Source organism: Oncorhynchus mykiss, chromosome 16, assembly GCF_057628025.1.
Source record: "Oncorhynchus mykiss isolate SJ-2025 chromosome 16, ASM5762802v1, whole genome shotgun sequence".
NCBI lineage: Eukaryota > Metazoa > Chordata > Actinopteri > Salmoniformes > Salmonidae > Oncorhynchus > Oncorhynchus mykiss.
Window position 1 is genome coordinate 28083468 of NC_143037.1, and position 101720 is coordinate 28185187.

General features: G+C 42.3%; 2 protein-coding genes across 29 annotated transcripts in view; one reads left to right on the forward strand and one right to left on the reverse strand.

Moving 5' to 3' along the window:
- The window catches only part of nif3l1 (NIF3 NGG1 interacting factor 3-like 1 (S. cerevisiae)), a 12328-nt gene extending 2644 nt beyond the window's left edge, over positions 1-9684 (forward strand). Inside the window, exons 1-7 of one of the 2 annotated variants that reach the window (XM_021565535.3) lie at positions 1-635; positions 1756-2378; positions 3331-3487; positions 3592-3715; positions 4698-4836; positions 5986-6069; positions 8959-9684. The exon at positions 1-635 is cut by the window's left edge and continues 2644 nt beyond it. In XM_021565535.3, coding sequence (XP_021421210.2) covers positions 445-635; positions 1756-2378; positions 3331-3487; positions 3592-3715; positions 4698-4836; positions 5986-6069; positions 8959-9143 — 1503 coding nt within the window. In that variant the 5' untranslated portion in view covers positions 1-444 and the 3' untranslated portion in view covers positions 9144-9684. Of the gene's footprint in view, positions 895-1755; positions 2379-3330; positions 3488-3591; positions 3716-4697; positions 4837-5985; positions 6070-8958 lie in introns of both variants that reach the window. The other variant, XM_021565536.3, reaches the window with a different exon arrangement.
- A 10448-nt stretch (positions 9685-20132) lies between these two features.
- LOC110491786 (eukaryotic translation initiation factor 3 subunit C) lies at positions 20133-92379 on the reverse strand. 27 transcript variants are annotated; one of them, XM_090202521.1, is made up of 29 exons: positions 92231-92352; positions 83439-83559; positions 83288-83353; positions 80913-80986; positions 80443-80632; positions 80228-80353; positions 78339-78390; positions 77803-77915; positions 69709-69851; positions 68829-68953; positions 68245-68407; positions 66345-66436; positions 65862-66003; positions 65380-65508; positions 64976-65069; positions 64478-64665; positions 62444-62668; positions 37105-37296; positions 33955-34126; positions 31310-31469; positions 30939-31004; positions 30098-30185; positions 29740-29905; positions 25607-25648; positions 25048-25092; positions 24813-24860; positions 24143-24184; positions 23651-23692; positions 20133-20780 (listed from the first exon to the last, which is right to left on the reverse strand). In XM_090202521.1, exons 12-29 carry the CDS (start codon positions 66434-66436, stop codon positions 20533-20535), a joined length of 2181 nt encoding a protein of 726 aa, XP_090058647.1. In that variant the 5' UTR covers positions 68245-68407; positions 68829-68953; positions 69709-69851; positions 77803-77915; positions 78339-78390; positions 80228-80353; positions 80443-80632; positions 80913-80986; positions 83288-83353; positions 83439-83559; positions 92231-92352; the 3' UTR covers positions 20133-20532. The 27 variants fall into 27 exon arrangements, 26 of the variants coding, with proteins under 26 accessions (XP_090058647.1, XP_090058636.1, XP_090058646.1 ...); XM_090202510.1 differs by lacking the exon at positions 69709-69851 and having other exon boundaries at positions 92231-92379; XM_090202520.1 differs by lacking the exon at positions 80913-80986 and having other exon boundaries at positions 92231-92364.
- Between the last annotated feature and the right edge of the window lie 9341 nt (positions 92380-101720).

A 101720-nucleotide genomic window follows, 5' to 3' on the forward strand; every position in this document is an offset into this window, starting at 1 on the left:
GCTGCTCTGACAGCTGATGCTTAAAGATATTAGACTGCAGCTTCAGTGATTTTTGCAATTCATTCCAGTCATTGGCAGCAGAGAACTGGAAGAAAAGGCGGACAATGGAAGTTTTACTAGCATTTAAAAGCAGTTGGAGGCCACGGAAGGAGTGTTGTATGGCATTGATGCTCGTCTGGAGGTTTGTTAACACAGTGTCCAAAGAAGGGCCAGAAGTATACGGAATGGTGTTGTCTGAGTAGAGGTGGATCAGAGAATCACCAGCAGCAAGAGTGACATCATTGATATTTACTGAGAAAAGAGTCAGCCCGAGAATTGAACCCTGTGGCACCCCCATAGAGACTACCAGAGGTCCGAACAACAGGCCCTCTGATTTGACACACTAAACTTGGAGAGGTTGTTGGTGATCCAGGCGAGGCAGTCATTTGAGAAAATGTTATCATTATGATTATTTTTGGTGTAATGTTAGATGGTTGGGGATTTGTATTTTTTTATTTAAAATGTTTCAAGCAAAGTATATGGGAGTTATACTCCAGTCTAGTAGGTGGCAGTAATGCAACATTTATTGGATGCCAACTGCGGTTAAACCTCATCGAAGAAGAAGGTAACCCCAATAGCTGGCTCTCTCTCCACCAGTAAGTGCTGTTACCATGCTTGCATTTCCAATTCATAGTTTTTGCCTATTAATTGGAAACTTACATTTAAAATGTAACGTATGAATCACACCAGTCTGAACATGCAAACAGAAACACCTTTGTTTGTTGGTAGCTAGCGTATTGCTGTGGGCCCTGTTCCAGGTTGGGAGCCAGCTATGTAATGTTAGCGAAGCTATTATAAATGCCTCTAAGTTACTTTACCTAGCTAGTTTGTGGAGTTGCTCTGGCTCATATTCGTGTGAGTTAAATTACTTCGATTCTAACGTTACCTTGGCCATTAAACCCGTGCAGTTGATTTAATTTGTAAACAATGCACCTTAACCATGCACAAAATGGTAACAGCAGCCATTGCAATCCAAACCTATTAGCTAGCCTACTAAATGTAGCTAGAACAGTGCACCTTAGCAGTGGTGTAATGTACTAAAGTAGTTTTTGAGGGTATCTGTACTTCACTTTACTATTTATATTTTTGACTACTTTTACCACATTCCTAAAGAAAATAATGTAGTTTTTACTCCATACATTTTCCTTGACACCCAAAAGTAATCGTTACAGTTTGAATGCTAAGTAGGACAGGGAGTTGGTCCAATTCACGCACTTAACATAACATCCCTTGTGATCCATACTGGCTCAGATCTGGCGAACTTACTGAACACACACAATTCGTTTGTAAATTATGTTGGAGTGTGCCTATCCGTGAAAAAGAAAAGAAAATGGTGCCATCTGGTTAGTCTAATATGAGGAATTTTAAATAATTTAAACTTCTACTATTGATACTTAAATATATTTTAAACCAAATACTTTTAGACTTTTACTCAAGTAGGATTTTACTGGGTGACTTTTACTTGTCGTTTCTATTAAGGTATCTTTACTTTTACTCAAGTATGACAATTGGGTACTTTTTCCACCACTACATTTGAATGGGAGTTTTGACAGGTATTGACAATTGGCCTTTTAAATAATAGATGACAAGACTGATAGGTGACAAGATAAACCGTTCATGATGTTTTAAGAAAATGCAGCCTATTTGTTGCAGATGAACCTTGCTCTTGGATGCAAGCAATATTTATTAATATCAAATTAACTCTTTTGCACACAGGTCTACACTAATGTTGACTGGATACAAGAATGTTTTCCAGAGAATTCTGTCATTGACCTGCAGAAGGAGCTACCACGAAAGCATCTCTCAAACACTCGCTTGTTCCACTTTCTCTTCTCACTCCAAATTGTCTGCCCTTCGCTCATCCTTTTTTTCTGACCCCTCTCATTGTAATATTAGGTCTTATCAGCTTTCTACCCATCTCCATCTCTGTCATTGCTACTCTTTTTCGTGCTCCCTTTCCCATTCTTCTCGTACAACAGGTCCAATGGATTTAAAGGAGGTTCTCAAGGTTCTGGAGGACCTCGCCCCTCTATCACTGGCAGAGTCCTGGGATAACGTTGGCCTATTAGTTGAGCCCATTAAATGTCGGCCTATCAAAACCATCCTGTTAACCAATGACCTGACCGATTCTGTCATGTCGGAAGCAGAAGCCATGAACTGCGATCTCATCATCTCTTACCACCCCCCGCTGTTTCATCCAATCAAGTGCTTGGTTTCAAAGAACTGGAAGCAGCGATTGGCTATCCGGGCGATTACGGCTGGAATAGCAGTGTTTTCTCCTCACACCTCTTGGGACAGCGTCAAAGGAGGCGTGAATGACTGGCTGGTTGGAGGAGTTGGTAAGAGACTGCTGTCAATGTTTCCCCTAGCTTTATAATAAGCAAAGTGGACTGCTGTAGCTCTGTTTTGGGCTTCAACAACTGCTCAATATTGTAAACGTTGGTGTGAGAGGTCCTGGATGTTATGCTGCTTTGTTGGTCCATTATGGTAAAGGAGAAACTGGTTTTTGGGTATGGTGAGTATGAAAAAAAAGTGGTATATAAGCCTATAGTACTCCCAAATTGGGTTGTTGTTCACTAACTATCAAATCAAATAGTGCTTATGTAGCCGATGTGAAATTGCTAGCTAGTTAGCGGTGGTGCGCGCTAGTGGCGTTTCAATCGGTGACGTCACTTGCTCTGAGACCTTGAAGTAGTGGTTCCCCTTGCTCTGCAAGGGCCGCGGCTTTTGTGGAGCAATGGGTAGCGATGCTTCGAGGGTGACTCTTGACGTGTGCAGAGTGTCCCTGGTTCGCGCCCAGGTCGGGGCGAGGGAACGGACGTAAAGTCTATACTGTTACACTTAGGCTATAAGATTGAGTGCTTTATTATATCTGGGACCTTTTACACTCAGGATATGCGCTATGAAAGTGACACAGAATTTTCCAAGAACTCGTTTTTGAACTTTTGCATGCTTTTTGAATGGTCTTCAATGGGCAAAAACGTAGCGCAATGGTCTTGAGCTCAAAAACCCCCAAAAGGCATCTGGCAGATGTAAACTCATCCACAAATATAGTTTTATATACCTTAAATTACTGTGTTTTCACAAATTGTATTATAATTTTCAAGCCCAATCCAAAGATTAGGGTAGGATGATGTCACTTTCACAGTTTATTGAAGATGTGTATAGAGTGTCATATTTGTTCTACTCAAATTATCTGAATGTTCTGGAGTGTTCTCCCCACCTGAATAAGTTCATGATGTTTGAAAAGCACTGCGGAGTAACGAGTGCTGTTTCTGTTGTCTTGCTCAGGGAGTGGCAAAGTTTCGGTGTTGAGTCAAGCCTTCAGTAGCGCCCCCCAGAGCCACAAACTGGAGTTTACAACCAGGAGTCAGGAGGAGCTCAACACCATCATGGCAGAACTGAAGGGGACGAATAGCGGTATCAATTTACAGCACACAACTGTCAGGTACTGGATACTCTGTCAGTTTGTGTGTGCGTGCTTAAATCTGTATACACCTCTTCACTTTTGTTTACACTGTTACTGTACATATCTCCTCCATCTGTCTCTAGCTCTGAAACTGATGGCTTCTTCATAAGTCTGATCTGTCCAGACTCAGGGCTGACCCCCAGTGTTCAAACTCTGTTACAACACGCCACTCCCAGCCAGTCTCTCAGTATCCTTCAAGTAAAAAAGGTATAGTACTGCTGCTAGCCTGGTCCCAGATCTGTTTGTGCTGTGTAGCCATCTCCTATGGTCATTGTCATGGGAAATATGACCATAGCAGTTGGCAAAACAACAAACAGACCTGGGGCCATATGTATCCAGCGTATTACACCCTAACACACAAAGTGGACAGTTTGGTCAAAGTGCTGATGTAAGATCATTTTTGCCTTTTAGATCATAATGGCTGATATTTTTTTCACTAATTGGTATTTTGACCAATCAGATCAATTCTGAAAAATATCTGATGAATCAGATCAGGCTACCTGTGTCAACGCAAGATAAGATTACATGGAAAGGGGGAAGCAGACTGTATATCAGCATGCTTGACAGGGATTAACATTTAAATGAGTATTTTTTTTGGTTGCCCGAAGATTGACCACTTGCGCAAAAAATGTAAATGAGATATTTACACGCAGTAGTGCCATATATTGACAGCCATTCATCTACACACGGGAGAAATCAGAAAGATCAGTGCTGGAATTCTTTATATTTTGGTTGTTATCAGTAAAACATTTCTCAGAGCTGGCTCAACTTGCCCGACAGCCATAAATTGTCTGTCTTTTACTTAAACAATGGGAAACAGAAATATCAGTTTTAGGCTACTAGAGGTCTTTGCAGTTTGGTTGTTTGAACTTATTTTATCACCTGCCCAATGGGGCAACCTCAGAGCAGGCCCCAGGCAATAGGACAACATTTAATGTGCTTGATAAATATCCCCTGGGATCATATTCCTGCTATCCCGAATCAATAGGCTTAGCTTGCCACAGTGTGAATAGGACTGGAATTGAACTTCAATGAATTTTACTAAATGTTTTCACTCTTTTTACCTGTGACATCTTATTCATTAGTGCACACTAGCAAAACAAAAAGTTCAGGCAGTCCCTCCCTGTTTGTCTGTTTTATTCCTCTTGGTGCCTAGTGAATACGACCCTGGCTGTTTCTCACCCTGTAGCGTCCTCTCCCAGGCTACGGCCAAGGGCGACTAAGTGTTTTGGACGAGCCCGTAACTGTGGCGGCAGCCGTCCAGCGAATGAAATCACACCTGGGTTTGAATCACCTTCGACTGGCCCTCGGAGCCCAGCAAACTTTAGGTGAGTGAGAAGGCTAAACAAACATCTATGTCTTCCTTTTTGTTACCGGATTATTAACTTGTATGCGTCCCAAATGGCACACTATTCCCTATATAGTGCCCTGATCAAAAGTAGCTATAAAGTAGTGACAGGAGGATACCAATTTCGCGATACGTGTTTTTCTTTAGGAAAACAGCCCTAATGTCATTATGTTGTCATCCAGAGTCACATTTATTTATTTTTCGATATAGCACACAATATTTTACATACAGCAGGTTTTTAAAGGACCAAAGTGTTTGCTCTTCTTTTTGTTTATTTTTGCCATGGAAAAAATATTGCGATACTGGTATTGTCCCAGCCTTACTCTAAAGAGAATAGGGTGCCGTTTGGGGGACACACCATGTCTTTTAATTATACTGAACAAAGATTTTACTGAATTACAGTTCATAGAAGGAAATCAGCCAATTGAAATAAGTCCATAATCTATGGATTTCTTCATGATTGGGCAGGACGGCATAGGCCCATCCACTTGGCAACCAGGCCAACCCACTGGGGAGCCAGGCCTAGCCAATCAGAATGAGTTTTTCCCCCACAAAAGGGCTTTATTACAGGTTGAGCGGTTGTGAAGCCAGTTGGATGTACTGACAAATTCTCTAAAACAACGTTGAAGGCAGCTTATGGTAGAGAAATTAACATTCAATTATCTGGCATCAGCTCTCTTGGACATTACTGCAGTCAGCATGCCAATTCCACGCTCCTTCAAAACTTGAGACATTTGTGGCATTGTTGTACGACAAAAGTGCATATTTTCTGGCCTTTTATTGTCCCCAGCACAAGGTATACCTGTGTAATGATCATGCTGTTTAATCAGCTTCTTGATATGCCACACCTATCAGGTGGGAGAAATGCTCACCTATCTTGGCAAAGGAGAAATGCTCACTAACAACGATGTAAACAAAATTGTGCTCAAAATTTGAGGGAAATAGGCTTTTTGTGCCCATGGACATTTTCTGGGATCTTTTATTCCGGCTCATGAAACATGGGACCAACACTTCACATGTTGGGTTTATATATTTTTTTAGTGTATATATTTGCTGCAATAAGTATATTATGTTGACAGCTAGTGAGGGGCTGAGAGGATAACGTAACGTATGTGATTGTTCATTTTAGAGTCCATTGTAAGCACTGTGGCAGTGTGTGCTGGGTCCGGAGGCTCAGTATTGAATGGAGTGAAAGCAGACCTCTACATCACAGGTACAGTCGCTATAAACGCCAGCTGCTAGAATCAAAACAAATACGGTCAAGAATACTGAACAATTTATTTTGCATATACAGTGCCTTCGGGAATTATTCAGACCCCTTGACTTTTTCCACTTTTTGTTACGTTAGCCTTATTTTAAAATATATATTTTTAAAGATCCTCAGCAATCTACACACACCACCACATAATGGCAAAGCAAAAACAGGATTTTAGAATTTTTTGGAAATATATTAAAAATAAAAAACGGATACCTTATTTACATAAGTATTCAGACACTTTGCTATGAGCTCAGGTGCATCCTGTTTCCATTGATCATTCGTGAGATGTTTCTACAACTTGATTGGAGTCCACCTGTGGTAAATTCAATTGATTGGACAGGATTTGGAAAGGCACACACACCTGTCTAGAGTACCAGTCAAAAATTTGGACACACCTATTCATTCAAGGGTTTACTTTATTTTTACTATTTTCTACATGGTTGAATAATAGTGAATACATTAAAACTATGAAATAACACATGTAATTATGTAGTAACCAAAAAAGTAAGTGTTAAACAAATCAAAATATATTTTAGATTCTTCAAAATAGCCACCCTTTGCCTTGATGACAGCTTTGCACACTCTTGGCATTCTCTCAACCAGCTTCACCTGGAATGTTTTTCCAACAGTCTTGAAGGAGTTCCCTTGTTGGCTGCTTTTCCTTCACCCTGCTGTCCAAACCATCTCAAATGGGTTGAGGTCAGGTGATTGTGGAGTCCAGGTCATCTGATGCAGCACTCCATCACTTTCCTTCTTGGTCAAATAGCCCTTACACAGCCTGGAGGTGTGTTGGGTCATTATCCTGTTGAAAAACAAATAATAGTCCCACTAAGCGCAAACCAGATGGGATGGCATATTGCTGCAGAATGCTTTGGTAGCCATGCTGGTTAAGTGTGCCTTGAATTCTAAATAAATCATTGTCACCAGCAAAGCACCCCCACACCACCTCCTCTATGCTTTTTGACCGAGACTTGCGCTCCAGTACCGCTTGCCGTGTGGTAGCAGAGAGAACAGTATGACTAGGGTGGCTGGAGTCTGACCATTTTTATGGTCTTCGTCTGACACAGCCTGGTATAGAGGTCCTGGATGGCAGGAAGCTTGGACCCAGTGATGTACACATGCAGAGATCATCCGTGGTTGGAACCAAAAATCTCAAATTTGGACTCGGACCAAAGGACAGATTTTCACCGGTCTAATGTCCATTGCTTGTGTTTCTTGGCTCAAGCAAGTCACTTATTATTGGTGTCCTTTAGTAGTAGTTTCTTTGCTGCAATTTCGACCATGAAGGCCTGATTCACACAGTCTCCTCTGAACAGTTGATGTTGAGATGTCTGTTACTTGAACTCTGAAGCATTTATTTGGGTTGCAATATGAGGCTGGCAACTTTTGAACTTATCCTCTCTGGGTCTTCCTTTCCTGTGGCGGTCCTCATGAAAGCCAGTTTCATCATAGCACTTGATGGTTTTTGTGACTGCACTTGAAGAAACGTTCAAAGTTCTTGAAATTTTCCGCATTGACTGACCTTTGTGTCTTGAAGTAATGGACTGTCGTTTCTCTTTGCTTATTTTCTTATTTTACCAAATAGGGCTGTATTCCACCCCTACCTTGTCACAACACAACTGATTGGCTCAAACGCATTAAGGAGGTAAGAAATTCCACAAATTAATTAACAAGGCACGCCTGTTAATTGAAATGCATTACATGTGACTACCTCATGAAGCTGGTTGAGATAATGTCAAGAGTGTGCAAAGCTGTCAAGGCAAAGGGTGGCTACTTTGAAGAATCTCAAATATAAAATATTTTGATTTGTTTAACACTTTTTTTGGTTACTACATGATGCCATATGTTATTTCATAGTTTGTCTTCACTATTATTCTACAATGTAGAAAATACTAAAAATAAAGAAAAACCCTTGATTGAGTAGGTGTGTCCAAACTTGATTGGTACTTTTATATAAGGTCCCACAGTTGACAGTGCATGTCAGCAAAAACCAAGCCATGAGGTGGAAGGAATTTTCCGTAGAGCTCCAAGACAAGATTGTGTCGAGGCACAGATCTGGGGTTCCTCTGTGGAGAGGGCAGAACCTTCCAGAAGGACAACCATCTCTGCAGCACCACCAATCAGGCCTTTATGGTGGAGTGACCATACGGAAGTGACGCCTCAGTAAAAGGCACATAACAGCCCACTTAGAGTTTTTTCAAAAGGCACAAAATGGACTCTCAGACCATGAGTAACAAGATGTTCTGGTCTGATGAAACCAAGATTGAACAATTTGGCCTGAATGCCAAGCGTCACTTCTGGAGAGAACCCGGCACCATCCCTACAGTGAAGCGTGGTGGCAGAATCATGCATGATTTTAACCGGTCTCCTCCCCTTCATCTACACTGATTTGAAGTGGATTTAACAGGTGACATCAAAAAAGGATCATAGCTTTCACCTGGATTTACCTGGTCAGTCTATGTCATGGAAAGTGCAGTTTTGTATACTCGGTGTACATGCAATGCATTCCAGTGTTTAATTGCTATATTGTAATTACTTCACCACTATGGCCTATTTAATGCCTTAACTCACCTCATTTGCACTCACTGTATATATACTTGTTTTCTTTTGTTCTACTGTATTATTGACTATGTTTTTATTCCATGTGTAACTCTGTGTTGTTGTGTGTCGAATTGCCATGCTTTATCTTGGCCTGGTCGTAGTTGCAAATGAGAACTTGTTCTCAACTAGCCTACCTGGTTAAATAAAGGTGAAATTGAAAAACAATTACGACACACACACACTTTTACTATGACTTGTGTTTCAATGTCCAGACATTTACCTCTGACCTCATTTCTCCCCCAGGTGAGATGTCCCATCACGAGGTCCTGGACTCCGTCGCTGCGGGTGCCAGTGTGATCCTCAGTGACCATAGCAACAGCGAGCGTGGTTTCCTGGCCGTGTTCAAGAAGAGGCTGGCAGGGCATCTGTCCAACTCTGTTACCGTGGCGCTGTCACGGGCTGACAGGGACCCCCTGGAGGTGGTCTGAGATGCTTACAGTTTTCCCCAGCTGGCAGCCCACAGACCGAATCTATTCCGCAGGTGGTTTTCTTAGCAAATAATTAATACATTCATATTTAGACATAAGGCTGTAAAAACACAAGGAAATCAACTTAAGTGATTTTTTTTTTTTGTGTTTTTTTGGGGGGGTAATCTGTTCAAGTATTCCCACACATAATAGAGATGTGATCGTATACTAATGTAAGCAAGGTTTGAAATGATTGTTTAAGTGAAATATGTTTGGGCTTCTTCCTGTCTATTTGCAGTCTACAAATGATTTGTAATTATGTTCCAACCTTCCCGATCATCCCCTCAAGGAAAAAAATAGGACTGTGTTTGAATCTAGTTGATGATCTCTGCGTTAAAGGATTTAATAAATAATGCGATAAGGAAATGCAGGACTAATGTATACAACTGAATAAGGTAATCCTTTGGGTGATATTCAAAGTATGCATCTACATCAGTGGTCACCAGAGCATTCCTAGTCAATCACCAAACAATGTAAAAAAATAAATATTTAAATCCTTGCATTCCTATTTTTTTAAATTCCTTTTGCACTGTTGGTGGTAGGTGCACTTGATTCAGAAGTCCTAGCGCCCGGAAAGGTAAAGTGTTCCCATTTTGAACTACTTCATGTGTCTGAAGGTAGATCTCCACATACCCAGCAGGCCCAGAGAGCAAATCAAGTGCACCTATAGGCCTATCACTGTCCAATCAGATAGTTCAGATCACTGTCTCCAGTTTCCTTGCCATAGACTGGAAAAATCAGCCTCGAACGCACAGAAAAGATACTGAGACTTCAAAACTTTTAAAACCATGACTAGAGACACAAACAGCAGCTCTACTGTATTCATTGAATGTTTAAGTTGTTATTCAGCACTATCAACACTTTATAAGCCATAAAATGCGCATTCTCCTAACTTCCACATGCTGCAATTAATAAGTATAAAAGTGTTCCGATAAGCTTGCATTATTAGCGTCTTGTCTTTTAATAGAGGAATATTTCACGTTCTCTGGTCATAGGAGTAAAAACATGAATTATTGTATGAGGCAGGAATAATGCAGTGCGACTTGAGTTTCACCATCAGCTGGAAGACTGTGCCCTTTTTTCTCAGTGGAGGCCTGAGGGACGGTGAGCCGGGTGAGAAGCAACCTCACCGCTGCTCCCTTGCTCCCCGCAGACTGACCACTTCAAATCACTGACAGTGTCACCAGCAAAGCACCATCACACCTTCTCCATGCTTCATAGTGGGAAACACGCATTCAGAGATCATCCGTTCACCTATTCTGCAAAGACACGGCGGTTGGAACCAAAAATCTAAAATTGACTAATCAGACCAAATGGCAAGTTTCCACCAGTCTAATGTCCATTGCTCGTTTTTCTTGGCCCATGTCCTTTAGTAGTGGTTTCTGTGCAGCAATTTGACCATGAAGGCCTGATTCCCTCAGTCTCCTCTGACCAGTAAGTTGATGTTGAGGTGTGTCTGTTACTTGAACTCTGAAACTCAGTTAAGTCTAATGAACTTATTCTCTGCAGCAGAGGTAACTCTGGGTCTTCCTTTCCTGTGGTAGTCCTCATGAGAGCCAGTTTCATAGCACTTGATGGTTTTTGCGACTGCACTTGAAGAAACTTTAAAAGTTCTTAATGTTCCGCATTGACTGACCATGTCATGATGGACTGTCGTTTCTCTTCTCTTCGCTTATTTGACCTGTTCTTGCCATAATATGGACTTGGTCTTTTACCAGATAGGGGTGGTATACAGAAGATAGGGCTATCTTATCACAACACAACTGAAACGCATTGAGGAAAGAAATTCCACAACTTAACTTTTAACAAGGCACACCTGTTAATTGAATTGCAGTCCAGGTGACTCCCTCATCAAATCAAGTTGTATTTGTCACGTGTTACAGTGAAATGTGTACTTGCAAGCCCTTAACCAACAATATGCATAGATAATAACAGAGTAGCAGCAGTGTTCCAGAGGGAGGGGGGCAATGCAAATTATGGCTTGGGGGTAGACGCTATTTAGGAGCCTCTCCGGCACCACTTGCCGTGCGGTAGCAAAGATAAGTCTATGACCAGGGTGGATGGATTCTGAATTTTTAAGGCCTTCCGAAGCCTGGCCCCATGTACTGGGCCGTACACACTACCCTCTGTAGTGCCTTGCGGTCGGAGGCTGAGCAGTTGCCATACCAGACAGTGATGCAACCCGTCAGGATGCTCTCGATTGTCTGTAAAAGCTTTTGAGGATCTGAGGACCCATGCAAAATATTGTCTCCTGAGTGGGAATAGGTTTTGTCGTGCCCTCTTCACAACTGTCTTGGTGTGCTTGGACCAGGTGGGAAAGGGCAGTGTGGAAATTGCAGAAGGAGTTGGTAATTGAAGACAACTGCGTTCTGACGAGGGGGCAGGGTCAGCTCTCCAATCATCAATGGGGGCCGACCAATCAGCTGCTTGGGGAGAAGTTCAGGAAGCCAAACACACACTCACAAATACACAAACCACAACACAGAAACTGGGGAACGTAACACCCTGATGTGGGCATGTTTTCAATAGACTCCTTTAGTCGTACTGTATTCCATATAAGGCATCCAGACCTTATGAAAGTTGCCCAGTATACCCTTAATCTGGTAATAAATAAAATATAGTGATACATCATTTGACATTATGGGAGGATAACTAACCTTCCAATTAATGACAGTGCATTTCTTAGCCGCTATAAATGCTTGGTTACTAGTGGCGATTTTAACATGTAAATCTCCCACTTTTTTTTTACATGCATGCCAGCAAAGCCACAACACTAAACCAATAAATGTAATTGCACTATAATGGTGACAAACAGTGCCTACATAAAGCTGTCCTAACAGCAGAGTGTGAATCCTTACCACTGCTACACCTGGCTATCAGCAGAGCCTTGTCTGGCAGCGAAACAGTTCATTCAGCCTCATTTACTGTCTTTAAAAAAACATGGCTGACTTGCTTAAACAAATGTGGTTTCTACTGAAAATTTAGATGTACATAAGGGGACAGTGAGTGGATGAGAGGTAATCCGTAATTTCGATTAAGACATTGAGGGTGCTAGGATGGACGTATTCAATAACTATTTGTTTTGCACTTGAAATATACATTGACAGAATTCAGAACATGGTCTGTTCTTAAAGTATTCTCCCTGTATATCAAGTCAGAACCGTAGGATGAGTAAAGCGAGCATGTAACGTATTTTCCCAGTCGGAGTTTCCAGTTGTCTTGAACTCACTGAAGTCTGAGATTTCCGGGTTTCCAGGTGTTTTGAACACGGCAGAAATCATGCTGGATTAACAGCATGACAATGATGAATGTTTATCCTTTTAAGCTTAGAAAAGAGACCCTTAAACCCAGACCTGGACCACACACCCACGCCACTGAATAGCAGGTTAGCGATTGCTTTGCAGCGCTTGCAGTTAGCCACTGATTGTGGCTTTTTGCGATTTACTTTTGTCCAATGGCTGATGGCACTGATACGTTTTATCTTTCATTTCTCTTCATTTGACAAGGATTGTCGACTTGATTCATGATGATGACTGCTAGCTAAAATTTTGAAAGTATGATGTTGACATGATCAGTCCAATCAAATATTGATCAGTCCAATCAATATTTATTTCACCTTTATTTAACCAGGTAGGCAAGTTGAGAACAAGTTCTCATTTACAATTGCGACCTGGCCAAGATAAAGCAAAGCAGTTCGACACATACAACGACACAGAGTTACACATGGAGTAAAACAAACATACAGTCAATAATACAGTATAAACAAGTCTATATACAATGTGAGAAAATGAGGTGAGATAAGGAAGGTAAAGGCAAAAAAAAGGCCATGGTGGCAAAGTAAATACAATATAGCAAGTAAAACACTGGAATGGTAGATTTGCAGTGGAAGAATGTGCAAAGTAGAAATAAAAATAATGGGGTGCAAAGGAGCAAAATAAATCAATTAAATAAATACAGTAGGGAAAGAGGTAGTTGTTTGGGCTAAATTATAGGTGGGCTATGTACAGGTGCAGTAATCTGTGAGCTGCTCTGACAGTTGGTGCTTAAAGCTAGTGAGGGAGATAAGTGTTTCCAGTTTCAGAGATTTGTGTAGTTCGTTCCAGTCATTGGCAGCAGAGAACTGGAAGGAGAGGCGGCCAAAGAAAGAATTGGTTTTGGGGGTGACCAGAGAGAAATACCTGCTGGAGCGCGTGCTACAGGTGGGTGATGCTATGGTGACCAGCGAGCTGAGATAAGGGGGGACTTTACCTAGCAGGGTCTTGTAGATGACATGGAGCCAGTGGGTTTGGCGACGAGTATGAAGCGAGGGCCAGCCAACGAGAGCGTACAGGTCGCAATGGTGGGTAGTATATGGGGCTTTGGTGACAAAATGGATTGCACTGTGATAGACTGCATCTAATTTGTTGAGTAGGGTATTGGAGGCTATTTTGTAAATGACATCGCCAAAGTCGAGGATTGGTAGGATGGTCAGTTTTACAAGGGTATGTTTGGCAGCATGAGTGAAGGATGCTTTGTTGCGAAATAGGAAGCCAATTCTAGATTTAACTTTGGATTGGAGATGTTTGATGTGGGTCTGGAAGGAGAGTTTACAGTCTAACCAGACACCTAGGTAATTGTCGTGGTCCACATATTCTACGCTAGAACCGTCCAGAGTATCTAGTGATGCTAGACGGGCGGTACTGTATGGCAGCAAAGGCAGCAATCGGATGAAGAGCATGCATTTAGTTTTACTTGCATTTAAGAGCAGTTGGAGGCCACGGAAGGAGTGTTTGAATGGCATTGAAGATCGTCTGGAGGTTTGTTAACACAATGTTCAAAGAAGGGCCAGAAGTATACAGAATGGTGTCGTCTGCGTAAAGGTGGATCAGAGAATCACCAGCAGCAAGAGTGACATCATTGATGTATACAGAGAAAAGAGTCTGCCCGAGAATTGTGGCACCCCCATAGAGACTGCCAGAGGTCCGGACAACAGGCCCTCTGATTTGACACACTGAACTCTATCTGAGAAGTAGTTGGTGAACCAGGCGGTCATTTGAGAAACCAAGGCTGTTGAGTCTGCTGATAAGAATGCTATCCAAGGCATTTTGAGTGGGACTGAAGGCTCAACAGTGAAATAAAACAATAAGAACTAGCCAAGACAGTAGTAGACAAGGCATATTGACATTAGAGAGAGGCATAAAGCAGTCACAGGTGTTGATCAGGAGAGCCAAGACAACAACGGGTAGATGGAGATGAATGGGCAGAGCGGGTCAGTTAGGTACATACAGGACCGGAGTTCGAGGCTGGGGCCGACAGGTAAACAAAATGAGGTACCGTGTTATTTAAACAGTCCAGGGGGCATCAGCTGTGCAGCCGAGTGATCATAGGGTCAAAAGAGCAGCAATAGGTGAGTCAGGGTGCCGTTCGGTAGTTGCTACTTCGCAAGGTGAGCAGGGGACACAGCGTTCAGAAAAGCTAGCGGGCCATGGCTAGTAGATGGTTCTTCGTAACAGATTAGCCTGTTGAGGACACAGTGGGCGATCACGTCGGCAGTCCAGTCGTGATGGATTGGCGGGGCTACGTGTCGACAAAGGGTCCAGGCCAATTGGCACAGGAGGTATTGTAGCCCTAGAATTAGCTGGTATATGGGCCTAGCTCGAGGCTAGCTGGTGCTTGCTTTGGGACAGCGGCGTTAGCTAACAGTAGCCACTCGTTTGCAGCTAGCTACAGTACAGTGCCTTGCGAAAGTATTCGGCCCCCTTGAACTTTGCCACATTTCAGGCTTCAAACATAAAGATATAAAACTGTATTTTTTTGTGAAGAATCAACAACAAGTGGGACACAATCATGAAGTGGAACGAGATTTATTGGATATTTCAAACTTTTTTAACAAATCAAAAACTGAAAAATTGGGCGTGCAAAATTATTCAGCCCCTTTACTCTCAGTGCAGCAAACTCTCTCCAGAAGTTCAGTGAGGATCTCTGAATGATCCAATGTTGACCTAAATGACTAATGATGATAAATACAATCCACCTGTGTGTAATCAAGTCTCCGTATAAATGCACCTGCACTTTGATAGTCTCAGAGGTCCGTTAAAAGCGCAGAGAGCATCATGAAGAACAAGGAACACACCAGGCAGGTCCGAGATACTGTTGTGAAGAAGTTTAAAGCCAGATTTGGATACAAAAAGATTTCCCAAGCTTTAAACATCCCAAGGAGCACCCTGCAAGCTATAATATTGAAATGGAAGGAGTATCAGACCACTGCAAATCTACCAAGACCTGGCCGTCCCTCTAAACTTTCAGCTCATACAAGGAGAAGACTGATCAGAGATGCAGCCAAGAGGCCCATGATCACTCTGGATGAACTGCAGAGATCTACAGCTGAGGTGGGAGACTCTGTCCATAGGACAACAATCAGTCGTATATTGCACAAATCTGGCCTTTATGGAAGAGTGGCAAGAAGAAAGCCATTTCTTAAAGATATCCATAAAAAGTGTTGTTTAAAGTTTGCCACAAGCCACCTGGAAGACACACCAAACATGTGGAAGAAGGTGCTCTGGTCAGATGAAACCAAAATTGAACTTTTTGGCAACAATGCAAAACGTTATGTTTAGCGTAAAAGCAACACAGCTCATCACCTTGAACACATCATCCCCACTGTCAAACATGGTGGTGGCAGCATCATGGTTTGGGCCTGCTTTTCTTCAGCAGGGACAGGGAAGATGGTTAAAATTGATGGGAAGATGGATGGAGCCAAATACAGGACCATTCTGGAAGAAAACCTGATGGAGTATGCAAAAGACCTGAGACTGGGACGGAGATTTGTCTTCCAACAAGACAATGATCCAAAACATAAAGCAAAATCTACAATGGAATGGTTCAAAAATAAACATATCCAGGTGTTAGAATGGCCAAGTCAAAGTCCAGACCTGAATCCAATCGAGAATCTGTGGAAAGAACTGAAAACTGCTGTTCACAAATGCTCTCCATCCAACCTCACTGAGCTCGAGCTGTTTTGCAAGTAGGAATGGGAAAAAATGTCAGTCTCTCGATGTGCAAAACTGATAGAGACATACCCCAAGCGACTTACAGCTGTAATCGCAGCAAAAGGTGGCGCTACAAAGTATTAACTTAAGGGGGCTGAATAATTTTGCACGCCCAATTTTTCAGTTTTTGATTTGTTAAAAAAGTTTGAAATATCCAATAAATGTCGTTCCACTTCATGATTGTGTCCCACTTGTTGTTGATTCTTCATAAAAAAAATACAGTTTTATATCTTTATGTTTGAAGCCTGAAATGTGGCAAAAGGTCGCAAAGTTCAAGGGGGCCGAATACTTTCGCAAGGCACTGTATATATATATATATATATATATATATGGTTTCACCAATGGTTTCATCGTTTGAGTCAGGTGTAGTTTGATTGAGACAAAAATAATAGCTAATGTAAGCCAACTTTTGGCCAGCTCTCTCTGTTTCTGTATGATATGTTAGATTAAAAAATAAAGACAGGCACAAATGTCAAATTCAATAGCCATGTTCAAGCATTGTACAAGTCCCAACATATGGGGTCCGGGGAGCAGCCCAGCTAGGTGATTACCTATCAACTAGACTCTAACATAATCCTTTTCAATAGAAAGTGCAAACATAACAGCACAACATTACGAACTTAAGTCATAAAATGAAAATGCATTACATTTTCTTTTTACTTCAGTTGTCATCGGCCTCTTTCTTTGTTATATATATTTTTTTTTTATATAAGAGGAAACGTTAACACACTCCCTTTGCTGAGTAAGCCTGTCTGGTGGCTTACACAGCCAACCCACCCGGTAGTAAGTGTGGGCTCTGGCAGAAGCTGGAGAGCTTGGTGGGGTAGAAACCTCACCCTCAGTTGGTAAGCCTGTCTGGTGGCTTACACAGCCAACCCACCCGGTAGTAAGTGTGGGCTCTGACAGAAGCTGGAGAGCTTGGTGGGTTAGAAACCTCACCCTCAGTTGGCTCATGTCTCAATTCTGCGCCCCTTAGGCCTGGACTGTGATCCAGCTCCTCTAGGTGAGTCGCAGATCCACCCAATTGCGACGATAGAGGGAGCCACTGACATCCACCAGGTAAGAACGTGGTACAACTCTGTCATCAAGTGCCCATCCTCCAAAGTCCTGCATGGTCTCCCGGTAGCGGTTTCATCCTTATCTTTTCACCCACCTCCAGCTCTGGTAGGTCTCAAGCAGTCCGGTCGTAGAAGCACTTAGCAAGCTGCTTTCTGTGGCGCAGTTCGTCCGTGATGCCAACCATGACGTAGGGCTCAAGTAGCTTCTTAGCTACGGGGATGGCACTATTCAGACGTCTGGACAGAAGGCATTGCGCTGGGCTGCTGTCCATGTTTTCGGTGGGTGTGTTCTTCCTCTGTAAGATGGATTTCCAGGGGTCGTTGCTGTCACGCAAGGCCTTGTGCAATACGGTTTATCATTTTGTCAAACTTTGGTAGTATTCAGACGTCTGGACAGAAGGCATTGCGCTGGGCTGCTGTCCATATTTTCAGTGGGTGTGTTCCTCCGCTGTAAGATGGCTTTCCAGGGGTCGTTGCTGTCACGCAAGGCCTTGTGGAATACGGTTTATCATTTTGTCAAACTTTGACAGCTGACTCTGCCTTGCCATTTGCCTTTGAGAGGTCGTCACATGGTCAAACTCCCATTCTGAGGCGAAAACGCTTGAACTGTGCAGTGAGTTGTGGGCCATTGTCTGTGACCTTGTCAGGCTGACCTTGCCTTTCAAACTGCGTCTTGCAGCGCTTAATGACCGTCTGCAGACAAGTCAAGGAGCAGTTAAATTTCCCAAAAGTCAGAGTAGTGATCAACGATGAGAACATAGTCCTTTTGCCTGTGGCTGAATAAATCCATGCTGACGTTTTGCCCTTGAGGGCAGTTCGTGCGACATAATGGTTTCCTTTTGCTGATCATGGGCGTACTCGTTGCATGTGGTACAACTGCTGACAGTCTAGTTTCTGCTTGCATGTTTGGCCGGTATATTTTGCGTGCCTGGTGGTAGCATGTGTCACCTCCAATGTGACTGGAGTGTACGCAGGTAAGCATCTCTGGACGTAGTGATTTGGGGAGAATGACCTTCTGACCTCTGAACAAGATGTTATTGTGCATACTGATCTCATCTCGAAAGGTCCAGTATATTCTCACACTAAGGGGTATCCTCTTTCAGGTATGGCCAACCTGTGAGAACCATGGATTTCAGTGACTGTAGGTGTTTGTCCTTGTCTTGCCTGATCGGGGCTAAGCAGTGATCTGTGACGTTTAAGTAGTCTGACTGATTGATCTGTTGAACATCTTGTTGTTCCTGCTATAGCAAACAGATAGCATGCCGCTGATAGGCAGTGCCTCTGCCTGTATATTGTGCTGTTGCCCTTCTCAATGTGTCGCTGATGTACATCTCTGGTCCTGGCTTATAGACGACCTTCAGGCTGTAGTTTTGCAGAGTCAGGAGCATGCTTTGAAGCCTCTTGGGTGTGTTGAGGAGAGGTTTATTGAATATGGCAATGAGTGGTTTGTGGTCAGTTTCAGCGGTGACCAGCTCTCGACCATGGGGTTGAGAGCTGCGGTGGGGTTGAGTGCTCTTGAGGCAAACGCAATGGGATAGCCTTTCTGCATAAGGCAACATCCACTTTGGCTGGAGTCGCTCTGGATTGTGACAGGCTTCGTAACGTCGTAGTAGCACAACACTGGCATGGATGAAGCCAGAGATTCAATCTCCTTCACCAAGGCCTCGTGTTTGGGTAGCCAGTGCCATGGTGTGTCATTGTCCAGCAGCCGGCGCAGAGGCTCATAGACTGCTGATATGTGTGGCATGAACTTTGCAAGATAGTTGCAAAGCCAATGAGACGGTGCACCCCTTTTACATCAGACAGGTTTGGCATGTCGAGGATCACGCTGACTTTGTCTGTGTCTGGCCTCTGGCCGAGAGAATGTGACCATGGTAGTGAACGTCTCACTTTGAACTGCATCTTTTTCAGGCCAAGGCGCAGCTTAACTGATTGGCAGTGCTCCATCAGTGCCAGGAGCTTCACCATGAGGTCGTGATGAGGACATCATCAGCGATGGGTTCAATGCCCTTGAGCCCAGCCAGTAACTCGTGCTGCTTCCGTTGGTATACATCAGGCTCCACGGAAACACCAAACGGGAACTAGCCAGCAGGTAGTCATGAAACTGCTTTCTTCGGCCATTTTGCATTGCAGGAATGCATCTCGGGTGTCCACCAAGGTGAAAATCCTGGTCTTGGGACGCTTGTAGAGGACATCCTCCAGTGCCGGCATGATGTAGAGAGAGCGTTATAGTGCTTGGTTCAGATGCTTTGGGTCGATGCAGACTCCGCTTCTCTGACTTTTTCACTATGACCATATTGCTGATCCAGTCAGTTGGTTCAGTCACGTGGACACCGGCCTCATACTTGTCCAGCTGGGCCTTCACAGCCACTTTCATTGCAATGGGCACACTGCGTGGAGCACACTGGACAGGAGTGACACTCTCATCCAATTCAATGTGTAGTACCTCCCCAGGTACTAATTCAACGGACCTGTTGAATACATTGTCATATCTGATGAGTAGTTGTTCTTTGGACAGGGGTCCATGCTGGACATGATCCACAATGTGCAGGTCATTTGGTACGGTAAACTGCATCAGTCCCAGGCGTTTGCATGTAGAGCCTGAAAGAAGATGTTGACTGGTTTTCATGATCTCAAATTGCAACTTGTTTTTGTGTCCCCGAATAACACATTCGGTCTCAAAGATGCCCATAGAGCTCATTAGCTTTCCTGAGTACAGCTTTAGTCTAGTGTCGCTGGATAAGAGATGTGTGTCAGGTGCCAGATTGATTTTGCTGTAGTTATCATTAGAGAGCAACAATGTTTTGATTCGTCTCCAAAAAACAATGTTTTAATGGACTTAAAGAATCAGACAAAACCATATATTGATTCAATAATGTTTATTTCAGAGGTTACAACTGAAAATACTTTACTTGACATGTCTCTTTCCCTGATACACTGCCAAACTGTCAAACACACTGCAACTGCATTAATCTCGTCACACACAATTATTCAACACCATTAGTCTAAACACATTCACACTCGACAAAAAGCATAGTCAATTCAGATATTATACTACAAAGTTTAAATATATAGGGAAACTGACTTGAATAAGTACAACGGTTTTCAAGCCTGTCATGTAGAGGGAAAGCTGATCAATGTTGTACAAAGGGAGAAAAGCGTAGTAGAGCTGCAATGTCAAGTGATACAACCCAAGATAATATTGTTTTGGAATGAAGACGGGCTGGCTCTGTTGGACCAGGTTCCGAGGGCAGCTCCACTGGCTCAGTAGTCTCTCCTGTCCTGGTTCTGGTAGCCCCCCTTGTAGCCTCCCCTGTAGCTGCCACCACCACCCTGGTAGCCGCCACCACCACCCTGGTAGCCGCCACCACCACCCTGGTAGCCGCCACCACCACCCTGGTAGCCGCCACCACCACCCTGATAGCCGCCACCACCACCCTGATAGCCACCACCACCACCCTGATAGCCCCCCCTGTTCTGCCCCTGGTAGCCACCACCGCCTCGGTTTCCATCTGTGAATAGAAACAAAGATGGAGAAAGAAAGAAAAGAACGATTAAATGAGGAGTATGTGAACAGAAAAGTAAAACGTCCAGACAAAAAGAGCTGAAAAGACCGAGACATTTTGTTACATTACAGCCTTATTCTAAAATGGATTAAATTGTTTTCTCCCCCCCTCAATCTACACACAATACACCATAATGACAAAGCAAAAACATGGTTTTTAGAAAATTTTGCAATTATATATAAAAAAGTATTCACACTGTTTCCTCGGTACATTTGGCAGAGATCATAGTCTCGAGCCTTCTTGGGTAGGAATATAGAAATGTTTGCAAATTTATTACAAATAAAAACAAATTACATTTACACCATTATTCAGACCCTTTACTCAGTAATCTGTTGAAGCAGCTTTGGCAGCGATTACAGCATGACGCTACAAGCTTGGCACAACTGCATTTGGGTAGTTTCTCCCATTCTTCTCTACAAATCTTCTCAAGCACTGTCAGGTTGGATGGGGAGCGTCGCTACACAGCTTTTTTCAGGTCTCTCTAGAGATGTTTGATCGGGTTTAAGTCCGGGCTCTGGCTGGGCCACTTAAGGACATTCAGAGATTTCTCCCGAATCCACTCCTGCGTTGGCTGGCTGTGTGCTTAGGATAGTTGTGATGTTGGAAGGTAAACCTTTGCCCCAGTCGGAGGTCCTGAGCAGGTTTCCATCAAGGATCTCGCTCTGTACTTTGCTCCGTTCATCTTTCCCTCAATCCTGATTAGTTTCCCAGTCCCTGCCGCTGAAAAACATCCCCACAGCATGATGCTGCCACAGCCATGCTTTACCGTAGGGGTGCCTTTCCCCAGATCTGTGCCTCGACACAATCCTGTCTCGGAGCTCTACAGACAATTAATTCGACCTCATGGCTTGGTTTTTGGTCTGAAATGCACTGTCAATTGCGGGACCTTATAAACAGTGTATTTGTTAAGTATTCAGATCCCTTGACTTTTTCTATATTTTGTTACGTTACAAATATTCAGACCCTTTGCTATCAGACTTAAAGTTGAGCACATGTGCATCCTGTTTCCATTGATTATCCTTCTACAACTTGCTTCTACAACTTGATTGGAGTCCACCTGTGGTAAATTAAATTGATTGGACATGATTTGGAAAGGCACACACACTTGCCTGTATAAGGTCCAACAACTGACAGTGCATGTCAGAGCAAAAACCAAGCCATGAGGTTGAAGGAATTGTCCGTAGAGCTCCGAGACAGGATTGTGTCAAGGCACATATCTGGGGAACGGTACCAAAAAATGTCTGCAGAATTGAAGGTCCCCAAGAACACAGTGGCCTCAATCATTCTTAAATGCAAGAAGTTTGGAACCGCCAAGACTTTTCCTAGAGCCGGCCACTGCCAAACTGAGCAATCGGGAGATGAAGAATAACCCGTTGGTCACTTTGACAGAGCTCCAGAGTTCCTCTGTGGAGGTGGGATAATCTTCCAGAAGGACAACCATCTCTGCAGCACTCCACCAATCAGGCCTTTATGGTAGAGTGGCGAGACGGAAGCCACTTCTCAGTTAAAGGGAAGACAGCCCGCTTGGAGTTTGACAAAAGTCACCCAAAGACCATGAGAAACAAGATTATCTGGTCTGATGACGCCAAGATGTAACTCTTTGGCCTGAATACCTAGCGTCACGTCTGGCGGAAACCTGGTACCATCCCTACGGTGAAGCATGGTGGTGGCAATGTTTGTCAGTGGCAGAGAGACTAGTCCAGGATCGAGGGAAAGATGAGCTGAGCAAGTTACAGAGAGATACTTGATGAAAACCTGCTCCAGAGCACTAAGGACCTCAGACTGGGGCGAAGGTTCATACAGCCAAGACAATGCAGGAGTGGCTTCGGGACAAGTCTCTGAATGTCCTTGAGTGGCCCAACTAGAGCTCGGACCTGAACCCAATCTAACATCTCTGGAGAGACCTGAAAATAGCTGTGCAGCGATGCTCCCCATCCAACCTGACAGAGCTTGAGAGGATCTGCAGAGAAGAATGGGAGAAACTCCTTGTAGCGTCATACCCAAGTAGAGTCAAGGCTGTAATCGCTGCCAAAGGCGCTTCAACAAAGTACTGAGTAAAGGGTCTGAATACCTATGTAAATGTCATCCATTTGTAATAAATTAGCTCAAATTTCTATAAACCTGTTTTTGCTTTGTCATTAAGTGGTATTGTGTGTAGATTGAAGGGAAAAAACAATTTAATAATTTGTAGAATAAGGCTGTACCGTAACAAAATGTGGAAAAAGTCAAGAGGTCTGAACACTTTTCGAATGCACTGTAGACCGGTGTGTGCCTTTCCAAATCATGTCCAATCAATTGAATTTACCACAGGTGGACTCCAATCAAGTTGTAGAAAAATCAAGGATGATCAATGGAAACAGGATGCACCTGAGGTCAATTGAGTCTCATAGCAAAGGGTCTGAATACTTACGTAAAAAAAAATATGAGATCTATTTTTTTATATATTTTATAAATTTCTAAAAACCTGTTTTTGCTTTGTCATTATGGGGTATTGTGTGTAGTATGATGAGAGAAAAAAAACAATGCAATCAATTTTAGAATGAGGCTGTAACATAACAAATGTGGAAAAAAGTCAAGGGGTCTGAATACTTTCCAAATGCATTGTACTATGTGTGGGTTAATGCTAACAAGTTGTGCGAAGAACAGAAGTGAAAGACAGAGAGAATGAAATGTTGGGGGGACGTTTTTAGAGGGGCCAGAGGTCCAGGCATGAAGGGATGATAAGGGGGGACTGCAGGTCACAGACTGGATTTAAGAAAAAAGATAAGTAAAATTCAGACATTTAGAGGATTAAGGTGGTATAAATTAATATGCACCTCGGTTGTAACTGCCTTGCCTCTGTTGGTAACCGCCTCCGTCTGAAACCAACCATAAATGGTAAGCATGTGCCAGGCCACAACTAATGTGTCCAATATATTCTAAAAATGACTTTTGTGCTTGTTTGCATTGGGTGCTTATGCGGTGGTTAGTTACGCTTTCATCATTTGCATGTGGCTTTAGGGTACTTTTCTTGATCAAATAAAATGTGTTTTTTTTCCTCTAACTAAATATGAAGTTGATAGTATGTTTGAAATACCGGTTTCTTTAGACCTACCTAAACACAACCAATGCATTGTTTTTACGATGGTATATATTAACTGAAATTAGTACACTTAAAAGGATAATTCTGTTTATAGGTGTCAAATCCCATTCTAGACTACTATTAATAGTGTCCGAGGCTTGGGCATTGCGAAATGGGAAAAGAGGGGACTGCAAGCTCACTGACATTCATAAGAAAATAAAGGTGGTATAAAATGGTTCATAAGCACCTCGGTTGTAACCGCCTTGCCTCTGTTGGTAACCGCCTCCGTCTGAAACCAACCGTAACCATAAACTGTAAGCACGAGCGAGGCCACAACTGATGTGTCCAATTATAATCCACAAATGACTTGTGCACTTGAATAATGTCTATACATTTGTGCTTGTTCACACTTTTTATTTTATTTTTATCGAGTAGTTGTTCAGCTACGCTTTCTTCAATTGACCTTACATCTTGCATGCGGGTTTCGGTCAAATATTTCTCATAGCAAGAAGCTGTTACTGGGTTCAATTACATGTTCTTTCTGTTTCATAGTTTAAGCTAGAGCAATCCTTAAATAAAATGGATTAAACATTTAATTGCTGTTTTTTTTTCTTCCAAAGACACATTTTTCTTTTAAACAGTTATAGTATTTACAGAACAGTAAACCCATGAATACATTGTGTTCTTAGAAATTCTAACTTACAGTATCCTAATGTTTCTCGAAAACCGCCTAAACACAACCACATCCTGAGGGTTCTAGACTACTGACAACCATGTCCAGCGGCTCTGGCACGACAGAATGATAAGAGGGGTCTGCAGCTCACTCATAGTGGCTTTAAAAATATTCTAAGCATTTAATTTTTTAAATAAAGACATTCTTTAGAAAATAAAGGCAGTAGAAATGTGTTCATAAGCACCTCTGTTGTAACCTCCTTGCTTCTGTTGGTAGCCGCCTCTCTGACCGTCTGAAAACGTACAATGAAAACCGTTTACACACACAGCTGTGACACGTCATGTGAGGGGAAAAAAAACACGTTTGACTACATATAATAAAAACGTCTCTCTCCCATACAAACTGAAATAAGACACATACACAGTCGCTATCCAATAAGATTCAGACAAGCATGCATTTCAATCAATGATTTTAAACACCTCGGTTGTAACCGCCTTGCTTCTGTTGGTAACTGCCTCTCTGGTCTGAAACCGTACAGTGAAAACAGTTTAGAAACACACAGCTGCGGCACGTAATGAGCGTGGGCATACACACACAAAGATAAAAAAATAAATACAAAAAAAATCTTCCTGTTTTTTCCCCACACAATATATGCCTATTGCCTACAGGCACCAATACCTTTTTCACACTATCGTGCCAGCCACAATCTCATTGTGCTACTGTAATATTTTATCTTCACATTGTCCTCTTTGGCACAGTTCCAGTATTTATGGTGGATGTATAACCAGGCCAGTGCAGGACAGCTCTGCATAGTGATAAATGGGCAATACACACCACCACAATCACACATATTAAATATAACATGCATATTAATTAGCGCTCAATGTATTAGGAGAAAAAAAATACATCATTACAACATTCAAAATACAGGACAGCGACCTCCTGCGTTGGTGCAGGTTTGCTAAGGATAATATTGTGGTCAGTGGTACGGAAACACACACCTTAAGGCGGACCTGTGTGTACAAGATTGGCACTTACCTCTGTTGTAGCCACCCTGCTTCTGCTGGTAGCCTTTTTGATCTGTAAAAAAAACAAACAAACACACAAACACACACACACACACACACGTTAAAAACACTTAGTCAGTGTTACTTGTATGTGGTGCTTTGTGTGTCCCAGGGCACCAAGAGGATTCAATTAAGTGGTATTTGTGGCAAATTTCATCATGTCACACAACAGGGCATACAAAAAATACTGATACATAATCAGTATGCTAGTATTAGTGTTCTTGTTGGACTATTTAGGAGTAAGGCATTTAATTCTACCCCATATTGCAACATTTGGATAAAAGCCCTAGAAGCTGCCACATTTTAAAAACTACATTTCAGCAAAAACTTTCTCCATCTAAAACCAGATTAGTTCTAAGATAATTCTGGTCTTCATTTTGACAGTTTGTCAAGAGAAGGTGCCTCTACGTCATCAAGGGAGGAGTTTGGCATGAAACACGCTCCCCTCTAGATGTGCTGGCTGGTACCACCTCGAAGCTTACTATAAAAGCAGGAGACAGCGCGCCTTATTTGGCAATGGGGTGTACCAATGTATTTAGCCTGATGCTTCTCTGACGACACTACTGACGTTAAACACAATTCAAAAGGCAGTAAGGCACATTTCCACATGACCATATTCAAAGTTCACACACGCGTTTTTCAAAAGACAAATAAACATGTAGTCTATGAGGATTATATGACTATATTTGTACCTACACTATATACAGTAATAGTTAAAAGTTGGGACGCACCTGCTCAACCAAGGGATTTTCTTTATTTTTACTATTGTGTACATTGTAGAATAATAGTGAAGACATCAACACTATGAAATAACATATGGAATCATGTAAAAGGGTTTAAACAAATCAAAATAGATTTTATATTTGAGATTCTTCAAAGCAGCCACCGTTTGCCTTGACAGCTTTGCACACTCTTGGCATTCTCTCAAACAGCTTCATGAGATAGTCACGTGGAATGCATTTCAGTTAACAGGTGTGCCTTGTTAAAAGTTAATTTGTAGAATTTCTTTCCTTAACGCGTTTGAGCCAATCAGTTGCATTGTGACAAGGTAGGGCTGGAATACAGAAGATAGCCCTATTTGGTAAAGGACCAAGTCCATATTATGTCCATATTATGACAAGAACAGCCCAAATAAGCAAAGGAACGACATTCCAGCATTACTTTATGACATGAAGGTCAGTCAATCTGGAAAATTTCAATTGCAGTTGTGTCCAAATTTTGGTTCTAAACACTGTCTTTCTGAGACGCAGGGTAGGTGAACGGATGATCTCCGCATGGGTGGTACCCACCGTGAAGCATGGAGGTGCTGTGATGGTACTTTGCTGGTGACACCGTCTAATTTATTTAGAATTCAAGGCACACTTTACCAGCATGGCCACCACAGCATTCTGCAGCAATACGCCATCCCATCTGGTTTGGGCTTAGTGGGACTATCATTTGTTTTTAAACAGGACAATGACCAAACACCTCCAGGCTGTGTAAGGGCTATTTGACCAATAAGGAGAGTGATGGAGTGCTGCATCAGATGACCTGGCCTCCACAATCACAGGACCTCAACCCAAGTGAGATGGTTTGGGATGAGTTAGAGCGCAGAGTGAAGGAAAAGCAGCCAACATGAGAGCCCCTCTGACACCTTTAGGATGAGTTGGAACGCCGACTGTGAGCCAGGCCAAATCTCCCAACATCAATCAGTGCCCGACCTCACTAATGCTTGTGAAAGCAAGACCCGGCTGCAATGTTCCAACATCTAGTGATAAGCCTTCCCAGAAAAGTGGAGGCTATTATAGTCAACTAGCTTTTTCCCCCAAAACCTATGACTAATTGGTGGCACAGTCTGCTAAAACAGTTGGCTCTTGGTTCAATGGTTGTGAGTTATAGTCCCACATGGGGCATATAAATAAACTCAGCAAAAAAAGAAACGCCCCCTTTTCAGGACCCGGTCTTTCAAAGATAATTCGTAAAAATCCAAATAAATGTACAGATCTTCATTGTAAAGGGTTTAAATGCTGTTTCCCATGCTTATTCAATGAACCATGAACATGCACCTGTGGAACGGTCGTTAAGACACTAACAGATTACAGACGGTAGGCAATTAAGGTCACAGTTTTGAAAACTTAGGACACTAAAGAGGCCTTTCTATGGACTCTGAAAAACACCAAAAGAAAGATGCTCATCTGCATGAACGTGCCTTAGACATGCTGCAAGGAGGCATGAGGACTGCAGATGTGGCCAGGGCAATAAATTGCAATGTCCGTACTGTGAGACGCCTAAGACAGCGCTACAGGGATACAGGACGGACAGCTGATCGTCCTTGCAGTGGCAGACCACGTGTAACAACACCGGCACAGGATCGGTACATCCGAACATCACACCTGCAGGACAGGTACAGGATGGCAACAACAACTGCCCGAGTTACACCAGGAACGAACAATCCCTCCATCAGTGCTCAGACTGTCCGCAATAGGCTGAGAGAGGCTGGACTGAGGGCTTGTAGGCCTGTTGTAAGGCAGGTCCTCACCAGACATCACAGGCAACAACAACCGTCGCTGGACCAGACAGGACTGGCAAAAAGTGCTCATCACTGATGAGTCGCGGTTTTGTCTCACCAGGTGTGTTATTTTCTCCGCTCATCTCTTTCTGCTGCACCGCTTCTAGCAAAAGCAGTAACACCACAGAAATAGAAAGAATAGATCGGCCGTTCCCATTCAAGTCAATGATGGCATCATGGGTGGACTGGCAAGAAGTACCCATGCCAGGAATTAAAATAACCCTTCAATCTGTTCTGTGATTTATTGAGTAAACCCAACAAAAAATACCTTCCATTGCATGAGCCATATCAGTAAGCATAATTTTAAATGAACATTCCAAGTTACCATGGCAATCGAGCATCAGTTGATAGAACATCCAAAATGACCATGAACATTATTGCATCACAATACCAGGCAGACATTGCGAGTGTACCCACGAGTTTATCAGTCAAATTGCCAGGGTTAGAGCTTCAAAGCCTGATCTAGTCATTCTATTTCCATTGCCTAGCAACTGCAGTAAACAAGTCTTTCACATAGTCACAGATAGAACAATGAACCAGATGTTTCTAAAAATTGCGTTGTTCAAAAGGAGTGCAAGTGCAAATTTAGTTATTGCACACCAGCACTAACGGAAATATGCAAATACATGCTAGACCACACCAATAGGATCTTGCTTGCGCGTGCTTGGCTCTGCCCACCACCTTGCTTGTTCTGCCCACTATGATTGATGTGCGTTCCCATTGGAAACAACAGGCTGTGGTCTTTCTTGGGTTATTATTACAAATATTTGAAGCAGTGATCATGCAGTTGCAGTGTGCAGCTGTTGCACACATACTTCACATTTGCTAGTCTAGCATGGATTTCAACTTCGGTTTTCATCGGTCATGGCTAGAAGAGATAGTCAAATTAACGTCAAAATATTTTTGTGGGGCCATTTGATCTAACCCTAACCCTAACCCTTTTCATAACCTTAAACTAATTATCCTAACCTTCTATCCTAAACTGCTGCGGAAGTGCTAACATGCTACAAAGTCAAATCTGACAAAAGCTGTATCCCATCTAGTCAAAAACGATTTCATCACCGTCTCAGATTCACATTCCCTTATAAAGGTCCACACTCACCAAGAATCACATTTGGTAGTTCATTTCAGCAGAAATTGTGTCTTTTAGCATCTTTACAAACCGGATAAAATGTATAGCCAGAGCACATAAGGTAGATACAGATCATATTATCAAAAGGAACACATTTTTAAGGAGAGAGAGCATAGAGGGAGGAGAATGAGATAATCCGTCAAACTATAATCATTAATGTACACTACAGCTATTGGGCATATTTACTTAAAAATACAATAAAAATGAACGGTTATGATGGTTATTTTATTTACGGTCTTCATCCATAATCGTCAGTTACACGGTTATACAATTACCGTGCCAGCCCTAGAAGGGGTGACCATATGAATGGTGGACACAGGGATCGAACCCCAGTCTCTGCGGTTGGCATGTATGTGCTAGGAGTCAGGTGTTACCACTTGACGAAAGGCTCTGCACATGTATTCTATGCGGCTGCTCCACTAACCTCTGTTGAAGTAGCCACCGTAGACGCCCTGCTTGAGGTCAAAGACGCGCTCGTTATTCTCCACCAGGCCACCCAACTTCTCTGCCAGCTGCAGGGCCATGTTCTGCAGGGAGGTGGGCTCTGTGCGGTGCATCACCACCGTCTGGGTGGGCTGGTCCAGGGATGCCTGGGGGAGGAAAGACAGACGAGACACAGATTACATATGGACAGACCGACACACATGCGAAAGCCATTCAGAGACACACACACACAAACATGTTACAGCTCCAGGTTCATAAAAAAATATAATATATCTAGCTTTATTAAGTCTATGGTGCTGAACGGTCTACACATGACACATTGATGCCGTGGGTTTTACCATGAGCTCTTCGTTGATGATCATCTTGCTGATGATGCTGTGCACCATGGGCAGCTCCAGCTCAAACATCTCCTTCAGTGTCTCCATACTGAGACACAAAGGGGAAGGAGAAAGATTGTATTTAATCCATTCATCCATTTAACCAGGCGAGCTAATTATATGAGGCACAGTAGATGTAGCCTGGTCCCAGATCCTTTTGTGCTGTATAACCAAATGGTAGCAGAATCCCAGGCTTCTCACAGTAGTTAGAAAGCCTGGGGAAGTAACTCCTCAGGAAGTATTCTTGCTTGGGTTGAGTTCGGTAGTCTAGATGGAAAGTGACGGGTTGACACATCAAACCAATCAAAGATTTTGCATGTCGTATATATGTTGTAAATATGTTGTATTTCAAAAACAAATGTTGACTTGCAACAAGTTGGCATGCATAAGATACAAAACTAATGCGCATAGGCAACTAAAACCGAGATATGGCCAAATAAATGAAAGACAAGGAAATGCCTCTCCAGAGGGGAAACGCCATTTTTACTCAGAGCCAATCAAATGCGAGTGCTGAATGTCACCGACTCAGGCAGAAATCCAAACATGAAGTTCACCAGACATCCAATAGCTGAGTGAACAGGATGTGATTTTGGAAGGTTGACTACACGGGAATAAGCCTATAGTAATCCCTATGGCCGTTGTCATGCCATAGGAGTTGGCAATAACAAACAGTTGGGGACCAGGCTACAGTAGTTAAGAATAGAACATTGAATAGAGAATCTCCATTGAAAGTTATTTTTAGTCCAGGACTAGGCTTAGTTTGTAACTGGGAAACCGTTTAGTTAGTTTGAAAAGTTATTACCTGATGGAGTCGTAAACGCTGCTGTAGGTGAACAGGTAAGTCCTCAGAGACTCCTCCTGGATCTTCCTGCAACCACAAACCATCAAGATAAGTTACAGGAGTGCTACCTCTGAAGGAGGCATTGTGTTGCCAAAACATTAGTTCAGTCATGAAATTACAAACTACTTGTGTACTAGTGTGCAACTTTATTTTTCTAAAGGGTTGTTTTATTAGTCCTTCTATGGACTTGATTGAATTAATTTTATTTGACCATTCCAGGCTGCGATTCGTTCATACTACCTACTGAAACACGACTACTGATAAAACGAGGGACAGTTGCATAATAGGGGTGAAAGCAGACCTTTAATATCATCCATTTTTGACACACTAACCTGACAAGCATCTCTCGCACGCACTGCGTCTCAGGGAATAGATCCCAAACCTTGCTGTTCATCTTCTCGTTGATGATGAATGAGTGGCAGGTGAGCCAGTCGCCCATCTTCATGGACTTGCTGGCCGCGACCACGTGCTCACGCATGCTCTCTGGGGGTCCTGGAAGGGCCACGGAGAGGGATGGATTTGTTTAGTGTTTTATGGTATGCCCATTGCTGTATCTGTATTGGTACTGGTCTGTATCAGCTGTACAATCTTATCGTAAGGCTTAATGACATTCTTAGCCACCCACTTTCCTCAAAGTACATTTTTGTTTAATGTACATTGTGTGTTGACATCTCGGGATTACTGGATATCATAAAGGCCAATCGGGAAGAAAAAAAATAAGAATTGCCCATTGTGCCCCCCCCCACTCTATAATAAATATGCTTATAGATGTGTTTATTTTATGTATTGATACAGGGCTCATCTGTAAAAGTATTCTTACAGATTTTTTTTTTTCTTCCATCGTGCTAGGGACTTGGATAAACAATGGGAACCCCCAAAGTCAAGGTGTCGATCCCCCACTCATTCAGACGTTGAAGCGTCTGGTCATCTGAGAGGTGTGAAGAGGCCAGCCAAGAAGTAGAGGAGGGGAAGTGCAACAGCTGTAACCGAAGAGGCAGGGGACCGTTGGCACACTGTGCTAGATGATGATTTGGAGCCACTTCCACCAACATTTTGACCGAAAAGGCAGACAGAACCTCGGCTGGACATAACTAGAAAGTACAGCCTCCTTCATCGTTTACAGATGTGTGTCTCCTTGTCAGTTCTTGATTCGCTGGTGTCTAACACCAACAAGTGTGGGGCTAAAAAGCAAGCAGGCAAGAAAGAGGCATGGAAGCCATTTTCCATCCAATACCTGTACTGTTACATCTCACTGGTCATTTACATGGATGGGGCTTGTGAAGCTGAAAAACCTGAAGGACTACTGGAGAAGCTCAACACTCTACCAACTGCCCTTTCCCACCACTGTCATATCTACTAAAAGGTTTCTAACTCGCGGGCGTTTCATATCAGTGACCCACAAGCTGACGACGACAATGACAAGAAGAGAGACACAGCAAGCTTTGATCGGTTTGATTTTGCAGAGCCTCTCTACCCCAGCATGGTTGAGGCCTGCAAGACCCACTTTCAGCCTGACCAAAAACCTGTCCATAGATGAGAGGATGGTTCTGTCTTTGGAGACATTGGATCAGCATTCTTGTTATGTAGGGAAGCTAGTGATCCATCATGTATGACATTCCTGGGTGTAAACTTGTTTTTTTATTAGCATAGCATTTTTTGTATGTTCTCTATAGTTATTTTCTTGAAAATGTATCCATTCACCAATTCGGCCACTTGGAGGCCACTTGGGTACATTTGGGCAACTCGTGAGGGACACCTGGGTGACTTCATACTAAATGTCATGTAGCTCTTGAAGTTATCAGTCTGAAACTTTGCACCTATACTGTTGCCCTCTTGTGGACACCATCTAAATGATCTCCAGCATCCTATCTGAATGTATGGCTTTTCTTTTTCTTGTTTGTTTTATCTTTTACCAGATCTATTGTGTTATGTTCCCTTACATTCATTTCACATTTCCACAAACTTCAAAGTGTTTCCTTTCAAATGGTATCAAGAATATGCATATCCTTGCTTCAGATCCTGAGCTACAGGCAGTTAGATTTGGGTATGTCAGTTTAGGCGGAAATTGAAAAGTGCTTGATCCTTAGGTCCAATGCAGCCGTATTTAATCACAATATCAAATAATTTCTGGTTAACAATGAAGTACCTTCCTGTGATTGTTTTCAATTAAAATGGTCAAAAAGAAAAACAGCTTCTTAGAAAAATGCTATTTCTCAAGCAATAATTCTGGGAGTCGGAGTGGTCAGAGAGGGGCAATATTGGTATTATTGGCAGAGAGAAGGACAAACTCTTGTTGGTCTATTAACTTATACCGCCTGGTAGTCACCAGGCAGTCCATAACCCCACCCAGCCTAACAAATAGAAATTTCAGGCTGTCTTTTCATGCAGCTCTTTTGTGGCTACCGAGTGGCGCAGCGGTCTAAGGCACTGCATCTCAGTGCTAGAGGCGTCACTACAGACCTTGGTTCGATCCCGGGCTGTATTACAACCGGCCGTGATTGGGAGTCCCATAGGGCGGCGCACAATTGGCCCAGCGTCGACTGGTTTAGGGGAGGGTTTTTGCCAGGGTAGGCCGTTATTGTAAAATAAGAATTTGTTCTTAACTGATTTGCCTAGTTTAAAAAATAAAAATGTTTACCTTTTTATTTAACACTAAAATGCATTATCATAAATTTCACACTATTATTCCAAACTCAGTGTGGAAATAGATATAAACCACAAGAAATCATGTTTGACTGCACTGCCACTTTAAATACTGTCCGTCTCTTATCTAGGTATGAGTTACTTGTACCCGCCCACATTTTGGTCTAAAACTAGGCTGTGTACATTAGGGCACTCAATGAACAAAACAAAAATAAAAAAAAGTACATTTATTATTGGACAGGTCTTGGTAGTTCCTCCCAGTTTCAGCATTTTTCTTCCAATTGGTGCCTAATGAACACAATCCTGCTTTGTCTTCACAGTCTACTGTACGTACCCAGAAGGGGCTGCCTCTCGCCCACCCTCAGCTGGTGGTGGAACTGCTTGCTGATCATCCTGCGGCGGGCGTCAAACTCGTGGGCCGCCATGTAGGGGATCTCCAGCAGCATGGCAGATACCAGGTACACGCACTCCAGCAGCTCCAGGTTGATGTGCATGTGGAAGGGCACCTGGAACAAGATGGATAACAATGTCATGTTGTAAACTAATCACAGTCAGTGTGGCATATCAGTGTAATACTGTACAATATTCATAAAGGAGGCTCGAGTACACTATATACACACACACACACACACACACTACCGTTCAAAAGTTTGGGGTCACTTAGAAATGTCCTTGTTTTTGAAAGAAAAGCTAATTTTTTTGTCCTTTAAAATAACATCAAATTTATCAGAAATACAGTGTAGACATTGTTAATGTTGTAAATGACTATTGTAGCTGGAAACGGCAGATTTTTTAATGGAATATCTACATAGGCGTACAGAGGCACATTTTCAGCAACCATCACTCCTGTGTTCCAATGGCACGTTGTGTTAACTAATCCAAGTTTGAAAATAAAGGAGAGCCGTACACTCTAGGAGCTCAGATGCAAAAATGTAAATCAAATCAAATCAAATTTTATTTGTCACATACACATGGTTAGCAGATGTTAATGCGAGTGTAGCGAAATGCTTGTGCTTCTAGTTCCGACAATGCAGTAATAACAAGTAATCTAACTAACAATTCCAAAACTACTGTCTTGTACACAGTGTAGGGGGATAAAGAATATGTACATAAGGATATATGAATGAGTGATGGTACAGAGCAGCATAGGCAAGATACAGTAGATGGTATCGGGTACAGTATGTACAAATAAGATGAGTATGTAAACAAAGTGGCATAGTATAGTATAAAGTGGCTAGTGATACATGTATTACATAAGGATACCGTCGATGATATAGAGTACAGTATATACGTATGCATATGAGATGAATAATGTAGGGTAAGTAACATTTATATAAGGTAGCATTGTTTAAAGTGGCTAGTGATATATTTACATCATTTCCCATCAATTCCCATTATTAAAGAAGCTGGAGTTGAGTCAGTGTCAGTGTGTTGGCAGCAGCCACTCAGTGTTAGTGGTGGCTGTTTAACAGTCTGATGGCCTTGAGATAGAAGCTGTTTTTCAGTCTCTCGTGCTTTGATGCACCTGTACTGACCTCGCCTTCTGCTCGGGTGGTTGATGTCCTTGATGATCTTTATGGCCTTCCTGTGACATCGGGTGGTGTAGGTGTCCTGGAGGGCAGGTAGTTTGCCCCCGGTGATGCGTTGTGCAGACCTCACTACCCTCTGGAGAGCCTTACGGTTGAGGGCGGTGCAGTTGCCATACCAGGCGGTGATACAGCCCGCCAGGATGCTCTCGATTGTGCATCTGTAGAAGTTTGTGAGTGCTTTTGGTGACAAGCCGAATTTCTTCAGCCTCCTGAGGTTGAAGAGGCGCTGCTGCGCCTTCTTCACGATGCTGTCTGTGTGAGTGGACCAATTCAGTTTGTCTGTGATGTGTATGCCGAGGAACTTAAAACTTGCTACCCTCTCCACTACTGTTCCATCGATGTGGATAGGGGGGTGTTCCCTCTGCTGTTTCCTGAAGTCCACAATCATCTCCTTAGTTTTGTTGACGTTGAGTGTGAGGTTATTTTCCTGACACCACACTCCGAGGGCCCTCACCTCCTCCCTGTAGGCCGTCTCATCGTTGTTGGTAATCAAGCCTACCACTGTTGTGTCGTCCGCAAACTTGATGATTGAGTTGGAGGCGTGCGTGGCCACGCAGTCGTGGGTGAACAGGGAGTACAGGAGAGGGCTCAGAACGCACCCTTGTGGGGCCCCAGTGTTGAGGATCAGCGGGGAGGAGATGTTGTTGCCTACCCTCACCACCTGGGGGCGGCCCGTCAGGAAGTCCAGTACCCAGTTGCACAGGGCGGGGTCGAGACCCAGGGTCTCGAGCTTGATGACGAGCTTGGAGGGTACTATGGTGTTGAATGCCGAGCTGTAGTCGATGAACAGCATTCTCACATAGGTATTCCTCTTGTCCAGATGGGTTAGGGCAGTGTGCAGTGTGGTTGAGATTGCATCGTCTGTGGACCTATTTGGGCGGTAAGCAAATTGGAGTGGGTCTAGGGTGTCAGGTAGGGTGGAGGTGATATGGTCCTTGACTAGTCTCTCAAAGCACTTCATGATGACGGATGTGAAACATGTAATATCCAATGTTTCGACAGCCAAGCTGTCTTCATCAGGGTATAATCACAAACACAGCGGGATGACTCGTTTATATAGTGTCAAAAGACACACAGGTGTCTGTAATCATGGCCAAGTGTGGCCTAATATCATTGGTTAATTCCCAAATATAAAAATGGCATACATACCATTAGGTGCAAAAACTTGACTTACCCAGTTGCGGCCCACTTTTTGGAAGAAAACCACTCGATTTCGTCTCTGCGTAATATTGGCATCGAACATGTCACCCTCCTTAGGAGAGGGGGTGACCTTGATAATTTATTGTTAAAAAGAGGCTGCCTGGATCTTTAACTTAAAGACCCTTGCTCCCTTCGGTCTCAACGTAGACTTTGATCTTTTGTATGCTGTTCTTTTGTATGCCATTTTTATATTTGAGAATGAACCAATTAACCATTTTGCAACGACAGCGCTTAATTTGAGCCAATTTCAAATTGACAAAGGCTTTACAGCTCAGAACTTATGTGGAAGAGGTCGCTGATCCCGACGTGCACATGGGTTTCACCTAGCCTACGTTTAGCCTAGTCTACATATTTAGTCTAGCCGAGCTTGGCCTACCTGTCGTCTCGATCCTTTCCTGTTCGGCTGGTTTAGCCTTGCCTAGCCTAACCCTAGCATACATGTTGCGTCTTCTGCTTGGTTTAGCCTAACCTACTAGTCATTAGTTCTGCTGGGTTTAGCCTTGTCTACCTATTGTCTCCTCTGTTGTTTTTGATTAGCCTAGCGTACAGGTAGTCTCTTCTCAATCCTCTACTGTTCTGCTGGCTTCAATCAGCCCATCCTCAGGTTACCTCTGGTCTTTTCTTCTGGATTTAGCCTAGCCGTAACCAACCAGTGGTCTTTTCGCAGAGTTTAGCTTAGCTGAGCCGTAGTTTACCTGTCGCCTCTTCTCGATTTTCTCCTGCTCGGCGTTCCTCTCCTGCATGTTCCTCATGAGCAGGCCCTGGCCCAGCAGCTCCTTGGCGCGGCCACTCGATTGGATGTCCAGCAGGGCATTGTGGGCATCCTTGATCATGCCCTGGCGGAAGGCACAGATCCCCAGCTGCACCATGGTTCTGTTGTACAGGATCTGGAGGGGGGAGAGAGTGGGGGAGAGAGGGGGGAGAGAGAGTCACACACACATGGCTGGCTCTAGAGTGGGACCATTTAAATCACATGTTGCGTCTCTTTGACTTGGCTGTGCAAGTTTAATGTTTACTTGGTCGCATCAGTGCCAGCTGCAAATTCTAGTCGGTCACTTCACTCAAAGCTTTCGGTTTTTGGAGCGGCTTTAACTTTGAGGATTTGGTCAAACAGGCTTATCTTAATCCCTGCACTCAAAGTGTCTGGCCTGAAAATGTCCCTCCCTCCCACTGGGCACTTCGAGTAGACAGCTTGTGTAGACATAACAATGGATTTCTGAACTCTCAGAAAGAGATTTTAGGCACCTTTTTTTTTTTACAACAAAGGCTGCTATGTTAGTTTTGGGTTTGTTGTAACTGTCGGAATTCGGAAGAAGGTGAACACAGTAAGATTGGTATATTATTGTGGCCCTGGTGGCACCAAATCAAAATTCGGACATGGAGATGCTTGGGAATATGGTCAAAACGGGGGACTGTGTTGTGGGTGTTTCAGGGAAAAGGTGTACATCTGACCTACATCATCTAGGACGTGACAATGGTTAATAAAATCTCCCCATTTCTGCCCATTTGTTTGCACAGTCTTGCAGGCCTTCTCATACAGCTGCAACTGTATATGCATTTGTAAATCAAGACCTTTCTTGAGTTGGGCTCTGGGATGGTGCAACTGTTGAGCATGTGAGCCTATGGTCATGTGGGGGTAAAGGGTTTAGTGTGTATGTGCGTATCCCACAACTGTTGCGATGGAGTAAAAGATGTTAGGGACAATAGAAGATGATTCACAACAATTGTTTGCTAATATAATAATTGCTTGTAATAATGTAATTTTGGTAATGGCGAGACTGGTGAGAGGTAAAAATCATTTTCATAAATTGCCTACATTACTACTAATATGAATAGCTAATTATGGAAAATAAGAAACAGGATTCTTAAAATATATATTTTTTGATGACTATATATAATACAAATCGAGGTGAGGGCGATGGAAATGCATTTGATCTACTTCTGTTCTGTAAATGGCACTGTGTGCTCTTTTCGAAGGATGGATCCCAGTCTCTTCAGGGCTAAGGGATACGGGGGGTCGGAGGTGGTCTGTCGGGCATTGGGATGACAACCCAACTCGGGATGAGGAGGGCTTTTAGAGGGTGGAATAGTGGGGACCAATTGGAGGTTTACTTAGTAGCAATGCAAATAACATGGTGCAGCTATATAGACACTCAATCATCATGTTACTTTTTAATGGTACGTTTACAAACATATTATGATAATTAGAATTGAAAGTTGTGTCTCATTATGGTAAGTGGTGAAACAAGTATAGCCAGTTACAATTGTAATGGCCTAGCAGATAATAAGAAAAGACGATCAGTATTTACCTGGCTAAGAGAGAAGAAATATAATATCTATTGTTTACAGGGAACTCATTCAACAATTTTAGATTAGGTTTTGTGGAAAAAGGACTGGGTGGGACGAAATATATTTCTCCCATGGGCAAAGAAATTCAAAAGGGGTGATGGTTTTAATTAACAGTAATTTTGATCCAAATGTGCAAATTGTCCAAACAGATCATCAAGGTAGATGGATTGTTTTAAATATGTTATTGGACAATAAACAGATATGGCTTATTAACCTATACGGTCCAAATAATGATTATCCAAGCTTCTTTGAAAATATATATAAGAATTTATCAACTCTACAAGCAACACTAGACTCTATTATTACGGTGGGAGATTTGAATACGGTCTTAAATACCTCTATGGACAGGAAAGGAAATCACACTACAAACTATCACCCTCAGGCACTTAAGGAAATCACGAATGTCATGGATATATTGGAATTAGTGGATATATGGAGACTTAAATACCCTGACCTAGTGAGATATACATGGCAGAGGCTTAATCAAGCAAGTCGCCTGGACTACTTTCTTATGCCATTCTTTCTGGCACCAAAAGTTTAAAAAGTGTTGATAGGGGACAGAATGCGGTCGGATAATCACATAATTGGCATATATATTACTCTTACAGAATTTCCACGTCGGCGATGATATTGGACATTTAATCAAAGGCTACTAGATGATAAATTGTTTAGAACTAGTACAGAAGAATTTATAACTGACTTTTTCAGACACAACATACAGTGGGGAGAACAAGTATTTGATACACTGCCGATTTCGCAAGTTTTCCTACTTACAAAGCATGTAGAGGTCTGTAATTTGTATCATAGGTACACTTCAACTATGAAAGACGGAATTAAAAATCCAGAAAATCACATTGTATGATTTTTAAGTAATTTATTTGCATTTTATTGCATGACATAAGTATTTGATACATCAGAAAAGCAGAACTTAATATTTGGTATAGAAGCCTTTGTTTGCAATTACAGAGATCATACGTTTCCTGTAGTTCTTGACCAGGTTTGCACACACTGCAGCAGGGATTTTGGCCCACTCCTCCATACAGACCTTCTCCAGATCCTTCAGGTTTCGGGGCTGTCGCTGGGCAATACGGACTTTCAGCTCCCTCCAAAGATTTTCTATTGGGTTCAGGTCTGGAGACTGGCTAGGCCACTCCAGGACCTTGAGATGCTTCTTATGGAGCCACTCCTTAGTTGCCCTGGCTGTGCGTTTCGGGTCATTGTCATGCTGGAAGACCCAGCCACAACCCATCTTCAATGCTCTTACTGAGGGAAGGAGGTTGTTGGCCAAGATCTCGCGATACATGGCCCCATCCATCCTTCCCTCAATACGGTGCAGTCGTCCTGTCCCCTTTGCAGAAAAGCATCCCCAAAGAATGATGTTTCCACCTCTGTGCTTCACGGTTAGGATGGTGTTCTTGTGGTTGTACTCATCCTTCTTCCTCCAAACAGGGCGAGTGGAGTTTAGACCAAAAAGCTATATTTTTGTCTCATCAGACCACATGACCTTCTCCCATTCCTCCTCTGGATCATCCAGATGGTCATTGGCAAACTTCAGACGGGCCTGGACATGCGTTGGCTTGAGCAGGGTGACCTTGCGTGCGCTGCAGGATTTTAATCCATGACGGCGTAGTGTTTACTAATCGTTTTCTTTGAGACTTTGGTCCCAGCTCTCTTCAGGTCATTGACCAGGTCCTGCCGTGTAGTTCTGGGCTGATCCCTCACCTTCCTCATGATCATTGATGCCCCACGAGGTGAGATCTTGCATGGAGCCCCAGACCGAGGGTGATTGACCGTCATCTTGAACTTCTTCCATTTTCTAATAATTGCGCCAACAGTTGTTGCCTTCTCACCAAGCTGCTTGCCTATTGTCCTGTAGCCCATCCCAGCCTTGTGCAGGTCCACAATTTTATCCCTGATGTCCTTACACCCTCTCTGGTCTTGGCCATTGTGGAGAGGTTGGAGTCTGTTTGATTGAGTGTGTGGACAGGTGTCTTTTATACAGGTAACAAGTTCAAACAGGTGCAGTTAATACAGGTATTGAGTGGAGAACAGGAGGGCTTCTTAAAGAAAAACTAACAGGTCTATGAGAGACGGAATTCTTACTGGTTATAGGTGATCAAATACTTATGTCATGCAATAAAATGCTAATTCATTATTTAAAAATCATACAATATGATTTTCTGGATTTTTGTTTTAGATTCCGTCTCTCACAGTTGAAGTGTACCTATGATAAAAATTACAGACCTCTACATGCATTGTAAGTAGGAAAACCTGTAAAATCAGCAGTGTATCAAATACTTGTTCTCCCCACTGTAGGTACAGCAGATCCCCTTATTGTATGGGACACTTTTAAGTGTGCCTTTAGAGGCCATGCAATTCAGTAATCATCTATAAAACAAAAGCAAAAATGGAGGAACTTATTCAAGAAAGATCCAGTGTAATATATCATAAAAATAAAGCGAACTGGATGGAATATGGGGAAAAAATGAACCAAATTATTTTTCAATCTTCAATATAGAAATGCTACAAAAACGTATTAAACCTTGTTACAAATGGAGTCACGCATGATTCACTGAATTATATTTTGAAAGAGGAAGTACTTTAAGAATATGTTTTTGTTTCAGTCTCCTCCATCTCCACTAACTGAAAATAATTGTATGTATAATAATGTAAAATGAACATTTGTACAGAAAGACTCATGTGAAGGCCAAATTACAGAGGAGGAACTTATTGATGCAATTGGGGCCTTTAAGGATGGGAAAACTCCAGGGCTGGATGGCATACCAGTGGAAATTTTCAACACTTTTTTTGATATACTCAGAGGACCATTATTAGCATGTTTTAACACTCCTATATAAATGGTAGATTATCAGACATGCAACAAGAAGGTCTGATATCATTTTTACTGAAACAGGACCCAAGTGGTATATACAGCATGCTGGTGAGGACAATGTAAATAAAACCACTACTTTTGTACTTCATACCATCGAGGACAACTACAGTGCCTTGCGAAAGTATTCGGCCCCCTTGAACTTTGCGACCTTTTACCACATTTCAGGCTTCAAGCATAAAGATATAAAACTGTATTTTTTTGTGAAGAATCAACAACAAGTGGGACACAATCATGAAGTGGAACGACATTTATTGGATATTTCAAACTTTTTTAACAAATCAAAAACTGAAAAATTGGGCGTGCAAAATTATTCAGCCCCTTTACTTTCAGTGCAGCAAACTCTCTCCAGAAGTTCAGTGAGGATCTCTGAATGATCCAATGTTGACCTAAATGACTAATGATGATAAATACAATCCACCTGTGTGTAATCAAGTCTCCGTATAAATGCACCTGCACTGTGATAGTCTCAGAGGTCCGTTAAAAGCGCAGAGAGCATCATGAAGAAGGTCGCAAAGTTCAAGGGGGCCGAATACTTTCGCAAGGCACTGTATAAAGATCCAGTCCATTTAAAAAATTGGAGACCTCTTACACTTCAGTGTTGTGATGCAAAAATCCTAGCAAAATGCTTGGTGCATAGAATTAAAAAGTATTGTCAAATATTATTCATCCTAATCAGACAGCTTTTTTACATGGACGATACATTGGAGATAATATAAGACAAGTACTGGAAACAATAGAATACTATGAAACATTGGGGGACACCAGGCCTGGTTTTTATACCTGATTTTGAAAAGGCTTTTGATAAAGTATGACTGGAGTTTATATATAAATGCCTAGAATATTCAATTTTGGAGAATCTCTAATAAAATGGGTTAAAATGATGTATAGTAACCCTAGGTGTAAAATAGTAAATAATGGCTACATCTCAGAATGTTTTAAACTATCTAGAGGAGTAAAACAAGGTTGTCCACTATCGGCATATCTATTTATTATTGCCATCGAAATGTTAGCTGTTAAAATTAGATCAAGCAATAATATTAAGGGATTAGAAATCCGTGGTTTAAAACTAAGGTGTCATTGTACGCTGATGATTCATGTTTCCTTTTAAAACCATAATTAGAATCTCTCCACGGCCTTATAGAAGATCTAGATACTTTTGCTATCCTCTCTGGATTAAAACCAAATTATGATAAGTGTTTACATATGAATCTTAATATATTATAACATGAATGAAAATTACATATATATGGATGTTGCCAAAAATATTATTGGTAAATGTTGAATTAATATGGAAATGACTAAAAGTAACTCCACTACATGGAACTGTTGTTATTATTATTACGTATTGGATCACAAAAAAAATGCTATTTTTTTACCATGTAGTTTACCAATCAAATGGTCTGACGGAGATGTCGACATACTCGGTATACAAATCCCACAAGAGAAGAAATGATCTCTCCAATAAATGTTTATAGAAAGTTAGCAAAAATAGATAAGATCTTGCTACCATGGAAAGGAAAATACATTTGTGGAAAAATCACCCTGATTAACTCTTTAGTCATATCACAGTTTACCTATTTGCTTATGGTTTTGCCTACACCTAGTGACCTACTTTTTAAATGATATGAACAAAACGATATTCAATTTGATTTGGAACAGCAAGCCAGACAAAATTAAAAGGGCCTATTTATATAACGAATATGAATTCAGAGGGCAGAAATGATTAAATATTAAAACATTAGACCTCTCATTGAAGCATCAGTCATACAAAAGTTATACTTAAATCCAAACTGGTTCTATAGTAAATTGGAAGGAATGTCTCATCCTATGTTCAAGAATGGCCTTTTTGCCTTTATTCAGATTACACCTGCTCACTTCCGGTTGTTTTAAAAGGAGATAATCTCCAAAATATCGTTATTTTTTAAACAAGCCTTAGAAAGTTGGTTGCAATTTCAGTTTAATCCACCTGAAAAGACAGAACAAATAATACAACAAATATTGTGGTTAAACTCAAATATACTAATTGATTTAAAAAAAAACTTTTTTCAAAGAAATGTTAAAAAAAATGTATAATTTTAGTGAATGACATAAATAGGACTGGTGGCGTTGTCACACAAGCTAACACAGAAAAATGGCTGCTCTACCCAAATTTACAAACAATTAATTGCAGCATTACCACAAAAATGGAAGAGGCAAGTAGAAGAGGGGAAAAAGTAAGGAACTTGTATGTCGGCCCTGTATTAAAGAACATAAACGGTTAAAGAAAAGTGTGATAAATAAAAACATATACCAATTTAATTTAAGGACCAAAAAACTGACAGCTGTGCCATATAAATTGCAAAATAGTTGGGAAGAGATTTTTGATGTACCCATTCCATGGCACATGGTTTATGAATTGATACGCAAAACAACGGCAGATTCAAAACTTCTAATTTTTCAATTTAAATGACTATACAAAATTCTTGCAACCAATAGAATGTTATATATATGGGGGATACAATCTGCTGTGAGGAGGCAGAGTCATTAGATTTTTTATTTTGGTATTGTCCATATGTAGCTCGTTTTTGGTCACAGGTCCAGGAATAGCTGAATAATTGCAACATTTGCCTAGAACTAACGCTGCAGATAGCAATACTGGGTGATTTGAAAAGCCATAGTCAATCAATAATATAATCATTATTTTACCAAAAATGTTTATTTTGAATTTACAATCTGTAGAAGCTATGAGAATAGAAAGGTTCAGTACAATTGTGAAGCATCACAGCACAGTTGAAAAATATATGGCAAATAGAAATCCAATATGGATGATGTTGAAAGATAGATGGGAGGGGTTGAATGGAGCTGAAGGGTGGGACTAATAACAAGATAACCAATGTAAAACATACGGGGTCTGTAAAATGTATGTATATAGGTTCAGAAATTTTGTGAAATAGCACAGTTACAAATAGAAGTCAAACTGGATGGACATCAGAAATAGAGGAAGGAATTAAAACAAACAAAATATAACTATTGTAAAATAGATTGTGTCTGTCAAATGTGTATAAAATGTATAAACTGAAGGTAGAAGCCTAAGTGTTTATTAGTTTACTCCAATTGGGGGAAGGGTGCTAGGGTTTGCGGGGAATAATAAAGGTATATTCTTAAAAAAGTATGTATATCTACATAGGTATGTGTATGTATATATGTGTATATGTATGCATGCGTGTATATATATGGATATATACAGTGCGTTGCGAAAGTATTTGGCCCCCTTGAACTTTGCGACCTTTTGCCACATTTTAGGCTTCAAACATAAAGATATAAAACTGTATTTTTTTGTGAAGAATCAACAACAAGTGGGACACAATCATGAAGTGGAACGACATTTATTGGATATTTCAAACTTTTTTAACAAATCAAAAACTGAGAAATTGGGCGTGCAAAATTATTCAGCCCCCTTACTTTCAGTGCAGCAAACTCTCTCCAGAAGTTCAGTGAGGATCTCTGAATGATCCAATGTTGACCTAAATGACTAATGATGATAAATACAATCCACCTGTGTGTAATCAAGTCTCCGTATAAATGCACCTGCACTGTGATAGTCTCAGAGGTCTGTTAAAAGCGCAGAGAGCATCATGAAGAACAAGGAACACACCAGGCAGGTCCGAGATACTGTTGTGAAGAAGTTTAAAGCCGGATTTGGATACAAAAAGATTTCCCAAGCTTTAAACATCCCAAGGAGCACTGTGCAAGCGATAATATTGAAATGGAAAGAGTATCAGACCACTGCAAATCTACCAAGACCTGGCCGTCCCTCTAAACTTTCAGCTCATACAAGGAGAAGACTGATCAGAGATGCAGACAAGAGGCCCATGATCACTCTGGATGAACTGCAGAGATCTACAGCTTAGGTGGGAGACTCTGTCCATAGGACAACAATCAGTCGTATATTGCACAAATCTGGCCTTTATGGAAGAGTGGCAAGAAGAAAGCCATTTCTTAAAGATATCCATAAAAAGTGTCGTTTAAAGTTTGCCACAAGCCACCTGGGAGACACACCAAACATGTGGAAAAAGGTGCTCTGTTCAGATGAAACCAAAATTGAACTTTTTGGCAACAATGCAAAACGTTATGTTTGGCGTAAAAGCAACACAGCTGAACACACCATCCCCACTGTCAAACATGGTGGTGGCAGCATCATGGTTTGGGCCTGCTTTTCTTCAGCAGGGACAGGGAAGATGGTTCAAATTGATGGGAAGATGGATGGAGCCAAATACAGGACCATTCTGGAAGAAAACCTGATGGAGTCTGCAAAAGACCTGAGACTGGGACGGAGATTTGTCTTCCAACAAGACAATGATCCAAAACATAAAGCAAAATCTACAATGGAATGGTTCAAAAATAAACATATCCAGGTGTTAGAATGGCCAAGTCAAAGTCCAGACCTGAATCCAATCGAGAATCTGTGGAAAGAACTGAAAACTGCTGTTCACAAATGCTCTCCATCCAACCTCACTGAGCTCGAGCTGTTTTGCAAGGAGGAATGGGAAAAAATGTCAGTCTCTCGATGTGCAAAACTGATAGAGACATACCCCAAGCGACTTACAGCTGTAATCGCAGCAAAAGGTGGCGCTACAAAGTATTAACTTAAGGGGGCTGAATAATTTTGCACGCCCAATTTTTCAGTTTTTGATTTGTTAAAAAAGTTTGAAATATCCAATAAATGTTGTTCCACTTCATGATTGTGTCCCACTTGTTGTTGATTCTTCACAAAAAAATACAGTTTTATATCTTTATGTTTGAAGCCTGAAATGTGGCAAAAGGTCGCAAAGTTCAAGGGGGCCGAATACTTTCGCAAGGCACTGTATATTTACTCCCCAAAAAATATGGCGGATTGGAAATTATGCAGACAATTACATTGATGGAAGCAACAATCTTTCTGCAATATTAAGATGATCCACCCCTTAAAAAAAAATGTAAAAAAGATTGGTAGACCTGAACTGACAATTTTAATTTCTACATAATCCCAAAATCATGCTGTGTTTGGGGGTGCAAGGCAGTATTTTCAAAAAGAGGGGGAGGGGATTAGGGTTTTATCGATTCGCCACTGGGAAATAATAAATTGTGAAAAGTCAAAGAAGCTTGAATAAACAAGCTCAAAACAAGAATATCCTGATTAAGCTACTCTACAAACGGTTGCTCCTTTCCAGCGATGGTGTTTGGTAAACAAAGGAAAAACAGCAAATGACTGGCAGCCTACGATTAACCATCAGATTTGTGGGAAACACTTTGTAACAAGTTGCAAGAATAGTTTCTTACTTTGGTTTCATTGTAGGTTGCATGAGTCATTAGCCAGCAACAACGTGGCTAACATTAGCTACACTAACATGCTGACCAGACCACGTCAACGCGCGCATGTTGATTTTGTCCACCTACACCAGACGCGATCAGGACACGCAGGTTGAAATATCAAAACGAACTCTTTGCTGTTGCTAGCTAATTTGCCCTGGGATATAAACATTGGGTGGTTATTTGACCTGAAATGCACAAGGTCCCCTACTCCGACAAATGAATCCACAGATAAAAGGGTAAACTCAGTTTGTTTCTAGTGATCTCTCCTCCTTCAGGCTTCTTCTTCTTTGGACTTTATACGGCGATTGGCAACAAACTTTAAGGTGACGTACTACCGTCAACTGGAGTGTGGACCTCAGTTCATCTTTCAATCCCCCACGTGGGTATATGCTCCTAAAAAACTATGGGACATGGGAGAGGCGGGACTTGGAGCGCATCAAGCATCACAAATGGAATCAAGTTCTATTTTACCGCATGGCTACGCAGACGCTCGTTGATGAGCGCGAGCAGTGTGGGTGCAATGATTGAAAAACGTGTCCATTTATTTTGCAACGTGAGCAGTGTGGTCAACATGTAACGCTTGTTTTTCTAACTGTCCAGTGCAGTGGTTTGCTTAGATAACCTTTGATTGCTGTAAAGCACTGTCTGTTGCAAATGTTGCTACTCAATAGAATCGTCAATGCATATAAATACAAGACACTGATGTCATGAGGGGCCTGTGAGAATCAGGTTACAATGAATCACGGTTCTACAGAGATATCCCTACCTCCCGCAGAGAGGGAGCGGTATAGAGGGATTGATTGGGGGGGGGTTTATGAACTCACGCCCATCGTAATTTATAAGGCAGTAGCCCAACTCCTTCCTAGTCTCTAATGTAAGAGACTGGAATGCGTGTGCCTCATGGAGAATCTACCTTAGAACTGTAACATGCAATAAAATGGACTATGTACACGTTATATTTCATCAGCCAAAATGGTGGTATCAATGATCGATGGAATATGAAAATTTCATTTTTGTTATGTAATTAAAAGTTAAATGAAGACGGTACAACGGAAAAATTGTAACTTGAAGAGTTTTCATAATATGTACATGACGTTTACATACTGTGCGTTGTGTAGAAAATATCCAGATCAAAGAGAATGTTTATTTTTTTTTATTTCACCTTAATTTAGCCAGGTAGGCAAGTTGAGAACAAGTTCTCATTTACAACTGCGACCTGGCCAAGAATAAAGCAAAGCAGTTTGACACAACAACACAGAGTTACATATGGAATAAACACAACATACAGTCAATAATACAGTTGAAGAAAATCTATATACAGTGTGTGCAAATGAAGTAAGAAAAGGCAGGTAAGGCAATAAATAGGCCATGGTGGTGAAGTAATTACAATATACCAATTAGATACTAGAGTGATTGATGTGCAGGAGATGAATGTGCAAGGAGAGATGCAGGGGTGCAAAGGAGCAAGATAAATAAATAAATAAATACAGTATGGAGATGGGCTATGTACAGGTGCAGTGATCTGTGAGCTGCTCAGACAGCTGGTGCTTAAAGCTAGTGAGGGAGGTAAGAGTCTCCAGCTTCATTCCAGTCATTGGCAGCAGAGAACTGGAAGGAAAGGCAGCCAAAGGAAGATTTGGCTTTGGGGGTGACAAGAGAGATATACCTGCTGGAGTGCGTGCTACGGGTGGGTGCTACTATGGTGACTTGTAGATGACCTGAAGCCAGTGGGTTTGGCGACAAATATGAAGCGAGGGCCAGCCAACGAGAGCATACAGGTCGCAGTTGTGGGTAGTATATGGGGCTTTGGTGACAAAACGGATGGCATTGTGATAGACTGCATCCAATTTGTTCGCCGAAGTCGAGGATCGGAAGGATGGTCAGTTTTTAGAGGGTATGTTTGGCAGCATGAGTAAAGGGTGCTTTGTTGCAAAATAGGAAGCCGATACTAGATTTAATTTTGGATTGGAGATGCTTAATGTGAGTCTGGAAGGAGAGTTTACAGTCTAACCAAACACCTAGGTATTTGTAGTTGTCCACATATTCTAAATCAGAACCGTCCAGAGTAGTGATGCTGGGTGGGCGGGCAGGTGTGGGCAATGATCGGTTGAAGAGCATGTATTTTGTTTTACTTGCATTTAAGAGCAGTTGGAGGCCACGGAAGAAGAGTTGTATGGCATTGAAGCTCGTCTGGAGGTTAGTTAACACAGTGTCCAAAGAAGAGCCAGAAGTATACAGAATGGTGTCGTCTGTGTAGAGGTGGACCAGAGAATCACCAGCAGCAAGAGCGACATCATTGATATATACAGAGAAGAGAGTCGGCACGAGAATTGAACCCTGTGGCACCCCCATACACTGCCATAGGTCCGGACAACAGGCCCTCCGAATTGACACACTGAACTCTGAGAAGTTGTTGGTGAACCAGGCGAGGCAGTCATTTGAGAAACCAAGGCTGTTGAGTCTGCCGATAAGAATGCGGTGATTGACAGAGTCGAAAGCCTTGGCCAGGTCGATGACTACGGCTGCCCAGTAATGTCTCTTATCGATGGCAGTTATGATATTGTTTAGGACCTTGAGCGTAGCTGAGGTGCACCCATGACCAGCTCAGAAACCAGATTGCATAGCGGAGAAGGTACGGTGGGATTCGAAATGGTTGGTAATCTGTTTGTTAACTTGGCTTTCAAAGACCTTAGAAAGGCAGGGTAGTATAGACATAGGTGTGTAGCAGTTTGGGTCTAGAGTGTCTCCCCCTTAGATGAGGGGGATAACCGCAGCAGCTTTCCAATCTTTGGGAATCTCAGACGATACGAAAGAGAGGTTGAACAGGCTAGTAATAGTGGTTGGGTGAAGGAGAAATGGTAGGGGCTTGGGTGGGTTGCTGTGGAGGGTGCCGGGCAGTTGACCGGGGTAGGGGTAGCCAGGTGGAAAGCATGGCCAGCCATAGAGAAATGCTTATTGACAGTCTCAATTATAGTGGATTTATCGGTAGTGACAGTGTTTCCTAGCCTCAGTGCAGTGGGCAGCTGGGAGGAGGTGCTCTGATTCTCCATGGACTTTACTGTGTCCCAGAACATTGAGTTTGTACTACAGGATGCAAATTTCTGTTTGAAAAAGCTAGCCTTTGCTTTCCTAACTTGCATATCACAGGGGCTATTCGATGCTACTGCAGAACGCCACAGGATGTTTTTGTGCTGGTCAAGGGCAGACAGGTCTGGAGTGAACCACGGGCTATATCTATTCCTGGTTCTACATTTTTTGAATGGAGCATTTAATATTTAATATGGTGAGGAAGGCACTTTTAAAGAATAACCAGGCATCCTCTACTGACGGGATGAGGTCAATGTCATTCCAGGATACCTCGGCCAGGTCGATTATAAAGGCCTGTTCGCTGAAGTGTTTTAGGGAGCATGTGACAGGGGTGGTCGTTTGACCGCAGACCCATTACGGATGCAGGCAATGAGGCAGTGATCGCTGAGATCTTGGTTGAAAACAGCAGAGGTGTATTTAGAGGGCGAGTTAGTTAGGATGACATCTATGAGGGTGCCCGTGTTTACGGATTTGGGGTTGTACCTGGTAGGTTTCTTGATAATTTGTGTGAGATTGAGGCCATCAAGCTTAGATTGTAGGATGGCCGGGGTGTTAAGCATGTCCCAGTTTAGGTCACCTAGCAGCACGATGAACTGTGATTTTAGTTGTCTAAACGAGATCTTAGTAAGTTCTAATACCTTGCCTTGTAACGGGCTACACCCCAGGCAACACATCATAAAGACGGAAACTCCCCTTTGTGACCCGAGGGTATAAAACATGTGAGTTAAGAATTTACATGCAGTATAAGTTTACCAAGCGCTGCAGCCGAGGTTAACGACTAGTCGTGACCCCGAAACGCAACACGAGGTTGAAGACAAAGAAAATCATGGTGGAGTAGCTATTCTGTATCTAAGAAGGTGAATTCAAGAAGGACAATCCGGTTATTCTCTTCAAATTATCGGCTGTCTACACGGCCCTCCTACCCAAGCTGGGAGCATCAACATGGCTGATTAGCCTCCTAAGAAGACTATTCTCACAGAACGAGTGCAAGGAAACAGACAACCAAGAGAAAGAACATTGTGACATGTGGACAGAGACTTACACCCGGTAACGAAGGAGACGAGGCCATCAAAAGAAAAGGGTGTGAGCCAAACCTATCCCACTAGGTGGAACTCGGTCTACGAAGAGATACCCAACGGAGACCTTCAACACATAAATACATAAATTATAATTCTGACCCATAAGAGCAGCAGTTCGGGGCAAGGTGTTAGGGCTAAACTAAGCATAGTTTACAAATGTATCCAAGTGTGCTTTTCTCTCGTGCACACTCTCTCTCTCTTTAAATCTCCATCTTGTGTAACACATGTCATATTGTGTTGGTCCGCTAGGGACCTGTTGCCATTGTAGGTCTAATCAATAGACAAGACTGTGTGTGTATCTTATGTTATCATTTAGTAGTAGTAGTAGTTAGTAAATAAATAAATCAACTCAATTTGTGGCACGGAATGATTGTGAGACCTGGGCTTGTGCAGATTTACAAATTATGCGACGTTCCGAATGAGACTGATGAAATTAATTAGTGACTAATGACGTTGATATTCTTTGAGTTAAATCATTAAAAAAAATGTATCCCGTGGTGCCCGAGGCTACGGAGTTAATGGTTACCTGATTAATGTAACGTTGTTATAAAACATAGTTAATTATTCAATAAATAGAATGTCATCACATTAACGATAATACGTCACAACACTGATTTATGCTTGACATCACATTCAATGTTTACTCACTTGCCATCTAGATAGTTAGGCATTTTGTTTTCTTAAACACTGAGTGTACAAAACATTAGGAACTATTTAAATGACTGACCAGGTGACCTTATTGATGTCACCTGTTAAATTGACTTCAATCAGTGTAGATAAAGGGGAGGCGACTGGTTAAAGAAGGATTTTTAAAAGTCTTGAGACATGGATTGTGTGTGTCATTCAGAGGGTGAATGGACAAGACAAAAGGTTTAAGTGCCTTTGAACGGGGTATGGTAGTAGGTGCCAGGTGCACCGGTTTGAGTGTGTCAAGTACTGCAATACTGCTAGGTTACATGAGAGAGAGACTTCCACAAAGAGAAGGCATCTAAATCCTCTCTGACACCTTTACAAGCAGAAACAGCAATGGAACACGAAGAGGGAGGGGAAAGAGATCTTTCTCGTACTACTGTTGGATTCCCAGCATGGCTGTATGTGTGTGGATTTTTTTTTAACCTGGTATCACAATTCATTAGTGAGAGGATTCTTTACAGTGCTCCTTACATTGGTTAAGTTACGCCAGTGGTATTAAAAGTCAGGGTCACAGCCCCAGGGAACTGCAGTTTGGTCGCAAAAATGTTTTTTAAAAAGGAACAACATTTTTTTTGAAGACCATCAGGGACCAAATAAGGTGAGAAAATTGGTCAACTACAACAGCTAAGATGTTTGCTACCTTTTGAAAACTGTGAGGTAACTATTAGTTGCAACAGCACCAACTTAGCCATCTATTCACAGTTATTCATCAATGCTAAATCTTGCTCCTCAATGCTAATGTTACCCATCTGCACAAATTTGGGGTAAAGGCTGTCGTTATGGTTATAACATTTTATTAGTCACATGCAACGAATACAACAGGTGTAGACCTTAGTCAAATGCTCACTTACGAGCCCCTAACCAACAACGCAGTTAAAAAGAACATGGATAAGAATAAGAAATAAAAGTAATTAAAGAGCAGCAGTAAAATAACAATAGCGATACAATATACAGGGGGGCACCGGTTAGTTGATGTAATATGTACATGTTGATAGAGTTATTAAAGTGACTCTGCATAGATAACAGAGAGTAGCAGCAGTGTAAAAGAGGAGGAGGGGGCAATGCAAATAGTCTGGGTAGCCATTTGATTAGACGTTCAGGGGGTAGAAGCTGTGGCTTGGGGGTAGAAGCTGTTTAGAAGCCTCTTGGACCTAGACTTGGTGCTCCGGTACCGCTTGCCGAGAGGTAGCAGAGAGAACAGGGTGGCTGGAGTCTGACCATTTTTAGGGCCTTCCTCTGACACAGCCTGGTAAAGAGATCCTGGAGGGCAGGAAGCTTGGCCCCTGTGATGTACTGGGCCGATCGCACTACCCTCTGTAGTGCCTTGCGGTCGGAGGCTGAGCAGTTGCCATACCAGGCAGCAGTTGCCATAACAGGCAGTGATGCAACCAGTCAGGATGCTCTCAATGGTGCAGCTGTAGAACCTTTTGAGGATCTGAGGACCCATGCCAAATCTTTTCAGTCTCCTGAAGGGTAATAGGTTTTGTCATGCCCTCTTTACGACTGTCTTGGTGTGCTTGGACCATGTTAGTTTGTTGGTGATGTGGACACCAAGGAACTTGAAGCTCTCAACCTGTTCCACTGCAGCCCCGTCAATGAGAATGGGGGCGTGCGCTATCCTCTTTTTCTTGTAGTCCACAATAATCTCCTTTGTCTTGATTACGTTGAGGGAGAGGTTGCTGTCCTGGAACCACACAACCAGGTGTCGGACCTCCTCCCTATAGGCTGTCTCGTCGTTGTCGGTGATCAGGCCTACCACTGTGGTGTCATCGGCAAACTTAATGATGGTGTTGGAGTCGTGGCTGGCCATGCAGTCATGAGTAAACAGGGAGTACAGGAGGGGACTGAGGATCAGCGTGGCGGATATGTTGTTACCTACCCTTACCACCTGGGGGCGGCCCGTCAGGAAGTCTAGGATCCAGTTGCAGAGGGAGCTGTTTAGTCCCAGGGTCCTTAGCTTATTGATGAGCTTCGAGGGCAATATGGTGTTGAACGCTGAGCTGTAGTCAATGAATAGCATTCTCACATAGGTGTTCCTTTTGTCCAGGTGGGAAAGGGAAGTGTGGAGTGCAATAGAGATTGCATCATCTGTGGATCTGTTGGGGCGGTATGCAAATTGGAGTGGATCTAGGGTATTGGAGTGGGTAAAACATTAAAGTATCCAATTTTAGGGAATATTAATGTATTTGTTTGATTTCTCGATAGCCATTGGTTTTTGATTAGGATCCTTATTAGCTGTTGCAAAAGAAGCAGCTGCTCTTCCTGGGGTCCACACAAAACATGACATAATACAGAACATTAAGACAACAGCTCAAGGACAGAACTACATTAAAAAAAAGTTTTACAAAAAGGCACACATAGCCTAAAAAAATACATACACACAAACTATCTAGGTCAAATAGGGGATAGGTGTTGTGAGGTGTTGCTTTATGTTTTTTGAAACAAGGTTTGCTGTTCACTTGAGGAAAATGAGGGAGTTCCATGTAATAATGGCTCTATATAAAGCTTTCTTGAATTTGTTCTGGATTTGGGGACTGTGAAAAGACATCATGGAACGTTGAGTCAAATATAACCCATTTTTAAAACCTCTTATAAAGTTGGTTTTGTAGCATAAACTGGGAATTTGATATTTGACTAATTTTAGGATTGTCATTTCATATCTGCTCAAAAGTGCTCATCACTGACGAGGCGCGGTTTTGTCTCACCAGGGGTGATGGTCATTGTTGAAGGAATGAGCATTACACTGAGGCCTGTACTCTGGAGCGGGATTGATTTGGAGGTGGAGGGTCCGTCATGGTCTGGGGTGGTGCGTCACAGCATCATCGGACTGAGCTTGTTGTCATTGCAGGCAATGTCATCGCTGTGCGTTACAGGGAAGACATCCTCCTCCCTCATGTGGTACCATTCCTGCAGGCTCATCCTGACGTGACCCTCCAGCATGACAATGCCACCAAGCCATACTGCTTGTTCTGTGCGTAATTTCCTGCAAGACAGGAATGTCAGTGTTCTGCCATGGCCAGCGAAGAGCCCGGATCTCAATCCCATTGAGCACATCTGGGACCTGTTGGATCGGAGGGTGAAGGCTAGGGCCATTCCCCCCAGAAATGTCTGGGAACTTGCAGGTGCCTTGGTGGAAGAGTGGGGTAACATCTCACAGCAAGAACTGGCAAATCTGGTGCAGTCCATGAGGAGGAGATGCACTGCAGTACTTAATGCAGCTGGTGGCCATATCAGATACCGACTGTTACTTTTGATTTTGACTCCCAACTTTGTTCAGGGACACATTATTCCATTTCTGTTAGTCACATGTCTGTGGAACTTTTTCAGTTCATGTCTCAGTCGTTGAATCCTGTTATGTTCATACAAATATTTACACATGTTAAGTTTGCTGAGAATTAATGCAGTTGACAGTGAGGACGTTTCTTTTTTTTGCTGAGTTTAGTTGTACATTTCAACAGGGAAATGGTTGTGTTTTTGTATTCTTATGATTGGGACCTCCTGGTTTATTATGTCCTAGTTTATGCACTGCCTATCCTTTAACATCATGCTGTGTGTGAATGCTGTCTTTCCATCGGCCCTATGCAGTGGTGTCGTGGTGCCTGAAGTGGGTATACTCAAATTTTGCCAAAAAGTTCCCAAACGGTCCACCCAGTGAATGAATGGCACCCGGTGTGAAAAATCCACAGTTTTCGTATAGATTGTTCACTCTCAAATCCCACTTTTTTTTACATAGAAAAAGTCAACAACAATGCTTAAACCAAAATCTGATTGGGTTGGCCTGGCTCCCCAGTGGATGGGCCTCTGTCCACCCAGGCCCATCCATGTCTATGCTCCTGATGTAAACAGGCATCATGACAACTGCGCATCACAAATTGTCCAGTAACAAAGAACTAAACTTTTTCAATACCTGCTTTGCATACCCATTGTTGCCTTAGTTAGAATTTACTGTAGATACAAGTTGAAACATCTTTTCTACCCTACCGGCTACCGATGTCATTCTTCTGTGAGCTGCTCCATGCCAAAACCAGCTGAGAGCTACACACTCTTACTCCCCGCAGATGATATTCCGCTGAAACTAAGCTGTGTGCACAGCGAGCATGTGACTATATTTCATGTGCACGATCTCTCTTTTGTACTACATACTTAAGTCATATACCTCCACTACATTACTTTTATACGCATCAGTAGTGAGTATAAATAATGCCCACTGAAAAAAAAGTGGGTTTACACTTACACCCTTCACTATACCAATAGCCCTTTGTGTTTTATAAAAAGTGGACTCTCCTACATGAGTGCGCTGAAGGCTTATAGGTTTGTCACTGCGCAAACATGTCTATAATAGAAATGAAGGCTGTTAAGATATTGATGTCTCAAGAAAGGAGTGTACATATTTGGCCTGGCGAAGAGGTGTTATAAAGTGCATTTTCCTAATCAATCTACACACAATACCTTAATGACAAAGCGAAAATAGGTTTAGACATTTTTGCTAATTAATTAAAAAATAAACAGTAATACCTTATTGGGTGGGCCCATTAAGTATTGAGACACTTTGCTATGAGTCTCGAAATTGAGCTCAGGTGCACCCTGTTTCCATTGATCATGGAATGTTTTTACAATTTGATTGGAGTCCACCTGTGGTAAATTCAATTGATTGGACATGATTTGGAAAGGCACCCACCTGTCTATATAAGGTCCCACAGTTGACCGTGCATGTCTGAGCAAAAACCAAGTCATGAGGTCGAAGGAATTGTCCGTAGAGCTCCGAGACAGGATTGTGTCGAGGCACAGATCTGGGGAAGGGTACCAAAAAATGTCCGCAGCATTGAAGGTCCCCAAGAACACACGGGCCTTTATAATTCTTAAATGGAAGAAGTTTAGAACCACCAACACTCTTCCTAGAGCAGGCCACACGTCCAAACTGTGCAATCTGGGGAGAAGGGCCTTGGTCAGGGAGGTGATCAAGAACCTGATGGTCACTCTGATAGAGCTACAGTTCCTCTGTGGAGATGGGAGAACTTTCCAGAAGGACAACCATCACTGCAGCATTCCACCAATCAGGCCTTTATGTAAAAGGCACATGAGAGCCTGCTTGGAGTTTACCAAAAGACACCTAAAGGACTGACCATCAGAAACAAGATTCTCTGGTCTGATGAAACAAAGATTGAACTCTTTGGCCTGAATGCCAAGCGTCACGCCTGGAGGAAACCTGGCATCATCCCTATGCTGAAGCATGGTGGTGGCAGCCTCATATTGTGGGGATGTTTTTTAGCAGCAGGGACTGGAAGACTAGTCAGGATCGAGGCAAAGATGAACAGAGCAAAGTACAGAGAGATCCTTGATGAAAACCTCCAGAGCGCTCAGGACCTCAGATTGGAGTACGTTCACCTTCCAACTGGAAAATGACCCTAAGCACACAGCCAAGACAACGCAGGAGTGGCTTCAGGACAAGTCTCTGAATGTCCTTGAGTGGCCCAGCCAGAGTCCGGACTTAAAACAGATCAAACATCTGGAGAGACCTGAAAATAGCTGTGCAGCGACTCTCCCCATCCACCCTGACAGAGCTTGAGAGGATTTGCAGAGAAGGTGTGAAACTCGGCAAATACAGGTGTGCCAAGCTTGTAGTGTCATACCCCAAAAGATTCAAGGCTGTAAGCGCTGCCAAAGGTGCTTCAGGGGAAAGGGTCTGAAAACTTATGTAAATGTGAGTTTTTCTGTGTAGATTAAAAAAAATAACTTAATCCATTTTAGAATAAGGCTGTACCGTAACAAAATGTGGGAAAAAGGGGTCTGATTACTTTGCAAATGCAAATGCACAAGCTTCAAACAGTTGAAAATACAATATTTTTGGTTATGGAAAACATATTTCACAGCGGTTTAGATGATAAAATGATTCTCTACACTATACTTGCTTGTTTTGTGGCAATTTATGACGGCTGGTCAGATCAGCACACCAGTAAATAGCTAACATTAGACCGTAAGTCAGATGGCTCGTTGCAGAAAAAGGTGCATGTTCAAAATGATAACCAGATAACATTAGCTAGCTATGTTGGCTATTAGTTCCTATCAGGAAAGCTAGGAAAGCTAAAGCCAACTTCTTCAGGCAACTTCTTCAGCCAACTTCTTCAGGCAGAAGTTTGCATCCTGTAGCTCCAACTCCAAAAAGTTCTGGGACACTGTGAAGTCCATGGAGAACAAGAGCACCTCCTCCCAGCTGCCCACTGCACTGAGGCTAGGTAACACGGTCACCACCGATAAATCCATGATTATCGAAAACTTCAACAAGCATTTCTCAACGGCTGGCCATGCCTTCCGCCTGGCTACTCCAACCTCGGCCAACAGCTCCCCCCCCCCCGCAGCTACTCGCCCAAGCCTCTCCAGGTTCTCCTTTACCCAAATCCAGATAGCAGATGTTCTGAAAGAGCTGCAAAACCTGGACCCGTACAAATCAGCTGGGCTTGACAATCTGGACCCTCTATTCCTGAAACTATCCGCCGCCATTGTCGCAACCCCTATTACCAGCCTGTTCAACCTCTCTTTCATATCGTCTGAGATCCCCAAGGATTGGAAAGCTGCCGCAGTCATCCCCCTCTTCAAAGGGGGCGACACCCTGGACCCAAACTGTTACAGACCTATATCCATCCTGCCCTGCCTATCTAAGGTCTTCGAAAGCCAAGTCAACAAACAGGTCACTGACCATCTTGAATCCCACCGTACCTTCTCCGCTGTGCAATCTGGTTTCCGAGCCGGTCACGGGTGTACCTCAGCCACGCTCAAGGTACTAAACGATATCATAACCGCCATCGATAAAAGACAGTACTGTGCAGCCGTCTTCATAGACCTTGCCAAGGCTTTCGACTCTGTCAATCACCGTATTCTTATCGGCAGACTCAGTAGCCTCGGTTTTTCGGATGACTGCCTTGCCTGGTTCACCAATTACTTTGCAGACAGAGTTCAGTGTGTCAAATCGGAGGGCATGCTGTCCGGTCCTCTGGCAGTCTCTATGGGGGTGCCACAGGGTTCAATTCTCGGGCCGACTCTTTTCTCTGTATATATCAATGATGTTTCTCATGCTGCGGGCGATTCCCTGATCCACCTCTACGCAGACGACACCATTCTATATACTTCCGGCCCGTCCTTGGACACTGTGCTATCTAACCTCCAAACGAGCTTCAATGCCATACAGCACTCCTTCCGTGGCCTCCAACTGCTCTTAAACGCTAGTAAAACCAAATGCATGCTTTTCAACCGTTCGCTGCCTGCACCCGCACGCCTGACCAGCATCACCACCCTGGATGGTTCCGACCTTGAATATGTGGATATCTATAAGTACCTAGGTGTCTGGCTAGACTCTAAACTCTCCTTCCAGACCCATATCAAACATCTCCAATCGAAAATCAAATCAAGAGTCGGCTTTCTATTCCGCAACAAAGCCTCCTTCACTCACGCCGCCAAACTTACCCTAGTAAAACTGACTATCCTACCGATCCTCGACTTCGGCGATGTCATCTACAAAATTGCTTCCAACACTCTACTCAGCAAACTGGATGCAGTTTATCACAGTGCCATCCGTTTTGTCACTAAAGCACCTTATACCACCCACCACTGCGACTTGTATGCTCTAGTCGGCTGGCCCTCGCTACATATTCGTCGCCAGACCCACTGGCTCCAGGTCATCTACAAGTCCATGCTAGGTAAAGCTCCGCCTTATCTCAGTTCACTGGTTACGATGGCAACACCCATCCGTAGCACGCGCTCCAGCAGGTGTATCTCACTGATCATCCCTAAAGCCAACACCTCATTTGGCCGCCTTTCGTTCCAGTTCTCTGCTGCCTGTGACTGGAACGAATTGCAAAAATCGCTGAAGTTGGAGACTTTTATCTCCCTCACCAACTTCAAACATCTGCTATCTGAGCAGCTAACCGATCGCTGCAGCTGTACATAGTCTATTGGTAAATAGCCCACCCATTTTCACCTACCTCATCCCCATACTGTTTTTATTTATTTATTTTTCTGCTCTTTTGCACACCAATATCTCTACCTGTACATAACCATCTGATCATTTATCACTCCAGTGTTAATCTGCATAATTGTAATTATTTGCCTACCTTCTCATGCCTTTTGCACACAATGTATATATAGACTCCCCTTTTTTCTACTGTGTTATTGACTTGTTAATTGTTTACTCCATGTGTAACTGTGTTGTCTGTTTACACTGCTATGCCTTATCTTGGCCAGGTCGCAGTTGCAAATGAGAACTTGTTCTCAACTAGCCTACCTGGTTAAATAAAGGTGAAATAAAATAAAAAATCTAGCTAGCATAGTAGGTAATATAGCTAGCTAGCCAACACCACAGATGAAAGGGTTAGATATCGTCATCTTTGCCTGCATATAGCTATGCTAAGCTAGGTCACAAGCACTTCGCTACACTAGCAATAAAATCTGATAACCATGTGTATGTAAAAAATACAATTTGATTGCATGCAGGTATGTTGACACAATCCTGATTATTAGTGAATTAACTAAACTAGTATTTGCAACAGGAGTTCGATTTTGGTCACAATGTTCAATTCATCCTTTTCTCAAAACTGCACCATTCTGTTGAGCTTGCTGCTGATGATTATTTTCTCTGTTAGACATTCCTCGGCATTGTGCAGTGCTCGTGGCTCAGGCGGTGAGTGGCAGCAGCTTTGTTATGTAGAGGGACTATCGGCAAACCCGATATAAAAGGGCTGATAGCCTAGAAAAGGCTAATATCGGCTTGGCCGATTTTTGATTGATCTCTATACAAATATTAGGAACACCTTCCTAATATTGAGTTGCATCCCCTTTTTGCCCTGAAAACAGCCTCAAATTAGACTGGGCATGGACTCTACAAGGTGTCGAAAGCATTCCACTGGGATGCTGCCCCATGTTGACTCCAATGCTTCCCACAGTTGTGTGAAGTTGGCTGAAAGTCCTTTGGGTGGTGGACCATACCCGTTCAAAGGCACTTAAATATTTGGCTTGCCCATTCACCCTCAATGGGCCAGTCACGCAATCCATGTCTCAATTGTCTCAAGGCTTAAAAATCCTTCTTAAACGTGTCTCCTCCCCTTCATCTACACTGATTTAAGTGGATATAATAGGTGACATCAATAGGGGATAATAGATTTCACCTGGATTTACCTGGGTAGTATGTCATGGAAAGAGCCGGTGTTCCTAATGTTTTGTGCAGTCAGTGTACAACAATTGAAACAAAACAAAAACCTTTCAGTTATACAACTTATCAAGCTTTGGAAATACACAGAACAAAAATAAACGCAACATGTTAAGTGTTGGTTCCATGTTTCATGAGCTGAAATAAATACTCAGAAATGTTCCATTTCGCACAAAAATATTATTTCTCTAAAATGTTGTGCACAAATTTCTTTATATTTCTGTTGGTGAGAATTTCTCCTTTACCAAGATAATCCATCCACCTGAAAGGTGTAGCACATCAAGAAGCTAATTACACAGGTGCACCATGTGCTGGGGACAATAAAATGCCACTTTAAAATGTGCAGTTGTGTGACAACACAATGTCTGAAGTTGAGGGAGTGCGCAATTGGCATGCTGACTGCAGGAATGCCCAACAGAGCTGTTGCCCGAGTGGTTAATGTTCATTTCTCTACCATAAGCTGCATCCAATGTCGTTTTAGAGAATTTGGCAGTGCGTCCAACCGGCCTCACAACCACAGACCACGTGTAACCACGCCAGCCCAGGACTTCCACATCCGGCTTCTCATTCTGATTGGCTTGGCCTGGCTCCGCAGTGGGTGGGCCTATTCCCTCCCAGGCCCACCCATGGCTGCACCACTGCCCAGTCATGTGAAATCCATAGATTAGGGCCTATTGAAATTATTTCAATTGACTGCCTTCCTCATATGAACTGTAACTCAGTAAAGTCGTTGAAATTGTTGCATGTTGCGTTTCTATTTTTGTTCAGTACAAAATATGCAACCTTTTCTGAATAGTCATTCAAGTTTTTCCTCATTATAGTTTTGGTTTCTGTTGCATTTTCTGCAAACAGGGTTACTCAAATGTATAATCTCCCTTAAATCGCAGGCTGTACCAAGCAAATCATCTTCATTTATGGCATTGAAGCTACCTTTTTTAATTGCCAGAGGCAGTATCCTGCTTCTCAACTGCGCTCACAAGGATCTTTGATTTCTTGTTAACCGACAGGTGACATAGGGTTCTAGATCATAGGTGTTTTGGATCTGGTTATAAATTCTGAGCTTAGGTTTTAGCCATATATCAGTTGCCCATTTTGCTTTGTAGCTAAGGGTTAACTTGTGTTTGATCAAGTTGACATTGCATCATAACTTGTTTCTAAATATGCTTTGTAGATCAGCTTCCTTAAATATATCATTAAGTTCCTTTGTCCAATGGTAATTGTGTGTTTTAGTGGCACTGGCACCAGTGCCACCCAGGGAAAGAGTTAGTCTGGAGCCCTGTAGCCTGCCGGATGTTGCCCAGCAGGTGTGTGTGCCCCTATATGTATGAACAGCTTGGCATACTGGGTGCTGCCCTGTTGTGTGTGTGTGTGTGTGTGTGTGTGTGCCCACACTCACGTGCTCATACCTGTACAGGCGGGTCAGCGTGCTGAATATTATCCTGCAGGTGGCTCATGAGCATCAGGTCACGGGCTTGATACCAGCGCGAGTGAAGTGCGTGGTGGTAGATGTGGCACAGGATGGCACATGTGCGGATGCGGTCTGTGCGGTCCTTAGCGTAGATGAACTTGCACAGGCGGTCCATGATGAAGGCACTGTCCTCGCCTTCGCTCTCCTCCGCATCCTGCTCAGACTAGGGAGGAAATACAAAGAGAGCAGGGGGAGAGGGATAAAGTGACAATTCAATAGTAGGCGAGTATAGTGTTGCACAGTGTACCGGTACCACGAAATCAAAATGTCATGACACTTAAAACATTTAAAAATGCCGTAGTACCGTGTCATATAATAATAACCAACCTTTTCAGCCCTACCGATCTAAAGAACCTACAAGAACCTGCCTGTTATAAAATGTTTATAAAGTCAGCAACAGTTACTAGTCTCTTGTACGCACAAGTCCAATAATATCAATAATAATATCCACTTCACTTTTCAAGTGCCAACCACATATGGCAGCTGGAATCAGCCATCAGCAACCCCTACCAGCTTCTCTCCACCCACTCTTCCTTTTTTTATACCTTTATTTAACTAGGCAAGTCAGTTAAGAACAAATTCTTATTTTCAATGACGGCCTAGGAACAGTGGGTTAACTGCCTGTTCAGGGGCAGAACGACAGATTTGTACCTTGTCAGCTCGGGGATTCGAACTTGCAACCTTTCGGTTACTAGTCCAACGCTCTAACCACTAGGCTAGCTACCCTGCCGCATCTATTCCCCCGTCAGTTTAAATAATACACACTTCCGTTCAAAAGTTTGGGGTCACTTAAAAATGAGCTTTTCTTTCAAAAACAAGGACATTTTTTGTCAAATTGATCAGAAAGTGTAGACATTGTTAATGTTGTAAATTACTATTGTTGCTTGAAATGGATGATTTTTAAGGGAATATCAACATGGATGTAGAGGCTCATTATCAGCAACCATCACTCCTGTGTTCCAATGGCATGTTGTGTTAGCTAATCCAAGTTAATAATTTAAAAGGCTAATTCAATATTAGAAAACCCTTTTGCAATTATGTTAGTACAGCTGAAATGTTTTGCTCTGATTAAAGAAGCAATAAAACTGGTCTTCTTTAGGCTAGTTGAGTATCTGGAGCATCAGCATTTGTGGGTTCGATTAAAGGCTCAAAATGGCCAGAAACAAAGCACTTTCTTCTGAAACTCATCAGTCTATTCTTGTTCTGAGAAATGAAGGCTATTCCATAAGAGAAATTGCCAAGAAACTGAAGATCTCGTATAACACTGTGTACTACTCCCTTCACAGAACAGTACAAACTGGCTCTAACCAGAATAGAACGAGTGGGAGTAACAACATAGTTTAGGCAAATTTGATTTGTTTTTTTCTTTCCTCCCACCAAATCACAGGTAGGCCTTTGCAAATATGAGCAAATTAGCCATTCTATGCAGTATTCCATTTTTCCACTTAACAGTGTGGAGTTAAACTCAATGAGTTGTATTGAGTAGAAGTGTGAATTTCAGCGACAGGTTTTTGGAGAACGTTTAGAAAATGTGACCAAGCGTTCAGGGGACAGGACGAACAGGATGCTAGGCCACTTTTTTTTCTACCACTAGGATTTTTTAAAATTATGGCATCGTGATACTAGGCCTGGTATCGTAACGACACTAGGTGAGGACAAGGTTGGGTTATGACTAGGGGTGTGATGTTAAAACATTTAAAAGAAATTGGGATTTTTAATGTTCAGAAATTTGTGACTTCATGTCCTTTTATGATTCTTCGTTCAAACGTTTTACACAAATTCCTAGTAAGTATCCGCCACATTGCTTACATCTCTCCCATCCTGCAACTTAAAACAAGAAAGAGACCATGGAAATATAATTACTAAAACATACATTTCCATTCAAGTTCTATGATTGGTACACCGGCTACCATATTGAGTGTACACATAACCTGAAAGTAATTTTGTGTTCATGACGGGTCCATTTCCTTACCTTGGTCTCTCCCTGGAGGCCCAGGGCGCGGCGGTGAGCCTTGTAGTCAAACTTGTAGTAGGTGTGCATGATGCGCCGTAGGTAGACGCGGCACACCTCCTCCGTGCTGCCCTTGGTCTCCAGGTAGCCCAGCAGGCGGTCGATGATGCCGCACACACGCCCCTCGTCCTTCAAGTTGTCCACGTACTCTGGGGGAGGGAGAGAGAGTGAGTGATTAAATATCATTGTGTGAAATTTAAAGTTGGTGTGAAAAAGAGATCAGGGTATGGGTTTTCATAGGTAAAAAAAAAGTGATCCCAATAATGTGTGTTATGTACATGGTACAGGTTTTCATAGGAATTATATTGCTGTCTATTCCATTAATCCCGTTACTTCATATGCATCTATAGTGATTGAGTATCAATTCAGTTGGTCATTGACAGACGCACAAGTGACTTGGATAATGCGAAAATGCGAGTGTGGATCTAAAATAGCGAGAACACTATGAGAGGGCCTCACCTTGAGAGTGGGGGTCAGTGTTCTGCATGATCTTTGTGAACTCCTCGTCCATCCTCTCCACCAAGGTCAGAATGCAGCCGCGCACCCTGAATGGCTGAGGAATGGATAGAGAAACTGAATTTATTTGTACCATCTACTGCAAACTGCAGCCTATCACATGAAGTGTATTGCCATGCCTGTCTTCTTGCCAAAAGGACCACAATGGCAATAAGTAAAAGACTAATGTATTTGATAGGTGCTTGTTCTTGACTGTATATGTATTTATTTTTTAGAATGATATTAGAACTTAAATTTTCCTGTGGGGAACTACTCGTTTGGAGTAGTTCAAATAAATGAACCAATCAATCATTCATTCACTGAAAGAAACTCAATCAACCACTAAGAGTTTTATGTGAGAGAATTACCTGTGAGTCAATAATGGCCAGGTTCTCGCTGTCCTCGGTGATGTTCTCGCCGATAAAGATGTTGTTGTTGTTAAAGAGGATGTCCAGCAGCTCGTCAATGCAGTCCAGACACTTCTTCCACATATCAGCCTGGGAGAGGGGTGGGGCGGGACAGGAAAAATGGATGAGGAGATATTAGCGTGATTTGGTGTCACACTTGGGCCGGATACGGGAGAATCCAGGACGAAAACGCACATGAAATATATATATTTTTTTCCCTCCCCAAATGTGTTGTCATTTCATATTGAGGTAGCAGAATTAAGACCGCTCAGGCTCAATCCCTTCAGACTATGATGGACAGTCTATTCCGTTAGCATATAGCCACACATCTGTGGAGTGGGCAGATGGACGGTAAGAAAACAGGAAAGTTTTAGCATTTAGCAATTTAAGCATTTAACCATTTGGAATTTAGCAACTTAGCATTTAACGCCAGTGAGTCTGACCTTCATGAAGGCGGCCAGGTTAGGGTTGTAGTCGTACAGGGAGGCGATGATGTTAAACTTGATCTTGACCAGGATGCCCTCGCCCAGAATGTTCTCATTGGAGATGTTGGCCAGGGCGTGGAGAAGCTCGATCTGGGCAGCTCTGAACAAAGCATAGGTAGAGGAGGGAGGTAGAGAGAATAACGGGTAGGGACAGTGCTAAGTTAGTTTAGGGTCTTTTCAGGCTTTGGTGTCATATCGGCCAGAGCTTTTACTGAATGGCGTTTTTATCTGGTAGCAAAAGAAACCCCAAAACCATACCTGATGTCCCTTTGTAGACATGAAAGTGCTATATCTGTGAAAGGCAAAAACTTCGCATAGCCTTAGGTACAACCGATACCATATTGTTTACTTCAGCATGGTTTTCAGATCGACAAAGGGCCATCGACTAGGGGTACATTTTGGGACCGAGTATTTATGTCAATGTAGTCAAATGAGTCGTACCTGTCTGTTCCCTTCTTTCCACGGGCCTGCAGAATCTCGTTGAGTTTCTTTACAACAACTGTTGTGTTGATTTCTGTTCCCTTGGCAAACATCTTAAAGGGTGGGAAGCATGAGTTTTTACTCACTAAAGTAACAACACACTGTGGTCAAAGACTTAGTAACTTAGTTGAAGGCACGATCTGGTTAGCTATAAATACAAACAGTTGTATAAATACAAACATGTTTTTTTAAACATATTTATTCATTTATTTCTGTATAACCACAATTAACTATTTTCTCTGAATCTACTCTGCGTTAGATAGCTCAAGCTGGCTAATGTTAGCCACTAGCCATGCAGACAGGCTGCTGGCAGTGATGAGCTACAATTTACCAATCACGAGGTAGTGTGATGTAAACAGCCAATCAAATTCCCCACACTTGGGGGGGCGCATGATCCCTCTCACCTGCTTCATGCGGCTCTGACTTCTGCACCGGCAGGCTTGCCTCTGGTGCAAAAGGAAAGTGGAAAATAATTCCTGCCTGCTCTAATTGTTTAGTACCTCGTCTGTTCTTCGTTTTTGTCCTACAATTTATTTGGTCAACTTTTTGACGTGTTTTGAGTTTTTCAACCTTAGCTTAGTACTAGCGCCCTACAGTAGTTGACTGACTGTGCTGTTGTGATAACTTCAATCTGCCTGGAGCCTTCCTCAGATCAACGTTTTATTGTTGTCTCTTCCCCTCGTCCCCTGTGCCCAATGCCGACTCTGGATTATTGTCTCTGGAATCTACTTTAGATTTGCCTCACTATAGGATTAGCTGACTCTCCCCTCTGCCGGTGAAATGGCGTCTCCCTTTGAAATGTCTCTGTCCTTGGCCATTCTTTGGTAGCCAACTCAGCCGCATATCAGTCTCCACTCTCTGTACTTTATATCTGACGGCTTTTTTGTGTGTGTTCTTTGGGTTCCTGTGCTAGACCAGGTGGTGTTGTTTTTTGGCTTACTATTCAGTTATGTCGCCCGTGGTGGTTGGCTAGCTAGTCTAGTTAGCTGGCTAAAATAACAAACCGTAGCTGGCTGGCTAAGAACTGCATTCACTGGCAACATTGTTTGGTAACTGGTGAGATGGCGTCCAAAACCTTGGTTTACTTTAATGTAGCTGTAAGCTAGGTGTTTATAGCAACTGGCTGACCCATGCAGTGCTAACATAACGTTTGCAGGCTGGTTGGCTAGCAGCCTCAACAAATCAGCTTGCAACAATACATTCATAAAGTATTTGCTTGTAAGAGCTGAAAATGTAATTGAGTGCAAATGATTTGGTTGAATTTGAAGTTATTTCTGTTGGAGTTCACATTATAGGGAATAGGCTGGCTTGCCGGGTCCTCCATATTACATCAGACCCACAAAAACATTTTCTGGCATGAATACGGCATTCTGATAGGTTTTATGTAATAACACAACAAATTAAAAAGTGAGGTGAAACTTTGCATTGGGACTTTTGATGCATATACTAACCATATGTTAAATGTGGTTACGTTCATGCTACCTAACCTTTAAACTTCTCCTGTTGGGAAAAGCAATTAGCACTATCCACATTCACTGGCAGGTTTGGCTCTGTACTCAAAGCATTTCAGTGCAGTGCTGATCTAGGATCAGGTCAATACAATCTAAGAGGCAGAAATTATCCTAGATTAGCAGCACTTCTACTCTGAGACGCGTTATGACCATATAGGACCATTGGGTTGTGTTCATTTGGGGACTAGAGAGAAAATGCTTTAAAACGTTTTGCAATGAAAAACTAAAAATGTGTTTCTTATTAGTAAAGGTCAGGTGGTCCCTCTCCGTTTGTCAATTCTTACATTTGGTGGTTAATGAACACAAACTATACATACAGATAAGTGGAGTGCCATAACTTGATTACCCACCTTAACGAGGGGCACTCCTCCCTTCACCTTCTCCCATTCTCCTTCGTCCTCCTCTTGGGCCTCTTCCTCTGCCTCTTCCTCCACGCGCTCCTTCCGCTTGTGTCTCTTCTTCCTATCCTCCTTTTTCTTCTCACTGGTGTGTCGCTCGACCTCACTACCAGACCTGGCAAGACAGAATGAGGTGTTGTGAATAAATTTTGGTCAGTGTGTAAAACTGATCTGATGTCAGAGACGAGTCTCTAAAGCAGGGGGTAGGCAACTACATTCAGTGGTCAGACAATTTTTTCATGCGCAGCAGGTTGCAGGGCCGGGACATTATTATATATTTTTTTTATTAACTAAGAAAACATTGAGGGGCTCGAAAAAAATCGCTTTGGGGCCAAATGTTTCTCGCAGGCTGTCTGTTGCCAAGCACTGCTCTAGAGTATCGTTTAACATACAGAGTGAGATATAGTGAATGAAAGTCAGTGGCAGGATGTTTAGACTTCGAGGAATGTTCGGTAACCGAGGCAGTGGTATTGACTCTAGACTCAATCCACAATAATTCCATCCTAACACACAAGGTACAAAGGACAGGGACTGACTTCTTGAGGAAGATTTTGGCAATGGCGTTATTGCCCTCTTCGTCTTCACTACCACTGCCGCTTTCCGCTGTGTCTGAGTCCCAGTCTTCGTCATCCACGTCACTGCTGCTGGAAGACTCCTCATCCTGTTGAAGACATATACTGTTATTACATACACGAGTTAGATTAAAGCCCCCATGCAGTCTTAATGTCATTTTTAAATCATCCCTGTATATCTAATCAATCACTATTAATTTATTGAAAACAACACCAATATATTTGCAATAATTGATTTCCCTGAACCTCCTTGGGCCACTGAAATCTTCAGTCAGATTGATACAAATTTGAAGAGATTTACATATACAGGCCTGATTGGCTAATATAATAATCTAAAGCCCAACCCCTTACCCCTTCAAAAAAGGCACATGGTATTCAACCTGTCAGTTGGAGTTGGACCCAGAAAGCCACGAACTTCCACAAGCATGTAGGATTCATTTTGTCATCAAAACTAAAAAAGGCATCTATCATGCATCTTAATTTGCAGTATCATTGTTGTACTGTTTTCAATAGGTCGTCAGAAGATGCAGTGGGTCGCCAGAAGACGAAGGACCAGGATCGTAGACAAGGTTATAAAGAAAGTCTAAATCATAGCATGCAAGTATCTTTTCCAGTTATTGTTTTAGATGTGCTCAAGCTCTGGAAGGTGTCCCTGTGAGAGGAAAGATCATGGAGAAAGCAAGAGGGTGTTAGCTAAACATAATCAGATAGGTCTAAAATGTAGAGCAGCAGCATAGTTGTCCTCGATGGTATGAAGTACAAAAGTAGTGTCACGTTTCTTCAAAATCGAACCCAGAAGCAGACCAGGACAAGGAGAGTAGGAAGAAGGTGAGTATTTATTTACAAGTGAATGTGAATGGGTAGATATATCCAGGTGGCGTAGCGGGTAGCGGTGGTGAGTTGATGGGAGTAAATAGGTGGATCCAATGGGGAAGCGGAATCCTCCGACGACCAGGCGGGAATGGGGTAAATGATCCGGGTGAGTAACTGAAGACAGAACAAACGGAGGTAAGTTCAAGGCAAGCAATACGTAACAAACAACAAAACAAATTCTATCCAACTTGAGGCTGATACTCTGGCACAACATACTGTTCATGGCTAACGATCCGGCAGGGAATGGATGTCAGGTCCGGGCTTATGAAGAGGAGAGATGATGATCAGGACCAGGTGTGCAGATAGCTGATGGGATACAGGTGTGGGTAATCAGAAACCCCAACTGGCTACATTGCCCGGCAACCAGACAGGGTGCGTTCCAGGACGCCGGAAAAAACTCTCCAGGACAGAACATAGGCAAAAAACAGACTCAGGAAACGGGATTCGTGACAGTACCCCCCCCTCCGACGAACGCCACCGGGCGGACTACCCGGAGCGCCAGGGTGGAGGCGGTAAAAGTCACGAAGCAGGTCATCGTCAAGGTTCTGACGCCGAGGAATCCAACTCCTCTCCTCAGGACCATATCCTACCCAATCCACTAAATACTGGAACCCTCGACCCCGCCGTCTGGAGTCAATGATGCGGCGCACTGTGTAGACAGGACCACCTCCGATCATCCGAGGAGGACGAGGAGGAGGGGGTAACAGAGGACTGAGGTGAACCGGCTTGAGGCAGGAGACATGAAAGGTGGGGTGTACTCGAAGCGTTGCCGGCAATTTGAGTCGGACCACAACAGGGTTAATGATTCTCTCCACCACGAACGGACCAATGAACTTTGGTGACAGTTTCCTCGACTCAGTCCGTAGAGGAAGATCCCGTGTAGCCAACCACACCTTATCCCGCTCTCCCCTCCATTTGGCAATCTGACCATTTTTCGATACAGGTGCGGGTAATCAGAAACCCCAACTGGCTACATTTCCCGGCAACCAGACAGGGTGCGTTCCAGGACGCCGGAAAAAACTCTCCAGGACAGAACATAGGCAAAAAACAGACTCAGGAAACGGGATTCGTGACAAGTAGTGGTTTTATTTACATTGTCCTCACCAGCATGCTCAAACACTGACATTATTATAACCTCATCCCATGACAGGAAAGGCGGAAGAGTTAGAATTGCAAACACACAATTACACGTAGCTTCTCAACAACAACTTGTTTGGCAGAATCTGTTGTGATTTGTGATGGTTGGGTGAAAATCTACCGGAGAATAGATCTCCAGGAGGATGGTTGTTGACCACTGCCCCTACACACACTACAAATGTGTTTTCAAGTAGTCATACAGTCAATCGCAGATAGACCCATAGCCCCTACCCATTGACAATTCCTACTAAAAATCGGTTATAGGTCATGGTTCAACTACTACGCTCTCTGAAAAAAGTAATATAGAACTGGCCCCCATAGCAGAACAAGCGTGGGTCTATATTAGCGATGTTAACGATTAACTGTTGACCGGTTAGCGGCCCAAAAAATACATTTGACCGCTCATGCTTATCGGACAATGGGTGAATTAGCAAAATGGAGTGGAATTCAATTGGTGCGTGTATATTCGTTAGTTCGTCATACAGCTCATTTATCAAACACACACAGGATATGCTACAGAGACTAGTAGGCTATGAGCAGAACGATATCACCTGTTGGACAACGCAGCTCTCAAACAGCTGGATGCTGCTGGAGTGAAACGTGTTCTTATAAGCACAGTCATTGCGCAACAATTCTAAATGCAATCGCATGTTAAAAACATAGTTTTGATTGCCACAATTAACAAGAGGAGGATATCAGCTTGATATTGCTACTATTTTTATTAATTGAAGCCAGTCATCCATTTGAGTGCATGGGCAATACAATAGGCAAGGCTACGAGCGCATCGCCCACCACCTAATCTTTAGACTCCCCCTCTTTCTACGTTGGAGATTTTCAGCTCTGTCACATATGGAACCACATGCATCAGGTGCGCTATTTAGAATGGTATTTTCCCGGGAATGACATTTTGGAAAATATTTGAAATTCTGTTTTATATTGGTTGCTTCATTAGAGAAGTATGTTCAATAACATAGCATTTTGGGGGGGCTGTGAGAGGATTGGCTTGCTACTGTTGCATGTTTCAATGTCAGTTCCTTGTATGCACGCATCATATTTTCTGTTGGTCACGTTTAGGGCTTTTTAAAATTGAACCTTTATTTAACTAGGCAAGTCAGTTAGTTATGAACAAATTATTTTTTACAATGACGGCCTACCAAAAGGCCTCCTGCGAGTACCGGGAGGGCTGTGGCGGTCACGAAATTTTGTCAGCCGGTGATTGTCAAGCAAATAAACTGTCGGTGTCACGGTAATTGACCGTTAATTAGCAAACACGTTAATTTAGCATCTCCTGGCTTCCATACATAGCCTACAAGCCACTGATGCAGACTTCGAACATCTACATTTTAATAATCCATGTAAAATAGCCTACACCTTCACAATAAATCTATTAATTTAGACAGGTCTAAAGAAGCATGATATGAAGAAAATATAGTCTATTACAGAAGAACAATAGCCAAATGACTGTGAGCTACACTAGTTCATTTAGCAGACAAGATTTGCTTAGAATTCCGTGGCATTATTTTATAATATGAAGAATACAATTGAACAAAGCTGGATAAAATAGAAAGGATATTCTCAAACGATTTGAGGGCGTGTGCAGATGAGGCTAACCTGTGTTGAGCGGTTAACAAAGAAATAGGTAGTACTATATGCTTCATTTTGATTTATTGATGTATAGAACAGTGTTCTACAAACGTTGGGCTATATGTGATTTTTAATACATTGTAAGGCTGCATGATGCGACTCTCACAATTTGAAAAAAGTTGCTTGAAAGGCATGAGCTCTGCTTTGTTTTTTTGCGCAGGCTGTACACACGCCAATAGTCTCTCATTCACAATTTGACAAGCACTTGAAAATGCCTCAAATTGTGTGGCCGTTGTGCCCTTGGCCTGGAGTGCTGTGTTATGCCCTTTTTCCTGAGCGCTGCATGCTCCGAAGCACCTCTCACTCACATGGCTTTCCATCAAGTGTTTGGGTCTTTCTCACGGGCTACAAGTGAAGACAGACACTTCGGGGACGAAACAGCGCACGTCCTTATCTAATTCTGAGGGGCATTCTGAAGATATTGGAAGAATTGCGCACATTTACTTTTGGTCAGCCAACAAGATTAGTAGGCCTAACGAACAGCAAAAGCACTAGCCTATGTCAATCTACTATCCCCCATAGTACAAAAGTTGACCTATTCTATGCGATAAATAAATATTCCAAAGTCTGGGACAGTTGTGGGATGTGAAAGATCCCACATTAATACAACCACTAGCATCAAAAAAAATTTTTTTTTTACACAATGTGGCTGACGCAACAGATCAGAACGTTCAGCTTTAAATATTGATAAACTATTAGTCAATTTCTTCACATTATAAAAGCAGCAATGTGCACATGGCAGTAGGCTATAAACACGAATGTTCCATTAGCAGAAAACACCATTATCAAAAGTGACAGTAAATGCAACTATGCATGTAATGCTTTTATTATAAAAAGGTGTAATGCTTTTATTATAAAGGTTTTTATGGTGAAAAATACCTTCCCCAAACTTGAAACTCACAAGCTGCTTATGTTTGCCAGTTAGGCGCTACACCCCTTCTAAAGTGGATTAACGTGCTTACATTTAAGAAGTTGTTTGGCCACTTTAGTTTACGATACAAACCTTATTAAAACATAGGCCTATGAGCTAGGCTACATGAGGTGTGCGACTATGATTCAAAAAAGGCGTTGTTTCTGGCCTTATGTCGGGCATCATTCACTACAATAATGGCGCCAGAGAGGATGGCTGCCATTTTATGGGCTCTTAACCAACCGTGCTATTTTGTTTGTTTTTCGCATCGGTTTTAACTTATTTTGTACATAATGTTACTGCTTCTGTCTCTTATGACAGAAAATAGCTTCTGGACATCAGAACAGCGATTACTCACCTTGAATTGGACTAATCATTTTTCTTTAATGAGTTGGACGAGACGGATTTCCTCCAAACACCCTAACAGGCCCTCATCCCTGTAATTTGCAGGAGAAAGAGACAGAGGTTTTGTGGAAGGAGATTAGGTTGCCTTGTGAGGATCAGGCGAAGAGTACTATTGGGCAACGTACATTCGCTGGATGATAAAACGGACAAACTAAAAGCATATATATCCTACCAATAGGACATTAAAAAATAATATCTTATGCTTCACAGAGTCGTGGCTGAACGATGACATGAATAACATACAGCTGGCGGGTTATACACTGTACCGGCAGGACAGAAAAGCAGCCTCTGGTAAGGCAAGGGGTGGCAGTCTATTTATGTTTGTAAACAACAGCTGGAGCACGATATCAAAGGAAGTCTCAAGGTTTTGCTCGCCTGAGGTAGAGTATCTCATGATAAGCTGTAGACCACACTGTCTACCTAGAGAGTTTATCTGTATTTTTCGTAGCTGTCCATTTACCACCACAAACTGATGCTGGCACTAAGACCGCTCTCAATGAGCTGTATACGACCATAAGTAAACAGGAAAACGCTCATCCAGAGGCTGCGCTCCTAGCGGCCGGGGACTTTAATGCAGAGAAACTTAAATCAGTTTTAGCTCATTTTTACCAGTATGTTAAATGAGCAACCAGAGGGGGAAAAAAATCAAGAGCATCTTTACTCCATACACAGAGACACGAACAATGCTCTCCCCTCCATTTGGCAATCTGACAATTTTTCGATCCTCCCGATTCCTGCTTACAAGCAAAAATTAAAGCAGGAAGCACCAGTGACTCGGTCTGTAAAAAAAGTGGTCAGATGAAGCAGATGCTAAACTATAGGACTGCTTTGCTAGCACAGACTGGAATATGTTCCATGATTCTTACGATGCCAATGAGGACTACACCACATCAGTCACTGGCTTCATCAATAAGTGCATCAATGACGTCAGCCCCACAGTGACTGTACGTACATACTCCAACCAGCTCCGACGCTCGGCAAATGTGGCAGGGCTTGCAAACTATTAGACTACAAAGGGAAGCTCATCCGAGAGCTGCTAAGTTACACAAGTCAACCAGACGAGCTAAATCACTTCTTTGCTCCCTGCGAGGCAAGTAACACTGAAACATGCATGAGAGCATCAGCTGTTACGGACGACTGTGTGATCGCGCTCTCCGCAGCCGATGTGAGTAAGACCGTAAAACAGGTCAACATTCACAAGCCCTGCGGCCTTGTGAATGCCAGACAGATTACCAGGACGTGTACCCCGAGCATGCGCTGACCAACTGGCAAGTGTCTTCACTGACAATTTCAACAACTCCCTGTCTGTTATACCAACATGTTTCAAGCAGACCACCATAGTCCCTGCGCCCAAGAACACTAAGGTAACATGACTAAATGACTACTGACCCATAGCTCTCACGTCTGTAGCCATAAAGTACTTTGAAAGGCTGGCTCACATCAACACCATTATCCCAGAAACCCTAGACCCACTCAAATTTGCATACCGCCCTAACAGATCCACAGATGATGCAATCTCTATTGCACTCCACACTGCCCTTTAACATCTGGACAAAAGGAACACCAGTCATTGACTCAGCGAAGGACCTCCCGGGTAGCGCAGTGGTTAAGGGCCATTGCTGTGCCATCAGAGTCCCTGGGTTCGCGCCCAGGCTCTGTCGTAACCGGCCGCGACCGGGAGGTCCGTGGGGCGACGCACAATTGGCCTAGCGTCGTCCGGGTTAGGGAGGGATTGGTCGGTAGGGATCTCCTTGTCTCATCGCGCACCAGCGACTCCTGTGGCGGGCCGGGCGCAGTGCGCGCTAGCCAAGGTTGCCAGCTGCACGGTGTAGCCTCCGACACATTGGTGCGGCTGGCTTCCGGGTTGGATGCGCGCTGTGTTAAGAAGCAGTACGGCTGGTTGGGTTGTGTATCGGAGGACGCATGACATTCAGCCTTCGTCTCTCCCGAGCCCGTACGGGAGTTGTAGCAATGAGACAAGATAGTAGCTCCTACAACAATTGGATACCACGAAATTGGGGAGAAAAAGGGGTAAAATTCAACAAAAAAAAAGACTATAGACTATAGCGTTCAACACCATAGTGCCCTCAAAGCTCATCACTAAGCTAAGGACCCTGGGAATAAACAGGATCCTGGACTGTCCTGACGGGCCGCCCCAACGTGGTAAGGGTTGGAAACACATCCGCCACGCTGATCCTCAACACAGGGGTGCCTCAGGGGTGTGTGCTCAGTCCCCTCCTGTACTCCTTGTTCACTCATGACTGCACAGCCAGACACGACTCCAACACAATCATTATGTTTGCCAATGACAACAGTCAAAAGAAAGGTTGCAAGTTCATATCCCCGAACTGACAAGGTACAAATCTGTCGTTCTGCCCCTGAACAAGGCAGTTAACCCACTGTTCCTAGGCCGTCATTGAAAATAAGAATTTGTTCTTAACTGACTTGCCTAGTTAAATAAAGGTTAAAACAAATATTTAAAAAATGAAAAGATTTGGCAGGGGTCCTCAGATCCTCAAAAAAGCTTCTGCTGCTCCATCGAGAGCATCCTGACTGGTTGCATCACTCCCTGGTATGGCAACTGCTCGGCCTCCGACCGCAAGGCACCACAGAGGGTAGTGCGTACAGCCCAGTACATCACAGGAGCCAAGCTTCCTGCCATCCAGAACCAGCCACCCTAGTCATAGACTGTTCTCTCTGCTACTGCACAGCAAGCGGTACTGGAGCGCCAAGCCTAGGTACAAGAGGCTTCTAAAATAGTTTCCACAAGCCAGTAAGACTCCTGAACATCTAATCAAATGGCTACCCAGACTATTTGCATTGCCCCCCCCCCCCCCTCTTTTATGCTGCTACTCTGTTATCATCTATGCATAGTCACTTTAATAACTCTACCTACATTGTTGGTTAAGCATTTCACTCTAAGGTGTTGTATTCGGCACCTCAAATTCTATAATTGGCTAATATTGTCACCCGACTACTCTTTATTTAATCTCGTCTTTACACATACTAAATAATGTGTGACATTTGTTTTGATTTAGAATGGACCATTATCATGCATCTGTCCCGAAACATGGGCAGCGGGGGAAAAATACATGTCATCTATGCACTTACATAGCGACTGGATGATGCTTTTCCCGTGGTACATGTTCATGCCAACCATGTAGGCTATACTCCTGTTGTAAAGATAAGCAATGAGCTTAATATTAGAAAAGTTGATAAATAAATAGTAGGCCTAGCCTATAGATTGCTGATGGGATCTTCTTTTTAATAGAGGCCACCACTCTTGCGCAATTGCATCGCCTATACTGCTCTACCAAGCAAAAAGGCAGTAACTGCTCATAACGTTGGATTGAGAAAAATGGCTTTCATTTACATTGGTTTCACAGTAACTTTATGCTGTTACTTTTAACATGACCCCCATTTTCTCCAAAACACAGAGGTAGGATACTTGTCCACCTGATTAAGCATGTTTTTATTGTAGAAAAGAATTACAACTCATTTTCAACCAAATTAGCAGTTACTGCCTTTTTGCTTGATCGGCAGTATAAAAATGTTACGCAACACGCGCTCATGGACTTTCATGAATTGTTTTGATTTTCGATTACATTTGTATTGATTTCAGAGCGATTAGAGGGACAATAGAGTGGTGCAGTTTGGTAGGCTACTATTGACCATCAGCAGTATCAGAGCTGGGGGAAGTCTAATTACTGTGACTAAATGGTCGCATGGATTTTTCAAATTTTATTTAACTAGGCAAATTGTTAGTTACAATGACAGCCTACCCCGGCAAAACCCTAACCCGGATGACGCTGGGCCAATTGTGCGCCGCCCTATGGGACTCCCAATCACAGCCAGTTGTGATACAACCTGGAATCGAGCAATTAGGCTACCCTGAGTAAGCCACTAGGCTACCCTGAGTAAGTTAACTGTGCACTACAACAGAGCCACTGAGCGCGTCCTCCATCTTACCGCTGCTCCCTTCAGGAACTTGCTGCTGTCCGGCGGAAGTGCCTCGGTGGCCGGTTTCTTCTTCAGGAAGCTCTTGGCGTCTCCCGGCTCGTCATCACTATCTGACGACACCCCTACAGACATCAAGGAAGATGGGTGATTCTAAAAGAAACAGCAGTTAAAACAGTGGCTAGTCCATAGAATGAATGCATCAATGTCATCCTGAGATTGTAATGGTGGAGAGTCAATCCCAAAAGACTCTAAAAATGGGACCCGATGCGTCTCTGCTTGGCACTTGGCACTAAAGAGATTGATTGGGGGTAAGTCCCTGCAATAGAATAGCCTCCTGTCCAGGGGGTATACTTGTACATCAAGCTGCCTCTATATCGAAACAGGAGGGAGGCTCCTGCCCTATTGGCTCTAATGGCTTGGCAAGGCTAGCACCCAAATTTGAGCTAGCACCCAAATTACCTAAGCAGACGTTTGAGTCTTTCATTAATGGCATTTACTGTAGACATAGATCGAGGTGTAATGAAAAGGCATGGTAAGAAACTCACCCGATTCAACCTCATCCTTCTCATCCTCCTCATCCGCAGAGACCATTGGGTTCTGAAAGAGAGAGAAAATATTGCTATTATACCACGAAGCCATTAGTAGGAACTAAGCATCTCACACTGGCTCAGAGTGTCTTGGGAAAGATGCATTAAGCCGAAAATACACGGGGGACGTATTACAACGAAGTGAATTCTGATTTACATGAGTCAACACTTTGTAGAAGTGGCTAGACAAATTAATTACTTAAAAATCATACAATGTGATTTTCTGGATTTTTGTTTTGTATTCCGTCTCTCACAGTTGAAGTGTACCTATGATAAAAATGACAGACCTCTACATGCTTTGTAAGTAGGAAAACCTGCAAAATCGGCAGTGTATCAAATACTTGTTCTCCACACTGTATATGACATATATTCTCATTACCTCGAATTCACAGGTGTCCAGCTCAATAAAACTGGGTGTACCTGGAACTACCACTCTCGTTGTCGGAGAGTCAGAATGCATTCGGCATCATGGCTGCAAGGATGAGGATTCTTGGATGCAGACTCAGTTCTGTGTGCACTGTGAACCAGTAGAGTTTATTTATCTTGTTAATAAAATGAAACCAGATTCTGGGATGGCTCAGAGTGGAGTAAATTAGATTAGACTGTACTACTACACAAGTAGAAGAAAATCTGTGGCACACAGCTCTTCTGTATGTTGTCAGCACTTGATGTTCAAATATAATGCATTGAAACACCTTGAAGAAATGCCAACCAAGCTTTTTCAGCACACAAATAAACCTTTATTCTTGCTTCTGAAAGTAAACCACAATACAAAAAGTGTCTGCTGAGAACAGACATGTAAAAGTGTCTATGGAATAAAATGTGTCAGAATAGTTCAATATTCCTGAATATAAATATCTCTGAACAATAGTACAACAGTGTCTTATTAACAGACCTGTAGATAAAAGAAAGTGTCTATGGGAAAAAAATGAACGTTTCTAGTGTCTGACTGTTTGAAATTCCTTGCTCAAGGAACCTTACAGATGACAGCTTTGCACACTCTTGTCAGTTAAGGCAAAGGGTGGCTACTTTGAAGAATCTCAAATATAAAATATTTGTTTAACATGTTTTTGGTTACTACATGATTCCATGTGTGTTACTTCATAGCACTATTATTCTACAATGTAGACAATAGTAAAACCAGACTGGAAGTGTTCAGAGACTTTTTCCTATTTTTTCAGTTTAGCATTTTGCCTCCAGCACCTCCACTTATCGGTTTTGGGTGTGTGGTAGATTCTGCCTATTATCTACAATTACACAGGTAGCAATGCACAAACAGTCTAATCTGACAATTTATTAGATTTGATATTCCAAACATATTGCTCACTATTTGTCTGTTTCAGAGACAAGAAAGAGAATGAGAAAATTAGTTTTGATCAGCCATGGAAATAAAAGTTCTGAAAACGTGATGGCTGACTATTTAAGAAGACGGAGAACAAGGTACAGGATCAAATATACCCAAGTGTTGATGCAGGTACAGCCAACTAACGCTAGCATTTCATTAATTTATCGATAATTGGAGTCAAAGTACCAATATAATATTTTTCAAAATAATATTGTGATAAATAACTATTGATCCCCCCCATCACCACAATTTATCCGGAAATTTGACCAGCATTGCTCCGCATAGAGATATGAACATTAGACTTGCTTCCTAATTTGACACACTATATGCTCGCGACACCGTTGAAGCTCTCATGCATTCGATTTCCACGTTCCCCGGGTGATTGACTCAAAAAGGTTACAAAAATGTTGCCAAACACTTGGTAAGTGTTATTTGCTAAAAAACAACAACAACAGATTACTAAGAATCTACCATCCTGTGTTGTCATAGCGAAAAGCCTCACCTCCTTGTAGCTGGCGATCTCCGTCTCGTAGTCCCTGTTGTACTTGCGGATCTTCTGCCGCAGGGTGCTGAGTGCTTTGGCGTTGTTCTTGTTCATCTTCTTCTTCCCTTCTTTGTCCTCCCAAAGCTGTAGGGAAACATTAACCATCATCGTGCTTAGCCATAGTGGTAGGAGTGTGTGTCTTAATAGAAACCGTGTGAACTGTGAATGTTTACCTGATTTAAATAGTCTTCTAGGTCGGACAGAAGACGGATGTAGAAGGGAGGCATCCCTTCCTTGTCCACTATAGTCTTGCTTTTGAGGAATGCTCGACATAGCTGCTCAAACTCCTCCAGACACTTGGACATATCTCGGATCTTCATGGCGTTGCGGATCGTCTTGATCAGGTTAGTTAGCTCCTCGAACCTATGACATAATCCTTATTTTTAATGATTGTTTATTGAGATAGCCTACATTAAATACAACACCAGTTTGATTTTGTTTAATTTGAGGGACATAGGAAAATAGGTGTGTGTGTGTGTGTGTGTCCCAACTAGAGGTCGACTGATTAATCGGAATAGCCGATTAATTAGGGCCGATTTCAAGTTCACCTTTATTTCATCTTTATTTACTAGGAAAGTCAGTTAAGAACACATTCTTAATTTCAATGACGGCCTAGGAACGAGGCAGAACGACAGATTTTTACCTTGTCAGCTCGGGGGATCCAATCTTGCAACCTTACAGTCAACGCTCTAACCACCTGCCTCACGAGGAGCCTGCCTGTTACGCGAATGCAGTAAGTCAAGGTAAGTTGCTAGCTAGCATTAAACTTATCTTATAAAAAACAATCAATCAACGACTGTCGTTGCTCCAATGTGTACTTAACCATAAACATCAATGCCTTTCTTAAAATCAATACACAAGTATATATTTTTAAACCTGCATATTTAGCTAAAAGAAATCCAGGTTAGCAGGCAATATTAACCAGGTGAAATTGTGTCACTTCTCTTGCGTTCATTGCACGCAGAGTCAGGGTATATGCAACAGTTTGGGCCACCTGGCTCTTTGCGAACTAATTTGCCAGAATTTTACGTAATTATGACATAACATTGAAGGTTGTGCAATGTAACAGCAATATTTAGACTTAGGGATGCCAACCGTTAGATAAAATACAGAACGGAATAAACGTTTTGTTTTTAAAGAGGTGATAGTTTCCGGATTTGACCTAAGGCTCGTATTTCTATGTGTCTATTATAGTTAAGTCTATGTTTTGATATTTGATAGAGCAATCTTTCTGAGGGGTGGTAGGCAGCAGCAGGCTCGTAATAGTCAAAGGTATATGGTTTAGAGAGAAATAGTCGACGCGTTATAATTCCTGTAATAACTTGCGGCTGAACTTGAAAGGGGTTCCTTCGTTATTCTACTTCCATAGAGAATGTCTTGATCTACTTCAAATAAGGTCTGTGTTTCGTACAGGCTTCAACCGCCTCGGCATTTTGATACCCGTGTAAATCTCACTAGGATAAGGTCACGTTTGTCAACATATTTTCATAAATCCACTCTACAAAAAAAAAGATTTTCGCTTAAATTTAGCCAATTTTGATCAGTTACCTTGTCCTATGGATATCTACACAGTTATAAAATTGGCAAGGTGGTGTAAGCCTACACGAAACACAGACCTTATTTTAAGTGAATCTAAAAATATCCTATGGAATAAATGAATGACGGAACCGCTTTTCAGATTTTGCTAGAAGGTGTCATGGGAATTATGACTCGCACTTACTTTGGTAGTCAATTCTTACCATGTCCATTATTAAAATAGGATTTCCTGCATATAGAAATTACAGTTTTTGTTTTCAACATTCATCACAGGTAACTTAAACTATTTTTATTCAAACAGTTAAGAGTATTTGTCTCCTAAGCAGACTCTTCAGTATCATTGTCACATCAGAGCTGTGTGTGTGTTTTACAGATGGCAGAGAAAAGCATAGCACCAGTGTGGGACTATTACATGGAATTGGCACCAGGGAAAGAAAGGTGTCTTATTTGTGATAAAGATGTAAGCATGGGGTCAGCAACGGCTAAATAAAAAAATACCACCAACCTGTGGAATCACCTTAAGAACACCCATCCAAATGCCCATATATATTATATTAAAATAAAAGTGTTCATTGTTCATTCAGTATTGTTGCAATTGTCATTATTACAAAATTGTGTGTGTATATATATAAAAAATCATAATCGGTATATATATATACCGATTATGATTTTTTCAACGCCATATCGGTATCGGATTTTTTTGTCCTCCAATAATCTGTATCGGTATTGAAAAAATCATAATCGGTCGACCTCTAGTCCCAACTCTCATTTGTACATAGTTTAAATAGACTCATGACATCTTTTAGGTAGGCTATTTAATGATAAGGAAAATAAAGTCTAGATCCGATTTCCACAAATGTTATTTCGCTACCAAATATGTTTTATTATGATAATTTATATGAACATTCAATTTAATTATACATTCTCTTTTACAAAAAGTGAGTTGATCAATTGATAGCGACAGGGGTTGACACATTGTTTAAGTTTACTTCCCAAGCAAAGTCAAATTTCTTTGACTCCTCGTAGTTCAGCTTCTGAATGTCAGACAAACGAAAGATATTCCCATGTGCATCAGTCTCATATTCCTCTGGTGTTAAACAGCTTGTTTCTAGCCTAAAGCATTGCGGATTTATGCATTGTTTTAGATTAGTATAAAGAACTGAGAATTGCACCCCAAAAAAAGTATTACGCTCCCCCCATAGGTTGGGAACCCCTGGGGCAGATGGCATAGTCCAGGGCAGGCATACCAACACATACTAGACTGCATCAGAGTCAGGGTATGGTAGCCTAGTCCCAGATATATTTATGTTGCACAGCCAACTCCTATGGGTGGTAGCCTGGTCCCAGATCAGTTTATGCCTATGCTGTATTGCCAACTCCTATCATCAGGCATAAAAGCCCCCATAGGAGTTGGCTATACAGCACATGGACAAGGCTAAGGAGATGGTTCTATGGATAATGGAAGTAGAGTAAATGACTGACCTCTTGTCCTTGGCACTACGCACCACTCTCTTGGTGTCTTCCTCATCGTCACGAAGCAGCAATGACCTACGAGGAACAAATGTGCTAAAGTGAGAAAGCTGTGAAAACAGTCAGAGTGACTGAGGTTTCAGAGAGAGAAAGTAGTACTGACTGCTTGGTGAAAGTAGTGCCGGGTACTTTAGGGGTGATCTCATCAGACGACGAGGAATCCTCAGACTCGCTGTCGGACCCGGTGGCAAAGAAACGTGACATTGCTGAAGACTGCCGTCAATCTGTGGGGGTGGAATCATGATATTTTATAATGGGGCTCAAACACATGAGCAAATTGAAAGGAGCAAATTGAAATTACAAATAACATTTTCTCTTAACCAAGTGTTTTCCATAAGCGCTATTTCCATTTCATAAATTAACAAGCCTTCATTTCATTTAAAATATTCAATTCACCAGTCAGAAAAGTCTGCATAACCTTTTCTAGATAGAATGAACCAAATACATCTTCTAGTGATCTATTGATTGGACAGGTGCCTGTCAGTCACAAAGCGAGCAATGACAGGGAAAAGCTGCTGGTTCGTCAGTCTGCCTGTGTTAATTTTGTGCGTTGTGGTTGGCTGCAGTCAAATTTATTTTCACGGAGGAGGGAGAGTATGATGCTTCTTCATTGTTTCCTGTGAGTGAATGTACATATCACGTGTAACGTAAGTGGTAAAGAGGAGTTGAAATCGACATAATTATGGTTTTGTAGCACATTCATTTATTTTCTTTTGCGTGTTTCATAGGCCTATAGCCAGCCATGGAATCGGGGCGCATAGACTATTTACTGTTGGATGACTGACGACGAACAGCTTGCATTTTTGAATTAAAGGTGTTGAACTGACGGAACAAAGTCAATCTATATCCCTTTGTTATTCATAAATCATATAACGTAATTGTGTCCATGGTATCGCATCGGGACAAATAAAACAAAACCTTGTTTGCTAAAATGCTAAAATGAGCAGAGCTGGGCGATAAACTGCCTGAACTGATGCAAGAACAGTAAATAGAACGATAAGTTTATAACAATGTGCAATGTTTTTTCAAATGATCCTTTAAACTACTACTGCTGGTTTGATGGTTGTAGCCATCAATTGTCCCATTAACAATCACCTATATTAGCATATGCATTTAATTTCAAACTACACATTTCTAGTATAGGCTACTTATCGTAATGAACAATATCAGCAAAATGCCTCAAATAAATGATCGGTGTTGATATTTTTCAGTTTATCGTCCCAGCTCAAGTGTAGGCTAGTGACGAGCTGTTCACGATCGAACAGCTCTTTTTGAACTGATATTTTAGGTGAACTGGTCACTAAACCTTGAGTCCTGGTTCATGTGCTCAAGTCCTTGTCCAAGTGCTCAAGTCCTGGTCCAAGTGCTCAAGTCCTGGTCCAAGTGCTCAAGTCCTGGTCCAAGTGCTCAAGTCCTGGTCCAAGTGCTCAAGTCCTGGTCCAAATGATCAAGTCCTGGTCCAAGTGCTCAAGTTTGAAAAACTCTCTTGGCTGCTGGCTCTGCCACTTTCAGACATGCGCAGAGCAGACTTGAACCACAGGGGTTCTCTGTAAAGAGAGTAATCCAAAAGGCACAGACACACCCCTCGACTTTCAATTGGCACCGTTGACCTGTATGTATTCTCTCCTGATTGGCTCTGTGGTGCACAGTCTGACTAAAGTGCCAGCGCTATGAGGAGAGACATCCTCCTTTGTATTTATGGGAACAAATAAACAATATCATAATCACTATTCTTGGACAGTTAGAAGACACAATGCATCAATGCAAAAAATTAAATATGACTAATTACTGTCCATGAGTAATCTCAACCTTGTGGGTCTATGGGTGTTTGGGCAAATAAAGTGCCAACTCAATTCTACCACTGACTAGTCTCTCATGCCTCTGAACGGGGACACAGGGCAATCGTTTTTAATCTAAACCAGCTCTTTCTTACTGGAGTATATTAACCCCTAATTGGGGCTCTTTTCTTGACACATAGTAGCAGTTTACCAGATAAGAAGTCAAGAAGATCAAAAAAGTAGATTGTTGTAAGGGTGTATTACATCCTGTGCTGGCCCCATTGTCCTAACCATTCTGGATTCTGAGTGGTAAAGTCATAGCTGGAAAATGCCTCTATGTATGTGTATACATTTTCCGCCAAGACAGAACTGCCAAAGGGGGTGGAGTTGCAATCTACTGCTGAGACAGCCTGCAGAGTTCTGTCATGCTATCCAGGTCTGTGCCCAAACAGTTTGAGCTTGTACTTTTAAAAATCCACCTTTCCAGAAGTAAGTCTCTCACTGTTGCCGCTTGTAACAGACCCCCCTCAGCCCTCAGCTGCGCCCTGGACACCATAGGTGAATTAATTGCCCCCCGTGTATCTTCAGAGTTTGTACTGTTAGGTGACCTAAACTGGGATATGCAATCTAAACTAGATGCCCTCAATCTCACCCAAATTATCATGGAACCTACCAGGTAATCCTCCAAATCCGTAAACTCGGGTACCTTCATAGATATCATCCTGATCAACACGTCCTCTAAATACACCTCTGCTGTCTTCAACCAGGATCTCAGCGATCACTGCATCATTGCCTGTGTCAGTAATGGGTCCGCGGTCAAACGACCACCACTCACCACAGTCAAACGCTCCCTAAAACACTTCAGCGAGCAGGCCTTTATAATTTACCTGGCCCGGGTATCCTGAAAAGATATTGACCTCATTCCGTCAGTAGAGGATGCCTGGTTATTCTTTAAAAGTGCTTCCCTCACCATCTTAAATAAGCATGACCCATTCAAAAAATGTAGAACCAGGAACAGATATAGATAGCCCTTGGTTCACTCCAGACCTGACTGCCCTTGACCAGCACAAAAACACCCTGTGGCGTTCTGCATTAGCATCGAATAGCCCACGCGACATGCAACTTTTCAGGGAAGTTAGGAACCAATATACACAGGAAGTTTTTTTTGCAAACAGTATTTTGCATCCTGTAGCACAAACTCCAAAAAGTTCTGGGACACTGTAAAGTCCATGGAGAATAAGAGCACCTCCTCCCAGCTTCCCACTGCACTGAGGCTAGGAAACACTGTCACCACCAATAAATCTACAATTATCGAGAATTTCAATAAGCATTTTCCTACGGCTGGCCTTGCTTTCCACCTGGCTACCCCTACCCCGGTCAACAGCTCTGCACCCCCCACAGCAACTTGCTCAAGCTTCCCCATTTCTCCTTCACCCAAATCCAGATAGCTGATGTCCTGAAAGAGCTGCAAAATCTGGACCCCTACAAATCAGATGGGCTAGACAATCTGGACAATCTGGATCTGGACCCTCTTTCTAAAATGATCCGCCGCAATTGTTGCAACCCCTATTACTAGCCTGTTCAACCTCTCTCTCGTATCATCTGAGATCCCCAAAGATTGGAAAGCTGCCGCGGTCATCCCCCTCTTCAAAGGGGGAGATACTCTAGAGATCCTCTCTACCCTGCCCTGCCTTTCTAAGGTCTCCGAAAGCCAATTTAACAAACCGATCACGACCATTTTGAATCCCACCGTACCTTTTCCGCTATGCAATCTGGTTTCCGGGCTGGTCATGGGTGCACCTCAGCCACGCTCAAGGTCCTAAACGATATCATAATCACCATCGACAAAAGACAATGCTGTGCAGCCGTATCCATTGACCTGGTCAAAGCTTTTGACTCTGTCAATCACTGCATTCTTATCGGCAGACTCAACAGCCTTGGTTTCTCAAATGACTGCCTCGCCTGGTTCACCAATTTCTTCTCAGATAGAGTTCAGTGTGTCAAATGGGAGGGCCTGTTGTCCGGACCTCTGGCAGTCTCTATGGGGGTGCCACAGGCTTCAATTCTCGGGCCGACTCTTTTCTCTGAAAACATCAATGATATCGCTCTTGTGGCTGGTGATTCTCTGATCCACCTCTACGCAGACGACACCATTCTGTTTGCTTCTGGCGCTTCTTTGGACAGTGTGTTAACTAACCTCCAGATGAGCTTCAATGCCTACAACACTCCTTCCGTTGCTTCCAACTGCTCTTAAAATGCAAGTAAAACTAAATGCATGCTCTTCAACCGATCGCTGCCCGCATCTGCCCACCCGCCTAGCATCACTACTCTGGATCGTTAGTAGTCTGACTTAGTATAGTAGTCTGACTTAGAACATGTGGACAACGACAAATACCTGGGTGTCTGGTTAGACTGTATCTCTCCTTCCAGACTCATATTAAGCATCTCCAATCCAAAATTAAATCTAGAATCCTTCCTTCTTTGGACACTGTGTTAACTAACCTCCAGACGAGCTTCAATGCCATACAACTCTCCTTCCGTGGCCTCCAACTGCTCTTAAATGCTAGTAAAACTAAATTCATGCTCTCACGCCTACTCGTCTAGCATCACTATTCTGGGCGGTTCTAACTTAGAATATGTGGACCACGACAAATACATAGGTGTCTGGTTGGACTGTAAACTCTCCTTGCAGACTCACATTAAGCATCTCCAATCCAAAAGTAAATCTAGAATTAGCTTCCTATTTTGCAACAAAGTCGGCTTCATTCATGCTGCTAAACACACCCTCGTAAAACTGACTATTCGACCGATCCTTGACTTTGGCAATGTAATTTACAAAATAGCCTCCAACACTCAATTCAGCAATCTGAATGTAGTCTATCACAGTGCCATCCGTTTTGTCACTGAAGCCCCATATACTACCCACCACTGCGACTTGTATGCTCTCGTTGACTGGCCCTCGCTCATATTCGTCGCCAAACCCACTGGGCTCCAGGTCATCTATAAGTCTTTGCTAGGTAAAGCCCCGCCTTATCTCAGCTCACTGGTCACCATAGCAGCACCCACCCTTGGCACACGCTCCAGCAGGTATACATCACTGGTCACCCCCAAAGCCAATTCCTCCTTTGGCCGCCTTTCCTTCCAGTTCTCTGCTGCCAATGACTGGAACGAATTGCAAAAGTCACTGAAGCTGGAGACTCATATCTCCCTCACTATCTTTCAGCATCAGCTATCAGAGCAGCTTACAGATCATTGCATCTGTATGTAGCCCATCTTTAAATAGCCCATCCCCATATTATTATTTGTTTTGCTCCTTTGCACCACAGTATCTCTACTTGCACATTCATCTTCTGCACATCTCACTCCAGTGTTTATTTGCAAAATGTTAATTATTTTTCCACTACGACCTATTTATTGCCTTACCTCCCTAATCTTACTTCATTTGCACACACTGTATATAGGCTTTTGTATTGTTATTGACTGTATGTTTGTTTATTCCATGTGTAACTCTGTGTTGTTTGTGTCACACTGCTATGCTTTATCTTGGCCAGGTCGCAGTTGTAAATGAGAACTTGTTCTAAACTGGCCTACCTGGTTGAATAAAGGTGAGAAAAAAAATACTGTCTGTGGGAATGTCCGTCCTACATGTAGTGTTGGTACATGGAATATTCCTCAACTGCATATATCATAAATTGCTATTGCAAATAGAAGTATTATGATCAACAACTGACATTTTCAGATATTTTGACAAACACACTTTGGTGCTTACAATTCATTCTCTATTGTCATACTGGGCGTACTGATGAAACTGTCACTTAGAATTTTTTTCTTAGTCTACAAACTTTCTACATTTATTCACGTTGTGATAGGGTTGGATATGCTACTTTTATGGTCCTGTAAATGGTTCAGTGCCTATAATTTAGGCTGTGTCTAGAATGGGGCTTAAAGGAAATTACCTCTACTCGTAAATTACTACTTGATTATAGTGATATGGAAAACAGCATATACATTTGGCTTGTGTATTCATTTGCCTATAACCAATCATAATTCCATTATTTTTACATAAAAAAAAGAGTGCTTCAAAATGAGAAGACCCTGCCATGGAAAAGACGACTGGCGGACAAAGTGGAAAGGAGTGGAAATAACTCACGCCATGCAGCAGGACACCTTCAGCTGTGGGGTCTTTGTAATGCAGGTTTGATAGTTATATTTTCAATAATGAATGGTTAGCTGTTGTGTGACAATTAGGTCAAAAACTCTATTTTATTTTTGGCGTAGATGGCCAAGGAAGTTGCACAGAACTTCCCAACATCCCCTCCCAAATTGATATGGAACCATCAAAAACACATGGAGCAACAGCGAAAAGAAAAGGCTGAGGATATACTAAAAAATGTCTGGTATGTAATGATATATAATTCAAAGTAAATGTAAATTATTTATTTTTATGTAGTTGTGTGGGATATGTTCAGTTCATGTCTATGAGTTCAACAAAGCCAACAACTGCTTCATGTGTGCCACTGATAAAGAACCTGGATGTGGCCCAAAGACTGAATGGGTTAGTATGTTTATACGTTTTTGACAACAGTGACGGCATGTAAGACAATTTATGATATAACACAATGGATGGCTAATTCTTCATACTGCATTGATATTTGATATTATTTATAACGTGTTTGTTTTGTTATGATTGAATGTTTTGCATGCTAACGGTGTTGTGCCATGCGCTGTGCCTAGGAATGAAGACAAAAGAGTTGAGTAAAGAACACAAACTGGAAGTGCAGTCTTTGTTGTTGAAAATGTCTGCTATACCCCATCCACAATGAAGAGGCTCTGAAATGTACATCAACCAGGGATAAAGAGAAAGTTAACACTGAAATGTTTTGTACTTAATTGAAGTTGTGTCTGATGACACATACCCAAATCTAACTGCCTGTAGCTCAGGCACAGAAGCAAGGATATGCATATTCTTAGTATCATTTGAAAGGAAACAATATGAATTTTGTAGAAATGTGAATTGAATGTAGGAGAATATAACAATAGATCTGGTAGAAGAAAATACAAGGAAATAAACAAACGTTTTCTGTTTTTTATTGTCTTTCAAATGACCAAGAACAGCCTAACATACAGATAGAATGCTGGGGATGATTTGAATGAAGAACATAAGATGGCAACAATAGCTGAGCAAAGTTTTAGACAGATAACTTCAAAAATTAGAGAGCTACATGACATTGAGCATGAAGTCACCCAAGTGTCCCACACAAGTGGCCGAATTGGTACAGTGATACATTTTGAAGGAAAGAACTATATACAAAATACATAAATGCTATTCTAACACACACCAACAAAAATATATATAAAAAATAAATAAAATAACAAGGGTAACTATTTACCCATTTTCTATTTACAATATTGTGAAGACCCTCAGTCCTCTACACAATATTGTGCTGCTGGTGCCATGGCTCATAGCAGTCTCTTTCTGGTGTAAAGCAGAGGCTTACTGAACAGGTGGTGCAGGTGATGGGGCATTTCCTGTGACAAAGGGCACAACGACATCTCCTTACTGTGCTCTTTTTGCCCCGAGGCACATTCATGCCTGCAGAGATGAATCTGGGCAGGTGAACACCACTGGTTTGAGCAGAAGGGGCAGAGGTAGAGGGGACAGAAGGTGCTGTAGCTAGCAAGCTCCTGGATGAGCAGCTCCCTGAAGGCTAGCTGTGAAATGGGGGGGGGGCTGTCCACAGCTCTTGGCCATTTCCTTCTGGAGGATGAAGGCATTCACCACAGCAATGTCAATGAAATTATAGAAAAATGTCTTGTACCATTTTGTGGTCTTCTGGAGAACATTGTAGTATCCTATCAATTTATTCTATAATTTGGGTTACATCTGTATATCTAGACTTTGTTTGAGCTTTTTCCTGATTTATTCGCCATAATTTAAATATATAAAATTGCTAAAAATGCTCTTTACTATGTACTGCTATGCGTAACACTCGTGGCTCCGTCAAGTAGGATTTTCAATGGCGAATGAACCCGTTTTACGACAAAGGCTAGTAATATCCGTTGAATATCCAACCTGAAACGGGCTTTACCTCGGTGACCGTGCTCAATAGAACTAATAGGAGCTGGCAGGGTGAAAACGCCCTTTAATAATGCCTGTTTTTTTCGAGGTAACTTAAACTACGGCATGCAGTTGGGACAGATGGTAATATTATGAAACTGAGCTCCACGGCGGATGCAATGAACTAGTTTTTTTTAATAATAAAAAAAGTTACCTTTAATGTGTCCAACCTATTCAGAGCACTCATCTGAGTGTGCCAAAGCGCAAATAACTGATTGCACGTGTCAGTAAACGTCGAAAAACAATAATTGTTGCCAGCAGCACATTTAGTCGCCAACGCCATGGATAACAAACTGCCTTACAATCTCTGCTAGGGTGAGAAATGGTTAGAGTGAGGTTCTCTCGTCTGTGTAGAAGTAGCAATCTAGCCTGTTAGCTTGGGTGCTTGACTGCTGTTGAGGTCAGAACGCTCGCATCAACTTTACTCCTCCGCCAGAACGAAACGCTCTGAAGTTTACGAACGCCCAGAGCGGACTAACACACTGTATAGAATTTACGTACACACTTCAAGTAGCTAAGTTAACTAGCGCTGGCCAGTAACGTTAATGTTGCAATTGATATTTCATGGCACAATAATAACACATAGTAACTAGTTAGCTAGCAATGTAGCAAACACTAGCCCAGTGAACAATATCAGTACCTAACGTTAGCTAGCAATCTACGTATGATTGATACACAAGTCGTATACCCAAAGACACTGAATATCCTGGCCATATTGTGGCTAGAGTAGCTAACTAGTCAACTAACAAGCTCCCCCCAGAGACGAGGAGCATGTTAACTAATTCAGATAAACGAGGTAGCACGTAAAATATCAATTTTTGCCGTATTTTTCGCACTGTGAAATGGATAGCTAGCCAACAAGATAAATAACGGTGAACGCTTCCTTTTCACGGGAAACAATGACAGGTTAGCTAGAGTGCTGCTACCACACTCGGCCCAAACTTTCCCAGCAAATATAAACGCCATTTAAGATCAAATAAATCGTTGCGAGGGACTAACCTACGTCCTTTTGAAAATCGTCCTGTGGTGTGTCTGATCACTTCGGAATGATTTATAATCCAGTTTTGCGATTTAACGGGAAAAATTGACAGCGTTGAAAGTCTCTTCCGGGCACTTGCGTCAAGAAAGGAAGTGAGGAAAGAATTCACAAAACAGCTTCTGTGTTTCGGCGGTTGACATCCAAAGGTGCCTTACCGCCACCTACTGTACTGGAGTGTGGGCCAGAGACGGGGAGGAACGGGTTAAGAGTTAGGCAAAAGGGTTTTAAGGGTTAGGAACGGGTTTGCTAAAAGTTTAGGTTAGGGGAAGGGTTAGCTAACATGCTAATTAGTTGCAAAGTAGCTAAAAAGTATACCGAACAAAGATATAAATGCAACAATTTCAACGATTTTACTGAGTTACAGTTCATATAAGGAAATCAGTCAATTTAAATAAATAAATTAGGCCCTAATCTATGAATTTCACATGACTGGGCAGAGGTGCAGCCATGGTTGGGCCTGGGAGATGCCCAGCCACTGAGGAGCCAGGCCCAGCCAATCAGAATAAGTTTTTCCCCACAGTAGGTTTTTATTACAGATAGAAATACTCCTCAGTTTCATCAACTGTCCGGGTGGCTGGTCTCAGACAATCCTGTAGGTGAAGAAGCCAGATGTGGAGGTCCTGGGCTGGCGTGGTTACACATGGTCGGTCTGCGGTTCTGAGGTTGGAGGTACTGCCAAATTCTCTAAAATGGCGTTGGAGGTGGCTTATGATAGAGAAAGGACCATTCAATTCCCCGACAACAGCTCTGGTGGACATTACTACAGTTAGTATGCCAATTGCACGCTCCCTCAAAACTTGAGACATCTGTGGCATTGTATTGTGTGACAAAACTGCACATTTTAGAATGGCCTTTTATTGTCCCCAGCACAAGAGGCACCTGTGTAATGATCTTGCTGTTTAATCAGCTTTTTGATATGCCACACCTGTCAGGTGGATGGATTATTTTGGCAAAGGAGGAAAGCTCAAAAGAGACATGCCAGCAACAAACGCCGACTCTACACATCCAAGTATATCTGACCAAACTATGAAAGACAAGCATTATAATTTTGAATTCTGTATGGGAGTGTGGAAGAGGTGAAAAAATTATTGTTGTCTATCAACAATGACAAGCCACCCGAGGTAAGACAACTTGGATGGAAAATTACTGAGGATGATAGCAGACAATATAGCCACTCCTATTTGCTACATCTTCAATTTAAGCCAACTAGAAAGTGTGTCCTCAACCCTGGAGAGAAGCAAAAGTAATTGTTACCTAAGAATAGTAAAGCCCCCTTTACTGGCTGAAATAGCTGACCGATCAGACTGTTACCAACATTTAGTAGACTTTTGGAAAAAATGGTACTTGATCAGATACAATGCTATTTAAGGGCCAGCATGTCTGGCCCTTAAATGTACACGGAGAGCTAACATTAATGATATGCATGTCAATCTCTCATGGCTCAAAGTGGAGGAGAGATTGACTTGATCACTACTTGTTTTTGTAAGAAGTGTTGACATGCTGAGGTGTCTGAGGTGTCTGTTTAAACTACTAGCACACAGCTCAGAAACCCATGTGTACCCCACAAGACATGTCACCAGAGGTCTCTTCACAATCCCGAAGTCCAGAACAGACTATGGGAGGCGTACAGTTATACATAGAGCCATGACTACATGGAACTCTATTCCACATCAGGTAACTGATGCAAGCAGTAGAATCAGATAAAAAATAAAAAAAGATAAAAAATACACCTTATGGAACAGATCAAAATAACCCTTATGGTCTCTTCTGTGAAGAGACACACACAGGTACAGACACATTGTATGGTGGTAGTATAACTTTTTGTATTGTAGATATGTAGTGGTGTAATAATGTTATATAATGTACTGTTTTATCTTTTGTTTTATGTGTAATGTAAGTGCCTTAATGTGTTTGGACCCAGTAAGAAGGCAGCAGCTAATGGGGAACCTTAATAAATACATATAGAAACTGTACAGCAGTGTGATCTGCCATGACTCGGGGTTGCCGCGGATCAGCGTGATGCGGTCAGGGTAGCAGACCTGGACAGGGCAAGACAAGTAAGTTTTGTTTATAAATATCCTTGCAAACATGCCAGTTTAAAAAGGAATCAGGATTACTTTCAAGAATTTCCCCATAAAGATTTTATCATGAGGACCTGGACAGGGATTTCAGGGAGAGAAGAAAGGTGAAGGAGACAGTATAGGGAATGAGATGGACAGCCGGTATTGTGATTCAAAAGGACAGTGGGTACGGAGAGAGAAAAAACAGTCAACTGAATCCACAAAGTCACACCAGACACAGATGTAGGCTAAGTATGGGTGATACATAGTGTGCAAATTAATTACACAAAAGCCAATAAGCAACACAGCCATAATTAATACGTTTACTGTACATGAGCTTGATCCGGTAGACAAACAAACTTTCTCTCAAAATTTATCAACCAAGATAAATTGTGTATTGCAGTGGTTACCAAAAATGTTTGGCCTCCTTACCGGAAAATGGCTTCTGGCAAACAGTTGTGGCAAAGCTTTGGAAAATTTGCTGCAAGCTCATATTTTCACATGCAAATTAGTTTTGCGGGGAACTGTTGTAGTAAACTTGCGGCAACTTGTGAACTTCTGGCAAACAATTCTGGGAAACATTCGGTTTGCCGCAAACTCAGTTTGAATATGCAAATTAGATCAGGCTTTTGGTTACTGTGTTAAACATTGAAATGTATCTACATAAACCAAACCAAAACTTTAAAAAAAAAAAAAAATTACTAAATGTAGTAAATATACTAAACATGTTTTCAATGTCTAACAGATAAAAATAAATCCAATACAAATCATCAGCATGGAAATGAAGAAAAGATTGGATATTTCCCAAATACATAAAAAAAATTTTTTTTATGTAGCTGCAACATTTACATGAGAAATGTGAACAGTATGGGGATGTTGACCTTAGGATATTTTAAGGGACAACTACATCATTATTTACATGAGCCAAGTGATAACTGAGCAATAGATTAACCAACGGAAGTTTAAAAGACAATTAACAAAATTGTAATAATTAAAACAACAAAAACTAAATCAAACCCAGTTCAGAACAATTTACTTTTCGAGTGACCTTTGAAGATGGTGGCCCTGTGCATGCACTGAAACAATCAGAAAACAAAATTAGGATACTGAAAACAATTTATATTTTGGCATCTTAAAAGGTAGACATTTAGTTATGCCTAATATGGCAATTCATATTATTTTTCCAAAATGAATCATTGTTACTCAAACACAGCATTGACATAATTCAACCCAAGGGGTTTTGGTTGTGCTTCTAACCCAGCGCCTTGGATTGAGCCCTTGACCCAACTGCTGGGTAAATTAGACTATATTGCTGGGTTAAAACAACCCAGTGTTTTGGGTTATGACATAAACCCAGCACATTTGGTTGGGGGATTGACCCAGTAGCTGGGTAATTTATGTAATCCTTGGGTTATTTTCAGTGTCATCCTAATTGAAATTTTGCTTGCTTATTTTTGCCTTCTTTACCATCCCGCCCACTCCCTTTCCGATACAATGTTGAATTTCAAATCATTAATTTCTATTGTGTGCGTTTCAGAACATGCATCACGTCAGTGAACATATACAAGAATATATAATTTGTTTAAATAGCACATTGAAACAACGCCTTATTGTCTAAATATGTTATTTCCCAAGACAAGATTTCATAAGATTGATTAGAATTTATTTATATTATTTCATGAACCAAACAATCCAAACATTAGACTAAAGCCTCAATTGAAATTGATGTGCACACAAAGCATGAGTGCGTGACACAGTCTGTTTTAAGTGGTATTAACACAGATCTAATTCATAGATATTCACATTCACTGACACACTTCGTCTATCTTAGGCGACAGCACACACACACACAACATGCTGTTTTGCCATACAATAATGTTCTACATTTGGGTCGAGTTAAAACATTGTTACACAAAACAAGTGTAAAATATTCAATTTGAAGGTCACTCTACTAAGGACATGAACTAATGACTTACTTTTATTTACATTTTATTCATAAAGCACTTCACAATCCCCAAAACATAACATTTGTATTTAAAATAAATTGTGATAAAATGAAAGAATACCAGAACGAGCAACATAACTTACTGTCGGAAAATGCAGGCACAAATGCATTAGAAAAGTAACTAAAAGTCAATTTAACAGAGCTATAAATAGTGCCTAAAGAGCATATTAGCATTGGAATGAGACACTCATGACTCATCCATCCATGGATCTATTAATTCACAGGAACACATCAGCAGGAGGGCTGTGCTTCCTCCTGTCACTTCTCACACTGCATACAAGAGCAGATACTTATCCACTATTGTTCAGTGGGGAAAAAAGACATGCTCGCAACAGTCTTACTGCAGGGTATTCTGTTCCTGGCAGCTGATACACTGTGGTGTGTAGGAATTTCCATGCTGGGGCACAGTGGGAGAGTTGATATCAAACACATAATAGGACTTGAAACCAGTAGCGGCGTGTTGGTGACAACCTATGTGTTGTAATAATTGTGTTGTTTGCTCTATAACCTGTTAATTCATATGCCTTGCGACCGTGATACAGTACATAAGCCTTAAGGCCGAGACAATAAGAAGACACAGTGGCAAAATAAATTCAACCACACCTTTGTTTTATCACCGGATAGCAACCTCTGTCCAGCTGCTTAGTCTAATACAGTGACAACTAAAAGATACCAAAAACAATTTAATTCAATCAACGTAAGCTAAATATGATGTGGCAATACATGGTTCTGATTTCTCTGTGTGTGTGCGCGCACACATACCAGCTGGCTGATGTGTTGACGGACATATTCAATCTCTCCCTACCCCAGTCTGCTGTGCCCAAATGCTTCAAGATGGCCACCATTGTTTCTGTACCCAAGAAGGCAAAAGTAACTGAACTGAATGACTATCGCCCTGTAGCACTCACTTCTGTCATCTTCAAGTGCTTTGAGAGACTAGTCAAGGATCATATCACCTCCACGTTACCTGTCATCCTAGATCCACTGCAATTTGCATACCGCCCCCAATAGGTCCACAGACGATGCAATCGCAACCACACTGCACACTGCCCTATCCCATTGGAGGTCCCACATTCTGTTCACTGACTACAGCTCAGCATTTAACACCATAGTACCCTCCAAGCTCATCATTAAGCTTGAAGCCCTGGGTCTCAACCCCGCCCTGTGCGATTGGGTTCTGGACTTTCTGATGGGCCGCCCCCAGGTGGTGAAGGTAGGAAACAACATCTCCACTTCGCTGATCCTCAAAACTGGGGCCCCACAATGGTGCATGCTCAGCCCCCTCCTGTACTCCCTGTTCACCCATGACTGCGTGGCCATGCACGCTTCCAACTCGATCATCAAGTTTGCAGACAACACAACTGTAGTAGGCTTGATCACCAACAGCCTAACTTCCATTTATGGGCAACGTTAGCTAGTTAACATTAGCTTTCTACATCTAGCTACTGTACATATTGAACTTCCATCCAATGTATGAATAAATGGTTGGCTTAGAATGGCCGTTATAATCATTGGCCAGTATGAAGAATTAAGTAAAACCACAAGTCCAAATCCCTATCTCCATCCATGGCAATTTTATATCTTGAAGGGGCCATTTTAGCTAGCTAGCTAGCCACCGGAGGCCAACAATTACAATCAATTTTTTATCTCAATGACGTACGCTCTCAATGGGATTTAATAGAAGAGATGCCAAAATCCAAGCTGGCTTCCCTTGACACTTTTTTTTGGTGCGCCAGGACCATTCACAGTTGAGCTCGCTCAGCTTAGCTCAGTGCTGATTGGTCAATTTTGTATACTTTTTTTATCATGGGAGGCCAGATGCTCACTGGCTTCCTTTGCCATCAATGCTACGGGCAGCAACAATGTCATACTCGTTTGGACCAGGCAGCATCAGATATATGGCCTACATGTAGAGAGACAGAGGGGTGCTGTTTCGCTTGCTCAAATGATTTCTCCTGTGATATACATTCCTTTTGCGAATTCAAGGAAAGTTATGAAACAAAGGTAGACGAAAGAAATTATTTCGTTTTTTTTATTGGTACATTTTTGTTGGGAAGCCTAGCTTCCCTTGGCATCCATGAATACACACCACAGCCTGAAGTACACATCCAGTGTTCCAAACAGTGTACCTTGCTCCAATGGGTGTCCACTAATGACTGTAAACACCTGTGAGCAGTCCCCAAGAGCCAACACAAATGAAGAGTCTCGTCACCTCCACCTGGTGCAGGTACTCAACCAGGTAGGTCCCAACCTGTTAGAGAAATCATTTGATTTTAGAATATAAGGACTTGTGCAAAAGCATGGAGGCACACTGACAATGCCATCACAAAATGTAGTTTGCTTGTTTTTTAGCCAATTACACTGGTGTAGGAAGGGTTCTCAACGAGATGAACATTTCTATCACGCTGACCCCTACCACTGCGCTCGTTGTCAGCAGGATGATTGTCCCATTTGCTATAATGAAGCTTGTGTGATTTAAATAGTATGTTTATTATTTTCCTGATTGTGTTTTGATAAATAAGGTATTAAACTCAGCAACCTAAAGGAAGGTTGTTGACCATAGATTCAATGTCAGGCACCAGAAAGATGTATTTTGTTTGTTTAAATGTATGCTTAAAACTTCTTATGGCTGAAATCCCGCTACCGGTATCAATATGACAACAGCCAGTGAAAGTGCAGGGCGCCAAATTCAAACAACAGAAATCTCATAATTTAAATTCCTCAAACATACAAGTATTTTACACCATTTTAAAGATAAACTTGTTAATCCCACCACAGTGTCTGATTTCAAAAAGGCTTTACATCGAAAGCACACCAAACGATTATGTTAGGTCACCGCCTAGTCACAGAAAAACACAGCCAGCCAAAGAGAGGAGTCACAAAAAGCAGAAATAGAGATAAATGAATCACTAACCTTTGAGGATCTTCATCAGATGACACTCATAGGACTTCATGTTACACAATACATGTATGTTTTGTTCGATAAAGTTCATATTTATATCCAAAAATCTCAGTTTACATTGGCGCGTTATGTTCAGTAGTTCCAAAACATCTGGTGATTTTGCAGAGAGCCACATCAATTTACAGAAATACTCAAAATAAACATTGATGTAAGATACAACTGTTATGCATGAAATTTTAGATCCCTCCTTTTGTTAGCGTGTTTAGTAAACAAATCCAAAATCATGCGGCGCGGGCAAGTCCAGGTGAAAGTTCAGACGAAAAGTCAAAAAAATTATATTACAGTTCGGAGAAACACGTCAAACGATGTATAGAATCAATCATTAGGATGTTTTTAACATATATCTTCAATAATGTTCCAACCGGAGAATTCCTTTGTCTTTAGAATTGCAATGGAACGCAGGTCGCTCTCACGTGAGCACGCGTGATCAGCTCATGCCACTCTGGCAGACCCATGACTTAATCAGCTCTCATTCCCCCCTCCTTCACAGTAGAAGCCTCAAGCAAGGTTCTAAAGACTGTTGACATCTAGTGGAAGCCTTAGGAAGTGCAATATGATCCCATAAACACTGTATATTTGATAGGTAATGACTTGAATAACTACAAACCTCAGATTTCCCACTTCCCGGTTGGATTTTGTCTCATGTTTTTGCCTGCCGTATGAGTTCTGTTATACTCACAGACATCATTCAAACAGTTTTAGAAACTTCAGAGTGTGTGTTTTCTATCCAAATCTACTAATAATATGCATATATTAGCAACTGGGCCTGAGTAGCAGGCAGTTTACTCTGAGCACCTTATTCATCCAAGCTACTCAATACTGCCCCCAGCCATAAGAAGTTTAACAATAATTATTTAATGTTACATTTTTATATAAGAAAATGAGTGTCTTGAGGTGAGTGTAAGGAAATGTTTTAATTAGCATTACATTAAGGTTTATATAAATTATAGGTGTGCACAATCCTGTTACTCTGGTTGTGTAAATTGCTGTGTTCACATAACTCTCTACCTAATTCACCTCGGCTGTGCACATCTCGTGTTCCCACCCCCACCCTCTGTACTCTGAAACTTGTATGTTCGGAACGAGGTGTCTCTATTCCCGAACGAAGTCTCTCCTTATCCTCTATTCCAAGAACAAACAGTTCTTAGTACTCGCAGGAGAACAGAGGACTCCGAACATTTGGCCACATCATCCAGTAGATATTTGTTGGTCCGACACATTGAGACAGTTGTGGTGGATTAAGGAAATGTCAAATAAAAAACATGAGCTGGCGCACACCCAGACTTTTTATGTAGAGGTGCTGAGTAACTGTGAACAAACTATAAGCTAAAGAGTCGCACACCATATATAAACTCCCAGTAATTTATTGGGTAAATCCCGAATGTTTCAGCATCACTGTGCCTTCGTCACCCTGAAGAAGGCACAGTGATGCCGAAACATTGGTGATTTACCCAATAAATTACTGTGAGTTTATGGAGTGTGCGACTATTTTTATAGCTTATGGATAAACGAAATGTAACAAGGTTGGGCTATATAAGGCAAGACCCAACTCAGAATCATTGGGCTCTCAACGATCAACTATGGGTGGTCATTGACCAGCTCCATTATTGCAATAATTAGTTTATATTAAAATGATTGTTTTAAGAAACTACAAAGACTCTCCTTATTGGTTAGAATTCCCATGATAATTTCCATACTGTACATATCCATAAAAATGTTTGACATCACACTTGCTCAGATCCACATTCTCACTGTATCCACACCCAATGATGTTTAATTATTGTGAGAGTCTGCCCCACATTACTTCAAATTGTGTTATGTTGTAGCCAGAAAAACAGTTACTTTCCATTGTAGTTAATCACTTGTCTGGCTAACATCTAACTTCATAGTCTGGCATGGCTCTTTGATGTTGTTGGCACAATGCGTAGTTAATGAAGGGGGCTGTGGTTGGCTCTCCTCTGGTTGGTTATCCTCAGTCTTTCTCACTCAAAACACCCCACAGCGTAACGGCAACGTAGGGTGTCAGGAAGCAGGTGCAGTTAGCGAGTTTAATAATAATGAACATAGAACAATACAAAACAAGAGAAACGTCTGACAAGGAAACATAACCAATACTGCCTGAAGAGTGATTCTAGGGAGAGCTAGGTAAAGGGGGAGTAATCAGGGTAGTGATGGAATCCAGGTGTGCCTCATGATGGGGTGCAGGTGTGCGTAATGAGGGTTGCCAAATGTGCATAATGACGATTTGCCAGGACCGGTGAAATTGCGCCCCGGAGAGGGAGTAGACATGACAGTATCCCCCTGCGTAGCACCAGCCACAGGACAACGTCGGCCAGGAGGACAGCCCCGAGGGTGGGGAGCGGGCCGGAAGGTGGAATTCTCGGATGATGTTGGGATCTAGAATGTTGTCCACCGGAACCCAG

Excerpts from the sequence above, each read along its gene's own strand:
- LOC110491786 (XM_021565537.3), bottom strand. The coding sequence starts at position 83,539 with ATGTCACGTTTCTTTGCCACCGGGTCCGACAGCGAGTCTGAGGATTCC. Across the intron at positions 66,004-66,344 it reads GGAAAGAAGGGAACAGACAG|AGCTGCCCAGATCGAGCTTC; the intron begins GTACGACTCATT and ends TGCTTTGTTCAG. Across the intron at positions 25,649-29,739 it reads CGGTGGCTACTTCAACAGAG|ATCAAAAAGGCTACCAGCAG; the intron begins GTTAGTGGAGCA and ends TTTTTTTTACAG.